Source organism: Scomber scombrus, chromosome 10 (assembly GCF_963691925.1).
Source record: "Scomber scombrus chromosome 10, fScoSco1.1, whole genome shotgun sequence".
Classification (NCBI taxonomy): domain Eukaryota; kingdom Metazoa; phylum Chordata; class Actinopteri; order Scombriformes; family Scombridae; genus Scomber; species Scomber scombrus.
Genome location: NC_084979.1, coordinates 25,462,075 through 25,578,657, shown reverse-complemented (window position 1 = coordinate 25,578,657; position 116,583 = coordinate 25,462,075). Strand labels below are relative to the sequence as shown.

Below are 116,583 nucleotides of genomic sequence, written 5' to 3'. Positions count from 1 at the left end.
TTATGCGGTGCTCAAAGACGCTTTACAATTTCCCTATTTCCCTATAATATCACACTATTTGAATAAATTCTTTTAAAAAATGGATTCAAATGTTCCTACAGATAGTGTTACAAATCAAGTTTCGTAATTGTTTTATTTAAGTTCATAATTATTTTATAAGTAGTACTGAAGCTGCAATGTGGTTAATAGTAAGCTCCAAGTGATTCTGATTTATTTTCATGAATAAGATTAGATGTATCTTTATTGATCGCCCTTGAGAGAAATTCAAATTGACACAGCAGTATAGTGGAAAAAAGTAGCAGCCTATGGGTGAAAGTGATCAAATAAATAAAATAAAATACTATATACAGTCAACAATCTCTGTGTAAATACATCTGCAATATATAAATGTGCAATATGCAGAAGTTCCTGAGATTATATAAATGTGTGCAATGTTCCTGGGATTTACATAGTAAGGACAGCATCAGTCTTTTTTAGTGGGAGTGGGAGGTACTGGGAGCTGTGGTGTTGTACAGTCTGATGCTTGATGGTATGAAGAAGCCCCCCAAGCGCTTTCAAAAACATCCCCCTTCCCCCTCTGATCTTTTCACCAATCGCACCATGGTAACAATATTTGAAGATTCCTCAGAACCAAAAAAGGGTTGTTTTTAATGCACTGCTGGCCTTCGTTTATTTTTGTTGACTGAAAACTCAACAAATACAGTCCTATTCATGGACCCCTCATTCCTTCCTCCCAAAAATATGGAAGAAAAACTGATTATTATTGTAGTAGGATTGCTCACATTTTGCTCTATGACAGCCTAGTGTACTTGTTCACCTACTACAATAGTTTTGTTTGTCAAATAAATTGCTATCTTATGATTTGAAAACTAAATATTTGTAAGCTGAAAAAGTATAAACGTTTTCGTTGTTATTCATGAATCGGAATTTCTACATAATAAATGAGTGAATTACTTTCATCTTTTAGCATCTCGGCATGCCTGTAGCACCTGCGTTCAATATCTGTAAATGTTAAGTGATGGAAATAAAGTACACCACCTTTTAACAATTGCAAGTAATACTTTATTTATAAGGCTCTTTTCAAAACCAGGATGACAGAATACTTCATAGTTTCAAATTTGAGTACAAACAACCACATAAGGCACATTATATTTCTGCAAATGAAAAAATAGTAGAGCTAATAGGCTAATTATACTTTGACCATCTAATCAGACTACATTCATTTTATCATTAGTAGGCTTCCCTTTTTTAATGATCCCTTTACAGGTCTACTATTCTCAGATTGTCACACTAGTTTTTAGTTTGTCAATGATTTTAACACTACAAATGGTTTAGAAATAACTTCACGGTTTCGAGTCAAATATATATTTCTGATCTGCTGCTATGTCTGTGGACCACATATTTTCAACAAACTGCCAGAAAACTTGAAGCCTGCTCCAAACCAAGACAAGACAATGTGACTGAGGTTCTTTTTGATCTACTGTGGCCTGGGTTGCATTTAACCCTCCTGTTGTCCTCCCGGGTCAACTCCTAAATGAGCTATAACTTCATTTAAATGAAGCCTATTGACCATAATTTCCAAAAATATGTGTAAAACCCATGGTAATAAGTTGGATTAAAGTTGGCTTAAAAAGGTCCAACATGGTATTGGGTGATAATTTATACCTTATGCTTTATAAACAGTCAAACCAGACAGAATTTTGACCCGGGATGACAAAAGTTGCCGGTCAATGGGAAGACAACAAGAGGGTTAATTTGGACAAAAGTATCTGCTAAAAGGATAAAGTAAGTGTAAATCTATTGTACATTGTATGTGCAACACAGATAGTTCACCATGCATGCCTATATGAACACTGGTGTTTGGTGAATTCAAACTAGTATTCTGACATATATCTGTGTTCTGTGTATAGTTTACTGTTATATCTTTAGTAGTAATAGCTATTTTGTACCAAGCTCTACAAATAAAATCAGCAAGACAAAGGTTTCCCTTCCTGAAACACAGCTCAGAAATGAAGGATGTTTTACTAAATAATATAGGCCGTAAATGATCATATAATGAGCAATAAAACTTTAAATGGATTTCAGTCTGACCTAAATCACAAAGCAAACACAGTCGTTTCTATTCAGAGAGAGCAGTAAACCTGCCTGTTTCTATGTTTTAACAATTCATCTGATTGTGATGAAAAGAAACACTCTGACAAGCGTTATGAGGGTAAGATCCGCCTGTTAAGAAACATGTAGATAATGATCAACCAAATAGAAAGCCTTTGTTAAATCAATAAAAAACTAAAATGCACCTGTAAATGGACCTTTGTCTAAACATCATTGGTACATTAGTAGCGGAAAAATTAAAACGAAAGCCAGACTGAGATCGGGATAAAATATTGACATTATTAATATACTTTGATCACTGATTAAAAATTAACTTCTCAAATGTTTTAGGTGGAGTGCAAATAAAATGAATCATTTTATGATTATTAAGATCTACTGAATCTCCTCTTTTATGAAGTGAAGAGACTTCAGCACATTTCAAATAAATGGTAGATTACAAGTAGGCAGGGACACATACATCCTGATATGCTATACTGCGGACATTTGATTTCATTTGATTTGATTTGAAAATCCTTAATGTCCCCGAAAGGCAGTTTGGTTTGTAACAGAAGTTAAAACATGCATATCTCACATGACAACAACACAATAAATCTTATACACAGTCATCACAGTTTCACAGGTGTATCGTTCCCAACAAGCTCGCCTACAGCTTATTTAAAAACCTAATGGCAGATGGAACAAATGATTTAAGATACCTGTTTGATTTGGCCCTACGGGGGAACGTGTACCTTCTCTTAGACAGGAGAAGCTGAAACTCTGCATGAAGAGGATGGAGAGGGTTCGCCAGAATGGCCTTTGCCCTCTGAATAGCTCTAGCTTGATACAGATATTCAAGATCATTCAGGCTAATGCCAGTCGTTTTTTATATTTTCCCAGTTATTTTTGAATTCCTCTTAGAAACATTTATATACACTCGACTGTAAGACTAGAGTAAAATCTTTATTTTGCCTTTTCAAAAAGAGGTTCAAAAAAGGCTGACTATCATCATGGGCGTCAGTCAGGATGTGTGGAAAAGGAAGGCCATGAAACTTGACTTCACTGTTAACAAGAGATGGATTTCAATAACCAGGATTGTATTGGTGCAGCAGTGAAAGAAAGAAAGAAGGGACGAAAGAGAGAAAGAAATAAAGAAAGAATCTTTATTGTCATTATACAAAATGCACAATGAAACTCAGAGGGACTTGCTCGGTGTAAGAAAAATAGAACATTTAAAATGGCACATATCCAAAACACATACAAGACATCTCTAAAAAATTAAGAGCACCAGCAGTTTAAAATAAAGTGTCAGCGCAGCTAAAATAATATAAATAAATAATAGCAGCAGCAGTGGTCTATTCAGCAGCAGAAGTGCATGTAATACATGTTTAACGCAGTCTGTTATGGTGGAAGTGGGACAATGGAGGCCACAGCTGTGGGAATGAAAGGGGGAAAAAGACGGACAGGTCTCAAAGTCAGAAACAAGATTATATTAACAAATAAAATTATTCCCATGTCTTAAATATGGTAAATTAAGCTTTCAGTTAAACAATATGTACATAGGATAAAATGTAAATGAAAGAATATGTAAACTAAAGAAGATAAAAAAAACCCATACTAGGTCTGCTGCCCTGTGAATTATATAACAACTCTATCTATCTATCTATCTATCTATCTATCTATCTATCTATCTATCTATCTATCTATCTATCTATCTATCTATCTATCTATCTATCTATCTATCTATGTATCTATCTATCTATCTATCTATCTATCTATCTATCTATCTATCTATCTATCTATCTATCTATCTATCTATCTATCTATCTATCTATCTATCTATCTATCTATCTATCTATCTATCTGAAGGTGAAAGAGAATGAGTGAGAATGAGTGCTGTCTTGAGTGTACCAGGTGAACTCAATCAGGACAATGAGGCCTAACAGAGGGTTAGTGAGAAGGAAAAAAGAGGGGGGGGGGGGTTTCTTTTATTTTCCTATCCTCATCTTTTCAATTTTTTTAAATCTTTTTTATCGATGTATCTTTTATCTTTTTACCTTGGTTTTTTGACCCATTTTAACTAGTACTTAACTCTTAGATTGTCATATAGTTTTATCCATTTTATTGTTTTGTTTTATGTTTAGTTTTTCTGTGCTTATTATGTATTGTTGTATATGTGCAGCTGCACCTGGCACTTTTAGCCCAAGACAAATTTCCTTCGGGACAATAAAGTTCATCTAATCTAAAAAGGAAGTGGAATAAATAAAAGAAAAAGTAGTGAATCTTTACTACAATCATTGTTAAACTCCCCAACAGGGGCGATTCTAGAATCAGACCATTGGGGGGCTCGGCTCCTAATGAGAATTTGACATACAATACCCTGCAAGTGTTCAAACCCCCTGCTAAACTACTAATTTCAGTGGATAACGTGAATTACAACAATACATACAGTAGTAGAGTGGTCTACTATAATGTATAATAATAAGGGTTCAGAATAAACAATCAGATTTCTACAGAGACTCTAAGATAATTAATTAACCCTGAGGGAAGGACGATATTAATGACAGAACTATCAAAAGTACATTAAAGCTGTTAAAATAAAACCATTTGAACCTGTAGCATAAGTGTTTGTCCCGTCTCTAACAGACAGGCTCACAAAATAATTTAAGTTGTATAAAATCATTTTTAGAAAAACCCCCCAACAATAATAATTTAATAATTTACAAATTTAAAAAGGGTCTAAAATCTCTTGCCTCCAACGTTTTGAAGTAAGGGTGTTATGCACGTCTTCAGCCTGTAGGCGGCGTGCGCGTTGCCGAACTCGCGAGAGCGCGCACAAACCTCCCCCCAAGATAGAGAACGCGTGACGTCACCGCCCGACAACAACAAGAAGCTGAAAAACAAGGAAGTGGATGATTGTAAACCGTAATAAGGCCGTGACAAGATACGCAGAGCTCAGTTTAATCCGAAATTCCTCAGCCTCCGGATCAGCAAAGAACAATGAACAACAAAGGTATATTTCTCCACACGTTATTATAGTCCGGCTATGTTCGCTACATGGCGCTGACGTTTTAAAAAAAAACGAAAAAGAGAAAAGACACGAAGAGCCTCCGTTATGGCTCAATCTGAAGCGGGCTTCACGTTTAGCTACGTACACGACAATAAACTGACGTTTTCTGCATAGCCGTGTAGCATTCACGTTGAGCCTTTTTTTAATTTTGGCATCTTTTTTCATGGTCAAACACGGTAGATGTTAATATTAATGAACGCCTAAATTTATCCCGTAACTGTATATTCACCGTTTGTGGTCAGGTCACTAATTTTTCAGCTGGATAAAGAGCATTAAATGCAGCCGAGGTTTTAAAGGCGAAGCTAACATGATTGCACTGTTTTGGTTCCTCTTGTGTTGTAAAGACCCCCAAAAAATCTGTGTCAGTCAATGTTCACAATGTCAGGCTTCATAGTCCATTATTAGTTGCTGGTTTACGCAGTTATTTGCACGTCTATTTATATAACGTTCATCTTTTTTTTCTATTGTGTGCAGATTTTTTTTTTTTTGCACCCATTCACTTTAGATGTAGGCCGGTGTTACATCGTATTTGGTGACCCATCAGATTCAGTGACCTGCGGTGTTTGAGGATCATTCTCATAAGTAGAAGAAGCTTATCATAACCACAATGTAAACATTCTTAATTACAACTAAAAAAAAAAATTAAAAAATTTAATTAAAAAAAAAATCCTAATAATTAAGTAAAAATATAGAAGTATTTTACCAGCTATATTGACTTAAAGTAGTAAAGTACAAGTACCAATCAGACTGTGACTGGATATTGAGAGTACACACTAATAGATTACAAAACAGTTTTTACGCTAAAGCCATTAATGCACTAAACTGCATTAAATAATGGCTTTTTTCTTTAGAAGTAATTTTTTTATTTTTGTTTCTGCACTTTAAGGACCGCATATCAATTTGGTTGTGCTTTGTACAATGACAATAAAGACTTTCTATTCTATTCTAAAATCATGCTTATGCAATGACTAATTGCACATGCAAAAACGTCAATGGTCAGCCTTTTTCTATCAACACTAAAGGCCACAGAATCTGATGGGTCACCAAATACAGTGTAACGCCCAGCAACTAATGATTAATGTCAACATTTATTAATCTACCAGTAATTTTAACCATTTTAACCTCGACCATTTGATCTAGATACATTTCAGCATGTTTTTCCAAAGCTCATGGTGAAATTAGTCGCATTTAAGAAACTAGAACCAGATCATTTTTGCCAATTTTTTTTTGTCTAAACCTTTCTTTTAACGATTAATCAGTCATCAGAAGGGTTGCAGGTTAATTTTGTGTCAATCGACTAATTAATTAATTGACCAATCGTTTAAGCTCTATATAGATATTTAATAATTTTATCATTTCATTTTGTTTCAGTTTTAGAGCCTGGTTCTGAATACACCACTTTGTATTTTTTTATAGTTGGTTTTGACCAACTTCAATTTGTAGTTGTGTTTTTAGTGTTAACATTAAAGGATTTATGGGCACCTTGAAAGAATTTATCTAAGAGTCCCTTTTCTGATTTTTGTTCTGGGTTTTTTTTGTGGTCAAAGTATATTTCACTGTAGAGTTGCAACGATTAGTTAATTAATCTTTAACTATTTTGACAAATGATTAGTCGATTCAGTCATTTTTCAAGCAAAAAAAAGCCAAATATTCATTGGTTCAAGCCTGTTAAATGTGACTATTTCAGTTTTTCTTTGTCATATATCACAGTACATTGAATGTCTGTAGGTTTCGCATTTGCTAGCCTGGTAAAACAGGCAAATTAAAGACGTCACTATTTTGCAACACTTTGTTGACAAAACAATTCATTGATTAACCAAAAAAATATTCAGCTTTTTAATTGACGGTAACAATATCGTTAGTTGCAGCCGTTTCATCAGCACGTTTCAGATTTCATCTATAGACACTATAATGTGAGAAATTCTCCTTCAAAGATTTTTTGAATACTGATGACACTGTGTTGATCTTATGTATTCTGCCATTAAACATGACATCTTTGTTGTGTCCTTTTTAGCATATTAATTCCCTGAAAAACATGTTTGACCACAAAAATTCTTGTTTTTCTGCTGAAATGTTTCACAATATTGTGTCACAAAAATACCAACATTCACTCAACCTGGGATTTCAGTGTCGGTCGTTGTACTACTTGAGGACGCTTATGTGCTTTTAAAGTTAAATGTTGTTTTGCAGGATCATATCCACAGCAGGCTGTGTACCCTCAGCAGAGCTCTGCACCTGTATACCCTCCTGCTATGCAAATGTCTCCTCAGGCACCTCCTTACACAGACACACCACCTGCATATTCTGAGGTAATTATAACATTTATAAGTCAAATAATAACTCGGGTAACACCAAATAATATCATTGTAAGAGTTTAAGTGGTTTCATACCTGTGTTGTTGTTTTTTTCTCTCTGACTCTGCAGATATACCAGCCCAGATATGTGCTTCCACCTCAGGTGCCTGGTCAGGTGCCTCAGATGTCCTCTCACTACCCTGGTGCTCAGATGTTTATGCCCATGCAGGCACCAATGTCTGTTGGGCATGTGGGCCAAAATGTCCCCATGGCCTACTATCCGATGGGAGCTGTGTACCCCCATGGCTCAACAGTGATGGTGGACAGCGGCTATGATGCTGGTGCTCGCTTCACAGCAGGCAGCAGTGTTTCCATCCCAGTGAGTATCCACCCACTGAAATTATCCAAAGGAGGCAGATTGATCGTAATTAGGATATTGTTGAGATGTCATCTTATCTTATGTCTGGAGGATAGAATATGCAGAATTTGTTCCAAATGCCAAAGTTGATCAGCTCTTTATCTCTGTTTGTGCTTATTTCCAGCCCCCACCTCCTGGACATCCCCCAAACGCAGCTCAGTTGGCTGCCATGCAGGGTGCCAACGTTGTAATGGCACAGCGCAAGAACAACTTCTTCCTGGGTGGATCCAGTGGAGGTTATACCATCTGGTAACAGCAACTCCTCCTTCATGCCTAAACCGTGTCCCCGTCCCAAATGATGCCCCAGTTCTTTCCCCATCCCATATGCCTCCCTCTTCAGGCTGCTTGGCCATGCCACAATACTGATATCACCTAACGGAATGTAATATTTTAGAGCCCTCGTGAAAGGTACAGTACTCCACTTCTGACGTAGAGATCAAACGATGAATGCCACTGCCTGGAGAGGACAAATGCAAATTTTTAATGTTGAATTCATTCCATAAACCTTCATTGGGTCTACCCTTTTTGGTCATTCCAGATTGGACCTCTTTCAGGCATCTGTATTTGTTCAAGAGACCTGGTCTCCTTTTTGATTCAATGGATTACAAATTTACATTGAGATGTTCTTGTATACCTGTAAAGCTACGTAAATGAAATGTTGACATATCAGACCCGCATTATATAGTTTAGCAGCTTTATGGTGAAAGTGAAACGCAGTTAAAAAAGTGGCAGTTAAAGCGCAAAAAAGAAGTCTCCACTTGTCTTTTTTGAAAACTTTTAGTGTAGTTAAATTACTAGATGTGTAATAGTTCCATGTAAATACCAGTATGATGATCATGAGAAATTACATCTCAGCTATACAAAAAAAACAACTCAGCATCTTGGATGCTTTTTAGCTAGAATTGTCTTGTCTTTTGCACAATATCCAAAATACCATGGCAAATCTGTTGCATAGTGGACTGTCTACAGACAGATTATTACATTAAAATCACTTGTAAATGAAACAAATTAAATCAAAGCAAATAGTTCATGAAAAGATTCCATGCAATATCCAAAGTGGTTTACTGTACCTTGTTGGGCAACTTGTAGATGAACATAGTCAAGTGCCAAAGAGCACTGGGGATAGCCCTAATTTAAAGCAAATTAACTTCAGTAAACTTAAAGGAAAGAAATTAAGTAAATCCAAATAGTAAGTTGAGTGGGAAGGGGTGGTTGGTGTAACATTTTAGCTTTTTTTGTCTCCTGTTTTATTTCACAGTCGGATACCCAGAGTTTATACACTAAATGTTTTAATGTACATATTTCAAAAACTCCTCGCCATTGTTTCTCTTTTCACGCATTATAATTTGGTGTCATCATTCAAGTAAAGTATTTATTCACTGTAGAAAACTAGGATAGCATTAGTTTCTAGTCAACATTTTCAAAGGTTTAGTGGACTTAAATAAAGAAATACCATTGTTTCTTTTATTTTTCTCCTTCATTACTTTTCCACATTTAAGTGATTTACATAAGTAGTTAGGCTAATACATTTGTTATTTGTTAGTATAACCAATGAGCTGGTTGTACCAAAGATTTGGTCTACAATGCACTTGTGTTTGGTTGTGACTTGAAATTTTAAACTTCACAATTTAAAAGCAAACATATCATCGAATAAACAGTCCCAAGGTTGTTAGTCAGACCTTCAGTCTGACGTGACTGCAATTGTTAGTGAATGTCACTTTAAGTGAGTTAAATGCATCTTTTAAGTTGTTGCATACTTTTGCACCTTTGCTATGTACAAATTTGATTAAATACTTTTTATCTGAGATGCACTGCTAAGTAAATCTGAGAAGTTGCAGACAAGGGGCTACTCTCTTTTTTTATTCTGGTTTCATGTCTTTTTAAAGAAAGCTGTGAGATTTTTGAACATTTTTAGATTTTAAAGATGCTACTTACACATCAAATGTAGTCCATTCTTAAAAGTAACATCAAGACGTGTTGTGTTGTTCAGAAAGCCTGAACGCGTATGCAGACTTTTGGCAATGAGGCTATATCACTGTCAGTATAATTGTTCATTTCCAAGACATTTGTGTGCTGCTAATGAAACTCCTTTTTAGAATCTTTTACGTTATCTTATACACTTAAACAGAGTATCTGAAAGTAGGTAAGTCAGTATGGATACCATCATCTGATCTTTGTAGATATTCTTCATTTTGGTGTCTGGTAGCGTCAACGTGTCACTGGGTATCCGACATACCATATCAAGTTTTAACAGCTGTGGCCCCCAAGAAAAGACATGCTGTTGCTGTCAACCAACATTTAGTTATTTCAGTGTTATTGAGGTCAGAAAGACCAGCTGTCTGGAAACCTGCTTCTTTCATTGGATGAAACTCCTCTCGGCAGCGCGTGCGAAGAGCTACTAGACCCGACTGCATTTACCTTGCTGTCATTTCTTGCAACGTTCCTGGAGAAGAGGCCACGGCTATTAAAACTTTTAAAAATTTGATTGAAACAAAATGTGTTTTTTCTTTTCTTTTTTTCTTTCCATCTCTGCTCTTATTGTGTTTGTAAAGCAGCATAATGGTGGCTTTGTCCCAGCAATATGAAGTACTGTAAACTACAGCTGACCAGTAGATGCTATGCCAACCACAGCCAGCAAAAGGATTACTCTTTGTTCAAGGATTATGGACATTTATAGTTCAGGGATTCTCTTTACAATATTTTGTAAAATAGATGTATGTACTAAAGTGATGTGATGGACTTTGGTACACATTCTATCTTTTAAGATTACTAAAGGAAACGAGCGTCACCACAGTTTGCTGAGACATGTCAAAGATGGAATGCTTTGAAAAGAAAAAAAAGAACTTAGGTGCACTTAACTTTTTTATACTAAACTTAAAATTTAAAATGTAAGTTTAGAATAAAGGTTATTTTGGAAATTTGAAAAGCTGCGAGTTTTTGTTTAATTGCATTCATATGTACGATGTATTAAAACTGGGGCAGATATGTTATGATTTTTTTTACACTCGCCGGTCACTTTTATTAGGAACGCCTTCACAATCCAATACAACAGCTTTGCTATAAATTAGACATTAATGAAGCTCATACATTTTCAGTTTTTATTAGGTACACCATTCAATATCACACACTCCAGTACACCACCACCTACTACGACCTCAATAATAAACATAAAGTAGAGTTATCACTTCTCTGAAACTGTATAAGCTTCCTAAATGTAGAATTATGTATTAAATGTTGTGTGATAGATTGCGCAGGCGTTCCTTATAAAGTGTCCGGCGAGAGTAGCTTACATGTTTTTCCTTGGCCGGGTCACATGACAGGTATTTCAATGTTCGAGGTGAGTAAGATAAACGAATGAGTCTACTTACTTCACCTTCATATTAATATCCTTAAAGATTTGTTGTAATTTTAGTATGTGTACTGTATGAACAAACCAACAATCATACCTAACATTTTGCCACTTTGATATAAAAAAGGTATTGAGTCAAAAAAAAATATGGATGTTTTTTTTCCCCCCCTCCGCATCTAGCTTACACTGAGTTGCCGGTTCATCATTGTGTCCACCTACACACATCTGTTGCGGCTTAATCCAGCAGCCCACAATGAAGCACACCTTTTTATAAGGGCTATTATATTCAGCTTTATTATATTCAGTGTTTGTCTTGTGTCTGAGAGGATTGAATTCACATCTGTGGTAATCATTTGAGGGTGTGGTGTGTTGTATTGGGATTACTAATACTGAGAGATGTGTTTATATTTTGTCCACATGAGTTTATATCAGCTTATAGTGTCAAAAAAAAAACCTCAACATAAGCTTCATAATTGTGAGTTTTAGTATGGGATTATATTGTGTGTCACTGTGTATCTAACAAGCTGGCAACTCAGTGTAACGTGCAGCATGTTCTTTCAAGCATTTTAATTTTTTACGCATTGTGTCTATTTAAAGTCCAATCATGTGCAGCAATGCGAATAACACAATGTGTAATGACAGTGGTCCAAAAACAAGTTTTATTGCCTTCCTTATTTTTCATCTCAAAACAGGGAAGTCGTCAATAACCACATCTGGAACTGTACAAAACAAAAGCCAGGTACGACATTATCAAATACAAACAATGTTTTAGCTGTCTGGGACTTCAAAAAGAGGATATTTCCTGGCTTAGCTTATAAAAGAATAGCATAGAAAAACTATCATTTTAAAAATCAATAAAATAAAATAAAAAGTAACGGCCCCAGCAGCACCTGAACATTTCTTATAGAAGGTGTTGGAGGGGAGGAAAAGGCATTCAGATATACAGTATGTCTGAATAAAACAACACAGTGCAGATAATTGAAGAGATAAACAAACATGGCTGATAAATAGTGTTGTAGGCAAAGCTAATCCTACATTAATGCAACTGATCGTCTAATTTGGACATTTAAAAAAAAAAAAGGTCCCACCACCTGTTTCAAGCCGCTGCTCTGTGCACATCTGTTGTCTGTCACCTGCTCCACGTCCATCAATATTACACTCTTCCATTAATAATCTCTTCTTTGGTTTTTACTTCTTTTTTTTTTTTACACTTCTGTTTTTAACTATAAAATCTGTTACCCTGACCAGTGTGCAGCAAGTGGATAGTGGGAAAAAAACCCAACACTTTTCACTCTTCCACGGACCGTTTTGTTCCTTAAATCTTCACATCCACCAGGTTCATATGAAATATTCCTTCTTTTCGCTCGCAGCCTGGTTACTGTACTCTTCATCGGGGTCTTCACCTGGAGCCAGTTCCCCTGTTGTCCTGTAGTCTCCCTTGTTATGGCAGAGATACCGATAAAGCAGGGCGCCCAAAATGAGCACCGTCAGCAGGATGAGAACGATAACAACTGGGAGGGAGAAAAAAATAATAGTAATAATGCATCATTTAAGAAAGGAGGCATCGCTGCACAATGTAAAAAGAAATACCTGTGAATTAAAGTGTGATCTTTTACCTGCAATAACTGCAGAGTCTGTATTTGTGGGGACTGCTGCTGTTGTTAACACTGAAAAATACAAATTTAAACAAGGTTATATATGTGAGAGGAAGAGGGATGTCTTGGGTGAGTCCAGGCAGAGACACCAATACAGTAATAGAAAACATAAAGAAAGTGTAGTGTGAATACTTGTTGGCTACGTCTCAGCTTTACAAAAAACGACTCAGTACATTCAAAAACAGATCTTTAAAAAAAAAAAAGATCAGATCTAAAAAACACACATTGTACTTACCCTCTGTCGTTTTCATGGTTGCGGCGAGTGTTGTCAAAGGCGTCGTATCTGCAGCCGAAAGATAAAAAAGCATGTTAAAAATGTCACAGGGGCTCTATCTTCCACTTGTGTAACTGCATAGCTGCTGGCCTGGCTGCAGAGGGCAATATTAAGTGTTGTGACACAGTAAATCTGATTATTAAGGGCTGGGACTGAAACAAACCTGTCAACCTTATTAATGTCTGATTACCCTGTGATGCAATGATTTAATCAGAGAACACATTGTACGCAAGCTAGGTATACTCCATTGTAAGTAAAAGTCATGCATGAAAAATCCTACTAAAGTAGAAGTACATAAGTATTAGCATTAAAATGTAGTTAGGTTATATACGACATCATTAGATTATTAATAGTAAAGCATCAGTGTTAAAGCAGCATGTTACTGTAGTACTATAGCTGCTGGAGGTGGAGCTAGTTTACACTACTTTATATACAGTTAGCTAGTTTAGTCCAGTGGTTCTCAAAATAGGGGTGGGGCCCCTCCAAAGGGTCAGCAGATAAATGTGAGGGTCATGAGATGATTAATGGGAGAGGAAAGAAGAAAAAACTAAGTTGTGAGTTCTGATACACAAATCGGTTTTTAGTTTTTCTCTAATCTTTTGATCATTTGAACATTTATTGAAATGAAACCATGTGAGAAGTTTAGAGGGAAAATGACTATTTGGTGGAGCTGTTAACAACTCAGACATCTGAAATGTGACTCGACTACACACTGCTTTTTGTAAGATGCCAAACGACAAAAAAAGGTTGCATCTTCAACAATGTGTTGTATTTTAAAAGCTTGTTATATTATCCATTTTGTCAAATCTTCATCTGAGAAGTAACTAAAGCTGTGAAATGAATGTAAGCATACTAGAAAGTAGGACTGGGCTACATGGACAAAATTATATTGTAGGGTTGACTATTGGTGCTTTCACCAAATATTTACATGAGATTTTTGATAAATAATCATCAGTAATGTGGATATAATGACTAAGTGGGTAATGGCAAGTAATAGAACAACTAAAACAGCCCGATAAGTTAAAGAAAATTACATCATTTTACTGCAATGCAGCCTTAAAAAAAAACAGGAAAAGACCACACTATCCAATATCTATGACAATATTTAGTCTCATGTCATGAGATCAACAGCCCAGCCCTAGTGGAAAAGTACTATATATTTCCCTCTACAATGTAGTGGAGTGGAAGTATAAAGAGGCATTAAATGGAAATAGTAAAGTACAAATACATAAAAGTTGAATAAATGAACTTTCCACCACCAGATAGAAGACATTTGCAAGGACGCAAATACAAACTTGAAGAAGAAAAGTGAACTTACCATTCATGATTAATTATGTAGCTGGATAATTCAGTGTGTAGCTGTAAGAAACACGCATCATAGTAAAACATACAAACAAATAATGACAAAAGATTAAACAATAAACAGCTCTAAACACTTCCTAACCGGGATTTCTAACCATACTAGGAAGTGGCTCTCCATGTGGGCTTTATTGCTACAAATTGAAAATGACAGTTTCCTCCATTGTTCACAACATCTTCACTGATCAGCTGTCTTTGTCTGCCTTAACTAAACTCCTCATGACCCCCTTTTTTTAAAAGAAGTATTCACCCTTATTTAACACAAACGTAACCAGAGATAAACACACATGTGAGCTACATTTGCAGGCGATTTTTTTAGAAAAAGAAAAAGAAAGCAGAGTGAACAATCAGACATCACAGCTGTGGAGGAGTGAGCTTACCTGGGCGCAGCAGAGCACGTCACAAAAAAAACCCAGCAAATAAAACGACCTCACAAACTTTTTTTTTTTTTTTTAAACAGATGGAGAAAAACAAACCCACCCTGCTCTCTTAAAAGTTTGAGATTTAAAACGCCAGGTGATGAGTTTGTTTAAAAAAATGACGTCTGAAAGTGTGAAATGCACTACAGGAGTTACTTTTTCCTTTCTCAGAGTCATGCGGAGGTCTCTCTCTCTCTTTCTATTTCCGCCCCTCCCTTTCCTCTCTGTCTCCGCCTCAAAGATCGTCTACGAAGCGAGACGAGTCACTCCAAAACAAAAATGTGGAACCGAAAAAAACATAATGAGTAGATACTTCTCACTATCTTTACTGGAAAATCTTAGTTTTATTTTTAAACGATCCTCTCCAAGCATGTTAAAATATACATAAAATTCTACTTTGCTTTGAATTACAGTTTATATCTAGTGTTTTTTCCACCAATAAAAGTGCAGTTACCTCATTATAATCTTGAATCCGTATGTATTAGACTGTGTTCCCCGCCCTGCATGCTTTGGATGTTTTCCTGATCCAACACCCCTGATCTCAAATGCTTGGTCATCAGACTTCTGCAGAACTTGACGATGAGCTCATGTATCAGAGGTGCTGGAAGAAGGAAATATGTAAAATATGCAGGGTGGGGATCCCCCAGGACCAGGATTGGAAAGGGGTCATCCCTATGTTTCCACATTTCTAAAAAATGTTCCTCCCGACAAAATTAAGCCCTCTGCTCCCTCAGCCTTATGTTCCCTCAAGGATTTTCCACCAATTTCCCTCATGCACAAAACATGTTTCATCTATGAAAATAAGTATTAAGGATAAATGTTATTGTCCCTTGCAGGGAATTTGTTGTAGACAGCAGTACTACAGGGGCTGCAAACACAGACACATAAAACACCAACAAAGAACGTGAACAGAAAAATACAACAACAAAGGAAAGTGTACTCAGTCACTCCGGATCTACACAGTATTGCACTCGACTCGGCTGAAGGGCAGTTTTATCATCAAGGAGAGTTCAACAGAAAAGTGCTAAAGTGCCAAATATAATAAAAACTATATGTCGGACAAATAAATAATAAAAACAGTGCATATAAATTAACAATAAGTAATAAATGCTTGAAAGACAGGTGAAATTCTTTACGGTATTATTAAACTGTGGGAACATAGACACGCTCCCATTGAAAAACACCATATAAAGACATAAAAATACTCTGTTTGGAAATATAAAGTGTGTCTGATACGATGCTTTAAATTCTCCCTCACTGAAAATTCCCCAATCTGTGAATATGCAAATTACTAGTAGCTATTTCAGAAGTGAAACTGCTGGACAAACGATGTCTCCTCCTTCACTGGAACGATCATTCTCAGTGTTTGGGCGCTGGAGGCTTCAAGTTTCCATACCACACTTGTGTAGGTTGAATAATGGTCTACACTTGGCATTCAAACTAGCTGTGATGCATCGTGCTCGTTGGGACACCTTCAAATCTGATTTTTCAGTGACCTCTGAGAAACTTTCCACTTTCAGTCAACAGACATAAAAACAGCCTTCAAATGTCAAACACACCACATACATCATTCTGCACAGAGAAGGTCAAACAACAGAGTGAAGTGAAAATAAACGATGCACATTTTTGACTGATATTGACACTTTCTACTTGATTATTCAGTTGTATGTTTGTCGGAGGAAGATGACTTTAAAAGATGTTGGCTTGATTTGACACATTTTGATTACTGAAGCTTCACATTAGCTTCAAATAAACTTTAAGAACTTTTTTTTTTTGAGCAGGAAGAAATATTACAGCAAAAACAAAACATGTCAATGTTCATTTGGACACCTAATTATTATTTTAACCCTCACATACTGTTCATATTCTGACTCATAATTAGTCTACAACAATTCATTTGTTTTCATTCATTGATAAATATTTGTTTTGAAAGACTTTCACAATCACTATGTCATGGTCCAGGAGAACATTTGATAGAATATGATGAAAACAACATGTTTGAATGCTGATTTTGGAATATCTTTTAATAAACACAGGTTTAACTTGTATATTTGCATATATAAAGATGTGTATCAGCTGCACAAAAACATTTTTTGCATACTGTGAGTCACGTTAGGAAAAGTCTGGCTAAAAGAAACGTGTGTAGGTTGATTTTACAACTGTCAAGTGTAAAAATGGGTCAAATTTAACCCTGATCATTATGTAAGGGTTACGACAGATTTGAAAATTTGTGAACTTATCATGACATGAAAAAAGACATCTACTTCCTCACTGGAAAAAATTCCAGAATCTATGAATATGCAAAAAACATTGGCTTTATGACTTACAGGGACACTGTAAATGTGATGTATATCATTGTAAATGTAGTGATTGTCCTACTATGACGTGTCTGCTGTTTGTCTGCGTCTGTGTGCTACTTGTTACACAGCAGCAAGAAAAACATGAATAAATGGAGCACAAGTGACATAAGAAGTGACTGATATGTTGTTAAATCTCTACCAGCTGATAATTGAACACAACCAGGTCAACTTTAATCCAATCTTTTCACAGCATTTATTGACTTTTCATAGCATCTGCTGCACTGGTGAGTGAGTGTGTGTGAATGATGAGGTCCTCGGCACCTTGCATGCCAGCCTCTGCCATCAGCGTATGAAGTATGTGAGTGGGTGAACGTGGCTGGTAGTGTAAAATCACTTTTAATGGTTGTAAAGGCTAGAAAGGCACTAGATAAATGCAGTTCATTTACAATTTAAGTGTTGGTGGAGACCTTTTTCCATCTGGATTCAGCCACAACAAGCCCTGCAAAGTACTGTCTGTGTTTAGTCTGTATTGTTTACATTGCTGTTTGATTCGGGTCAGAAAAAAAACAGCATATGCCTTTGTGGTGCCAAATTAAAACAAACATCTTTCAAACTCCACGCCCAGGCCGAGATGATAACTCTAACAACACCATATGGGTTATTCTCTCAGAGTTTACAAAAGCTCCACTGGAAAGGCAAAGGTGTTTTCACAGGCTGATGACAAGTAAACTGATCCTTGTGTGTAGACAAGGTGGAGCATATGTGTGATGAGGAAGTCTGCAGAAGCTTGTCTGGTAGGGTGTAAAAACACAGTAAGAAAATGTCATGGATATAATGTATATTGACTTTGTCGAGCCATATAAGCTCCTTTCATTCTGTTTTTGTGGACAAATAATATCTGCCGGTCCTCTCACTCTCTTTTACACAAGTATATTGGCTCTGAACCAACTGTGTGACAGATAATACAGAGCTGGTGTCACAGCCGAACAAACATCCGGATGTCTTGACAGTTAGAATAAAGGATTTGAAAGAGTTCACTTATTCAAATTTCTGCCAAACCACAAAGCTAAAATGAGCTTGAAAGCTGTCATCCATAATTAGTTTGGATGTTCTTAGTCAGCATTTACACCTCTGTCACACACTCAGTAAGATATTTCACAAGGAAGCAGGTATTTCACTGTCACCTGTGCAGTCTGACGAAGCAACATAATGAACATTTGTGTTGCTACAATTCAAGAAGTGAGAAACATTTTGGGTCAGTTGACCATCACTAAATTGCAGGAAGTTCACACCTCTTGTGTTTTTCTTACAATGAATGAAGCACAACTAAAAACACACATTATGTTTTATGATACTGATCCAGTAGAGACTAACCTCTCTCAGCCACACTATTCCCAAAACTTTAGCTCTTAGTCATGGTCAAAGTTATGTTGCTGAGATTTTTAGAGCAGTGAAATCTAGACTGAGTGAGGCCTCATTTCTCATTTTAAATCTCAGTTGGCAGAGCAGCAACCACAGCTGTTGACACAAGTACTTTTTACTGAATGCATTTTTATTATTTAATGGGAACATATTTCACAATAATTGCTATATATTGTAGCCTTATATATATATATATGTGTGTATATAATCAAGTAATTAAAATAGACAGTAGAGAAAATAGAAAAAGCTTAAGTACAAACATGATTAAAAAAAAGATCTTTACAGTGTGCAGCTGCTTCACAGGTTCCAATTTTGTGAGTAAAAGTGATCATCATTAATTTATGTGAAGCTGAAATGGCACCAGAAGGTTCATCAATAGCATGCTCTTATGTCTCAGCTGGATACAATTTGAAAACAGGCTGATCGCTGCACTTCTGGTCTCAACATTGAAAGTTTTACAGTCCAAAATGCATTCAATCCATACCAGTACAGTCAATTAAAACATGATTTAGAGTCATATACATATGCCACCAGACAAGCGTGCTCCCTTAAACACATTGGTATATAAAGCAATGAAAACATGGAATCCTTTAAGTGTTACTGACTAAACACGGAAATCAATGTTTAAAAAAGCAAATAAGCAAATTCCTATAGGAACATGATTGTAGGATGTTATGCATATGCTGATTTGTAGTTTTTGTTTTAGCAGTGTAAGTTTCATTCATACATATTAATGTTATTCTGTCATATATGTCTTATATTTGTGTTGTCTGTAAATTTTTAATGTATGATTTTAAATGTAGACCCCAGGAAGACGAGCTGTGCTTTAAGGCACATATAATGGGGATCCTCACAAATAAAGAAATAAACAAACTGATTTAAAACAACAGCGTGAGAGTGATTTGTAGCTCAGTTCCTTTTGAAACTGAGACCACAACACAGTACAATTGCATACAGAGACCACGCTGTAGTTAGTAAGTGTTCAAACAGTGTAAACCTATTAGTGCATTTATGTTGAATAATATCAAGCACATAAAATAACTACACTAATTATAAAATGTACCTGCTCAGTGAAGAATATAAAGGCCACCCTGCCATAATGTATTTATACTTTTTTAAAAGATAGTTAAAATGAATCTGTAAATGAAGTTTAGTCTATAATTAATACTGTATGTACAAATAATTCTAATAAAACATACATTAAAAAGAAACAGCAACAAGTCAATGCATAGTCTAGTAGTGAAGCTCTGACACCACAGTTGGAGACTTGAGTGCAGACAGATTTTTTTTTCTCTCTCTCTTTTGCAGCTGTTGTCTTCAATCTCTCCTGCGCCATCCTGTTCAAAACAACATGGGAGCAGGTGCAGATTTAAGAAAAAAAATCAATCAAGAATCAAAGCAACAAGATGAATTATATATTATGTGAAAGATAAGAAGTTTTAAAAATGCACAAACCTTTTTTTTAAAACTGTAAGAAGTTTAAACCACTGTGCTTTTTGAGTCTGCAGCAGCTTCCTAGATAGGCCACAAAAAAGAGGACAAATTATTAAAAAAAAAAAAAAAAAAATACAGGAAAATCATGACATAAAATCATGCATCACCACATTTCAGCTGTGTGCCAAACAAACCTTTTGAGGAACGGCCACCTCCTGAGCGTCAGAGTTACACCCAGAAACTTCTCCATGATCCAGTCCATTTGGTTTGGGAGTGTCCTCACTTTCTTCAATGTGCAGCGGGCCGTTGTCGACTGCAGGCTGCTTGAGATCCAAACTCCCTGAATCAGAGGAGTTTTTCAGTTCAGGCCTGCTCCCACTCTCTGCAGCTTTCTCAGCACTTCTCTCATTATCAGACTCTGCAGGAGGCTCAGACTCTTCATTTTTCAGGCCCTTCTCCTCATCCACATGACTGGTGCCTTCCTCTGGCTTCAGCTCGCTTCCAGCCGTCTCACTGTGGCTCAACTCTGCATCCGCATCCCTGGTCGAGGATCTTGGGGAGGATACACGGGTGCTGCCATCTCTGGATAGCGTGCCAAAACGAGGTTTGTCCGGGGAGCGGAAACTAAATCTCTGGACGCTTAAAGGACTGAAGCTCCTGTGAAACTCTGAGAAGCCCGCTTTCAATAACTTAGGGGACAGAGTTCGTCTCTTCAGGGAGCCATACCTGAAAAATTCAGCAAGTGTAATATCAGACAAAAAGCAGTGGGATGATTTGGATGTTTAGCTTCATTTCCTGAACAGAGACATGAACTCATAAAAGGGATAGTTAAACCCAGAATAGAAGCAAATTCACTGGAACACAGTTTGTCAGAGCTGCAGGGTGTACAACTACTAAGGCATTGCCAGTGGGAAGAATATAACAAATGATATAGTAAATATTGGAGCTTTGAAGCTGCAATGCAACTATTCAGCTGCAAAACATTTGGAATATTGACATCAAATGCCTTTTTAAGAGTTGGGGAAAAAATAAACCGTGTTATAATCAATACTTTGGGAGAAGACTGAGAAGAGACTGTAGGAGTTAAAATACAGTGTTTTGTGATCTGTGAAATTTAGTGGAGCTTTAACCGTCTTGAGTAAATGACATAATTTTGCGGCAACGTATGTCTTTAAATTGCCAACCATTAAGATAAAATGACTTCCAAATCCAAAGCTAAAGAGAGGAAACTAACCGTTGCAGTTCCTTCAGAGAAAACACTTTGTCTGGATGCTGGGCCTGCAGCTCAGTCATCACATTTTGCAGATTGTCGTTGAGCTAAAACAGGAGGAAAAAAACAAAAACAAAAACCCACTTTTAAAATTGAATAATGTGTGCCAACTGAATGAAGCTGCTCAGCCAACACAGAGCAAAACATACCGTGCTCATTTCCTTATAGAAGATGTCTCTTAAATTTGACACGGATGAGAAGACTGACACATAACATCCGATGCGGCTAAAAAAAAGGCAAAAGGTGAGAAATGTGTATATTCACACTTATGATGCGGTAACAGAAAATATCCTATCAGACCTGTCATGAAGCACAGGGAGCTCATCTTTTAGCTCATTGTTGATGCCTTCATAAACACCTTTGGCAGCATTCAATTCTTCCTCTGCCTGCAAGGGTGAAAGAAATTCATTGTCATGAGTATTTTTTGAACAAATGACAGTTTAAATCCACAGTGAAGCAAGTCGTATTTAATGACCTTGTTTATCTTGACGTCATCCTTCTTCTTAGCAGTCTGCAGTGCCTCCAGGTGGTGACGGGCAGAGTCATAATCGACCAGCTTTCTTCCCCTCTTGGCAACTTTCTCCTGCAGATTGGATAAGACAGAAAATCCGGATGCATTATCTGTGTGAGAGTGTGTGTGTGTGTATGTATGAGTGTGTGAACAATATGCACGCCTTTGTTGGTTTTTGCATGTTTGCTCTCAGGCCTTTTGTCTGTCTGCATGCTGTTTGCTTGCACACTTAACTGTCTCTCGCCTTACCCTGACATCTGGGAATTGGCTCACATAAGACTCCATGGTTCGTACGGCCTGGTCTAATAGCTTCACCTCGTAGTCATTCCACAGGAGGTCCTCCCCCTTATTAAAAGGCACAGCATAAATATTGCATTAATTATGTACGAAGAGAAGGAGAAGAAAGGGTTTTTTTTTGGTCCCCTGGCAATGTATGAATCTTCTCTGCTTTTATACTTGTTAAACAAAAATGAGCAGTGGTAAAGCTGCAGCTGCTCTGCATTTTAAACTGGATGATCACATCAGATTTTACCTCTACAATGGGTCCCAAGTCTTCCTCTCCGGCCCAGTCGGATTCATAAACATCAAACAAAGACTGGGAGAGGCGTCTGGAAGCTTCACGCATGTCTGTAAAAAGCAGAAATGTTTATATGTGACCTACAAAAACCACACTACAGTCTATAGTTGTGCAGCATCTACAAGCTGAAAGGATGTCTCACCTCTCACTGCATTAATGTAGTTCCTCAGGTCCTTGTGTATTCGGTTCCCATCACTCTGCAAACAGACAGGAGGTTTGCATGATGAGTCACTTATTATATAAATCATCACAGTGTTTCCACACATTAAATTTGTTGAAGCAGCATTAGAAGGGTGTTTACTTTGAACTGAAAGTCATTTTTTAAAAAGTGTTTACTGTAAATCTTTATCAGTTCTTCAAATCTTTAAATCTGATTTACTGTTCAAATAAACACACACACACACACACACACACACACACACACACACACACACACAAACACACACACAAGTGACACCGTACTTTATGTTGTTAATTAAGCCTGGGAAAGGTTACCTGCTGGTCACTAAAATTTTGGCACAAATGTTCAAATTCGTCATCTTTGGACTCCACACTCTTCCCCAGCCTTTGCAGCACCTACAGAATAAAAGGAGTACATATCTCAAAGTGACAGCAATAAAGAGATAATATCTTCTTCTCCTGTAATAAAAAAAAAAAAAAAAGGATTTGCAGAGTATTACCTTTTCTTTGCCTCTGCTCAGCCGTCTTTGGACTTTTTTAGCAAAGACGCCAGAGTTTCCTTTTTGAGATGAGCTTTCTGCCATTTTTCTGTGTCTTTGTGTTTATTCCTGAGATTAAGGTAAACAGAGACGAAAGAGCTTGTTATACACAATGGCCTGTTACACCATGATTGTCAAGTACAGCTCAGACAAACAATCCCATTTGTCCTGAATATTAAATAAAATGATCCACCCTCTACAACCTATCTGGCCTCCAGATAGTGACTTGTGCACATCAACATCAATAGATTGACCACTTTTTTGTTGCACATTAAGGCATACACATATACCACTATTATTGTACTTTTATATTATATGCTGCATAACACTTTTTCTATCTGTTCTTTATAGATATTTCATAGCATTGCACTATAATTTTACAGTAAAGTGTGTATATTACTTATATTGTACAAATATAATAAATAAAACAGTATAAATGTATTTTTATGTATATTGTATGACTCTATTTGGGTTTGTCATTAGATCAGAGGTTTTCAAAGTGGTGGTCGGGCCTCTGCAGGGGGCTGCAAACAGTTTCAGGGGTAAACATATTACATATTACATTAGCTATTGAATTAGTTATCAAAAGGAGATCATGTGGAATAAAGTAAATGTGTGTAATTTGGTTAAAAAGATAGTTTCCCCCACTTTACCACAGTGTCAAACAGCAGAATCAGGTTATCTTGGCTCAAGTGTTGATCGCTAAGGGATCAAGTAAACTCCTGGGAGGGGAGGGGAACCTTTTCCCAAGCATTGTCTATTAAGTGGATGCCCAAAATCTCATACCTTAAAAACTACCTTCATTAGAGTATTTAAATCTAATGATATATGATGAGTATGCCCACCTGATTGTAAAAAAAAATTGTGAACCTGTCCTCTAAACTGAAACTTAAAGCTGTTTCAGTGTGAGCACACATTCATTTTCCTCAGAACATTAAGTTATATGTAAAATTATATTTGTAAAGTAACTAGTAGCCTAACTAGAATAGCTCAGGTAATTGTAATGGAATAAAATCCCTTCCTTCTGAAATGCTTTATGATATGAAATGAAAGTAGCAGTGGAAAAAAGTGGGCCATAATTATGATTAAAGTCCAGTACTTTAACCCCATCTGTTACCCTTGGCATGTCATAAATTAAAATTAAAATGGTGATATAAATGATGTGGTTACTTTTAAAGAATATAAAGTAATAAAATGATGATAATAAATAAATGAAAATGAAACAGTAGGCCTAAACAAATAAATAAATTAACAAAAAAGTAAGACATCTAACTCAAATCCATTTTAAAGATATCTTGGAGCAGGCAATTTGTGCACATTTCTTATTAATAACACATTTAATAAAGAGAATAAAATGTATAAATTTAATGACAAAAAGTTCAAAAGGTGGAGGAGATTTATAGATTTTTGATTTATAGATTTGAATTTGTCCACCCTTGCTTTTCAATGACTCTCTTGACACACTAATTTACTACAATACCCAGCGTCCCTTGCAAGGTGAAGCCACTCCCATCTAGTAGTATGGCAGCGGTGGACTTTCACCAAACAGTTTATGATTGTGTGAGTGTCGGGGGAGTGGTCCTATGACAAACTTTCACATCCCGGAGGTACTCGTCGACCTGCAGGACGCGATCATGGGCAGCACTCTGGCCAAATGTGCAGCTACAGACCTGGGCATCCAGTGGGCCGGCTGGGCTGTGGCTGCAGCCTTCAAAACTGAGAAGTTCTACGATTTGGCAGGTAAAAACTGGGGGAAACTTGGCTGATAATAATTTAAAACCCTTTGTGAATTGCTATCAGCTGCCATGTGTTGATTAGTTTTGCAGGTTGGTTTGTTATTTAGCTCAAATAATTGGTGTAAACTCAAATCTACACACAAGGCGAATCATATTTAAGCTTTTTCAGTAATATTAACTAAAAGTGAGCTTTGTGGTTCATTGAAAACAATGAGTTTTTGCCCTGCTATTAAAGAGTGAAGGGTCATCATTACAAAACCTGTGTTATCTAAAACAGATTTGTTGTGAAACAGCCTGAAAGCTCCTCCTTCAGATTAACAAGCAGCAAACATCCAATCAGCTTAAAGCTTTAACTTCAATGGGTTTGTTTCAGCAGGGGCGTAGAGGGCAAAATGGGGTTATTGGGGGCCCCTGTCAAAAAGTGACCCCCAACCACCAACACCACAGTAGGGATTTCACTGATACGCTGGCAATCGTAACGCATCTTTGTCGGTATCTAGTCTCACTTTTTCAAGGTTAAAAAACTACTTCACCTCTAATTGAAACCACCTTGACAGTAGTAAAAAAAATAAATAGGTCATGTCATTAATAGCTACCGTAGTAGAAAGCGATTTAATACGAATTACTGTATGATCAAAATTCATTCTTAAATTTCACATTTTTGTTCACTTTTCCACCATTTTGCGTAACATTCAACAAGTTTTATTTAACATTTCTGCGACTTCTGAGCAGTAAAAAGCGGCAAAAGAGGAAGTTATAGTTTTAAGATAAATTAGGTGCCTCTAGACCTGAATTCAGTAAATTATTAAATCATTTGTTGCATGCAAAACAGCGTAGCTTACCTGTCAAAATCGATGACTTTACTTCTTGTATAATTTCACAAGTGAATCACACTGACGCTCCTCTGTCACTCGTCCTCTTGTGGTGCAACAGTCTACGGCGCTTCCGTCTGTATCTTACCCTTGAACTTTGGAACCAATTGTCTGCAGTAACCTGGGTAGAAGATTTATTGAACACGCCTTACTGTGACAAAGTAAAGCCACCCGCCATCCGCCCTGCCCGTGTCCTAACCACCCTGAGTCTGCAGGTTTTGTCACACTCTCTCTCTCTCTGTCTTGTGTGTGTGTTTTTTTGTTTTTTTTTAGGATCTGGCACTTTTATACTGCTCGCCCACCTGAGTCGGATCTGGGGAGGAGCCAAGCATGTCCGCCAGAATGTGCAGACAGGGCTGGTGACAGCATGGGGACTCAGGTAAACTGGCAGCATTTGACCCCTCAGTTTAACCCCCCACCACAGTCACCTAAAACTCCAGCAGAGGCATGCAGAGATTCCTCCTTTATCTACTAGTTGCATTAAAACCCACAGAGTTTTTTGTGTCAGTTCAGTCATGACGGGTCCTTGGCGAGGTCAGAGGAGCAACTAATGAATGTAAAACGTTAAAAGGCAAGTTAATGAATAATGCCTTGGTTAATGTGAGCGGGTGTTAACCGTGTTTTTTGTCCTGCAGGCTGGGGACATTCCTCTTCATGCGGATCTTGAAGGACGGTCATGATCGCAGGTTCAACAATGTCAGAGACAGCCCAGGGACTTTCTTTGTATATTGGACTATTCAAGGTACTTGGAAGTGATGTAAACGCCTTATTCACTCATTACCATAGTCCTTGACCAACTCTTTTAAAGGCTCCTGTGTAAATCACTGTCTGGTTATAGCTCTTTATATGCATTTATTCTAAGTAGGAGCTGTTGGAATTAAAAGTAAGTTTATTGCATTCAGTGTGTGCAGTATAAAGTCAAGGTTGGTTGAAGATGATTCATTTTTTTTCCTATTTCTTTCAGCTGTGTGGGTATTTATGACCCTCCTGCCCACCCTCATGCTTAACAGTGAGAAGCGAGATGTGCCTCTGGGAACGAGTGACTATGTTGGCTGGGCTATATGGGGCCTTGGCTTTGCCACTGAGGCTATTGCTGACCAGCAGAAATTGCTTTTCAAGCGTGACCCAGATAATGCAGTAAGTTAACCGACTTCATGATTTGCCTCGTCAAACTGCATCAGAGTGTAATAACTGTACTGCCCATTTTACTTGTGTGTGTCTCCAGGGAAAATTCATCCAGAGCGGACTGTGGGCTTACAGCAGACACCCGAACTATTTGGGAGAGATCATGCAGTGGTCAGGTCTGTGGCTCTCAGCCTCCTCGGTAATGCAGGGTCACCAGTACCTGAGCGTGGCGTCACCTCTCTTCGTTTGGTTCTTGCTACGTTACGTGAGCGGCATCCCCATCCTGGAGAAGCAGGCCATGAAGAAATGGGGATCTGATCCAGGCTTCCAGGACTACATCAAAAACACTCCTCTTCTCTGGCCATTCCCTAAATGTTGATGTTTAAACATATGTCATATTTAAACTTTCATGTACCAATAATTACCTCACACAAAGGCAGAATACACTCTCAAGTCTTTTGAATGTATTGTTTTCATTATTAAAAAGGTCTTCAGAAAAAATATCAGAAATGCTCCTTTTAGCCACAAATTTGTACTATAACTTCAAGTCATGGACATTCAGAGTGTTGTGTGAAAGAACCACACCAGAGTATAGTCGGACCAAAATGACATTTGCACGTACATTTACATGATGTTTAATGGGCTGCAGCTAATTAGCTGTCTAGCCTTCGAACTGACATTAGTGGTGCTCCTTTCACCAGTGAATGTTTGTCTAGAGGCTCATTCAACAAGCTACAGTGCAGGACAAGACATATGTTCATGTTTTTAAGTAAGATAAGGAGACTTTAGCAGGGAAGATAATGTGGGTCATTCAGAGTCTGTGTCTCCTTGTGTATCAGGATGCGATCAGGCTCAGCATATAACGGTCTAGTCTGCTTAAGATAAGAAGCAACGTTATTGCTTTGTGCAAGATTTGATTTGCTGAATGTGAAGTTTTCCTTCTACATACATGAATAACTATTTTTGTTGAATTAATGCAGAAATATGGGCATCAAAATGAAACCAAAGATTATAATGTCTTCCCTTTTTTCCTGTTAAATGAGGACATACAGAGCAGATGTTTGATGTAGCAGAAAAAACATGAAATCTAATTTTAGTTGGACTTTTGAGTGCTATGAACTCAGCTATTTTAAAATGAATGGTGTCACTCAAAGTACTCTTTTAAATAAATGTTTCATTACTGGTTTTCACAAATTATCATTATGTCTAAGACAAATAAGTACATTTTACTGGAGTGACAGGATTGAACCTTAAAAGCTACCTTTAAGTCCCTAAATCTTACAGATGGGGATTTTCTCTTTAGGAAAGACGTCTGTTAAGATTCTCAATCATGTGAGCTGCTGAGTCGTGTCAAAGGCTTTTAAAGTGGTGGTTTTAAAGGCAGAGTGAAGGAGGCCATCTGTGTCAAACTGTAACACCCATCTCTCCACATGATGACACACCATTTACAGTGCTATCTTGAGATCCTCACAGGCAGTTTAAAAACTAATTCGCACAATGACTCATTATTCTGGCAAATCTCACAGCAGCTGGGTTAACTAATGACCCACATGTGACCTCAACCACTCAAGGTGTGAACGAACATTTAAGATGTTAAATAGAGATAACATTTTAAAAGCTTTTTGGATGACAGGCGAAACATCTTCAAGAATCTATATCAAATATAATTGCCTTTGATTTAGCATTTCTAGATCGACCGATAGTAATACTAATCTTTTAACCACTGGCAATATTAAGCCACGTGTTTCTCATCCCCTTTCAACCTTCAACTCGGGATTCAGAGAGTTAGGAAACAACACAACGTTTAACAAAAAGAAACCAGACACTTTCTGTAAATGCTAGAAATGTATTTTATAAGTTACATGAACTTTAGAGAGTGTGTGTTTGTGTACAAAATTTGTGCCAAGAGTTAATGTAATAATGCCACGGGTAACTGGACTGGCTAATTTTTACAAAGTAATTGCCTTTTTGCACGGAACTGCTCATGAGTAACCTCCCACAGTACAAACATTACACAGTGCAATAAACACAGAAGGAGCAAAATTATCTGAAAGAGCCGGGATTACAGCCCTGACATAAACCACTGGACAATGTTCCTGATGGTCACTGGCAGTGCACGTTATACTGTAAAAAAACACAAGGGACAGTGAAGAATATTCGTCCCCCCTTTCACAAACTGTACCACCTACGAGTCACGCTTGTAGATGATAATTTAGAGATCTACGTGATGTGAAAGGTCTTAAAACGACTGTTTGTAGTTAAAGAATAAAAAGGATTATAAACATTTACAACACAATTCTCTGGTAGGAGGGGGAAATAAAGACAAAATCAAATAGAAAATACAAATCAAATACAAAACATCAAAACTAAAAACATAATTTTTACAAGCACTTATACATTCACAATTACAGCCTAAAATGAAATGCCAAAAAATCTGCTCTTCAACTTCTGAGTGACACATGAGTTGAAAAACAAGAGAAATGATTACATTTAGAAGCACCACAACACAAAAGAACTGTGCATGTACAGTAATATTTTCACCTATGCGCAAAATCCTCTAAAAAGATTAAATACATTCTCGATTGTCAAGAGTTGAAATGAGAACGTCGTGTTAAACATTAAGCAAAAATATCAGCTCTAAAGACACACACAGTAGTGCGCCATGGATAAGAAAACGTATTATTTGGTTCAAAATAATGATCTTTTAACATAGAAAATTATCAAAATACAATCTTACCAATGCGAAATATTAAAACGATTATAAGTACATGGAGGAAGACTAAGATGGAGGCGTTTGTAGTTATGGTCAAAGCAGTACCATGGTGTGTATTTTTGCGGAAAAATAACGCTTTGCTCGTCCGTTATTGTGGTTTTAATAAAAAAAAGAAAAAAAAGAAGGATGAAGTGTAGCTGCTTTGGATTATTTTAGGAGTGGAGATGCAAAGAATTTCCCTTGGCGAGACATGCCGACTGATGCGGACGATTTGCTCTTGCTCCCAAATCTGCAAAAAGACATTTAATGGAATTAGGAGTCAGTCAATAAAAAGGGAGTCATGAAGGATAATGAGATCCTGTACAGTCGATTAACCGCAACCAAGATGTGTGAAGGAGTCAGCTATTCTGTACATTTTACAAATGTTACAGCTTTTCAGTAAATATCAGAGCCAAATAATGATTATGATTATATATAAAAACAGTTAGAGCAGTGCAGGAGAGGACTGTGCTTGTGTTTGTTTTTACCTGGGTGTCAGGGAGGACTTCATGCGCTGAGACAGGGAGCTGGAGGAGGGGGTTTTAGTGAGCTGGTGCTCGGGAGTAGTCAGAGGTCCCAGCATGCTCACTGCAACAGATCATAAACAGTCATAATTACGACCTCAAGTGTGCACAGACTGGTACGAGCACTGCAGAACAACACACACACACAAAATCTAAAGTTTACTGAGCACGTACTTCTCTCGGGGGTGGCGTAGCAGTTTGCGTTCTCGATGATCAGATGATCCAAGTTCGGATGCTCGGTCTCTGCCATCACAAACTGGCCCCAGTAATCCCCAGGCAGAGCCAACAGACGCTCCACAACCTGAACATAAAGGGATTAGTAAAGAAATGCACACAAAAAATGAAAAAAGGATCGGGGACATTTCAGTGTGTTGCCTCATCCTCTTCCCACAGTAGCAAACTGCTTATGAAGACGCCATGGGCAAGACAGAGGGGGGATTACTAAAACATCATACAAATCATCATCATTTTCTTAAGTGTAATATACAGTTATGAGCTTTTTAGTGATGTCCACCTTTAGTGACAGTTCAGTATTATACAGTACAGTTTAAATAAATCGTTTTTTGGCTTGATACTGCGACCACAGACCATTAATCTACATTGTAAATCACTTTAAAATAGAGTAAAGAGGTTGTGATTTGTAGTGCGAGATAAGAAAAGCAGAAACTGAACTACATTCCGCAACACGCCATGGCGCACTCATGGCAAGCTAAACATGGTCGCTGTTATTAGTCGTTGGAGCCGTTTCTAAACAAACTCACATTCCCAAACTCTAAGAAACTCTGTCACCCAGTGCAGCAGTGTGACTCACTGACATGTTTTTAACCCCTTACATATTGTTCAAGGTCTAATTTGACCCATTTTTTTTACATTTGAGAGAAGAAAAAAACATTAAAAACTTCAGGACTTATCTTCATGTGACCCAGAATATACAAAAAATGGAAATATTTTACAACTTTCTAAAATTGTTGTGCAGCTGATACACAAAATTACACACTATCCCCTCTAATTAAGAGGGGATACTGAAAAAAGCCTTAATATGAGGAGCATGTAATAGTTTTCGGACAACAACAGAGGTTGACGGCACTGAGGGAAATGACATATCTGGCTTTTAAGTAGTATCACAGGACATTAAGAGCTATAAATACAGCCTCGAGGTTATTTGCCTCTGCCATCCAATCAAGTTTGAGCTTAAATCCAGACTCATATTTGTAGTGACGACTTTGGAGGAATTAATTTTTTTTTTTTTAAAGGGTCAATTGGAGCACCCTGGTGGTCGATTGGTCAGAGCGCACGCCACCTAACCGCAGCGTCCCTTTCTCTCTCCCTATTTCCTGTCGGCTTCTCTGCCAAGTTACTATCTAAATAAAAGGCAAAAAAGCCAAAAAATATATCTTTAAAAAAAAAAGGGTCAATTTACATCTTATTTACATTCTGTGATTATCTCTTTTCCCTGTTAGTTGTGGATCCTGCCTATTCCTTCTTACACATGAGGGATTCACATGAAAGGATGCATATAATCTGTTGTTACTGTTGGTAATTTTTTATCTCATTGACATCAGCCTCAGTGTGTTCATTAATTAGTCAGCTCACATTTAAAAGCATGTCAGCAGGTCCCACACACTGTAGCTTATACTGTGAAGGAATCACCAAATCAACCATGTTTGAAACCTTAACGAATTATGACTTTAAAGTTTTGTGAAGAGGTGAATTATATGTCTGAGAATTAAAGAAACATGTTATACAAGTATACACGATCAATCATTCAGGTGTACCTTAGGTTGTCGTTTGGTGTCCTGCAGGATCGTCATGGGGTCAGGGTTGGGAACTGTGTGACCCACGATAGTCGGACCAAAGACCCGAGCCAGGTTACTGATGTCCATCCTAGTGTCCAGACTCTCCGCAACTCTGAAAGATTTCATTAGATTCAGATTAGATTTTTCAGTCTCTTTGATATATATGTAAAAAAAGATATCCATCATTATGGAAATAAAATCAGTTTCTCCAAGAAAACAAGTTGAAAACAAATTGTCTTTTCTAAAATCAGGAAATTAGACACAGTTGAGATGCTGGGTGCACATTCCTGCTTCCATTCCTCCTTAATACAATTAAATCAAGATGTTACAACAAAATTCAGAAAAGATCGAGAGAGTTAATCAGCATATCCCAACGCTGTTTGGATGATTAGCATATTTCTGTTACAAATTCAGTGAATACTTGTTAATGAGCCGTGTCGTGACATGCATAGCTCTATTAGTTTTATTAGTATTATACTCAGAAAGAGTCGCCGCTAACCTCTGAAGATGGAGCATCAAGAAAGCCAGCGTGTCTCTGTTTGGCTGCGGCAGGTCAGCGATGGTTTGGTACATCAGAGCGATGCTGTTGTCGTCATCTGAAACCTCTGAGAGAGAACAAAGGAAACAAATTTGTCAGCTGGGACAAAACTTTGAGGTTGTGTGGATTTCTTAACAACTGGAAAAGAAAAATGCATCAGACTCCGACAACAAATACTTAAGAACAGGAGAACAAACTGAAAGATCAATCTCTCTCTTTTTGTTCCAGGTTACTTCCCATCTGAGGTTTCCAACACTGCTCTGAAGAAAATTGCGAAAACAAAGTAGAGGCACTTTTGAAATCTGCATTTGATGGGTCTGTTGGGGAAGCTTCTGCCATTACACAGGTTGGAGTTATTTAAAAGGGAACCTATTATAATGTTACTTATTTTCAGCCATATATGTGTAGTTATTATGTCAGATGTTTATATTGAACGTAACCAAAGTTTCAAATAAGGAGGCTATAATGCGTGTAAATGTAAGTAAAATATGTGCAAAAAGGTTTCCTATGTTTTTTTGCATTTTTGAGAAAAGCTGACGCCTTGTGAAGGATTTCTTTATATGGTCATCTGCTCTAGGAACAGTGCGCCCAGATGTGCTGCAGTGTGTTGGTCAGCTGCTCTCGTTCGCTAACATTATGGCATTTTTCCGTTGTTTTGGGCGGGGCTAGTTGTGCCAAGCCGTGCCAGGAGACCTGTGGTTGAGCTGGCACGCTGTCAGTGTTTTTCATTATGCAGCACGGCAAAGTTAAATAAGTAGTCTACCTGTTGAAGTCATGCTGGGCGTCCGCAGCTCTTCATCCGACATCGTCATCAATGAGGCTCTCTCTGCTTGCACTATTCCTCCCTGCATTATTTCTAACTGATCTGCTGAACAAAGAGCTCAAAATATCTCCACATACTGTAGTGTCGACTGGTTTCTCCTGAACAACACCTACACTGACAAATCTCTGCTAATTCTGCAACGATGACTTTTTCATTTACTATGAATTCTTCACAATAAAAGTCTCACCCGTTACTTAGTCATTTAAAAGCTTCTAATATGAAGCGGCAAAAGCACTAAATGTTGGGTTTTCATCAGCAGTAACTTAACATGACTGATATGTGCTGCCACTCAGAAAGCTTTCAGACACTGGCCAATCAGAACAGAGTAGGTTCGATGGGAAGAGGGCGTTAAAAGAGAAAGGAGCTAAAACAGCCTGTTAAGAAACAGAGGCTGAACTAAGTATGAGATAAATAAGGATTTTTTTTTTACTATAATTAATGCAAAGTTACTCTAGTGGAGTCCCAGAATGAAAATATAAAGCTATAAATGTATTCTATTTAGTCACACACACATACCGGCTGCGTCCATGAAGGCACGGTTGAGGCGGAAGGTGAGAAGAGGCTCCTTGAGGTTCCTCAGGAAGTCCTTGAGGAGGCCGGTGATGGCGTGGATATCGTCCACCTTGCTGAGCACAGGAATGGTTTTGCTACGGAGAAACTTCTCCTTCAGCTCCTTCACTGTGCGATCGGAACCGGACAAGCGGTACAGTCCAGCCTAAAAAGGGAAAATGCAATTATTCACTATACATTGTTGGATTTCTTTTTTTTTCATTGCGCTTTGAGACGTCACTGTGCTCGGTCACTGGTCACTAAGAAGTAGCTCGCTTAGCTCTGGCTTCATACTCCAGAAGAAAGCAGATAAGTATAATTTGCAGGATGTCAAACTATTCATTTAGGTTCTATCTTTCGGCCTCTATGCCAGCTACTTTCAAATAATGGCAAAAATATCCCCCCAAAAATATTTTTATAATAAATAAAAAAATCACAAGTCTTTGTCAGGTTTGGGCCATGAAGCTAGGATATTTTCTCAGAAGAAACGGCGTAAGTGGAAAGTGAGAATGCGAAACAGCAACAAAACAACGACAGAGAGGAGACAGCGACACAGCAAGCAGCCATAGTTAACTCATTTTAAATAGATTTGGAGCCCTTCCATGGCTTAATTATAATTTAATCCCCCCAGGAACAAATTGTTAAATCTTAGTTACAGCTCTGTCTCAGCTTAAGGGGAAGAAATTAAAGATAACAACTGTGATGTAAAGGACAGTTAAGTGTCACATTAGGACAGGAACTCACTTCATGCAGCCCCCTTTGATCAATCTCACTGATACAGTGGACCACGAGAGGAGGGATCATGGGGGACGTGTCGGGGACGTAGTCCGTAAGCACGCCCTGGAAACAAATAAGAAATGGAGTGAACTGTCAGCACTGTGGTAAAGAAAGAAAACTAAACACATGTATCTGCACATCAAGAGAAAAATCAGGTGTGAAAAATCTAATAAAATGTTACACACCTCCCCGATTTTCACGGGTGTGCCACCCATGTTGGGAATGCATGGCAGAGGGCAACGCTCACGACACTCTGGGTGCGAGACCACTTTGCAGTCACGGCACTTCAGAGAAATCTTGCCAAACTTGATCCTCTTTCCGCAGGGTACGCAGGATTCAGGCTTAATGACCTGTAAAAGACAAGATAGTGGGTCAGCATTCACATTTATGTTTAACTAAAACAAAAAACTGAACTTGGTTTTTGGACATAACTCGAGTAGTAAATACACTGCACACATAATGATGAGAGGCAGTTTCATATCTTTCAATAAGGCATTAAAATAAGTCCATAAAAGTACACCGGTTAAAAAAGTTAAGAAATTAAACTGTGATACAGAAACCAGGTGATGGACAAACAAACAACAGAAGACCCTGTTCTCTCTTATCGATTCCACTTTCTTTTCCTGTCTTCCTTTTTTCCTTTCCTCCTCACTAATTGGCTCTTGTGTTTTCACCCCCTAACTGTCCTGATAAAGTTCACCTGGTCCACTCAACCCTTATTTAAGGACTACACTCCCTCTCACTCGTTTTCTTTCACCTTTAGATGGGGCAGCAGAAAAAAGGGTTAGGGTCTTAATCTTTACTTTACTTCTTGCCCATGTGGGTTGTTTTTTTGTTATTGCTCCACTAGTGCCGTACCTCTGATGTGCTGAAAATAAACCTTTAGGAGGACTGAAGTTTCATGGCCTTTCTTCCTATGCGTTTTGACTGTTGCCCCTGACGATAATCATCTTTTTCTGAGCCTCCTACTTTACACAACTATTGGCATAATGGAAAAATAAGGCTATAAAATAACCAGAATACCAGAAACCAGAACCTGGATCCAAAATAAAATGATATTTCCTTCTTTAATTCACTCAGTTCTCACAGGAGTGACATTCTTACAGTTTTAGAGACAAACTCGTGATGACGGACTCCTCCATGGTTCTGTGGAGTCCTCGGCTCAGCTTGTCTCTCTCCCACAGGGTTGCCAGGCTGCTTGAAGATATCCTCAGACCTGACAGATTCAGAGTCCCACTCCATGGTAGCTGAACAGGAGAGATAAAAAAAAATAAGAAAGAAAAAAGACGACACCTGTGTGTTATATACCAGGAGTATTCTGCAGTTATGAGGAAAATATACAGTTGAATCACTGTTGCAGCACAAGTACATTCAGACACAAGAAACTCATAAAAATAGTCAGAACTTTCTTTGTGATGAATATGCAGATGAGCACAATTTCCTTTTAATTAAGTTGTGATTAGATGTTTATCTACATCACAACAGGGTCCTGATGGTATCTGGGTAATTGAGTAACGGCAGACTGATTTTTGTGACTGATAATTTGTCAAGAGTCGATATTTTTCAGTTCCTCCAGCGCGACTTAAACGTTTATCATAATGCCATCATTTCATAACGGCCACATGCACTTGATTACATTTCATCTGATATTAACAGATTAATCTGGGACAGAGTGATAACGTTTCCTCACTGATTTTGAGCACTATATAATTATCTCCAACAGGCTGAGAGAAAATTAGTCTTTTAGTGCTCAATAGATTTTTCAGTCTCACCCGTCTTTCTCCTGCTACGAGTCCAATAGGGAACAGTCTCAATGGTAGAAACGGCCTCAATAGGTCCTCCATTCACAGGCACAGTCACTGTGGTCTTTGTCATAAGAGTCTCATTTCCCTGTCAGAAAGAAACCATATATAACCATGTCAGACCCCAACAATAAGTCTTAAAACTGGTTCCATCAGCTTTTAGTTACCTATATCACAACATATTTCAGATTTCATGACAAAGTGATGAAGATATTCAGTCCGGAGTAAAGATTTCTCACCCTATCTGAAGTTCTGCCTGTTGATCGAACCCTTTTGGAGGCCATCGGAGGACCATCGATATGGTTTCTGGAGGAGCGCTGAAATCCAGACAGAAAGACATTGACATCTAAACCTACACTGAAAATGAAGTTTTACATTCAAAATTAAATGTGTGATAGAGGAAAAAGTGCACGAGTACTCAACATACCCTTTTTTCTCGTTTCTTGAGTCGCACCGTCCTCACAGTGGAGGAGTCCCAATCCTGTTACAGATCAAGCACACCAGAGTTTCATTTGAAAAAATTTAAAAAAATAAATCACAGTGAAAAGGAAACTCTTTTAAATTCCTGTTTGTTGAGTACAAGTTTGAATTCAAACAAACTGAAAATCGAGGTACTTACAAGAGAGTCATCAGTTTTATCATAGCTGATATCGGACAGGATGGAGGCGGACTCATCGATTGTCATCAGTCTGTATGGAGCAGAAGAAAATGTGTGTTAGAGCGTCAGCAGTGTTTCCCTCATGTAGAATTTATTTGATTAATTAAGTTTTTTTTTGTTTTTTTTAATCTACATGGAAATGCAGTTGAAAGATTTAGAATGATTAAATGGATGCAGATGGAATTACTCCCGCTTGTGAAAACAATCTTGAATTGCATCTCAGGCCTAAGTGTCAGATGTTCCCACGTGCAAATGAACCCCCCCCACCCCCACAGGGTCAACCACCAGGACTACTGCAGTCTGTATTGTACCATGTGGCTCAACCAACAGCTACTGTATGAGATGCAGCACTGATAAGGCTGGTTATAATATAGAAACATGTCTACACTACATGACTGCATGAGACTTTCTTACCTTCGGCTGGTATTCATGTTGGTTGATGCCTGACAGTTTGTGTTCAGGAAGGCCAGAGCTGAGCGCTGCTCTGCACTCAGCTGGATGCTGTTTGATGATCCCTCAGTGGTCAGAAGGTCCCTTATCAACTGAATTTGACGGTCCTGCATTATAAAAACGGAAAAGCACAAATAAGAAACTACCTGAACCAGATGATGAACTAACAAGAGGAGAATATATAAAGATATGTAAGCAAACAAGGGTTGATATTTGCATCCGACATACCAACTTCTCACAATCAGCCTCAGCCTTTTGTCTGCGCCGGATCTCCACGTCGACTTGATTGCGAGCATGTTTCAGTTTGACCTCCAACGATCCCCTCTCCGTTTCGGCTTTGGTGAGAACCTCTTTGCAAGACTCAAGTTCATGCTCTGTCGTCAGCCATTTGCGACGGCAGTCATCAAAGTTTTGTGCCATCTGAATGAAGTCTGAGAAAGATAAAAAAGGACATAGTTATGTGGCTGGTATTTGTATAGGGACTTAATACAACTGTTTCAAATGATGGACAGTAAAGATAACATAAAGAACCATAAACTACTCACTGGGTTCAATGTTCTCGTTAAGAACGTCAGCTTGCATCCTCAGCTTATCATATAAGCCCAGGAGGTTTAGCACAGCCGTCTCCATGATGTTCTGTAGGTTCAGACCCTGAAAGGAAATAACAATAATAATATTAATAATGATGATGATGATAATAACTTACAAGTTTGTTGTGTTGTTGCTTCTGAGTGCATCTAAATTGAGACATCTGGCAAATGTTAACAGGAAGCCATGTATAAATTTACAGAACCAGCCAAAAGATTTGAGTGAATGGGAGGATGTGTCCAAACTTTTGACTAGTATTGTAACTGCAATGAAAACAATACCTTAAAATATTCCTAAAAACATCCCCAACTGTACCCACAGGTTGAAATTAATTATATATTTTTTTAATTTCCCCAGTTTTATTATTTTTAATATCAGCACTTTTTAAATATTCTGTACTATTTTGAGCCATTGCTTCACAATTTCGTCTGGATGTGCAATGTATAGTGTATAATCTGAATGACAAATAACATCTATTATCTCTTATCACTATCATTATTATTATATAAATTTAATAAAAAAAATTTTAAGAAGCAAATATACAATTTCCTTGATTGCAGCTTCTCAAATGTGGATATTTTCTGCTTCCTTTTAGTCTTCTGTGATGATAAACTTAATATTTTTAGGTTGTGGACTGACAATCCGGACAATGGAAGTTATTTGATGCTGTATAATTGGCTTTGGGAAACAGTGATAGTCATATTTTTACCATTTTTCTGGACTAATCCACTTAGTTATTGGATGAATCAAGAAAATAGTCGATATTGAACATAATTGTTAGTTGCAGCTCTATTACTGATAAATATTCCCAACTTTCATCTGATAAAACAGATTATTTAGTTTGTATTTTACAGCTTCTCCGGGGAAAAACAGTACACACACTCAAAGTCAATAATCCATATGCTTGAAAAATAACAAGGCGGTAAGCGCTTCGTTGGATCTGACGTTGACGGCTACTATTAACTTCAGTATTTCTATATCACACCTGAGAAAATAACCAACAACACTTACCTCTGTTCTGGAGAAATGTTGGATAGTTAAAACCCCTCTCGGTAAAGTTTAGCAAACTGCCTATTTCCTGTTCTTTCTGTCTTTTTTCAGTGACCACTGTGTTGCACCTTTGTCCGCATCCTGAGCGCGTTGCATTTCAAATTTCGCCGCTAGCCAATCAGCAGCCGCGTAATCGGGCTCCTGCGTCACCACGCTGCTGCGTCAAAGCAGACATAGCGTTTTTCAAAATAAAAGCACTGTAGCGTACTGTACTCACAAACAGCTTTAAAAAGGCAACAACAAAGCGATTGATAAATATTAGTTAAAGCATACAAGGTTACCAATTAGCTATCGATCTGTCACAATCAAAAGGGGGAAAAAAAATAAATGGTAATCAAGAAGAAGAAAAAAGCTTGACTTCCGGTCACAACTTTCAAAATAAAATCAAAGTGGGGTCCAGCTCTATTTGAGGGGGTTTCAGGGGGTATCCAGCAAAAAAAGAAAAAGAGGAATCATTTATTTTATCATTCCATAATGACAGAATTTATTTATTTATTTATTTATGTAATCCTTTATTTAAACAGGTAGTCTCATTGAGATGGGAATCTATTTTTCAAGAGACGCCTGTGTACAAGAAATTTACACATAGGACCTATAACAATACACAGTTTGCACAACAGAAAGTACAACCTTGTAAAAAAGTTTTAATGAAATAAGACCATCCAGTTTTAAAATCTCCTGGAACTTATTCAATTTGTGTGCAGCAAAATATTTGAAACCTTGTTTACCAAGTGCTGTGTGTACAAGAGGTACAGATAAAGTTAAAACATCCTGAGACCTGACATCATAGGTGTTATGTTTGAATTAATGAGCAAAGGTAACTGGGCAGTTTTTCCAATAAGGTTTTTTAGATAAACAGCATATGCGGCTCCCTTCTGTCTGTCAAGGCAAACCAACACACCTTTTCGTAGAGTAGGCAGTAGTGAGTACGAAATGTATCACCTGTACTAAAGCAAAGTGCACTATTATATACAAAATCAACAGGCTTTAAGGTGGAGGGAGGGGCATGCATGTATACAATATCACCATAATCAAGCAAAGGCAAGATTGTACATTGCACTATTGTTTTGCGACTAACACAAGAGAAATAAGATTTGTTTATCTACAGAAATCCTAATTTTACTTTTAGTTTGCTTAATAGTTTTTTCTACATGGACCTTGAAAGAGAGTTTAGGATCCAGCCAAAGCCCCAAGTATTTATAACCATATGTATGACTGTGTTGGTCATGAGTTGCATACTCTCTCTGTAATAAAACATGTAAATGCAAAAATCTTATCAAATAGGGGACCCTGGAACAAGCTCTTATCAAATTGGGGTCAATGGTCTAATTTGTGTCAGTTTAGGGTTCTTTGACATGAAAAAAGTTAGAACCACTGCTCTATGTTGCCAGCAAAGGGATTTTTTTTTTCTTAGGTCATGTAAGTGGAAAAATAACGACCACAGGAAGTCTGTCTGAGAGCTGCTCTATGTGGCAAAACTGGCGATCACTGAGGAAAAAGTGACCTGCATCATGTGGCTCTTTGTCAAAAACTATATAACATAACTTTTTTTAAATTACAGTCATGTGTTGTTTGTCACAGTACCTGACTTTCAGTGGTGGAGGACGTACTCAGATACTTAAGTAAAAGTATCAATACCACAATGGAAAAATACTCGATTACATAAAGTAAAATCCCTGCATTCAAAATCTTACTTAAGTAAAAGTAAGCTGCATAAGTATTGTCAGCAAAAAGTAAAATATGAAAGTGCTCATTTTGCAAAATGGTCAAACTCTTAATTTGTCCATTTTGCAAAATTAGTATGTTTTATAAAACCTTTTATATCCACAAATGAACCTCATTGTGTCCATCTGTGCATTTAAAACACGACAAATGTTCTAAAATGTCTTTAAAGGTCTTTGAGTAATTAGTAATTAAAGCACTGCAGCATTTCTCCAATTAATTGTATTCTATCAATGTTATACTCTATATTATTGTATTATATTACACACACTACAAGCGTTGATCTTTTTAATTAGCAAGTATAGAATTGAGCTATAGTTGCAAGATTTAAAAAAAAAAAAAGAAGAAGCTTATCAATAAAATTGGCTGCTAATGGTTCCCTAAATATTATATTGTCTTATAATTACTCAGCTGACTGTTAGGAATTGTGAAGCATGCTGAAGTCTATATATACAGCCGTCACACTGTCATGATTTATTTCTGAGCCAATCAATAGCCTATAAACAGATTGGAAAAGGGCGAGTTAATGAAGGGGAGAGAGAGAGAGAGAGAGGAGAGAGAGAGAGAGAGAGAGAGAGAGAGAGAGAGAGAGAGAGAGAGAGAGAGAGAGAGAGAGAGAGAGAGAGAGAGAGAGAGAGAGAGAGAGAGAGAGAGAGAGAGAGAGAGAGAGAGAGAGAGAGAGAGAGCACTAACCCAGCGAGGACAAACTTGAAAGAAGCGGGGCATGCAGAAAAAGCTCCGCAAGACAACAGTGCAGCTGCTCGGCGGGTTTTGAGGCTCTAGAGGCGGCAGACCTTGTTGCGGATTACAATGATTGCCACAACTCAACAAAACATGACCACGGACCTGGTATGTGTTTGTGTTTTTTTTGTTTTGTTTTGTCATTATTATTGTTTTATCCTCACTTCCTCAGATTCAGCGCAGATAAGTGTGTGTGAGAGGTGAAGGGGAGATCCTCTGGTGTGCAGTGGGGAATTCCTCATGCATGGTCACACTGCATGCAATAACCATCGATTAGTATATTTGGCTGTCTTGCACACTCAGACTTTTCCTCATCAATATCCATCTCCTGGACAAGCTTGACTCTGTGCACTGCGGTGCAGGCTGCTGTAGTAACTCGACGTCGGGTCCTGCTCACTCTGTTGTCTCTCTCTGTCCCATGCAGACTTTAATAGCATCATATCTGCATCATTGACACGCTCATTTTCTCTGATAATCACACATAAGAATTTGTCCCAGGAGACTGTCTCCTCCAGCTTGGTCCTGCACAAAAGGGCTCAAAACTACATCCTGCACTGTATGATTGATTATCTCTCTCTGCTGTGTAGGTGTGTTGTCAATGAACAAAGACTGTAGACCAACATCTTCTGTTTTCTGATCACACACACACTCACACACTCCTTACTGAGTACAACACACATTGCATTTAGTCAAATCTCTTTAATATTCTGTAGATTATAATTTAATACAGCTTTCCTGTTCAATTGTAACATACATGTCAGCTCCAGTGTCACTGAGACTTTCTCTGGTTTATTTATGAGGCAGCTCACATTTGTTTGTATGTCAGAACCAACTTGTGAGCGCACAGTGAATTTCACACATCAGAGATTCATTGTTTATCAGTATGTGGATTTTACACAATTCATTAGCTTTTAATGGCTTAAAGTGTATAGATTTCTTTAAGATAATATTGTTACTAGTGTTATGTCATTACACTTAGATTTCTGTGCATGACTAACACCTACACATAACAAATATGCATCATCTCCTTCTTTGTATAAAACTTCTTTATGATGCATCAGTCAATGTCCAGAAATTGCTCTGTGGTGCTTGTGTTTTTGCACAGTGCAGTGCAACGATTTAAAAGCTCGCCAAGTCGACTAATTAACAGATCTAATCAAACTGTCAGCCTTCTTGGGAAAGAGTTTCAATCATGAGATCATTAGTACACAGTTGCCCTGGTGGAGAAAGTGTTGTGTGAGAGAGCAGATAGAGTTGTAAAGATTATTAGTTAAATTAAGTCTAATTGGTATGTGATATGACGCTGAGCAAAGTGATGTTTGACATGAAATGACACACTAACCATCGGGTTAGATCGTGATGAAATCTTGGTGAAACTTCTCTGAAGCAGCTGTGTGATAATCCTGCAGCACTGTTATCTCCCTGAGAGGGGCCACACAAGGCTGTGAGGCATACAGACAATCCATTACCTACAAATGTCGCAACATCTCATGCCACAGTCTCCAATCGATATGCTTTACACAGTGAAGCAATTAATGAGGCAAACTACATTGTGTGTCTCTGCTGAGTGGATGCAACGGTTTATGGGATGCATCTGGGTGCTACTTGTGTTGTATATTTATGAGTTGTAATATTAGACACATCATGATCCAGTGGACAAAGTGCATTGCAGAGTCCACATAAATGTCTTGTGATATAACACATTACTAAAAAAGCAATGACACAATTTCATGCTAGAAAACTTTTGGTTCTGGTTCAGTAAATCTAAGGAGGTAAATTGATTTGAGAATTGTGATTGATTACTTTTTTCAAAGGCAATCATGTTTTAATTTTAATCCCTGACATTAATGATGTGACAGTATCACACATGTAGTGCATACCTCGAGGTTATCATTTGCTGATAAATTAGTTCAGTAGAGTCTCAGCTCTCTTTTTCATATTTTACTCTAACTATACATCATGTCACACACTGCTCTCCCGTGTGTGTTTTACTGTCACTGCTTGTTTCCTAAGGCTGGAACGCAGCCACTGTGTAGAGTGGCTGGATGTGCCGAGGAAAAGCTCCCCCTTTACAAGACCCTTTTGTCCTGTAATTTTCTTATGCGTGATGGTGAGCATGAAAAGAAGAAGATAGGGTATAGCCTTGCAGCAGTAGAGGCTAAAGCGGCAGGTCTTTTATTTCACTAAGGCTTGTGCTGCATTGTCTAGCAATAGCCTCGAGGCCCAAAAAAAAAAAAAAAAAGATCTGCCCAGTTAGTCCCATATGGTGTCTATACCACCTACTGCTTTTTTTGAAAGATAAGAAATACCAGAAAGGGAGAAATGGTGTCGCAGTGAGTAGCAGCACAGTATATTTCATATGTGATGAAATATAGCCTAGATATGAATCAATACCTAGCTGTAGTGTCTCATTACTTCAGCAGGTTGGTTACCATTTATTCCAGACACGCTTAAGTTACAGCCTGCTCTAATGATGACCTTCATTCCAAATGAGGCAGTGAGAGATATTGACAAGGTAATACACACATGGGTAACTTGCTAATCTACAGCTTTCCCTTGTGAGCAATTACAATGAATCATTTAAATCAGATGCATATAGAGTATATTGAGGGCTATATGTGTCTGCCAATAGACCTCCCCACACACCTCCTTTTTTATTGTGGTGGTTATATCTTTGATGCCTCTGCCGATGTCGTGAATGCAATAAATACCATTGCCTGATGTTAAAGTGGGGTCTAGAGGTATGTAAATACACAACCGGTATCCACAAACATTGGTTCCCTCATTCCCCCTGCATGTGATTTATTGTTGGATTCTCTGCGCCTCAAAGACACAGAAGATGGAGTTAAGGAGGTCTCCTGAGCCTAATTTATGAATTCTTAGCATCGCCTGGATTCTGCAACCTAGTTGTGGTGCATGCCTCGCAGATTGAGTAAACGTGTTTGGTGTGCTATGCTCTCTCATTCTGCAATTTCAATCAATACAATTGGAATTGCTGGACGAAGTGGCTGGGGAGAGGGAAGTCTGGATTTCCCTGCTTAGGTTGCTGCCCCCGCGACCCGACCCCGGATAAGCGGAAAGAAGATGGATGGACAATTGGAATTGTTTGATTTTGTGTACTCTCAGGGAAAAAAAGAAGCCAGTTAGCTAGAATATGTGCACAGTTTAATAAACAGCACCAGCCTGCTAAGTGTGATTTTTAAGTTGAAATAGTAGAAAGGTCAGAATAGGTCTTGGTATTCCACATGGATGTGTCACACTTTGCGATACAGATGTGCTCAGCAGAGGACGCCTACCTAAAAGTTTCCTTTACGGCTGTATCACCTTTATTAATTGTTTCCCTCTGGGCCTTGTATAACTGTACACCGTATCGATTCTCTCATTTGGTTGACTGAAAATCCCTGAGCTCTGTTGGTGTAAAGTAACATCTCTCTCTTCTGTAATGCAGTTTTTGCATGCTTGGCCAAAATACCATCTCAAGGGGATTCCTTCAGGAGAGTTATCCATAAACATAAAGACCTTTTGATTTGCATTCTGGCACTCTTTGGTGTTTGACTGACACCTCATCTGGGCGTCCGCTCCAACTCCCGAGGGATCATGCCGGCTGAATAAAATAGATGGCTCACTGAGAAAGGTCTACGTGTAATTCATTTTTGATCAGCAGAAATCCTGCTCGGAGAAATATTTGCTTGTCCATCAGTGTGCTGAGTGAGATAAGTCCAGTCCATCACCCGGCTCACCTCATCATCTGTTCCCCTGTGCCAGCAGTTTGGACTACATTACATTCCCCCGTGCATTGTGACCAGCATCCAGTTATCACTAGCAGCTTTGCCCGGATTCTGCACAGCGCATCAGCACCTCATTTACAAGTGTGACAAAACTCCTTTCACCCAAATGTGTGATTCTCCTTGTCTGTCTTAACAACGGTGCAACCTTAATTGGAAGTGTGCTCTAAAGTCTGGGCTCAAGGGAATGATAGGAGCTGTGCATTACATTAGGAGGATGTTCCAGCTCTCACGTTGCACAGAGTAATTAGAGGGAGGACTTGGAAATGAAAACACAATGTGGTGGAATCAGTCACGTAGAGGAATTTAATTGAAAGTGTCATTTTCTGCTATGAGATCTTGGAATTGCTGTGTAATTATTTATAATATGTTCAAATGACATGTAACCATGACACACAACCTACCGCTATTCGTGCAAATTTTATACAGCATTGCTTTGTTAAGGAGGTTCAATTCAAAATTCAGTCATACAGAAAGTGCTGAAGTTGCAGTATGATTCAGTATTGACTTCATACTCCCAAAGCTCCCATAGACTATCGTAGGTTTCATTTCTGATAGAAGGATAATGGTGGTTCAGAGAGAGATTGTGTGCTGAGGGGGTTAGAGAATAAGATAAAACAAGCCGGTGCTAGAAAGGCCAGTAGATACAGCGCCTTGGACATCAATCACCCTGCTCTGTCCTGCACTGAGGGTTCAAACATTACTTAAAGGTTGTCCCTGCAGGTGCAACTGGTAGTGGTTTTTAATTTGAACATGTTATGATGCTGAAGCCAAGGAGATCTATTAAAGATGAGACCTTGGCAGGGGTCCTGTGCTGGCTGCTGGTCAGGATAAAGCAGACTTCATATGTCCTCAATTCATCTAAAAAGTAAATAAAGTAAAGTCCTTAGAATGAGACTTCTGAAATGAATTTTGTGATTTTAAAAAAAAGTATCAAGGATTTTACTCTACAATGAATAGATGACATATGGACCCATAAAGGAAATAGAGAAATACCACTGATTCTGGTTCAACTGCAATGACCTCTTATCTTGGACAATTCAGCATATTTCACTTTTCAGAAATTGGTTTTTAAGACACTTTGACTCGAGTTATGTAGGTACATTGTCAGTTTTTTTTAGCACTTTAATACACCAAATGTACCAGGTGGTCAAGGGAGATAAAGAAATGTATGTTTATGTGTGCGGAGAAGAAGAAGTGCAGGTGGGGGTATTAAGGGGAGTGCGGCCAATAACACAGATTCAGGGACAGCTGGTATCACCCAGGGAGCACAGAGGAGCAGCAATCTGTTGACCACTGAACCGCATAGATGCCCTCCTTCCGCTGCCCGCCTACCAAAGGCCTGGAGGGAGGTGAATGGGACAGGCGAGGCTGTGAGGGCCAAAGCTAAAGGGGTGACCAGCCATGAGGAAGGCTGAGTTTTATGGCTGCTCTGTGATTGAACTCTCACACTCCAGCAGGCACGCGGCTCCAGCTGTGCCAGGTTCTCATTATGAGGGAGTGGAGCGCAGTCGGGGAACAGCACGCAATTGTGTTTAATTGTGACTAATACTGATGCTGCCTCAACCCATGAGTTCCCCCTGATCGCATCCAGAGGGTACACAAGGACTTGAATCTAAACTTGAAGTTTTGCTGTTTTTCTCCTTATTTTTATCGCCTTCTTAACGACTTCATCCAAAGCTGTTGAATTAATCTTAATGCACTAAATCACCTCTTTGCAGACGAACTAGCTTTCTTTTTCTTTTAAAGCACTCTATATTTTCAGACACAACACATTTCACAAACATTTTTCCCACCCTCCCTCCATATTATAGCAGTACCACATGTCCCATCAGTCATGTAACAGGTGAAATGAGGCGATGGAAAGGAGAAATTATGGTGCGGTCAAAATCGCTGCCGCAATTATAGTCTAATTTCTCATATGCGACAATTTAATGCAGTTCTCATATGGAAAATTTGGGTAATTCAGCGATATCTCTGTGAAGCTGAAGACTGGTCTCAATTCCCCTGAGGCTCACTGTACTGATGTGCCTGTCGGGGAGAAATTTCTGTGAGACTGTGGAAATGAAGCAGCACTAATGTCCTCCCCCTCCTCAGCTGTGCTCGCATTCATCACTGTGTGTTTGTGTGTGTGTCTGTGTGTGTGTGTGTGTATGTGTGTGCTTTCCATGGCAGGACCTGGGGAGCTCCGACGGTCCTCCGCGGAACTGGAAGGGCATAGGAATTGCCATGGTGGTGATCCTGGGTGTCATGTCTTTGGTCATTCTCTCCGTCATCCTCCTCACGCCTGGTAAGAATGTGGAAAAAGACATGGTGAAAAGGTTGTGAAGAGATGAGTGGAAGACTAAAGTACAGTTAAGGGATATGGCTATTAAATTTGTTCCACATTTTTGTTATGGTCAGCAAATATCATGTGCAGAGCCAAAACAACAACAGACTGATCTACTTACAAGTATTGTGTGTGTATTCAAAGCCTGATACACTGCATTACTCCATGCCCTAGACCTCCATTGTTGTCCAAAAATCGAATAAAAACACAATGAGCCACACCACTGCACTGGGTGACAGGTTCTTTCAAGAGTTTTGGGCATGTGCTTGTTTAGAAAAGTTTCAAGAGGCTAATAACACAGCGGCGATGTTTTCAATTGCCGGGGAGTAGCTCCATGTACGGCAGATGCCACTGTGCATTTTGATTAGGTAATAAAGTACTTTTAGGAATTTACAATGTAGTACAAAGTCAAGAAGAGGTTGTGATACATAGCACAACAAGCCAGCGAAGCTTTGTAAAAACAGGACCACCTTTCTGCACATACTCAGTGGCCTTGCGCAGCTCTTCTCTCTGGAGGCTGAAAATCTGACCTGACGTCTATGGAGCCATTTTTTAAACAAATATACATGCCCTTCCCAACTCTTCGGGGCGAAAACATGTCACCCGGTGCAATGGTGCGGCTCATTGATGTGTTTTTAATTGTTGATTTGGCTCTGCACATTAGAGGAAAAATAAAGAAAATCACCAGCCGTATCCATTAAGCTAATGTGGAGATTAGAGGAAAGCATAATGCATAAAGGTATCAACAGTCACATTGCAAAGAAAATGCAAGATCTGAATCCAAGACTGAAGCAGAATTGAAAGCCTCTCAGTCTGCAACACTCTCAGAATGTACTTTTCTGTAAACAAGAGAGACTTTCTGATGCTAACTAACTAACTCTGTCTGTTTACCTTTGAAGATGAATCTCACCTGTTACTCCGCTCCCATCTCACCATGGAGGATTTGGAGAGTGAAGATTTCAAAGTTCATGACCACTGCGCGACATGGTTGAATGGTAAGACTCCTGACTGACAAAGTGCTCACGACAGTTTAAAACCACTTTAATGATGTAGCCTGAAACTGAGCCAACAGTTTGCAAACAGAGCCACCGTCGCTGCCTCTGTGGATTTATGTCGTCACTCTAATAACACAGGACCCTCTTCCCTGACCTGTCTTAACCCTGTCAGAACACGAAGTGGCTCTCCGCACCCGAGAGGGACACGTCCTGTCATTCAGCCTCAACAACAACCTCACCACTACCCTGCTGGACAACAGCTCCCTGGTGAGTTGTAGCCACACAGCATATGAGGACAAAGGACAGGTTTCAGCATTGATTGGCTTATGCCCACAGACAGCTGAACAAATTGACCGGCCAATAGACTAATGCTCCCAGATTGAGAGACAGTCAGTGGCTGTATAACCCCACTGGTTCACATCCCACAGTTGAGACAAAAAAACATTTGGCTGAGTGACATTATCGGCTCATTTCACCCCCAATCCGGTTGCTCTGTGAGTCCCCAACATGTGCATTCAAAGAGAATTTTCCAAGCAAGGGCATCATTTCGAACACCGCCTCTGCACGACACTGACAGACTTATATGGGTCATTGCCATGAAGCTTAAAGCAGGGTTGTGTTGTCAGGTTGAGAAGAAGTCTCTCCGCGCTGTTGTGATATGGTGTGTCATCTCTGGTGCTCTTGTTAGTTCCAGAAAAAGATATTTTCTTGTGTGAACACCAACCGTGAGATTTCTCTACATAAATGAATTGCTGAGGCAATTTTAGCTAAATATAGTGTCAACATACGAGATTAGAATTCACAGTGCACAAACAAAACACAGTAGCACTTTTAAAAACGAGGGTTTGGATGTGCTTTACAGGCATAAAAAAAAGATGATATGAATAAATAGTTCAATCATAGACAAACAAATAATATTAAAGAAAAAGAACAAACCAGGGCAAGGAAGCATTAATAATTTAGATGGATTTTGAATTCAACCAGTGTAGTGAAACCATCAGGGGTTAATATGGGGACATTGGGGAGTTTTAGTTAGTAATACTGCAGCAGAGTTTTGAACTAATTGTAATCATGCTGCAGCCTCTTGGATTAAACAAGAATACAAATATTAAAGACGTGAGGAGACAAAATAATGGAGGAGGCATTCAAGCTGGTGGAAGACAAGAAGGGGTTTAGTTTGAAGCGTTGTCAGATGGGAATTTTATAAGTGTTGCATCAGAGTCTTAATATTATTGTATTTTGAGGAAAATTAACAAAAACACATACTCATTGCCACATTACAAATCTAGTCACACTGTTTAAGAAAAATAAAGAATTGCTGATGTTATTATATGATGTGTAGTCTTGCAGAAATCAGATAAAAATGTATCAACATTAAAAATTAAAGCAACGCTGTTAAATAAACTGAAGGCTATAGTATTAAATTATAACATCACAAGTCTTTTCAGCATCTATATGGGAATTAAATAAATAGCATGATAACCAAATCAGCTCAGGTTCCACATAGCCTACAGTCGTGCAATCTTCAAACAGGCTGCTCTATGTGTCTGTAACTCCATCGGTCTGATTCAGTGCTCAGTTTACTTTACTTTTCTCACATGTATGCATCTGTAAGCTATCTCTTGTGCAAACACTCCTCAAATGAATGCCAGCCATGCTCGTGAATCACATTCATCATAAAGACAAGTGGGATTATCTGGAAAGACATCATGTGAGAAAAGCTAATGAACACAAACATGGGATCCATATTTTACTATCCTGTCTGTGTGGGGATATGAATTAAAATGAGATAGTTTAGACTGATTATAACTACTAATACACAAAATGATAAAATTATTGTACATTATAGGACTTTTAGCATTATTGATCTTGCATCATAGAAAGGGCAAAAGTATCGTACAAATACAGTAATTATTGTACATCTGACAGCGCTGTTAGTTTGTGTCTTAGTTGAAAGTAACAGGCCAGAATAACTGACTGAAAAAGGACCTCTAGGTTTCTAGAAACCAACTTAGTAGCATGAATCTAATAACATTTCCGATTATACTTTAAACACAGCACCTACCTTAAATGCTTGTCTTTTTTTCCCCCCTGCAGTGTGACTATGACAAAATAGGTTAAAAAGCCTTTGTACAGCCTCAGTAATAATCTGAATAGAACTCAGTTTTCAATTTTCATTCATGTCAATTACAGGGATCACTAAATTAATATCCAAAAAAACATGATTAGAGTCTCAACTTCACATCCTGTCATTCAATGCTTGTACACAGTTGGATATTATTTTAAAAAAGGCAGTTAGCTAAATGATGAAATTGTTGCCAGAAAAGATTTACTGTGAAAAATTAGGGTGATCATTCCTCATCGCCGTGTTCACAATGGTCATTAATTAAGGTTTCAGCAACTCTTGTCTGAATAAAGCTGTTGGGAACATGACAAAACAAAACATCACTTCACACAAATTGATGAAGCCAGCGATGCTCCGTTTTCTATGTCTAAAAAAGGGTCTAATATGGGTACTCATCTCCTCACTTGGTCAGATTCGAAAGTTCCCCAGGTTTCACACACAAAGCTGGACATCATCAGTATAGTGGTGATAACAGACCCAGTTAAATTGATGGATAACGTCCCCTAAAGGGAGCCTGTTAGTGGAGAATAACAAGAACCCAAGATTGACCCTTGGGGAACTCCACAGCTCAGATCAGCACAATCTGACAAGTAATCAGAAAAGGATATAAATACGTTATGATTCGATTAATAGGACCATTCAAGTATTGATATCATAACACATTTCCCCCACAATAGAGCAAATGATTGATTAACTAATTTTGCTCTTTTTGTCCTACAGGACCTGACTTCTACTAAATTCCAAGTGTCAGCAGACAAGAGGTTTGTCCTCTTGTCGTATAACATCAGACCGGTAAGTTTTCTCTGAATGCCTAGTTGACTCAGATTTATTCCAGAAAACACCTTCAAGACTTTTACCTTCAGGGAACATTCAGGTCCATAAATTATCCTCTAATATCAAAGACAAGCTGTTATCCGTGACAAACCGCTGCATGTCTGGCAGGCCACTAGTGACTGTGGAACAACAGTGACATGCATCTTAATCAGAGCCCCACAAGAAACAACAGAGAGAAGGAGTGTGAACATGAAGGAGGAGGTTGAAGAGAAGGGGGGGGGCGGGGTGTTTGTGCATGTGTGTGTGTGTCTATGTGTGTGTCTATGTGTGTGTCTGTGTGTGTGCCTGTGTGCTGATTTTGCTACTGCAGCAGTCCTTGGCTCTGTAAAGCAGCAAGCCAAATGACTGGTATAACATATGGGGACTTGAATATTTAAACTGGTTGAAGGAGGAAGGTGCAGGGGGGGTTGAGGAAAGCTTATAGTGACTGATCAGTGTGAAGTGGATGGTGGAAATAGGGGGAAGGGGAGATCAAGGAGACGAGAAGAGGTAAAGTTGGAGTGGCGGTAATGAAATCGCCCTGCTAGTTCGACGGGGAATTTTAATGAGAAGCTGACGAGAATCGTAACTGCAGGTGGTTTCAGATGAGCGTCAGCATTAGACACAACACATAGATCCTTTCACTTTACTTTAGCACCATGTAGCCCCATTCCAACCCCCCCACCAACCGTCACACTCTGCAAATACCCGCACCGTTAATAAATAGTTGACTCTTTCCTCAAAGGGCAGGCAAGTTGTGTAATGTGCAAGTAATCGTCGAGGGAAGAAAACTGAATTAGGAAGGAAATGAAAGCCCTCAGCACATTTTCCTTGCATTTTTATTAAAAATCTGAAAACAGATTTTTACTGTTGTTTGGCTCTCTCATGCTCTCATTCGCTCAGTAGCCTATCTTCTCCCTCTCAGGGTTTTTTCTTTAAAGATCTGCTTCTGCTTTAATCACTGCGTGTCATATATTTCTGTGTGTGTGGGGGGAATGAGCCTGTTGCTGTGTTACAACATTCGTCACACAGACAGTGGATCCACTCTAACTGAATTATTGAGTGTTTTACATACATTCCATCAGTTTTCAGATATCTGAGTACAGAAAGGGCTCACACCTTTGCCCAATTTATGGGCAGCTTTGGTTTATTTATGCCATTTCATTAGCATACTTCCTTTGATATCTGCGGGCATTGTCTATTCTCATCAGTATGCTCAGCGTGTACGCACACTACACGAAATCAGTGACAGTCAGCATGCCACCTTGAATCATGTGAATACTTAGAAATGTATAAGTGTGTGAGCTTGGTTGTCATTTTGTGTGTGTGTGGGGGCTATTTCTCCACCCCCCGACCCCACCCCCTGATTCTACCTCCCTCCTTCTCTCTCCTGCTTCATCTTCCTCGCTCTCACTCACTTTATTCTGTCTATCTCTTGGGGGATTTGTGCTGACTGAAGCAGTTTGCACCAGGCACCAGCTTTGCCGTTCGGAAGAGGCGCTGCTGAGAGTGGCAGAGAACCAGAGAGAAAAACAGAGTGAGCAGCAGGGAAAGCCACTTGCAATGGAGGAAGGGGAGGGAGAAAAATGGGATATGTACCATTTGCCCAAATACACTGCCCAGTTGAAATCAATCAGAACAGCTATCAAAGAATGACAGAGATGCTAAAGAAAAGTGCTGCAGTGGAGAGAAATGGATGAACAGGCTGTGAGTAAAGTTAAAAGGCTTCTCAGGATTTTGTATTAGCTCTGGAGGCTTTAGGGAGGTTTTTGTGCCTGGTGGGTGAAAATAAATGGATTTTGATAGAGGGTATACATAGAAGTGACTTAGGGATTTGGCCACATAGGAACAACAGAAAGCAGATTCCCTACAAGAAAATGTCTTTTCTCAAAGCCTGTGTAAATTAAGCAGTTTTGTGTGTGCGTGTGCGTGTGGGTGTGCGTGTGCGTGTGCGTGTGCGTGTGCGTGTGCGTGTGCGTGTGTGTGTGTGTGTGTGTGTGTGCAAGAGGATAAAAGGAGAAAGAGGAGACCTACATATTTTTTAAAAGAGTCATGGCCGGAAAGTTTAGAGGAGATGGAGGCTTGTGGGATTGATGAGCCCAGGCAAACCGACCGGTGCCTGTCAAGACAGCGCAGTTTAGGGACAAATAAAATGCCAAGAGAGTCGTGTCTCCACTCTGCAGCAAATGCTGATGGGTGCTCTTATCAAAGGCAGCGCATTGTGGGGCTGCTAAGAAATGCTTGTGAGGCAGGAACAATGTTGAGAGGGAAGGATACTGCCGTCTCTGTATCGTCTGTCTTGCTGCTGCACACTAGACAATATCTGTGCTCAGGCGAACGGTGTTGTAATCACTGTATGTTTCCTTTGTTACTCAAGAGTTAAGAGATTTATCTGACACGTACGTAGTTGTAGATGCTCAACAGCAGTGAAATGAAACTGCAACAACTCCGACAACTGTGCAAATAGCAAACATTAAGCTTATATAGCAGCATGCATATTAAAAGCATAAATATAACACTACATACAGTAACTGAATGCAATAACAATATAAAGCTATATGCAGGGAAAATGAATGGAATATCACATAATATATATGTACATAATGAAAATAAGGTACAAATTAATATAAGTAAAAAAAATGGCTTAAAATGGCAAGTTATAAACAATCGGAACTATGTAGGAAATAGTACAGGATGTGTGTTGTGTAGGTTATAAGTGTTGATGGTCTGTGTGGCCATGATGGAGAGGAGAGGCTTCCCAAAGGGCAGCCACTGAAACAGTTTGTGATTGGGGTGGTGAGTGTCCTTAATGATCCAGTTTGCTCCGGACATGCACTGCCTAGTGTAGATGTCCCGGAGGCAAGGAAGTGCTGTCCCGCTGATGCGTTGGGCACATCGGATCACTCCGTGAAGGATATTCCTATCCTGAGAGCTGCGATTGCTGTACTAGGCGGAGATGCTTCCAAAGAGTATAAAGCCTACTGTGGCGGTGTACGAGGATTTCTGCAGGGCTGTGGAGATCTTGAATTTCCTCAGCTGTCTAAAGTGATAAAAGCACTGCCTTGACTTTTTCACCAGGTGGTGATGTGTGTAGACAATATCAGCTCAACTCCAAGATATTTGTAGCTGCTCCCTTTCTCCACTTTCTAGATCCTGAGTGGTGTATAGTGGATCCTTTAGTTCTCCCTCCTGAAGTGTACCACTATCTCCTTGGTCTTGGAGACATTCAGGTCCAAATTATAGTCCATAGACTATGATGATAGGACCTCCACCTCAGCACCCAGGACACAACCTTCACCACCTGGGGTCTGATAATCAGGAAGATTCTGACCCCACAGTGAGGAGCTTGGTGACCAGTCTGATGGGAAATAAAGTATTGAACACAGAGCTGTAATCAATGATCAGCAGGCGCAATTCCCATTGTCAGGTTATCCCACGCTATCTTCTGAGTGTTTCATCCGTGTGTTGTGGCCACCCCAACCCCCCATTTTGGCAGTATGGATTGGGGAGCGGGCGAGATAGTAAATGGGGATGACAAGCAGAGCGATGTGGAGGATTTATGACATGCTACTGGCGGCCACATTAGAATTCACTCTGCCTCTCTCTGACTGTTTATCACACAGACACACAATAACGTACAGTCTCTGCCGCCGGCTTCATGATGTTAAATCACAAGCAGAATCGTTGCGTTCCTTAACAAATCATAAACAGCTGATCGAACATGGTGCTTATGGCAATGCTGCCCCCTTTGGTCCCGAAGAGTGATCGTCTCTTTGAAAGTCAGGATCTGTCAACTCTGGCTGTCAGCCAGTGCCTCTACCCTCTTTGCATCCTCTCCTCCCTTCCTGTCTTTGTTTCTTTCTCTCCATCACCCTCTGACACTTTTCCCTTCAGTGTTAGGTCAATTCATTCCTTCCCCTTCCTGTTCTTGCTCTTATATTCTGTTGTAACGTAGCTGTTTCCATGTACACCGCATTCCCCTCATGCTCAGACTTTACACTGCAATCAGATTTCAATTTCATTTAGATAGCCTTAGAATTTATTTCCCGTTCTTTATCCCTGCAGCTTTACCCCTGCGTCACTCCACCAATGCATTTTCCAACAACAGACAAACAACACAGAGAGAAATCCAATTTCACTGCTAAGTGTGCTGTATAGAGGATGTGACATTTAATTTCTTTAGGGACTGGTTTTCTCCGAGGCTCAGGCTTTCAGAGGCCACTGGGCAAATAGCCTGCTTCCAACTCTTTGCTTGTAAAAGAAAAGAATGGTCTAAATCAATATATTACGCAGAATTCATCAGGTAATGCTTTGATCAATTGTGGTTATCACACACACACACACATTCATTGATTCGGGTCTTTAGTCGTCTTCAGCGTGTTAATTTAATTATTCATTGAGCTGCTGATGCTTGTGTCAGGGTTGAGGCAGACTTGCCAACCACAATAGATCTCAATGGGAAGGGTATTAGCTGTAATGATACTATTTAATAGGAATGTCTGTCTTAGTTTTTATACGTTCCTTTCCAATCTCGTATCTCGTTGTTTCTTCTACTGAGGGTTAAGAAGAGTCCCAGTGATCCTTTTTTTTATTATTCAGATGAGATCTCAGTAATGATGTAATATGTATGAAATTGCTGCCAGTGCTTTGATATAAATCGAGTCTATTAAGTTCAGAAGCAATCAAAGCAACGTCAAAACACTTGATGGACTGAAAATGACCATGATACTTACAGTAAGAGGCTGCTTTTTAAAGTCAAAGAAAAACACTAAATTATGACATATAAAACCACTATCAACAAAATTATTTGAAGTTTGTTGAACCCTTTTCTTTCTAATTTTGTATCTTTATCCTGTGTTGCTACCCTTTTATAACAGTAATAAGCCACTTGATGCAGTGCTTTGCAGTGATTGTAGAAAAAAACCTAGAAAATGCAAACACAGCTTCCCGTCGCTTATTGCTCACGTGTAAGATTGGCCTCAGCGGCGTCCTTCATAACCTTTGTTTCACTTTCATTTGACCTTATTTATACATGTGTGCGTATGAGCATGTGTGAGCACTAAAATGTGTGTGTTGTCATCTTAAGTGTAGCTGCACCTGTATGCATGATATCCTCTACCTCTTTCAGGTGTTCTCTCAGTCCTTCACAGCCTCCTATGCTATCTACAATGTGGCTAATGGGTAGGTGGAATCATGAATGCTAATGCATGGGCTGCACTGGGCATGAGCGTTACCAATGCAAGCAGACCTGAGGATTGAAAAAAAAAAAACGTATTTCAAGTGTGTCTCATCCAATCAGAGCCTCGTGTTTCTGTCAGACATGCATTCATTCGTCAGTGATCGTTCCAGGCTCCATTTCCCAGCGTGAGGTTTGTACTGTACTTCAGATTTCACTGCCTGAGATTCATATACAGCATTAAATCAGTGATGAAACTCTGTGATAGCTATGTGGATAATCCCCTGGAACTTCTGAGGAATGGTTCCCATAAAGGATTTCAAGAGCGACCTAGAAAATTGATCATTGCCTGAGTATGCCTTGGAGGAAAAATGTCTGCCTGTCCTGAGGAAGTGAAAAAGTGTGGCTAAAAATATGGGCAAAGAAATGTTGCACTCTTGCATGAATCAACCCCGTTTTCTGTTTGGTCTTCTCCCTTCTCTGCATCTTGCTCTCTTGTCCTCACAGTGCAATCTCTCTCTCTCTCTCTCTCTCTCTCTCTCTCTCTCTATCTCTCTCTCTCTCTCTCTCTCAACCAAAGCTCAAGGCCAAGGCATGGATGGACCTCAGAGGGCTTTAAATAGTACACTTGTCCCTAATGGAGGGCTTATGTCTGAGCTGTGTGTGTGTTCCAGGGATCTGTTGGAGCTTAACCCACCGGACGTGGAGAAGGCAGTGCTACAATATGCCTCTTGGGGGCCTCAGGGGAACCAGCTGGTAAGCCAGGCGCGTCCTTGTTCACCTGATCAAACTGTTTGTCAACTGCATTAAATAACATGTTCAATTGATAAGTAAATTTTCTCAACCCTTGCAGTCTGAAAAACAGCAGTCTGTCTATGAATGAAACCTCCTTTTGATATGATTTTCATAATGATAACATCAATGGTGCTGTGTCTTTGTCATTATGAGATAAAAGTCCAGCTGTGAGGTTATTGCAGAGACTGCATCACAATAATGGGTTTGTTTTACACTGATAATAAAATTCATCTATCTTCCATCTCTCGTACTTGGCGTCTGTTGCTATGTTGGTTATCATCTGCAGCATATTAGCTGGCAAGTAAAGATTGTATTGGCTCTCACCCACGTGTGTTGGCTAATGATTCATTTGCTCTTGGATGGCGTCCGACGCTGGATTCATGCAGCCATCGATGAGGCCTGCAACCGAACTGTCTTTGATAATGGATTGGCGCTGTGTGTATGTGTGTGTGTGTGTGTGTGTGTGTGTGTGTGTGTGTGTGCTACCTCTGCCAGGTTTATGTGTTTGACGGAGATATCTATTACAAGCCGAGCGTGACCAGCAAACCCCTGCGTCTCACAACCACTGACCAGGAGCAGAATGTGATGAACGGGCTCAGTGACTGGACTTATGAGGGTAGGATTTAGTCCATCTTCACAAAAAGTGTTGTGAAAATCTGCCAGCAATAATCATAAAAACACAAATTGTGTACTTTTAATTTAAAAACTTTTTCTGTCTTTTAAAACAGAGGAGGTGCTCTTGACATATGTTGCACACTGGTGGTCGATGGACGGGGCACGGCTGGCGTACCTCACCATCAACAACTCTGCCACACCAGTGATGGAAATACCACACTTCTTAGGTGGTCTCTACCCCTCCAACGTGTTCTTCCCCTACCCCAAGGTGAAAACTAACTCAAATAAAACTAACATTGTGTCCCAAATCCATACTCCATACTCAATGCGACCCAATTGACCCAGAACATACTGCGACGGTGCAGAATATGAAGAGTAGCCTATTTGAGGGGGTTAAAAACCCGATCATAACCAGGATACTACTGCGCATGTAAACACACTCACTGATTCCAAGCAGGTTTTCAGTTTTAAGTGTGTTGACACTGACAATATTAAATAGACTCAAAGCAGACAGAATGCATACTAAATATGGTCGATTTGTGGGTGTTGCTCTTGATGCATAATATTTGGACAAAATTAAGATAAATTGTGGGTGGAGGTGAAACAGCTCCAAAAATCAAATAATAATAAGTATTTTTATTTCTATTTCTGATTTTTAAATGGCAGTGACATTTGAAAGTCACAATTTGATTGACAACCAACATCCCACATTAAGTTTTATGTCATTTAATGTCAATATAAATGATAAAGTATGTTGACATTTGTGCATATTAACTGTTAATATCGTATATGATGATAAGTACTATTAGTCATAGTGGTACATGCTGTATAGAATAAGTGTGTATTACGGATTTGGGGCACAGCTTAAAGGATCACATTTCTTAAAACATACAGTCAGGGGCTCAAATGAACATTAAAGCACATTTTTCTTGCTATAATCATTCCTCCTGTTCATGCTGACCATTAGAAGATCTCTTCCTAATGAGCTGCAAATCTGTTTTTAAAAATGTATCTGAAGCTATTACGAAGCTTCAGCCATCCAAATTAGTCAAATTAAGGATATATTTCAAATTATTGTCTTTTTTTAAAACCAAATTCCTCCTTTTTGCTGCAATCCTTATACTTCAGTTTAACATGCTTCACTGACCAAGCAAACACCACGAGGGAACTTAGCAATGAAAAAATGTGCACTTGATTTATTTAACTCACACTGTTGAAACATCAAACTAGCTTCAGATACACTTTTAATGATCTTTCTTCAATGGTATGGTGACTCTAGAGGAAAAGTCAGAGGATCACCAAAATCATTAGGATTCATCGTTTGGGAACCATGAATGTCTGAACCAAACTTTATGCCAGTTAATCTAATAGTTGTTGAGATATTTCAGTCAGGATCAAAGCGGTGGAAGAACCAACCGACACACATTTAGATCTCACGGCTTTTTCTGCTTGCGTGTCTGAAGATTTACAAAACTAACACATAACACTATTCATGAGTTTATTTATTTAGTTCATCATGAGTATATTGATTTTTTTGTGTCCTCACAGGCCGGCTCAAGCATCCCATCAGTCAGTCTGTTTGTGGTGAATCTGTATGGTCCAGCTCACACTCTGGAGATGTTGCCTCCTGACTCCCTCAGGGTCAGGTAGTACACATCTTTGTGAATGTAAAAACAGAATAAACCTTTAAAACTTTAGATGATACCTGTCAAAAATGATCGCTCATATCCAGGTTTCTCTCCTCCTCAATTCTTCTTCTTCTTCTTCTTTTTTTCTCTCTCTCCATTCTTTTGCACCACTCTCTCCCAATTCTTGTGTGTGTGTGTGTGTATTTTCTGCATCACCTCTTCAGAGACAGCTACATCTCCATGGTGACTTGGATCAGCAGCACCCGCCTCGCGGTTCGTTGGCTGAATCGCGCCCAGAACCAATCGGTGCTCTGCGTGTGCGAGGCCACCACAGGGGCATGCTCAGAGGTGAGCGGTCATCCGTCGTTCCACATTAGTAATCTGAAGCACCTTGGCTGCACTGGACGGCGTTAATAGAATTTTTTCTTCTTTTACACAGTGTTGAGGGCTAGGATTGATTTCCTTAAGCTCTCAAATCTCTACTGGCTGGATTAATATTTAAGGTCATTTGCTGCATGAGAAGAATTTTCAGTGATGTACTGCAGTATTTTGTTTCTTGCTCCCTTTCTCTAAATCCACACAGATTTCAGTTTACTCGTTGCCAATTACTTATTAATGGTGTGTTAAATACTTGATAAACATACTTTTTATTTATGCAGTGCTGTTAAAAATCAGCTTTAGAGTGAGTTTCAAAATGCTGTGATGAATAAATGGCTCTGTTTTGTGTGATTTTAAATGCACAGAAACACAAAATGGCCATGGATATAATGCAGAACCAGCGGCAGGTACACATTGCTTACGTTATTTATCATTATACATCACTTCCACTGTATGTCAGCAGTGTGCTTTATGTCTCTTGACTTGATTCTTTCCTTCGGCTCAACAGGACGTGCCGTTGTTTTCAGCAGACGGCTCTATGTTTTATACGATCCTGCCAGCAAAACAGGGGGCTCGTGGAGAGTTTCACCACATCGCTGGTCTTTCAGCCCAGGTCAGTTTGGGGGTAGTTAACTTTTAATCCCTCATGTCACCATTGAATAATATCTGACAAAATTGGTCGTTAACATTTCAACGGGAGGTCACATTAAACAGAGTGTGATTGCAGATCTCTGCAGCACAGAGCCTTTTCTCTCCTCCTCCTCCTCCTTCCTCCTCCTCCTCCTCCTTCACTATCGAAGCAATTTGTTTGAATTTATTTTCTCCCTATTTATGCAAACAATTACTGAAACTTTTATCTTGGGAGTCATTTCTCTCATTAATACTTCCATGTTCGTTTGCCCTTTACTCTTTTGAGGCAATCCAGTTCATTTCAATTTAATAATTCATCCCCACAAGGAAAATTAAGAAGAAGAATAATGTTGTTGTTCTTTTAATATAAACATTAACTATGAGGGAGGAAATTACATTTGTTCCTTTTTTTTCTTTCTCACTGAATAATTAAGTAGTTTGAGTCTCTCTCTCTCTCTCGTCATCTATGTCTTCGTTTGGTTTATTAACCTTTTCTTAATTTTCTTCCCATCCTCTGACATGCACTCACTGTATCACTGCACCTATTTTTATTCTGTATATCTCCCTGCTCCCACATTCATCTCTGTTTCTCTCTGTAACACAGCCTGCCATCCCTTCTGTTCCCCCTCGCTTCTTGACATCGGGGATCTGGGACGTCACCTTGCTCTGCGCCCTAGACGAGAAGGCTGGAAAGATGTGCGTGAGAGCCGCAGCAGTGTGTGTGGAGCGGGGTTGAATCATCCTTTATCGCCTCGCGCCTTTATCGGCTCACAGCTCCTTACTATGAATGTGCAAGTGATAAGAAGCGAGAGCAGAATAGTGGCCATCATTAAAATGATCATTTCCTGCTCTAAGCTTCGAGCGAATTCTAGATGTGTCAGCTGCCGGGGAGAAAATTCCTTCATTTGTTCGGATTCAGGGAACTGTACACTTAATTTAAAAACCAATACAGTACAGTAGAGTTGATCTTGGTGAACCTGGTAAAAGAAATGTGCTTTAATCTCTCTTTGCTTGTGGCAATGCACTGGCATTTGAAGGAAACAAAGGATTACTTACACTTGACCAGAGCACATTATTGCTTAAATCAGTCTTTATCCCGCTGGGGGCAGAAAAGCCTCATGATCAAATTGACCTCGGTGTCACAGAAAAAACAGTCAATCGAAGATCTATCCAGACAGTTATCTTCAGTGCCAGACATCACTCTTCTTCCAAACACGTCATTATCTTCAACGTTACTATCTTTACATTAACAAAGAAGTAGTCAGAGGAATGTATATCGATGTACATTTCTTTTATTTTTTAATTTAACCTTTAAACCAGATATGAAGCCCATTGAGATCAAGGAACTCTTTCACAAGGGAGACGTGGCCAAAAAGGCAGCAGCACACGTCATAATATTAATCACAAGATTAAAAAAACAACAATGTACAACAAGAACAAAGCAGCAAACACTGTTCAAATGATTTAATCCAACATCACAAACGGTGCTCTAGAAATTAAATGGGATACCCTGATTTATCAACACACCGAAATATGTAAATATGTGCAAATTGATTCTTGTCATGAATAATTGATAACCAGAATAATTATGATGAAGCAAAGATGCCCAAAGGTGATCTGCGGTTTTCGAATAGTGTGAAATAACTCGCTGTGTCTGTGGTTCATTTTTCTCATCAACAGATATTTTCTGAGCACAGAAGAGTCCAGACAAAGTAGACACCTTTACAGGTAAGTGTACTTTTTCCCGTGGAAAAAAAACACATACTGATTCTATACAATGTTATAAACAGATCCAATACTAGCATTATTGTTACTTATACTTAGACTTCTGTTTTCTTATTTATTGAGTTTTCAATTTTAAGACTCAAACTGAGTATTTTGGGAATGCCATTTATTTTCAAAGTCGTTTTTGTCTTAAACCAGATTTAAAAAATGACCTAAATGTGGCGCTACAGAAAAAATGAAGGCAAGTTATTACATTTCACTCTGAAGGGGACATTAATCAGAAACAGAATCAGCCTTATCGGCCAAATATGAGTACCCACAAAGAAAGGTTCTCTACTTTCTAATAATTCTCAATGTACTCAGAAACAATGTCCTGGAGGATACACAAACTGAGGATATACAGCTAAACAAAAAGAAGAAAAAATAATATATAGAGACAATGAATAAGAATAAAATAGTATATACAGTATATGCATATATGATTAGAAGATGTGATCAATCGGCCCATTAGTCATGCAGAGATTAAGTGTCATCACACGACTGATTGAAGTGTTTCTGTCTGTATACGTATGTACCTGTATCAAAATGATCTGATTCATCCAATAATTGTTGAGACATTTCTCTCAAAACCACAAGTGTGACCCTCGTGTTGGTGCTAGAGGAAAAGTCTGGGGATCACCAAATTTATTGAGATACATTATCTCGTAGATGTTGAGATAAGTGAAAAATTGAATTTCTGGTGGCATCAAATGGTGAAGTCATTCGGCATCACCCTCTTGGCTACTTGAATGTCTTTCAAGGAAAATTTCATGGCAATTCATTAAAGAGCCGCTGAGATATTTCAGCCTGAACCAAAACACACAGATATTTCCATCAATGCTGCTAGCATAACTAAAAAGACCCCACACTCATTCGTTGATGTGTGAACTCTTTATTCTTGTGTGCCATAAATGCTCCAGGCCAACAGCTGAATTTACACATTTATAATTCAGACGACAAGGCGAATTCTCCGTGCTGCTGAGGCCTGAGTCACTGAGACTTATGGTCCGACCTTTCTGTGAGAAACACACTTGCCTGTTCCCTCATCAGCTCTCCGGGTTTCATATGTTCTTTGGCTTCAGGAGATAGATTGGTATTATGGAGGAGGGAAGTTGGCTTGTAAAAATTGCCTGTGTGATAAATCCAGTATGAAATTTGTAAGCAGCTTTGTGTAGAGGGACATGTAGAGACTGGGCACCGCCTAACAGAGCAATCAGTGTAATGGCTTTTATGTCTAAGCCCATTTGTTTCTAAGAAGTCAGCTGGCCCGACTAGTTTGTCTCTTGACACTGACACTTTTACTTAATATCTTAGCAATCAATCGGCCTTCTCCTGGAGCAAATCAAACCGCTTTAGACTGTCCAATTCCTCTTTTGTGTGTCAATAACCCTCTTCTCTTATTTCTAAGTGTGGACCTGGATGGAGTGTTTCAGCGCCAGTGCATCTCCTGTAAACTCATAGATGGATGTGGCTTTTTTAAAGCTGAATTCAGCCCCAACCAAACACACTTTACCCTCTACTGCCTTGGTAAATAAGACATTTGAATGTAATGTGAAAGCTTCAAGCAGCTCTGACAGTTGTTGTTTTTTTTTTACAATGTTGTCTTTTGAAAAACTCCCCAGGCCCGGGAATCCCTAAAGTGACACTTCACAGTACAAAGGACCCCTCCAGTGAGTGTTACATCTGCTTGTCTGACTAATGATGCAATCACACACACAGAGAGCTACACAAAAACACACACAGGCTGTTAACAGTTTCCCATGACAGCCTGAGGAGGGCGCTATATACAAGCATACCACAATGTAGAGTCATTAATGTCCTGTTTGTGAACACTGCCCTCTGTCTGTGACTCTCAGTTAGAACCATTTCCCCAAACACTATCAGGATTTGATGGGTTGTTGTGTCTATCTTGATGTTCAGGATTAAAAAATGACATACTGGTGTTTAATCTCTTGTAGGGTATGTTGTCTTGGAGGATAACAGCGCTCTGTCTAAAGCCCTGGAGAATAAGAGGCTCCCTGAGACGCTGTTCAGGACACTTCCAGCTGACAACTATGGTACATCAAGTAAATTATTGACTATATTTTTTTTTTCATTTTTGCTCCCACCTTCCTAATCAATCAGTCTGCTTTCTAAACAAGAGGGTTGTGGTTAGATATTCTGGATAGTGGTTACACAATTACAGCCACAAAGCAATCACATATTCCTTTTAATGCTTCTCTCAAACAATTAAGCGGTCAGACAACTTCAGCAGTGACAATTGAGCACTTGCTGCTAGTATTTCAGTCTGGATAGGACAAATATAGTCCCCTCCAGGCTAATCACCACATGGGCGAAATTAACAAAGCAGTAATTTATTCTGTTTGGTGATTAGCTTATTAGTATGAGTCATGCCCTGAAGGACCAGCACCAAGTGTTCCTTCAGAGTGCAGTTGTGTATGCTTGTTTGTGTTTTGTTCAGAGTAAGTTTGTCTTCTCAGAGGTTAAGACGAAGCCCGAAATGCTTCCAGTTATTCTGGTGTGAACAGAAATTTGACCTTGTTCAACCCGTTTGCCCTTCTCAGATCTGCACCTGAAATTATCTCTACCTCAGGGTTATGAGGCCAACCTGCACCCTCTACTCATCATTGTGTAAGTGTCACTGAACAGGTCCGCTAGGGGCTATTTGATGTCAACTGCTTTGCAACCTATGATCCCCAGCCTTTACTTTACCATTACAAGCAGAACACCTGTCACCATAATAGCTGATCCTGTTCGTCTTGTTGCTCAGAGATGGCCTCCCCGGCAGTCAGTCAGTGACGGAGGAATTTGCCCTGGACTGGCCTCAGGTCCTCTCCAGCTCACACAATGTGGCCTTGGCCTGGGTGGACGGCAGGAGTGGGGTCGGACGTGGACAGAAGACCATCACGGTGGATCCACGCAAACTTGGCTCACTTAAAGTCAAAGATCATCTGGATGTTGTGGAGTCAGTACACTTATAATCAACAACATGAGGCCATATGACAGACATATGTTAGAGTATAAGCTAACAGGCTTTCATGATGTTCCTATAGGTTGTTGATGCAGCTGCCTTATATTGATGATCGTCGGATGGCCCTCTATGGCAAGGTAACATTACTTTCTAAATTTGGCATTTCCCTGCTCCAAATAACTCTTTCTACAAGGCTGTAGCATGCTTTGTGTGTTGTAGCACTTTTCTGTTTCTATCTGCAGGCATTTGGTGGTTACTTGACTCTCAAGATGTTAGCTGCAACAGATAAGCTCTTCCAGTGCACAGCAGCTGTGGCACCGATAACCGACTTTCGGCTTTATAGTGAGTTGAGATCATGTCATTGACTATTTGTACAATGAGGTCATTGAAATTGTGATTAAACTCAGACACACAGTTCATCCATTAAAGTGAAAGTTATTCCACTGTTTTCAGGCGCTGCATTCTCAGAGAGATATTTAGGCCTTCCAGCAAAGGAGGAGCACGTTTACTCGGTGAGGCCCTGAAGCCAATGCTTAAAGGTTTTGACAAGTTAACAATGATCATGGTTGTGGATTTACCAAAATGTACTACCTAAAACTAATGCACTCTACAACAGCCCTGCAATGAATTCTAGCTTCACGATGGGTATAACGTTCTCATTTTTGTTGTCTAATATTTTGTCCACCCCAGTATAAACTTAATAATGTAAACACCTCTCAGTATATGACACAGTACAATTGAACTGCACCACAACAGCCTCCAAAAGGACCATAAAGTTCACTGAAACAGTTTCAGTAAAAACTGAACATTAAACCTTTATGAAGGTGGGATTTATTGCAGACTGCTTTACTTTTAGCCAGGTAGTGGTAGCTTATAAACTACTCATATTGTGATGGTTTATCTTTTCAGACTGCCTCTTTACTGGAGGAGGTTAACAAACTGAAAGATGAGAACTTTCTTATATTACATGGAACTGCAGATGGTAAGCGTTTTATTATTTTTTATATATTATTCAGTGTTTATTTAGTGTTACATTTTTACTACTCGTGTTTATATGTTTGTTTATCTATGTGCCAAAGCGAGGGTACACTTCCAGCACAGCGCTGAGCTCCTGAGCCGACTGGTGAAGGTGGAAGCCAACTACTCGCTACAGCTGTATCCCGATGAGGGCCACGTCCTGAGAGAGCCGCGCAGCATCCAGCACTTCCAGCGGACAGTGGTTAACTACCTCCAAAGCTGCTTCAAGCACAGCGTCCTCTTAGATCCCATAGAGGTCGAAGTGGAGGAAGATGACTGAGCCTAGAGATTCCCTTCCCTTCTTCTGGAGGGGCTCTCTTTGGACTGTATGCCATCATATGCATTACCTTGAGTCAGATTACCAGGCACAAGAGCACAGGAGTGGGGACCAAACACATCAGATCACCTCCTACAACTTCTGGAAAATTTGATGTACTGTATACCTTGTTGCACACAATTATTTCTGCTGTTACACTGTATGTTTTGAGGCCCTATTTGTTTACAAAATTCACATGAGATGATGTGTTTTAGTAGGCTACTGATTCTGCCAAAAGTTTACAAAGATTAGACATGCATGTCGTAATGGCTGCATGATGTGGAGTAGTTTACATTGCATTTTCTGTGTTTTGCAGGTCTAAATCTCGCCCATCAGGGTTATAAGTGCAAAATCTGCCAACAGCTGGGAACACACTAAAAGACAGAGTACTAGTCAAACATTTTGACACACCTTCCCATTCAGAATGAGAAAGTGTGTCCAAACGTTTGACTCCTACTGTAAATAATCTTTGTTGATGCTATGAGACTTGGCATCAGTTGTCCATACAGGTTTCTGAATAAACCAGCTCAAACTACAGGATCACATTCAGATTTGTGCAGACTCCTGTCAAACAAATTAAGCAATTATGACAACTCTGATGTAAAAGCTTTTAACCTAAACTTTAAAATAAAGCTGTCTATCACAACCAGCCCAGTGCATACTTTCCACGATCTTCAAGATGTGATTTTAGATTATTATAGGTCTTTTCTACAGTGTGTTCCCAGCTAAGATAAAGTTAGATGAAGCTAGTTAGATTCTAAATGTGCCAAATACATTTTGTGGACTTTATCCACATGTTTTATTAGCATTACTCGCATTACTGTGAATGAATATGCAACTGAGATTATTTAGATCACAAGCTCAGATTCAAGAATGACTGCAACAACAAACAAGCATAGATTTCTATTGATGTACGTAGTTCTGTCTATCCACTGTATATGTAAGAACAGTACGTTTCTGTTTTGATACATCTCTGCATTTCTATCATTTATTGTACTGTATATTGCAGAATTAAATTATTTCATTGGACAAGCTGTTGAGCAATTATGTTACAGTCCACAAAGGCAGCGTGCCAGACCATAAAACTATCAACCAAACCACACTGGTGAACTGCATGCAGTTGTTTTCAATGCATTTGACTCTAACAGGCTACTCCTTTTTTTCAAAAATCCTTGACAATAAAGGTTGAAAATCTTGTTTTACAGCAAAAATGTACTTTGTTTCTTTACTGTCATGGCTGTTTTTTAACTGAGCCATTTGGGAGGATAAAAAAGGAAATTGAAATGTGCTGACCGACTTTGACCTCTGAAGGGTACAACTGTGGCATTCACATCAGATATTATCTGCGGTTATTGCTCTGAATGGCTACAAAGATCAGGGGCCATTTATATTATGTTCTGATATCCATTTATATTATCTACCAATACTGATAATCTATGTCAGAGATTAGGCTATAATTAAATTCAGAAAATCAGGTCACTCTGTCTCCATTGCAATGTCCTGCAATGATCTTGTTAACACATTTTTAATATTGGGGATACTTTTACATTTTAGGTACACTAGAGCCACATATGCAAGTTGTCCTCCAACTGCACCTGTGAAGACAGGCTCTAAGTCTGTTGTACAACAACAGTCAGGTGCCGAAATTAACAGAAATATGTTCTTGCTGAAATATGTTCTTGCTGTCATCATCCTTCTGTTCATACTGACCATTGGAAGATCCCTTCATAACACTTATAATATAAGTGATGGGGGCCAAAATCCATAGTCCTCCTTCTGTGTAAAAATATATTTGAAAGTTAGATAGATAGATAGATAGATAGATAGATAGATAGATAGATAGATAGATAGATAGATAGATAGATAGATAGATAGATAGATAGATAGATAGATAGATAGATAGATAGATAGATAGATAGATAGATATATAGATAGATAGATGTAAACTTTATTGATCCCCTTGGGGAAATTTAGAAAAGAGTTTATCAGAAGCTAATATTAAGCTGCCCAAATGAGTCAAATCAAGTAGATATCTTTCAACATTACAGTCCTTTTATTGCCAAAGTCCCTCTTTTTGTTACTGTACTTCCACCACAGCTCAACAGGGAAACAATGTCCGAAAAAACACAAAGAGAGAATTTGATGCTACTTGATATGACTTACACAGACTGCCGAGGACTCATATAAACTTCAGATAGCACAAAATAACTATGTGGACACTGTGGATTTTGACCCCCATCACTTAGATTGAAAGCACATTTAAAGTGGAATGATTGGAGGAATGATTACAGTAAGGAAAACCTCTCTAAGACTTTCAACCAAATTCTGACAAATAAACATCAGTGTAGAGGAGAAACCTTGATGGATTGTCGGACAGGTATCGTTGGACCAGGTGCTTTATCAACAGCACTTGATATCATATTAGTTTGACTGTAACTGTATGGAACTGTAGTATGAGACTTTATATGAAAAGCTTTATTGAAAAAAGGTATTCAACAGAAATCATCACAAACAGCATGTGTCATTAAGACAGTAACAGACACACTTCAGCATCATAATGAAATAAAGATAGTATAACTGACATGACTTTGCTTTCAACTGATTGATACATTCAACATGGTAGCAGGACAAGGGGTAAAAGGTAAGATAAGCAATAAAAGGTAGCCTAAGCAATAAAATCAGACTTGAAGCATACGAAGTGTATGTGCACATCTCTTATTGTTTATACGTTGGATAGACACAAAATATAATTACTGAGTTATAATTACACTATCACTCAGTTCAACCGTGCAATAATTATTTATATATATTTATTTTTCCACTTTAAAATCTGTGCAATAACAATATATAACTCAGGTATATTATCATTATATAGCACCACAGATATTATTGATATATATTGTCTTTTTATTGCTTGTGTACTTATGTATTGTTCTTCATTCTTTCCATTGATCCTTTTTCTGTTTTTCTTGCTATCCACTTGCTGCAGCAATGATGTAAATTTCCCCACTGTGGGACTACTAAAGGAATATCTTATCTTATCTAATGCTTTCTAAATTCAATTATGAACAGTTCAAAAGATGGGCGAGCTCTTGACAACCTGTATTTATATATGGGAAATATCAAAGTTACATGAATAAATTGACAGTCCATTAAACTTTCTGTTCTGTGTGGTTTTTTTATGAGGCTTGATCTTGAACAGGCTCTGGTCCTCAGTTGTCGTCATAGACAACAAGGAGGGGGGGGGGGGGGGGGCTCTCTCCAATCAGAATTCAGCCGATGGCACTCTAGCCAATAAAATCAGTCTACGCTATTGCAACGGCCCGACCCGTCGTCCAATCAGCAGCGCCGCTACTTGTGGGCCCGAATCCCTGTTCAACCTTCTGCTTTCCGGAGGGGCACCTTCAACCAGCTCCGCGGTGCACCGGCAGCGGCTTCCTCTTAGTTGTACAGAAGAAGTGGAAATAAAACTTTCACACACACAGACACTATGTCCTTTCTGTCAGTCAGCAGGCTAGCGCCGAAACTCCTCAATTCCAAGGTAAGAGGGGCGAGAAGCGGCCCCCAGATATCACTTCTTTTTTTTTTTTTTTTTTAAATTGGCGTTAATGCTACTACTGGAAGCTAACTGCTAATGCTAAGTTGGTTAGCTTAGCTCTATCAGCCACATTGTGAAACACCAAAAACGTGGGCTGCTATTAACTAAAACAGCGTAATTAGTTTTAATACTACTATATATTGCTTGTTGTGCTTTGCTTATATATATATAATATGTTAAACCTTTTTAAATAACTTGTGTCATGTTAGCTTGGGCTGCTCTACATGCTGGCCTGGTATTGTCACAGCCTGGACATGTTGAGTAGTGACCGTGTTAACTTCATCTTATCCTGTCTCTTTTGCAGTCAGAATCACTATTATGTACTCATTTTAAACCCACTTCCGGACACTATAGTTGCTTTTAAATTTGGCATCAACTTTTTGTTTCCTCACCACCACCTCGTTGACCTTCACGTTAAGATTTCAGCCCAATTCTAATCTATCGTCTGATCACTGGATCACGTCCTCCTTAAAATGTGTCTCATCTTCATCAATAGTTACACAGTGGAAACAGGTGTTTATTGTGTGGGTTCACACATCTAATATCAACGCTTAAACGTCCTAGGCTCTAAATTGACAGATGGGATTATTTTTTTAGAGTATGAGTTGGAAATTGGGAATGGTTTAAATAACACAAGTGCGTTTCTAATAATACACACCTCCAAGGCTGAGTCTGCCAATCATTTATAAAGAAAAGCTTTGTCTTTGCATGCTGGTTTTAACCTTTCAAGGACTGTAACCTACTGTCTTACTCCACTGACCTCTCAACCCTAGACTACTTGCACTTTATTACTCTCATATCATCATTTTATCAGCCACCATAGAAGAATTTATTATACCTTACTAGATATTCCCCCTCTAGCATGTAATGAGCAGCTTCTGTCCCTGAACTCTGAGGGAATTTGTGTCCCGTTATCAAGCCTTGTAATTATGTGTATGTACGGATAACCTTTGTCATGCTCACCCTTTTCTCTCTTATCAGTTGTAATCTTTGCTCTGGGGATGTATTAGTGTGCATTTTTGTGTGTGTGTGTTTATTACATAACATACTTTGCCCATAACATTTGTGTGTGTGTGTGTGTGTCTCTGAAAATCATGTGATTCACACATTGAGAACAAGGATAAGTATTCATGTGATGGTCTCATAGAAATAATAAAATAGAAATAAAAGGCTTAAGATCATTTCAGTTTTTTAAAGGAGAAAGGAGACTTTATTTTATCTCTAGATACAATGTCAAAACTTGGTTTAGGGTTATTTCTTTTAAAAGCGAAGAAATTAAATATGTGTAAATATGGATTCAACAAATGCATAATTTTTCCTGAACTATTTTTTTAATTTAATTTTTTATTAAAATAAATGCAGTTTGCTCTTTGCTTTTTAAATGATCTTTTAATAGTTTAGGTTTCTTTTGTTTTATCTCTAGATTGCTTTCATTGTCAAAACTATAATCATTTATTTTGAAAGGGAAGGAAATAAATGTGGATTCAACACATGTTTAATTTTTTCGGAACTATAACTATTTTACTCTAACTAATTAATTTTTTGAATAAATGCCCTTTTACTTGTTTTTTATTAGTTAAGGTGTCACTAACCAACAAATAAACATTCACCGGTTTATTGTTGACAATGTTTAATCCACCAGTCAAGTTCTGTGTTTAGTTTTGGTAACCGTAAGATAACATTTAGTTGTTTCTTTTACACACAGCCCCTGGATCCACTCCTTTATCCTCCTGTTTTTAGGTGTAGCTGCTTTAACCTTTTCTCTCAGACAGACAGGCAGGTGAATGCAGGGAGTGACCAAGTGAAACTACCGCTCTATATTTAAGACGCTGAGCTGTTACATAATCTTCCTCTCAGCTGTGTGGTGACGTAAGATCCCACTTTTTTTTTTGTTTGGATGATCCCTGTGTCAGTCCCACCAATTGTGGTTACAGAGGAGGAGGACGAGAGCCTAGTGGGATCAGAGCCAGCTGCCCCCTGCCCCCTTTCTCTCTCCCCACCAACTCCCCAGACTCCTCCCTCATCCATTGAAATTTTAAATAAGCTGACAGAGAGGGGTCCTGTTTCGGTGGTGGTTAGCAGCAGTAGCAGCAGCATGCTCGACTTCTTACTGCTGTCACTGAGCTTCCAACAAGATTACAAGCCTCCCAACACTTTCAAAACCTGGGATGGCCTTAAATGTATGAGTTTTAATCTCTTACATCTACGAGTCTCGTCCTAGTTGTAGCAAGAAATCCAAGGCAGAATATCCCATATTTCATCAACTAGCACAAAATTCAGATTAAGTTGCGACTTTTAAGGGTGGCACACTCCAAATTTGAACCTGGGATGCCTTGAATGTTGAGCCCATAGTATACTTTAAAAGAGTAAAAGGGGCAAAAATACTCTGGATTGGAAAATATTGTTTGACACTAGCAGCAGAATTAACCACATAAGCACATAAATCAAGCACATACTGGCATATTGTGATCTGATGGTGTGATCATGATGTGGCTTTTTCTTCTTTCTTTTTTTTTTTTAAACTGGCACCAAAAAATATTGCCCCAGAAGTGGATATTGCCCCAGAGTTGGAGCAATAGGTCTGCAACATCTTTAACATTATTGGCAGCCAGTTTTTAAGCTCTGTTTTTGAAGAGATTTATTTTTTTTGGCAGGGTAAATATTCATGTGTCAGGTGAGGCATAGCCAGGAATAGTCGTCACCAGATGTTAGTTGCTGCAGCTCATCATACTAATAATAATAATATTAATTTTTTTTTTTATAGAGAACTTTTAACAAAACCCAAAGACGCTTTACAGAATCAAAGACGAATTACAATATGAAAACAAAGTCAGTAAAAGCAATGTAGAGAAGAAGAAACAAAAATAGAAAAACAAAACAAATAAAACAGACAGACCAACCACCTCCATTTCTGTTCATCTCTATAAATTTACCATAAAGTTGGAGTAAAAATTGACCACAAGATGGGCCAGTACTGCAACTGGACATTTAATATGCTTTAGGAAAGACGCTCAGAAGAATTGAGGCTACATACAGATGAGAAATGAAGTGCTTGTCGATAATAAGAGAGGAAGGATGAATAATTTAGATCTTTGTTTAATTGCTAGAATTTAAAAAATCATTGTCAAGAGCTGTAAAATGTTGTAGATGTAAAGGAGTTTATGATGATCCAGTTACTTAAGGATGATGGTGATTTTTAAACCTATTGATTTCCTCAGTTTGTAGATGTTTGAACTGCAGTTTTCTATGTTTGAGAAGGTGAGAAGGACATTTGATTTTGGGACTAAAAGGAAGTCACAACATGTCCAAAATATCCACTGTGTTCAAACATGACGTAACATCTGAGTTGCTGTAAGGTTTTCTCAATTCATGTGTAAGAAGTTTTAGTTATCTAGAAAAGCAGCCGTGCCCAGTAAATTATCTTTTATTTCTGTTTTTAGGGATTTTTATTGTGACACTAAAACTCTAAATCTCTCTTTTTTCCACAGAATGCCGCTAACTTCCTCGTGGCTGCCAGAAATGCTAGCGCATCAACAACAGTAAGTTCACTAAAAGGTCGTCTTACTTTATTTATTTCTGCGGTTAAAAAGTGGTAATCTGAGCCTTGCATTTGTCTCTTTTCCCTCTGTATTTTCAACATGCTCACCTTTGTGGAGCCACAGATCAATTTCTTGCCCCTGAAATGTTTACATAAACTGTTTAATTAACCCTTGTTCACATCAGAGGAAGTTTTATTTTAAGACTTATTGATTAAATGTTTGTGTATGTGTGTGTTTTTTACAGAATTTGAAGGATGTCCTGGCAGACCTTATCCCTAAAGAACAGTCCAGGATCAAGAACTTTAAACAGCAGTATGGCAAAACCAACATAGGTCAGATCACTGTCGACATGGTGAGTAACTCCTCAGCCCCAAAACCACTAATAAATATTGGTTTATTTGCACATTTTTTAAAATAAAAGTCAGAGAAAAATAGCAAAATAAAAATAAAACGTGCTGGTGAGGTAGAAACTCACTCTGGGCTTATCTTAAAACTTCACCTTATAAGAGATAATACACAATAACAATGCAAAGTGAAATAACCAAAATAAACATAAATATGATTTACCTAAATAATATTACAACAGTTCTTATAATGCAAAATAAGAATTATAAGTTAAATACTAAACCAAACTAAAAATAAGTTTGCTAGTTTCCTGTGTGACACGTTTAGTAGAGGAAGTAGCATGGCAGGCCTCAACCGTGATGAAGATTAGACGTGGCATGCTTGTCTACCTAATCCGTCTAGACCTGCTCAGCCTTATTTACTGTGTCAGGTATCACTGCCCGGTCGTCTTCCAGAGGTCACAACATGAAGCCATGCTGCTCTCTAACAACAGCGACATTTTAGCTGAGTCACTCAAACCTTTCTCTGCTGGTCTCAAACTCAACAGCAACAACAGCAGCAGCAGCATCATCCTCTTCTGTATTTACTGCCTTCACCTCTGACCTCTGGTCGGTTTTCAGCAGGGATTTTAGTCCATTTTCTCTATGTCACTTCCACATAACAAACATTATTTGCGTTGGCATTAATAAACAACGTGTGTTTCAATTAGAGCTGCAACAATGAGGTTACTTTGTTGACTAGGACAACTTTGATTATTGATTTAGTTGTTTTGAGTCATTTTTTAAAGAAACAATTCCTAAATTGTCTGTTTCTAAATCCTTCAATCTGAATGTTTTCTGGCTTCTATGATGATAAACTTAATCATTTTAGTTTTGGACAAAATCTGACATTTGAGGTTATACTTTGGACTTTGAGAAACAATAATCAACATTTTTCACCATTTTATAGACTAATTGATTAACTGAGACAATAATAAAAGGATGAACAGATAAAGAACAATAAGTGTTTATTGCATATATAATTTCAGTATGTTAATTACATGAAGTTACATTTTTTATAAAATTACTGTTAACATGACAGGAAGAAGATGACTACTCTCACTGTAAAGGAGACCACAACTGTGAAGTTTCAAGAATATTATATAAGAAACAATAATCAACATTTTTCACCATTTTATAGACTAAACAGCTGATTGAGAAAAGAATAGATAGATTAATAGGTAATGAAAAATAAGTGTTAATTGCAGCCTTTATTTCAGTATGTTTAATACACAAAGTTTACGTTTTCTAAAAACGTCTAAAAAAGACCAAAACTAACCCAAACTGTGAAGTTTCAAGAATGTTATATAATAGTAAAACAGTCAGTTGATACTTTCTTAAATGGTCAAGCGTTACATAACTATAGTTACTTCAAATGTACAACTGTGTATATAAAAAACATCTATATATGCTCATGTTTTGTATGTTCTGATCCGCAGGTCTATGGAGGCATGAGGGGCATGAAGGGTCTGGTGTATGAGACCTCTGTGTTGGATGCTGACGAGGTCAGTGTACTGATAGTCAAAAATAGCACAAAGCATCACGATGGTAGACACTCTTGCAGTGTTTTTTTTTATGTTAAACACCCTCTGCACCTTGGAGATTAGGCTGCCTTTTAAGCACTTATCTTGATTGCTCCCTCACTGAGCCTGAGAGCCTTCAGCTGCAGAGTGGCACAGCTGTCGTATATCTTGTTAGCAGGAATAGGATCACCCAAATTCACACTCTCTATTGTGCATCTTAAGAAAACTGAACTAAAAAAAAAAAAATCACATACTTATTCAGTTTTGCGTCTTTGTCCTCTTCCTTCAATGATACACAGGGCATCCGTTTCCGGGGTTACAGTATTCCTGAGTGTCAGCAGTTGCTGCCCAAAGCTCCCGGAGGCGAGGAGCCGCTGCCCGAGGGCCTCTTCTGGCTGCTGGTCACAGGACAGGTGCCCACTGAGGAGCAGGTGAGTGGGAGGGGGGCACTGCAGCTGCAAACACCATTATTCTCCACTCATCCTAATAACGAGGGAGGGCAGTCCAAATTCTGGCAGAAAATATTCATGTGTCATCCCTGTGTTTCAGCATTTTTAAATATAGATATTGCTGCAATGAAAATGTCCGATAAAGGTCACATTTATACACATTTATAAACATGGGAAGGTGGATCACGAGATGTTTGGCAGCTGATATTTTGCATATAACTTATCAATCATCTATGACTCCAGAAAACTGCCTCATGTAAACTAGATTGTTTTATTACTGAGAAACAAGACGCAGTCTGTACCTTTTTATTGCAGCCAACTATCTAACCTTTACTGAATAAGGGCAGGATAACCTTGACAACCTTACTGATAAGCCTTCCTGTTTTAGCTGACAATACAACTTTTCACTCAGAGAATAGCTTTCACCCATTTGATAATATAATTATTTAAATGAATCTGCTATTTTCCATGTTTTTCTTCATACACATTCATCTGATGTGCTGAGCCAAACCAACAATGAACTCATTCTACTTAAAAGTATTGTGTGTGTATCCAGAGCCTGATTCATCATATTCCTCTCTGCCGTAGACCTCAGTAGTTCTCCAAAAAATATTAAAAACATGTCAGTGAGTCACACCGTTGCACTGGGTTCCTTCGTCCCTGGAAATGTGATAACTGTCACTTGTTTAGAAATGGCTCCAAATACAATATATATATATATATATAATACATAAGACTTTAGATACACACAATTCTAGTAAGTAGATTAATTCATTGTTGGACTGCCTCTAAACATGAGATTTGTAAAAAATAAATATAAAAAATTGCCAGCCAAATCCTTTTTAAAGAAGTTAGCTAAGAAGGATGAAGTCATGTTCATCATTTTCATCCATAGCTGAAAATGTAATAAGCTTTATATAGAAAGGTCAGAAAAAGAAGTATTGAGGTCACCCACTTACACTGTGTGCTCCTGTTTCTCAGGTGAACTGGGTGTCCAAAGAATGGGCGAAGAGAGCAGCGCTTCCCTCTCACGTCGTCACCATGTTGGACAATTTCCCCACAAACCTCCATCCAATGTCCCAGTTCAGTGCTGCCATCACAGCTCTGAACAGCGAGAGCAGCTTCGCACGCGCCTACTCTGAGGGTGTCCACAAGACCAAGTACTGGGAGGTGAGTTTACACACACACACACACACACACACACGAAACCGAAACCTATCTTATCTGAAAGCACACTAGTGACGGGGCACTAATGTAAATGTGAAATATCTTGACAACCAGTGGACGGATTGTCATATAATTTTGTATAGTGTGTAAATCATATAACAGCATCACAAATATGACAGTAACCTGATTCATCTTCTCATTCCTAAACCTTGACAATGATTTAAATACATAATAAAAACTTAATCAAACTTTTTGGTTCTCTTAGTTTGTTTATGAAGACTCCATGGACTTGATTGCCAAGCTGCCCTGCATCGCTGCCAAGATCTACCGCAACCTGTATCGTGAAGGCAGCAGCATCGGAGCCATCGACTCCAACCTGGACTGGTCCCACAACTTCACCAACATGCTGGGCTACAGTGAAGCCCAGTTCACTGAACTTATGAGGCTCTACCTCACTATCCACAGGTGCAACTTGAAACACATCTCATTAGATTATAAACCATCTTAAATGATTTATAGTCCCACTTTGATCAAAGTCAATCAATTTTAATGTTGAGTTTATAACAAACTCAAAAAAGTGAGTTATAAGAGTTGGAAACAACTTAAAACAGATAGGTCTCTCATGATGTTTCTGTGCCCAAGAACTAAGATGATATAGATTTTATTCAGGAATTTGCAGGCAGAAATTAATCTACGGGATAAAATGTTAAAATTAAAAATTCTTGCATGGCCTTAAGAGAGTCAAACAGGAGAATGATAAATTAATATAATATCCACAATAAGGATAAAGAGAAGGGACAACATTTTGTCTAGTTACTCTAGAAACTGTCATTATTTAATTAGGTAAATGTTTAACCAAATGCTAAAATAATGAGATATTGTGGTGACTCAGGATCGCTCCTTTGGTTAAAACTTGTCATCTTGATAATGAGCCAATACCTAACCTGTAAAAGTCCTTGAGATTTAGACTACCTGATATATAATTTGAGATTTTCAGTACATATTAACTCGAGGCACCTCAGCTGATTGCCTATTGGTTGTGATGGTTTAGCCGAGTTACATGTAGCTATGTAAGTAGGTTTTCAGGAGTATCCTCACTAATGCAGACATTTACATGGTGTAGCTTCTGCTTTTTCTACTCCGAGCTACATTGACAACAGTTGCATCCTGTGTTTCCTGCTACCCTCATGAGTTCAAAGACCACCAAGCAGAGCAGGTGCAATCAAAGTTGATACTATAGGAGTCAAGGCGTCATTTTTCTGCATATGCTCATTTCAGATATTTGTGTTGATGTGGGCAGAAAGTCAGTATTACAACAGATATAATGATAATCTCATGGTGCTTTTTTTAATCGCTTGATTTGTAATTTTCTATTCTTCTTTTTTTAATTTTACAGTGACCATGAAGGAGGCAACGTCAGTGCCCATACCAGCCACTTGGTGGGCAGTGCCCTGTCTGACCCCTACCTGTCCTTCAGCGCTGCCATGAATGGTCTGGCTGGTCCTCTGCACGGCCTGGCCAATCAGGTTCGTACTAAACAGCTCATCTTTTTCACATATGGAAGAAACAACGCTGCTATCAAATTTTAGGATAAAAGAAAAGGGTATTTTTACAGCTCTCAGATGTAGAGAAAAAAAAGGGTCAAATTTGACCCTGAACAGTATGTAACGGTTAAGAACACCTGTATGAAAATGTCTGCTGTGATTAATTCCTATTTTCACACATAAAATAACAGCTCAGAAAAGTTTTCTTTTTCTCCTCACCCTGGTGTCAGCACTGCAGGAGAACTCGCTTCATGATTCATCATCTTTTTTATTACTAGTTAATTAGATACAATATCATGACTTTGCTGCCCAGTTTACACACCTGACAGCCTTCAAGCCTATACAGTTGAAACAAGGTGTCAGTTTTGGCTCTTATTTTATTCCTAAATTGGTCATGTACTGATGAGTTTTTACAGCAACATGACATGAGGTTTCTTTTAAATATGACGCCAACATTTAAAATTGCCAGAACACCCGCAGTATGGATGAAAGTGTGAAACAGGCTTTTCTACTTTCTGCTACACTCCCCTGCAGAGGTATTTGTACTGAGCTTAGATTCAGGATGATTCATGATTATTGTGCAGAATGACTGTATACACTGATAACTCATCCATGTGTGTTTTTCTACTGCGTATCACAGGAGGTGCTGGTGTGGCTGACTGCCCTGCAGAAGGAGATGGGAGGAGAGGTGTCTGATGAGATGATGAGGGATTACATCTGGAACACACTCAAGTCTGGAAGGGTAAAGAGAAATTCTAGTTATCAGTAAAAACGTCACTGACATCCAGCAAACTTACAATCTTACACCTGGTAGGGATGACGGCGGCTTTATCTGACACACTGTCGCTGTTTTTGAAGAACTTGTTTCAATAATGAGTTCCAGGTATTTTGAACCAGAGGAACTAAACGTCAAACTTGAAGTCCCTGTTGTGCAATCCTGTTAGATTCCACCACGTCGATCATGCAAATTAGACACATGAGGAATTAAAAAAATTACAGCAATGCTTGAAACGTAGCATTCACACATGAGGAAAAATAGATTAGTCCTGTTGTTCTTTGTATCTACTCATTCATGAGTTGTATGTAATGAATGAATGAAAAGGAGAAATGCAGAGGAAAATAAAACAGAAACTAGCAGTCTGTGACTCAACAGTAAATCCGTCATCTGCCACCACACCCTCTTTTCATTCAATCTCTAATTCACTTGACCGCTGCAGCTCTTTGTCTTTCTCACTGTGTTCTTAGCTCGCTTACAGTCTTCTTCTTGCTCTGACAACTTAAATTTTAATGTCAACAAATGCAGAGAAATGTTCTCCACTCATCATAAATGGTCCTAAATCAATACTAGAGTACTTTCTTGTTTTATGAATGAAGCGGTACATAAGTTGAAGCAGCTGTGCTTTTTGTGCTCCACCCCTATAATTTCTGTACTTTTGGAAAGTACTACCGCCCCACACCACTCAGCAGGGACTCTTTTAGGGGTTAAAACAATCTGCCTGGAACTTAATTTAGAACCTGGTCTCTCCGGTGGAAAAGGCAGGTCGATGAACTGAGTTTTTCAACAGGTTTTTAGTCCTTATGGGAAGGTTCATGCACTCGAAATGTGCCTTTAGTCCTCAATTTAGGAAATATATGTTAAAACCAAAGGTGACTGGGATTTTGCCACAAGGACTTCTGGGATTGCACTCCAAAAATAGTTTTTTAAAATTATGACTTGTCTATGAATTAGCTTTTGTCTTTTATTTCATTTCATCAACTCTTAACTGTTAGAAAAATGCTATTAAAAGTAATATAAGTGGCAGCATCTGGCACAGTTGAAACATTATGGACAATCTCTCCTCTCTCTGTAGGTGGTGCCCGGCTATGGACACGCTGTCCTGAGGAAGACTGACCCACGTTACGCCTGCCAGCGTGAGTTTGCCATGAAGCATCTGCCCAACGACCCCATGTTCAAGTTGGTCGCCCAGCTTTACAAGATCGTGCCCAACGTGCTCCTGGAGCAGGGTAAGGCCAAGAACCCCTGGCCCAATGTGGACGCCCACAGCGGAGTGCTGCTGCAGGTAAGACTCGAGGTGGCTTTTAATCTTACATCTGTATCGTCTCATGGCAAATATGGATCCTGATGTGTGTCTGTTCACTGTCTGCAGTACTACGGCATGACTGAGATGAATTACTACACTGTGCTGTTTGGCGTGTCCCGAGCCCTCGGTGTGCTGGCTCAGCTGGTGTGGAGTAGAGCCCTGGGCTTCCCCTTGGAGCGCCCCAAGTCCATGAGCACAGATGGACTGATGGGACTGGTGGGAGTAAAGTCAGGCTGAAGAACAACCTGAGAGGAGTTGGGGGTTAGTGTAAAGGGTGGGAGGAGGTGGAGATATCAAAAGGCAGACATAAGTTGACCCCCTGTCATTCCCGACCCCAGGGATTCAATGGGATTCAAAGAGACAGTACGCTTTTAATGTCATTTCACAAAAGAAGGGCCTTTCAAATCGTCACACCATTAGTGTTTGAGTGTGTTTAGTTATCCAAGTTTTCCCAGCACGTCTCCATATTTCAGAGAACGTGAGGTGAAAACTTAAAGACACGCATACATGTAACCCATCATAGGCTCAAATTATGTACCATTACAAGTCTGCTAGAATCGCTAAGATTTTCCCCCTGAGACATTTGAGCAGTGCCTGCAAAGTTTGTCATTGGGCACGAATAGGCAATGGCATTCAAAGGGAATTGTGGGAGTGAATTAACACTTCCTTTGTATTCGTTTTCAAGATCTTAAAGTTTAAATACCTGACTGAACCTGCGCTGCTTTCGGTTCATGCTGTGATCCTTTTTTTTTTTTTTTTTTTTTTTAGTTTTTAGATGACATCCCCAAATCAAAAGACCTTTTTTTTGGTCCCCCCTCCCACAAATTAGGACTCAATTTAGGTTATTCTATGCAATTATCCCAGTTGATATCCCACCCAGTCTATCCACACGTTTCACTCCCATTAATGAACACTCCAGTTTAGATCAAATAAAAAGGTCCTCACCAGTGAAATTAGCAAACTCTTCAAGATAAAAAAGAAAACGCATGAAAATAAGTTAAAAGTTACTGCCCCTTTAAATCTTTGGTCTCCCCCTCTTTTCTCCAACTTATAGTTGTTTTTTTTCTTTTTAACGATGACATGTCTTACCTCTATGATCAAAATAACTGTCTTGTCTATATAGAGATTACTTTCTCCTTTACATTTTTTGTTTTTTTCCTTAACATGCTTTACTATTTTTAACGGGCTCTCAGCTCAAAGGGGTCTTCTGAATGGTAGAGAATCAAGAATAATGTACAGTAACAATCACTTTGAGCAAATGGTGTTGTAATCGGCAGTCTGTAGTAAAAATCCTTAAGAGCAAGCTTGAATAATAAAAATTTAAAAAAAATAAAAAAGTGGGAGAAGGGGGGGCTTTGTATTTGTTCAAGTCCTGTCTTATTTGAGTGTATGTTATGTGATGTTATCCCCACAGGAGAGCGCTTTAAACATCAACTACTCCAAAAATGAGCACTTGCTTGATTGGATTTCCTAATTTGTAGCATTAGAAAAATAAAAACAAACCCCAGATTGAATGTGTCCCCTTTTTACAGAGATTTTTTGTTTTTTGTTGAATATGTATAAAAAGTATAATCTTTGGGTTCTCATTTTGTGGTTTTATTTATACTTTGTGTACATAGGTATATATATGTATAGGTTGAATGTATAAGCTCTGTGCGACCATTTGCTTGTAATAATAACCACAATGATTACCATAGTTTACCAAACAGCGTAGTGGTGTCCAGTCTCACTGTAGCGTTCAGTCTCACTGGTCACTGTGAAACATTTTTTTTTGAGTACGAACAAAAAGAAAAATTGCAGCTATCTTGTATATATACACACAATTTCTTGCCTAGCTCTGTCTGTTTTTTTTTTCTTCAGGTGTTTCACTTGAATGTTTCAAGCTTGCTCTTAAGTTGTTCACCAACTTTACCTGCTGCCTCTGGGTTTGTCAGCACTCCATTTTTGTGTAGTTTAAGTTGCATCTTGGGTCTTTTTTCTCTCCCCCTTCCCCCAAAAACATACAAACAATACTCTTGCTGTGTTTTAGTCAGTAGTTCACTCAGATGTTCAAATTTCTCTCTCCCTCTCTCTCTGCTCTGCTACCATCTTCCTTCTGGCTTCACCAGGCATGTTTTTTGTGTTTTTACTGTAGTGTTCGTTCCACGTGGCGGGTTGTCGTTCAAGAAGTGTGGTTATTTTGATCGTAGAGGAACATAGTAAAAAGGTTGTACACGGTAATGAGAACTGGGAGGACTCATCAGAGAAACACTTGGGGGATGGGGCTGGATGGGTCAAACGGGCAAGAAAATCTCAAAAAGCAATTATTGGAAAACCTAACAAAAAATGAAAAATAATAAAGGTTTTTATTAACACTTGTCTTGTCTCTTTCTTTTGTGATTGGGAGAAGTGTGTGTGTAAAATATCAGAAAAATGACAGGTTGCCTAGGGAGCCATCATTAACCCTTTCACACATAGTGGTCACTACAGTGGACAGCTATTTAAAAGCTGTTTTCCTATATATATATTCATGCACTTCATCCACCACAGTGGACACTAGTGCATCATCCCATACACTACCACTTCATCTGCAGTAACTTTTTTTGGTTGTATATCAGTTAATTTATATTATTATAATGTAATTTGCAGTCTTTTGTAATAACATCATTTTTAGTTCCACTATGAGTATATATTTTGTAGAGGTCACGCACAGTGCCTTCAGAAGTCAGGAGCAAGGTTCAACGTTATTTAATTGCATTTATGAGTAATAGAATATGTTAAACATGTGAACACATTAGTTTAACAGCATTAGAAATTAATGTTTTTTTTTTTTTTATAGTTTTCACATAATATATCAGTTTTTTTTGTAAAATTAAATTTTTTTCTTTTAAAGATTTATTTTGGGTTTTTTGGCCTTTATTTAGAGAGTAACTGGCAGAGAGGCCGACAGGAAACGGAGAGAGAGAGAAGGGAATGACCTGCAGCATAGGTCCTTGGCCGGATTCGACCCAGGGACGCTGTGATTACATGGCATGCGCTCTAACCACTCGACCACCAGGGTGTGTCCGACTGTCATGTCTGAAACATGCGGATAACATTACAAACTGAAAACATGCTCGCCTTGTTAACGAGCAGATTTATACTCTGCAAACTAAAGAGTTATAGTTTAGTTTGTTTTGCTAAAGTTAACATTTACACAAATATAATGATGTATACTATACAGTGTAGGGAGAGGCAGACAGCCTGAATGGGCTTATTTAAAATATCCACCTAAAACACATTACAGAAAATAGTTCAAACATACTTCATCAGAAAGTAAAATTTTGAAGATACATTTAGTTTTTGAATGCAATACTTATACTTATATGTTCACATTTCAAGACCACTAGTGTAAATTTAAATATATCTTCAAGCATCTCTTCCTTTATCACAAGACTGAAGTGTGAAGAGGGGCATGATTTTTTTTTTTAACGTGACAAACGCAATGGACGTGTTCAAGGAAAGGATAGTCCACATGCCCACCTCTCCTGTGTGCTGTTATTAATAACTGGCCCACATACCAGCACCCCACTCTGGTTTCTCGCTGGTCAGCTGCCTCCTGCCGAGAGAGCCGAGCCTCGTCCAGCCTTCACAGTCACAGTTACCTATAGTCACTCTAAAGCAATTTGGGAAAAGGACTCAGAAACAACACACACACAAATAAAATAACACCTGTTCTTTTTTTTAATTTAAATAAAAGCTCTGAAATGCACTGACAGTATTTACAATGATACATCTTTAGCCTGCAACGTAAAACAATATCTTCTATTGTAGCAACTCCTCAGCCCTGTTATATATAGTATAAACACCAGGCTGTCAGTATAAGACAAGATGATCCATCCTACACCTGCAATGAATGTGGAAATGCAGGAAAAGTTGCTTATATATATATATATATATATTTTTTTTTTCTTCTGTGTGATTCTGATTTGCACTGAATTAGCACCAACAATGATACAGAGTGAAACATGAAGTTGAATCTGTAAGTGGCAATAATGGAGAGGGGGGAAAAAAACACAACTCAGAAGTGGAGATTCTTACATGATGCAACATTATCGACAACATTTACACCATATCTGACCACTGAACAGCATCCCAGAAACGGTGTTAAATAGACTTTTTATTTTAATCGCTTAAAAATATAACACTCTCCTAATAAATTACACTATAAGCTGTTTTTTTTATTTTTAATTACTATGTAATAGTAATTCACAGACCCACGTTGATTTAATACACATTCTTCATGCATTGATGGTTAAGTATCCCTTCATTGCCAATCACCTCACACTTAACGGACCAAATTAAACCAACACTGAAGCCACAAAATCCAACTTTAAAAAAAAAAAAAGTGCTCGACCACAGTTCAGTTTTATTTGGAGTATGAGACTTGGGAGCATGTGGACACAATACTGTAAATACACTGTGAGCGACTTCTTTTATTGACCTTTTTGGCAAATTATGAGCCCTTAAGCATGGAATAAAAAGAAAAAAGGGCTGCTTAGATATTTAATATAAATCCCAACAAAAAATGATGTACACATGCCCTAATAATGTAACACAGAAACAGCATGTAGTAACTATTTGCGTCTGTGTTAAGTTACATCCATGCATAATGAATATAAATAAAAGCTAAAACTTTCCAAAAAGAAAAAAGTAATAAGCATGAAACCCATAGACAATGATAAATGATTGATAATGTTTTATTCTACAGCCCAAGAGTAATATTTAACTACTGAATAATGTACATGACAGAAGATTAATGTGTGCTGTTCTTCAGATGGATGAATGGACCACGATATACAACATGTGATACAGTGCTGCTGCTGCTGCTGCTGGTTATCACTCCAGTAATGACTAATATTTAACAACTGGTTTAGAGGTGAGAGAAGTCTTTAAATGAAGGATTTGTCTTGGTAAATCCAGCCGTTCCAGCTTCTCAAATGTGAATATTTGATGGTTTCTTTTAAGTCTTCTGTGATGGTTAACTGAACATGTTTGAGTTTTTTACATTTGAAGATATCACTTTGGCCTTTTTTTAATGTTTTCTGTCATTTTACAGACAAAACTACTCATTTAAAAAGAAAAAAGTAGATTAACTGATGATGAAACTAATCTGTAGCTGCAGCCCTTAACTGTTTGTTTTTTAAACTTTCCATCTAGTACAACACTGCATTATTTAAAGCAGTGTTAAATGTGATCATCTGAATTACAGAAATGCAATTTTAACGTCTTATCTTTAGCGTTTAGTGTTTGTACAATCAAACTAAATATTTATCATATGTAAAGTTAGTTATTCTATCAAACTTTTTTCTTGTTATCCCATTTAGAGAATTGGCTCTAAACTGTGCTTGTATTCATTTAAGTGACTTTGGTTTAGCAGTTAGATTCCCTCGGGTTTGTTAACCTTCTGCTGGGCTGTAAAATAAAACATTATTAAAAAATTGGCAGGCCAAGTCTCAATGTCCAAAAACACAATCTTCACTGCACAACAAAAGAGCCAAAGTTAAAGCTAAATGTCCCAAAACCTCAAAGTCGACTGAGGTCACAGTTGGCTAATGAAAAAAAAGAAAAAAGAAAGATAAAGAAAAGAAAAGAAAGAAAAAAAAAAAAAACTTTTTTCCCCTTTGCAAAAAAGTTGCACTTCAATGAAATTGTCACAACATACAGTAACAACACTCTCTCAATGTCCCAAACATGGCACATTTAATTTGAACCCCGACAACAACATTTAATTTACATAAACCGCAGCTGAATAAATAAAAAAGGACCTAAAGTTTTGCTCTGAGCTCACTGCCTACATGTCAAACAATATATTAAAACCTAAATTGAAAATAAAAGTAAAGGCAAAAGAGAATAACGCTTGCCTGATACAGTATAATCAGATGATCCAAGTGTCGAAGTGAGACTGACTTGATAACGTGTCATCGAGCTATAAAGACTTTATCCAGAGCAAAAGTCTGGATCAAAGAGCCTCTGCCTGTGCCTCTCGTACAAAAAAAAAGTGTGTTTTTTTCAGTGTTCTTGTGCTGTTTGTTTAAAATAATAGTGGATTCTATCATTGATAACATGATATTGCAATTATTTACTGTTTTTTATTATTATTATTATTATTATTTTTACATAAATACAGCTCATAATTGCCATGGAGCGAGAGCAATGGCGGGGCTCCTTCAGGTAAACGTGGATCCATTCAGTGTAGGTAGAAAGAAAGACTTAACATAAAAGACGAAGGAGGAGGAGACGAACGAGAATTTGTCGAGGCTGGAATAAAAATTAAAAAAAGATCGATATTCCAACATTGCGCTTTACAAGAGTTTTGAATGTCAACGTCTTCAGGAGCCGCTATGATGTCTGTGCAGCGGCGAAGACTCGAAGGGGGTTTGGCGACTAAGCAGCATCATGCAAGTTTGTGTGAGTGGGGAGAGAGAGAGCGAGAGGGGGAATAAAAGGTTGGCATGGCGGTATGGGTTTTAAGGCCGAATGTTGAGGACATTACAGCGGCTGGGATCACGTCTGATGTACCTCGTGGAACATCAGCTCTCGGGGGATACGAGTCTCTGGGCCGTACAGCTTACCGGCTCGACGCTCGAACGCGACAACGTTCTGCTTTACGACCTCGTCGAAGAACATGGTGGCTAACTGGGAGTGCAGCAAAGAGCGGAACTCGAAGGATATCTGGTGAAAACACAAAAACACAATTTATTTTTAGCGTATGTGTCATAAAATATGGAAACAGTAGACTTTTTATAAAACACACAAGAAGAAAGTGGCTACTGGCTACTTACAGAAAAGTCTACTGTGCAGGTGCGAGGATAACCAGGAATGCCAGGACTGAAGCGCCATATCGTCTCCAGGTGATTGAACAGCTTTCCATCAGTGCACACTGCCTAAAAATCACCCAAAAACAGAAACTCTGTGATTAGACATGGGAATTTTGGAGAGAAACTTCAACTAAAACAGGCAATATTAAAACACAATTCCCATCCACACAGACTCACTGAAGCTGCCGGCACTTACTTTGACTAGATGGGGTCGGACGCAGGTGATCATAGACGTGTATTTCTCCACCACCGGAGGGAATCCCACTTCGAGACGAGCCTTGCAGTGGCCAGCTCTTTTCATGATGGTCTCGGACTTCTTACACCAGGGCACAAAAAGCTTGTAATCATCGACATTGGCCACAACATCGTACATCTCCTGCATAGAATACCTAAAAAATAAAAACCAGCAAGTATTAGAAGTTTAAGGTATGAAATTAAATTAAAAGAAAAAAACAACAACACAGAGATACAGTTAATTAGTAGCGTAAACTGGAAATGTACCCAAGTATCCTACGCTCGGAGTACTCCTTCCTTTTGTTGGTGAGGCTGATGAAGTTTCTGCTTTGGGAAACAGCCGCCATTGTGTCCAAATCTTGGAGGCAAAGCAGCCTGGGAGTTCTCGTCATCAAAATGCCACATGATGACAAGTGCCTAAAAAAGTTAAGAGGAAATATCCCATGAGCCTCATTCTGGAAAGAGAAAAACCCCACCCAACCTGCCACAGGGAGGGCAAAAAAACACAACAAAACAAGCCCACTACATTCCAGTTTCCGGCCACCAAATGTCACTAAGTACACATGTATTATGCTGGGACCGTGACATGTTGTGAGTGTGCTGGTAATTTCTGAGAAGGGCCTTTAGATCTGAATAGGGGAAAAAAAGCTATTTAGAGTCACACCCTCACTCACTCTAGTTGCACCACTTAGACAATGTGGTTTCTGGTAGGTGACCTGTAGATACTGAGCTAATGAGTCATGACACATATGACTAGAAAAATGCATCAGTGTACTAACTCTGTCAGCTGATGCAAGGTTAAACAAGCACTATTGTATAAGCCCTTACAATTAGCTGATTGTTTTTAATTTGATCGTGTCAGTATTATAGTTGTTTTAGCTAATAATGAAACTATCTTTTTATTTCGGCAAACCAATAAAACACCTTGTGATAGTATCTCCAATCTTGGCTAATGTTAGTAAGATAGTACTGGATCTTGATAATGGCTTTAATAACATACATTTATTAGTCCCACAATGGGGAAATTTGAATTATTACAGCAGCAACCTGATAGTAAAATAGAAAGGCAGCAATAAGAAAAAGAATAAGAACAATAATAGTAAAAAATATACAATAAAATAATCCTAACATTATTTACAGTATTACAACATATTATACTACAACCACTACTTAACCCTTATATACTGTTCAGGGTCAACTTTGGACCCATTTTTACTTTTGAGAGCTGTAAAAAAAAAAAAAAAAAAAAAAAAAAAAAAAAGACCCAATACACATTTCTTTCAGCCTGACTATTCCTAATGTGACTCACAGTACAGTGGCACCTGTAAATCTCATTATAGGTAACATATAATGACAATATAGCTTTCTATTCTATTCCACAGTGCTCAAAACTGCAAATAAAATGCATGTTGTTGTTGGGTTTTTTTGTGTGCAGTTGATACACATTTTTATAAACGTACATGTACAAATTTGACTTGTGTTTATTTATTTTTTTAAATTCAAAAATTATGATTCAAATGTGTTCAAATGTTCTCCTGGACCATAAAATAGTGATTTTGAATGATTTACCAACCATTTATTCATGACTGGTGTGGGATTTATGAATGTGAATTGGTGTAGAGACTAATTATGAGTCAGAATATGAACAGTATGTAAGGGTTAAGTCTTTCCTTCTTAGTGGTAATGAAGGGTAAGCTGTGAAATTACAGTAGCCACGAGGGTGTAAAAGTCACTTACCCTCCTGCCCTGTCACACTGTTTACACATGAAAACATGAGTATGACTACCCTGATAAGGTTAATCGGTGACCTTTTCCTCTTTTACACCGTTTGATCCACAGGAAACGACAGAGTATGTCAGTCACTATGCATTAAAAGGACTAGCTGTCTGTCATTTAAAATAATACTGGGGTGTAATTTAAACTGGGGACAGGGGGGAAATGTCCCCCCACACACTTTTTGAAATCCTGTTTGTGTCCCCTTCGTTTATTATTATTTTTTAACTGCATGGTGTCATCTCCACGGATGATCACTGTTTTTTCATCTAATCCTGCATGGTCTAAGTTCCTAAATATGAAAATAGACAAAAGATAAAAGGGCAATAACCTTTTGTTTATCATTGTTTCCTCAGTTTTAAAAGCTGCCTGCTCAGAGAATGGACCGTGCACAAGTTGACTGATAGATATGAGTAGGTACTTTTTGTTTTTCCTTCTTCTTTATGGATGGACTTTTGATGGTATTGTTGTTTTGGACTTAGACCTAATTCCAAAGCTGCTTCAAGCACAGTGGCCAGTGAAATCTGCCTTTATTGCATTTTCACAAATAGAATATTATGTACACAATTCTGAAACTGTGTTTTAAAGACACTTTGAGCCTCTCTAGGATAATCCAGTCCATTTCCTGGATTTTGTCTCACTATAGTCCCTACATGTATGTAGTAGTAGTTATTTGACCCCTTGTTTTGTGCGTCCCCCCGACTTATCAACAACAGTTACACCCTTGTAATAACAGACTCAGTGTCTCCTTGTCTCACCTGATGTTTTGTCTCATGCATGCTCTCGGCACCGCTGTCCGAGCCGACCGAGAGGAGCCCACAGCGGCAATCTGCAGATAGTCACTGAATGTCCGCACACCCATGGGTAACCTGCGGGCACCGGCGGTGGCTGCCATCAAACCAGGGCAGATCCTTTGGTCTGTCTCTGTGAAGCTGAGTCCCGGTGTTTCCACAACAACCCGCTCTTTCCTTCTGCCCCGTACCACTTAGAATGGTAACTAGGACTGGTTACTAGGAATGGTACGGTTGTTCTGAGTAACCAGCAGCTTCCGACTGGTTGTCAACGTTAATAGCCTTAGTTACGACAGCTCACTGCTAGCTAACGATAGCTAGCTGAGGTTAGCAGGGTTTCATAACGATTCCGATCAAACGCGACGAGCAGCCGCGTTCCTCTGTTTTACCCAGTGATAATCACATCACTCCAACTCTCAAGCCCCCAAATGTACTGCAAAGTTTTATATTATTTGTGCTAGTTTCTGTTTTGGATGTTTTTTTGTTAAATACCGCCCAGCTGCGGACGACCTTCTGCTGCTAAATAAACGCCGGTGGGACAAACTGTTCTTTCTTCGGGTCTGCGGGTTAAGGCTGTGAGGTGAAATGCTGCCCCCTGCTGTACTGGAGGGTAAATAAACCTAACATTATTATTATATTGTTTTATTTTATATTATTTTATTCTGAACAGTGGTGAAAGAAGTACTCAGATCCTCTACTCACTTTACTTTACTTTACTTTATTTAAAATGTAATAACTAGGTAATATAACTATTTCAATTACTTAATCAAAGTAATATAACTTATTACATTTGATTACTTTTCTAATTTTTTTAACCAATGTTTTCAGCTGTTGGTGTAAGTGTACCCATCAAGCACCAAAATCTAAGTTCAGGTGTTTTTCAAGTAAATGCAGGTTTGGGATTGTTACTTTGGAAATGTAATAGGTTACAGATCAGATTAGATTAGATTGTACTTTATTAATCCCACAACGGGAAATTCACTTGTTACAACATCAAACAGAATCAAACATATGTGAAAGTGACCAGAATATAAGCCCATTTAAGCCCAAAGTTCCAAATAAGTCATAATTTATTTACAAAATATAAAAAATATTGATTTAAAAAATTAGAGTTAAAGTAGAAATACAGCAATGAGCACAATGAGGAATGATTGTGGCAAGAAAAACATGATATAATGTTCACTTGGGCACCTGAGTATTGTTTTAAGACAGACTTGGATAAAGTGTGAACCCATCCTATAATATTTTGTATGCACCACAACCCCCCAAAAAGTTTCATCATAGAGAAAATTGGTGCCATCATAACAACGTATGTATATTTCTCTCCATCTTTAGCAGCGTAAACTACGTTGACTATTGGTGCCACACTGAGAGGAAGAAAATTCGGAAATATGAGGAAAAAATCTTGATATTTTGAGGGAAAATGTTGCACTGTTATGGGAATGAAGTCATAATATTATGAAAATAAAGTCATATCAATCAATCAATCAATCAATCAATCAATCAATCAATCAAACTGTATTTATATAGCACCTTTCATACAGGCTAGTGTAGTTCAAAGTGCTGTACGGTTTATTGATAAGCTGAAGTGACAGAACAAGTGACAACAACATAAGGAAAAGGATAAAAAAGATGAGAGAACCAAAGAACAAATGAAAAAGAACTGAGACCAATGCACAGACAGAAAAAATGGATGATTAAAATGTTTAGAAAAATGTAAATAAATAAGAAAAAAATAATACAATAACAATAAGTAAAAATCAAAAATAAGAGAGAAATAAACTAAGTAAAAAACTAGGTTACGCAAGAGAAATGATTAAAATGTTTAGAATATTTAAATAAATAATAAAAAATAAATAAATAGCTAAAAAAAAATGTATATAAAATAAATAAATAAAATAAAAAATAGACAGATAAAAAATAAAATGAAAATAAATAAATAGATAAAAATAAGTAAATAAATGAAAATAAATAAATAGCTTAAAAATGGTTTTAAAAATTGAAAAAAGAAAGTAAATAAAAATAATTAAAAAAAATATAAAAAATAAATAAATAGATACAAATAAATAAAAACATACAATAAATATATAGGTAAAATAAACTTAAAATAAATAAATAGTTAAAAAATAAATAAATAAAAACAAATAAAAACAATAAATAAATAGGTACAAAAATAAATAAGAAATAAATGAATAAATAAATAAGAGAAAAAGGTTTTCCAAAAGTTAGAGTAAAAAACTAGGTTAAAATAAATAAAAAATACTTAAGAAAAATAAAATAAAATTAATATTTAACAGAAAAGGAGCACCCTGCTATGCGGCTTCCTGCCACACGGTGTCGCCCTTTCCCCCTCAGCGGGGAGAACAGCGCCGCCGCCACGCCTGTAGGCGGAGCGGCAGCGTCGTAGCCAGACTCGTCAGACCAGACATCGGATACAGACAACAACAGTGACAGATCAAGACCGCATTTCTGACAGTTTGCAGCCAGCTATGGGTGCAGTCTGAGGAGAGAAAAAAAGTGGACACAGTAGCGCACCGCAATATACCTCGAAGTTTCATCCTCATGAAGGAGCTCCGTCCTGGCTGAGTTTGGGAGATGGGAGTACTCAACATTGTAGACCAGGTACGCTGGAAGGAAAGCGCTCCGTGTTTGTGGCGCAGTCTAATTGCTGGGAACATTCCTGCTCTTGTGCGCAGCGTACTACGTCTTCACCGCCGAACTGCTTGTTTTCGGGTTTAACCCGATTATCCGTGCATGTTATTTTTTAATTACATATCATGCATCATAATGATAGACCTCCCGTACAGCTAGTGATCCTCGGTGTTCATTATTACGGTGCAGGCCCAGTTCTGGGTCACGGCCAGCTAATGTTAGCCACCGCCGCTGAGCTAGCTGACGTAAGACAACGGCCTGTGCTGCAGGCCTCAGCCAGGGCTCCGTGTATTTACTGGAGGGAAAACAAGCACTGCACTCGGTTTATTTACAGTAAACTCAGATATAACAATTAGCATGCTGATTTATTGTTTTAACCATTTCACCGTGTAGCTAATCGTCGTAATGAGGGATAATGATGCGCTCAGGAGTCAGACGTAGCGATGATGGTCGCTGCAGGATCAGCTTTAACGTGATTTAATGCAGCGTTTACTGAGCAGGTATTTTCTGTGTTGCAGCCTCCTCTGGTCCAGGCCATCTTCAATCGTAATGCTGAAGAAGTTCAACTATTATTGCACAATAAGGAGGATGTCAATGCACTGGTACGTATGTATGCATGATGTACGTTTAGATTTAAATGCAAAATGGGGGCCAGATCATGGAGGATTTGGGGCCCCAGGTACTTATCAGTTAAACATGGAAATTTAAAGCACTGTTATGTTTTAATCCCCACAGGACCAAGAGCGCCGTACGCCACTTCATGCTGCTGCCTGTGTGGGTGATGTCCATATAATGGACCTCCTCATTGAATCAGGTGAGTGAGCTGCATGCATGCCTGACCCCTGGCTTAGAATTTAACCTCTACTTTGTTAAAGAAATGTGGTGCTTACTTAAATCTTTGTCACTACACCAGCGGATATCCCCCTGCATGACCAGTTCAGAAGCATTGCCCTTTCACCTGCAAGATTCATTTTCAATAATGGTTGATTTAATTTATTTTTTGTCTTCCAGGTGCCAGTGTAAATGCTAAAGACCATGTATGGTTGACCCCGTTGCACAGGGCAGCTGCCTCTAGGAATGAAGTGAGCAATAAACTCTTCCTCTTCTGTCATTTCTTAGTCTAATTATCTCTCTGTCTGATGACTCTCTAATTCTATTATGTATTCCTCCACAATGATTATAGATCTCATTTAGATTCATGCACCATAATATTGTGCTGACTGCAATGAGAAATGCAGCAAACCACAGATATGATATATGCTTTAAGCTCTTGCTATTGCTTCCCTCTCCCCAGAGGGCAGTGGGTCTGCTGCTGAGGCGCGGAGCAGAGGCAAATGCACGAGACAAGTTCTGGCAGACACCACTACATGTGGCTGCCGCCAACCGTGCCACACGCTGTGCAGAGGCCCTGCTAACCCAGCTGAGCAACCTGAACATGGCAGATCGCACCGGCAGAACTGCGCTGCACCACGCAGCTCAGAGTGGGTTCCAGGAGGTGAGACATGGCACAATCGCTCATCTATTCTTTTTATTGCTTCCTTTTTTCTTTTTTAGATTCCTGAAATGATGAGTTTTATTTCATGTGTCTTATAGATGGTGAAGCTGCTGCTGAACAAAGGGGCCAACCTGAGTGCCATCGATAAGAGGGAGAGACAGCCTATCCATTGTGCTGCTTACTTGGGTAAGCGAGTTTCATTCTCTTGCCAGTGCTGCACAACACAAATTCCCATTGTCAGATAGCAGTAAAAGCTCCTATTGTTCACAGCGGGTTTTACTTAAACAAAAAGCAATAACATGGAGAAGTCCTTGTGTCACAGTCAGTGGGCGAAAGACACCACAATAACCAAATAGAACCAAGGGTTGTGTTTCATTTATTTAAACCTCTCTGCTTGTGGATGTTATTGGATTGAATATGTCGAAATAAATACAATTCGTTCTAGAGATAACACTGACACGTTTATTTTGTTTTGTGTTGCGTCCTGTAGGGTATGTGGAGGTTGTGAAGTTGCTGGTGTCTCGCAGTGCAGACAAGTGCTGCAAGGATAAGCAGGGCTACACACCTCTCCACGCTGCTTCTGCAAGTGGTCACCTCGAAATTGTAAAGTACCTACTGAGGACGGGGACTGAGGTGAGTTCATTAACAGAAGATTTTTTAACTAACCATATCAGCGCCCCCCCCCCCCCCTTGTCTGTTTTCATTAAATGTCATAGGGACTAACAATTAGTCTTTGATTATGGGCAGCAGCTGACCTCTGATCTCTGAGAATCCTTCCTTTCAGGCTCCGGGCACAGTCTGATTCTTACGTCATGTTTGTCTTTTGCCCTGTCAGATTGATGAGCCCAATGGCTTTGGAAACACTGCGCTCCATGTGGCTTGCTACATGGGACAGGAGGCTGTTGCTACCGAGCTGGTGAACCACGGAGCTAACGTTAACCAGCCCAACAAGTGCGGCTACACCCCTCTGCACCTGGCCGCCGTCTCTACCAACGGTGCCCTCTGTCTGGAGTTGCTGGTCAACAATGGGGCAGATGTCAACCAGCAGGTATTTAATGAGCTGGAGCATTTTTATTATAGTTTTACTTCCTTTCTCTGTTCCTGTTATTAATAATCAAGAAATCTGGTGATAGTTAAAGGTAGAGTACATTATTCTGGAGAAAGATTGTTGATATTTGAACTAAACATATTGTGGTTGTAGCAGTATTTTTATGATCTCTGAACTACACTTAAAATGAATTATTCTGATGGTATATTTTGTTTTTCTTTTACCTTTATCTAGAGCAAAGAAGGGAAGAGCCCCCTGCACATGGCAGCCATTCACGGACGCTTCACACGCTCTCAGATCCTCATCCAAAACGGTAACCATGACTGTGCTGTCTCACTGATCACTAACAATTTGATGGTGCAGGATTTTCTCTTCTCGTAAAGGCTCTTTGATTCACTCCCTCTTCTTCACTTTCCATCAGGTGGGGAAATTGATTGTGTGGATAAGTATGGCAATACTCCTCTCCACGTTGCTGCTAAGTACGGCCATGAACTTCTGATCAGCACTCTGATGACCAACGGAGCAGACACAGCCAGGTATCAAAAAGCCTTCAATTGGTTTTAGTTAATGCTGTGAGGCTGTTTGGTTTAAGTGGGGATACATTTGTGATATCGACCTCTAATGCCCTCATTTTGGTTTTCCAGACGTGGGATCCACGGAATGTTCCCCTTGCACTTAGCTGTGCTGTACGGGTTTTCAGACTGTTGTCGCAAGTTACTCTCCTCAGGTTTGTCTCTGATTAACTCTGTCCTCCATATCTGTATTTACACTTGGGCAAAGCTGTTACCCTCACCTCCTCTTTTTTCATTACCCTACAGGTCAGCTGTATAGTATAGTTTCATCCATGAGTAAGGAGCATGTACTATCTGCTGGGTTTGACATAAACACCCCTGACAACTTTGGGAGGACCTGTCTACACGCTGCTGCCTCTGGAGGGTAGGATACAGAATCTGCTTTGCATTTGCTTAAAATATTCTGCTGTCACATGGCATCTGTTGCTCCAACTTAATTTCCTCTCCCTGGTCATCTTTTTTTCACAGAAATGTTGAATGTCTGAACTTGCTCTTAAGTAGCGGTACCGACTTGAATAAGAGGGACATAATGGGAAGGTGAGTGTCACCTTTGTTTTGTTTTTTACTGATGCTGTAACAACATGTCTGTGCAGCTGAATTAAAGGTTAACTGTATTCTCTCCTTCCTCGCCTTAGGACTCCGTTGCACTATGCGGCTGCTAATGGGAGGTACCAGTGCACTGTGACCCTGGTGAGCGCTGGCGCTGAGGTCAACGAGCCTGACCAGACAGGCTGTACTCCCCTGCACTACTCTGCCGCCTCCCAAGCCTTCAGCAGGTTGGGAAAAAATCTCTCTTTATGTGTTCTCTCCCAGAAACGGGAGAAGGAACACAAGCCACCAAATGTTCGAAGTTAAAGACTGTTCCAACTCTGGCAGAAAGTCAACCATTGTTACACAACACTGATTGACTTGTAAAACTGTCAGATTGGTCAGTGGATTTTGAAATTTGGGTTTCTTTACCCTCCTGCTGTGTATTTCTCAATTCTCTAGCCTGTTTAGTTCACAAAATGTAAAAAAAAAAAAAGAGTTTCATGAATGCATAAATGCTCTAAATATTTGTCTCCATAACGAAATCACACCCAGTAATTTCTCTCCTTTTTTTAGAGTTGATCGTCATTTTTCTGGGAACCATCAGAATGATGAGGATGAGGCCAAGGAGTCATACTTGTGAGTTTTTCCATGGCTGTAATGTGATTAAGGCTTATGATTCAATGAACTGAAACAATGTTTGCTTGCGGAAAAACAAATTAATTGCCATTTTCCTCCTTCTTATTTTCTCTGCATCCATGTGTTGTCTTCTAACAACAGCTGCTTGGAGCATCTTTTGGACAATGGTGCTGATCCATCGATGGTCAACTCAAAGGGTTACAGTGCTGTTCACTATGCAGCTTACCATGGCAACAAACAAAACCTGGAGCTGGTACGTTACTCTCTTAAATCACTAACATCATGTGTCACAAATGTCACACTTCACACATCTTGTAAAGGATTTGTTAATTGATATTAATATGTGTAGTTTTGTTTTAAGAACACCAAATCTAAACGCTAAATCCATCATTGTGGTTCGTGTTTTGCAGCTCCTGGAGATGTCCTTTAATGCACTAGGAGACATAGAGAGCAGTATACCAGTCAGTCCTCTGCATCTTGCTGTAAATGTTTCACATTTTTAACAACTATCTGCTTTGTCAGCGTTTCTAATCAGCCTCTTAATCTTGACCCAATGCAAAGTTGTGACTCTCTTCCTCTGCTCCCTCAGGCTGATAAGGGTCACTGGCAGGCTCTGCGTGTGCTGACAGAAACTGCAGCTTATGTGGATATGCAGGACGCTGCAGGCCGTTCTGTGCTCTACTTGGCCGCCCAGAAAGGCTACGCCCGCTGTGTGGAGGTGCTGTTGGCTCAGGGGGCCTCCTGTCTCCTCAACGACAACCGTCTCATGTGGACTCCAATTCATGTTGCAGGTATGCTGCTCACCCCCGCTGGAAGATTTCATAGCATACCACCCAGATAGAGTAAATAACATGATATAGATAAATGCATATTTTAAAAGGAATCCTTGTTTCATAACAGCTGCCAATGGTCACTCTGACTGCCTGCGCATGATGATTGACTACGGGGAGGAGGGGGATCTCACCAACGTCGCAGACAAATTTGGCCAGTGAGTGGTTCTCTTTGTGTCACTACGACAAGTTGTTTATTCTGCAGGGAAATGGCTTCTCTTTGTATATTCAGCTGTTTTGATCAATGAGCCCACAGTGGAGGGGATAGAACACTTCTTTATTGTTACTTCTGTGCCCCTCAGGACCCCTCTAATGTTAGCTGTTCTGGGAGGTCACACTGACTGTGTTCACTACCTGTTGGAGAAGGGTGCCTTGCCAGATTCAAAGGACAAGAGGAGCAGCACATCTTTGCACAGAGGGGTAGGTCCAACACACCACTGCACTGTACTGTGGCTCCAGCTTTAATACAAGGGTTATTAGCAGCAGGACAAAATCCATTCTAGACTAATTGATGGGTAAAGTGCAATTGTTAGATTATTCAGTGGAAGTCACACAAGCACTTAGGGCTGGGCAGTATATTGATATTATATCTATCATAATATGATAGATTTTGGATATGACAAGCCAATAAAATGGTGCTTTAATTATATGCACGTGATGCAATATTTTAACCTTTGTTCTCACTCATAGGTACCCGTTTTAAAATCCTCCTCCATTGTAAAGCTGTGTCATTAAAGGAGTAAAAAATTAAGAGGCGAATGAAATGAGGATTAAAACTCACCTTTTTTTCTTATTTTTTGTAATTAAAAAAATTAATTTTAGGCACAAAAATGATATCTGCACGTCATCGGTGTCAGGAGATTAAGTCTTTAAAATTAAATATCAGTTATATCAGAATGAACATTTCTGTCAATATGACATGCCAATAAGATGGTGCTTTAATTATACGCTTGTGATGCAAACCACTGACTAAATGCTCAATGAACTGTCAGACTGCTTGTCCGGTAAACACGCTTCCTGCTGCATGTTATCACCAAGTCTGCCATTTAAAAAGCAGTGAAATGGAGGCACCAAGAGGATTTTTACTCCTGTGTTATTTATATGCGTCACCAAGCAGTGCCTTTCTGATTAGCTGGCTAGCTTTGTGCTGCTGGACTCATGCTTGAGGATGTGGCTGCAAGGCGAAGAGGAAAAAGGGTTTAATGCATGTAGTTAAACTGCAAGATTAATCTATAAGGCTTATATTTCTCTGTGCTTTTCCTGCATAATGTCCTGAGAAAGATTCTGTGCTAAATCTATTCTCAGTGTTATTGTTGTAGTGATGGGTTAGAGCTTTAGTTCTCCATGATAGAAACAGGCAGCAGCAGCACTGACTGGTGCAGCGTGGAGGAGCTGCAGCACTGACTGTCTCTGGATCTTATCCAGCTTTAATGTAGAGGTGGAAGAAGTATTCAGATCATCGACTGAAGTAAAAGTACCGATACTGCAATGTGAAAGTAGTCCATTACAAGTAAAAGTCCTGCATTCAAGCAAAAGAGCTTAAAAGTATTATCAGCTTGATGTAGTTAAAGTGTGAAAGTAACAGTTGTGGTTTGGTCACTTTGACTAATACAGCTGTATGCAAAAGTTCTGGCACTTGACAAATAACGTTGTAAACACATGCAGGGCCTGAATTTCAGTGTAGGATTGTGAGCATTGCGCATAGTTTAATCGATTCCTGCAAATCTAACACTTATAATTCCTGCTCACAATTACAGTGATGTATTTTAATGTTCAGCCAGTGTGTGCACCGGTGCTGAATGCTGGCTGAAACTTACATCTACATCATCGTGCACAGGAAAAAAACAGCAGGACCCAAAAAACTCAAACAGTGTCAGTGATGACAACATTTACAATGTTAATCCTCAGGATGCTCAGACAGGTAACAATAATGTTACTAAAGTGAAGCAGAAGTGTGTTGTATGAAAAACCCCAATTTACTTACTTTAACTATAACTATAAATACATAGTTTTAAAAGTCGTTCTAATTCATGTGGATGGCTGGGGAGCAATACCACAACTATAACCCTGACAAGGAACATAAAACGCCACATTTTTCAGCAAACATTAATGGAGTTACTTTTTATGTCATAGATTTAACAAAAAGGGATCAGCACATGATTGGGCAGCCTACGTAGTCAGTACTTATCAACACCTTCTGTATCACAGCTTGCAAACGCTTTATGCAGACGGATAAAAGTCTTTCAATTCTTGTATTCTGGCTTTTCAGATTTTCAGTTATGTTAAAATCAGGTGATGGTGAGGGTCATTCCTTAACTCTCAGCATGTGTCTCTTGAGATAGAGCATGATGGATGTTGAAGTATGTTTAGGACAATCATCCTGAGGTAGAAGCTGTCCTCTTTTCAGCTTCAGCTTTTTTACAGATCCTCTGATGTTTGCATCCAGAATTTTCTGGTATTTAGTTAAATCCATTCGTCCCTCTATCCTTGCAACGCTTCTTGTGCCACTGGCTGCAACACAACCGAAAAGCAGGATAGATCCACCCCCATGTTTAACAGTTTGAAGGTGTTCTTTTCATGAAATGCTGCTCCTTTTTTAACCAAACATACCTTTGCTGATTGAGGCCAAAGAGTTTTATTTGAACTTAATTGGTCCACAGCACTTGTTTCCAAAACACATAACGCTTCTGAAGATGTTTGTATATGTATAAAGCTTTTACCAGTGATACACGATGTTCAGGCATGTACCGTTTACGTGACTTGCCCACCGCCCCCACTCTTGTTTTTCTTCTTTTTTTTCCTTCTTTTTTTTTTGACAGGATCTCATCGGCCTGGCAGCTCGCCAGGCTTATATAATTATAGGGGAAACACTGTATGTAGCCCACACAACCCCAGCTTATTTTCACTAGTGGGATTGAAGAGTTTTTGGTAGAATTTTAGATTTCTAGAAACGTCAGGTGCCTTTATATATTAGGGGAGAGTATGATTGTAATGCCTCAAAGCAAATGTATATATATTTTATGCACACATAAATCATTTTCTTACGACCACCACAGCAGTAACACTCAGGAGACTCAACAGCCAGACATTTCTCCATTCTCTATTTAGGAGCAGCTGAGACTGTCATAGCTGGTACACCTAAAAAGTCTGTGTACCTTAAGAGATCCTAGCCAGGTTAGGCTAAACCACTGTCACTTACAAAAAATATGCAAAGAAATGTGTGCGTAAATCAGCAAACGGTCCAAAGAAGTTGGAAAATATCAGTTATCAATAAAAATCTAATATTAATATCCCTAATAGTGCCATCTGCTCCGGAGTCTTAATGTTCAAATCAACAAAGATCGGGGCCCTTTTCCATAAAGCAGGATTACCAAATAAGCCAGGCTTATTTCGTTAGTCTGGCTCATTTTCCAGTGGATCCGGATTAGCTGGAAACAAAATAAGACTGGTTTATTTGGTAATCTTGCTTTATGGAACAGGGCCCAGGTGTAATTGGTGGCCAGTTTTATCGTGATCTTAGATTTGAAGAAATCTCAATTAAGATTCAGCATCTATTAAATAACATTCTTTCTTCTTTTTTTAACTTTTTATTTATAGACATTATTGAAGCTTTAAGTACAGAAACTAAAAAGAGCAAAACCGAAAACAAATACAGAACGCAGGAAAAAAAAAAAAAAAAAAAGAGGTCCAGGGGTGATTCATTCTTGATCTAGGAATAGACTCAGTCCTTTTCCAGGAAAGTATTGCAGATCTAATTAATACTGGTTTGATCCAGGAGCAAAATATGTAACTATCTATAGTAAAGAATTTGTGATCGTATTTTTTCAAAAACACAAAGTTTTAGTTGTTTAAATTAGTGTAAATTGAAATGGTCTCATCGCTCCTTGCTGGTGTTTTTTTTAGGCGGTGTTGGGCCATGACGACTGTGTGACAGCCCTGCTGGAGCACAAAGCTTCTGCACTGTGTCGGGACATCCAGGGTAGGACACCGCTGCACTACGCAGCATCCAGAGGCCACACGGAGATCCTGGCCAGTCTGGTGCAGGCCGCCATGGCAACAGACCCACAAGATAAACTGCTGGACAACAAACAATACACCCCATTACACTGGGCTGCTTACAAAGGTTTGCTCAGTTTGATTGACTGGAAATTGCCTGATCCCCGAGCATAAATGTTGTAATTAATCACTGTAACATCTGTTGTTTATAATGCTGAGTGTGTTTGTTCTCAGGGCATGAAGACTGTTTGGAGGTTTTACTTGAATTTAAAACATTTATCCATGAAGAGGGAAACCCTTTCACCCCCCTGCACTGTGCTCTGTGAGTATTAACTTCTCGTCTTGTGTGTCACAACTACTTACCTTTTACTCAAAGAAAAAAAAAACTTTTAAAAAACCTTCTGTAGGTTTAGATAAAGCCATCATTTCATTAACAAGCTCTGCTGTTTTTGCTTGTAGGATGAATGGCCACAGCGGTGGTGCAGAGAGGCTGCTTGAATCTGCTGGGGTCCACATGATTAACACCAGAGATGCCAAAGGAAGGTGAGACTGCAGAACACTTTTAATGTCAGATTTGTTACCTGCATCTGTTCGTCCTCCTGTTTTCTGTTTTGTCAGCTGTTCTCATTGTAAAGGTCCCACAGACCTTTTCTTTTATAGCCGTAACACCGATCAAACAATAATTGGTTGGACTGTCTCGGTCTGTGCCTGTAGGACCCCACTGCATGCTGCTGCATTTGCTGAGGATGTTGCAGGACTTCAGCTGGTGCTTCGCCACGGGACAGAGATCAATGCAGTGGACATAACCGGACGCTCTGCTCTGATGGTAGCTGCTGATAAGGGACACAGTGGCACAGTGGGTAAGTCTGCTCAGGGTGATCGATCAATGTTGAATCAAATACATTGATTGAGTGTTCTCTCTGGTTTTGTTATATCATTTCAATGTGTTATTTCTCAGAGATTCTTCAGAGCAACTTGTTTTTCTTCAGAATACAGAGCTGCATGTCTCACACTAGTCTTGAATAGGTCTGTTTTGCATCCCATCTGACTGTAATGGCCAAATAGGAACATGTTTAGTCTCAGGAAATAAATGTATTTTTGTGTTTTGTGTTGTTCAGCCATCCTTCTTCACCGGGCCAAGGCTGACCTGACACTGCTGGATGAGAACAGGAACACTGCCCTGCACCTGGCCTGCAGCAAGGTACACATCATAATCATTCACAGTATCATAAAGCACATCTGCACCTAAGCAAATATGGTTTCTCTGTAATAATTTATTATATGTTAAACTAAAAAAAACAATTGTATTTCTTTACTGACTTTGTTTTTCATCCCGCAGGCTCATGAGATGTGTGCCCTGCTGATTCTGGGAGAGATTCACAGTCCCACTCTTATAAATGCCACCAACAGTGCTCTGCAAATGTGAGAATCTAGTACATTTCTAAGCAAAAAACAAATAAGAGGACAAAGAGCATATTGTTTTATCTGGGGTTGTTTTTTAGAGAATCGTGAGGCTACATTTTTTTTACAAAAGCCTTTGAGGCCAACAGTCTTGAAATACTGCAAAGCAAGTTCTAGTATCTTTTTGGGCGGTTAATGTTAGTAATAATGTATGTTTTAAATCTGTTTTAATCATGCACTCTTTGACTTTATTGGAGTCAAATGTTTATTCACACACAAAAAACACTTGGCCTTTTTTGCTTTTTCACAGAAGACTTTTTGACATGTCACAGTATGAAAAGCACAGGTTACATTAAAAATAAATGATGGCTGAACCTGAACAAAGCCATCGTTAATGCTTTTTTTACTATGACCAATCAAAATCTCTGTGCCGTGATAAAGGCCTATTGATTTGTATCTGGCCACTACTTATCAGCTGGATATTAGGTTATTCTCCACATGGTCTAATGTTATAGTAGCACATTAGTTGTAAAAATACTTTGCCAGCTGTGTCTCAGACTCTCCCCTTGTTCCCTCCTCCAGGCCGCTCCATCTTGCAGCACGTAATGGCCTGGCTACGGTGGTGCAGGCACTGCTGAGTAGAGGAGCCACTGTGCTGGCTGTGGATGAGGAAGGTGAGTTAACTCTGAGCTCTGTTCATACGCATTATCTGCTAACCATTCCCCACAACACTTCATAATGTAGTTTTAGATGTTGAATATATTTTCCTACCTTCTACACATCCATTTGCTGTGAAATTGAACTTGTTAAGACCTGAAACTCGTGGGGATAAATGATCAATTACAAATAAAAGCCATGTGAGCTTTCAAGTTAATATTGTGTGGGAGTAAATTTGAAAGCACAGATTAAATGTTAAGTCATGTGTGTTCTTGTGCTTGTTACAACTCTTTGAAGACGACTACCAAACAACAGTTGTATCAAAGAAACAACCATATTTTTATTGCTATCTAATCTTTGAGTTAGTGTGGTGGCTGACTCACCTCTCAGATTTTGGAGTTTTATTTGTGGTAAATGGGTTAAACAAGTGAAAACGAATGATAATTTAAAAGTTGTAATTTTCACGTGGCTTTGAAGCTTTATCTTTGTGCTAATGTGAATTCTCCCGTCCACCAGGCCACACTCCAGCTCTGGCCTGTGCTCCCAACAAAGACGTGGCTGACTGCCTGGCTCTGATCCTCTCTACCATGAAGCCTTTCCCCCAGCGGGACCCTTCCTCCTGCTCCTGCTCCTCTCCCACCGTCTCCCCCTCCCCGGGTCTCAACTTGCTGAAGCACTGCGGCATCACCGCCGCCTGCGCCCCCTTGCCCAGCAACGGCCTCCACAACGGCTACGTCAAAGACCGTCACGGTGCACCGGTTGGCCTGGACGGGTGTCTGTCTGAGTGAGGTCTTTTGTGGGCCCCCCCCCCCCGCTCAGTCAGCTGCTATCACCATCATCACCACCAGGGGGCGACTCCCTTTAACATGGCCCAGAGGACCAGGAGAGCACCCGCCCACATGTCTGTTCTCTGTGTATGTATGTGTTTGTGCGTCTGTGTGTGCGTGAGTGTTTGGTCTTCTCTTGAGGTGCAGTCAAACCTAATATGCAATTAGATCCCATTCCTCCATCTCCTAGTAGTGCTTAATACATTGAGGCTGACTGCTCTACAAGGTCACTCAGATGAAGTGTGGCATCCGAAAACAAACACTAGCAATCTGGCCATCTCTAAAAATCATTTAACCCTTTAAAACCATGTCGAACATAATTATATAACCGACGTCTAAGAGCATGGAAATCTCTGTATCCTCGACTTGTCTTTTTCTCTTCATATCATTCAATATAAATGTCATATCATGTTTAATCAGTTGTGGTGACCTTGTAGAGGAACAGCCTTCCCAAAAGAATGATCAAAGAGTTTCTTTGTTTGTTGAGATTTTTTTTTTCTCTTTTTTTTTTTTTCTTTTTGTTTTTTAAATGTCCGTTAGCCTAGATTTTTATGAAGGAACCACACAAGGGAAAGAAAAAAAAAATCTAAATTTTTTTGCTTAAGAGTGCAATGCTTGTGTACTACAGTACAATCCGAAAATTTGGAAAAGGGTCACAAAGATGTTAATTCCATAGTGTACTTTAAATGTATGGCCTAGAATTGTTTGGCATTTTAAGATAATTTGGATTATGCTGCTGAATACATTAGCGTGTCTCCTTCCAAAGGAGGGCCATGCGCCGGTCAGCGTTGTAACATCAATTTGTTCTTAATGCTGACTTAATTGTTTTAAAGATGCTAAATAAGTGTTTGTTAAGCTAGAATGTTTCTAAGCATATAAGTTATGACCAAAGTTGATCAACACTACTATGGCTATAAATTATTTATTTGAGATGAACTGTACTGTATAGAGAAAGACAATAGATCTTGATATACCTCGTCAACTCGTTTAGCAGCTGCTTCATCTTCACCCAGGGTCCGTAGGCCTAATGTTCTCTTTTTGTAGGACTAGAGAACTACTGTAGGATAGTGACTGACTGAGGCCTTGTTTATTTCTAGATGAAGGCTTTACTAGTAATATCTGCCAACAACACCTCATCAAAGCATCATATATCTGAGCACATAAATGAACAAGCCATTTCAATTTATTTCCCATCTCTTTAATAGTGGTTTTTCTTTAGCTTTCTTTCTTTCTTTTTTTGGAGAAGATTTCAGAATTAGAGTGGCCTAATTATCAAAAAAAAAATGGAGCAATCCAGTTTTTTTGGTTTTTTTAGGCACGTTTATGTTATTTTTTGTGTTTCTGAATTCTGAAGTTGAACTGGCCATCAGCATCGCGGTTTTAACAAGCTCTCACTAAAGGAGTATTATTCGTAGCTGGTGAAGTAGTCTTAAAACATCTAATAGCTATATATACATACAAATATATATATTTCAACTTCTCGGTGGTCATCAATTTGAACAGCTAAAGAGTATTGTCTGCTATTTTTATTGGGCAGTTTTCAAGCAATATTTTCTTTTTTTTGCCTTTTTTTTTGTTTAACGTTATTGAATAGACAATCACTGTCACAAGGGCTTTTGTTTCCCTGGAATGTGTTTAATTTGTTTTTTGTTTTATTTTTATTTTTTTCCCTTCTTTTTAATATTTCATGAAAAAAAATAATTACCTAAAGACTAAACGAATGGCTCTGTGTGTGCCGGGCATTTTACTGTCAGTGTCAACACAAATGCACTGGATTGCCTTTATGGCATCTCATGAAATGCCTTTTGACCCATGCCTTCCGTAACACATCATTTCAGTTGGATAGCGTAATGGCAGAGTATGAGGAGCCCTGAGACTGATTTATGTTTCCACCTATTTGAAAGCAACAGCATTGAACCACAGTTGCACCATTAGTATCTAGTGGGGAGATAAAAAAGAAACAAAAAAAAAAGCATTGCCCAGCATATAATACCTGTTTATATGTTTTGGCACTATCAATGACCAGGGACTTGATTTCCCTTACAGAAGTATAAATAGGGCTAAGAGGAAAGGGAGAGGGATCTTTGCTTAGGCCAATACCTGTTGTTTAGATTTCAGGAATAGCAGAAATCCAAATATGTGCTTTTTTGGTGTTCATTTTGTTGTCTCCTCATCCCATTTCTGGTACTAAGCATACTAAAGATGATTGTATCGGACCACTACAGCTGTTTGTGACTTTTCGATGTTATATCTATGCTATTTTGTCGTGTTTTTGTTTTTTGTTTTTTTTTGACCATCCGCCGATGGTTAAATTACACTGAGTCAGATTGTTTTCATTGGCGTGATAAACTTCATATCCACTGGTAATGAAGTGGCACAATTGCACACATTAGTTGACTGGATGAGAGATGAGGACCTAGACTAGGCTTTGTCGTTAATTGCCACGCCCATGCCCCACCTCCCCTTTTTACAAAAAAAAAAGTCTTTCGCATTGTTGTATTTTACTTGATATACTAAAACTGACATGAATGCCGTTACAGAGCACCGATTTGATGTCGTTAGATTCGGAGTTTGCATTTCAATTGACCTCCATAACTTGACTGAATTGAAATGGAGCTAATTGGTGACCCCAGCCTTTGTTCTCTTGATCCATTTTTGATTTTCTTTTCAGGAGAACAGTTATTAATATTAGGGATAGGTACATTTTAATTATTTTTTTGTAATCTCAGGATCTGTGCTGGAGCAGCAGGCAGAATTTAATAATCCAATCAGATCTCAGCAGGATAAATATGTCTACCTTTTTTTTTTTTGTTGTTGTTGTTTTTTTGTTTTTTGTTGTTTTTTTTGGGGATGGGATGTTCCATAATTTAATTCCTTTTTTAAAACCTGAATCCCACAGCACTTAATTAGATAGTCAAGCACGCACTTTAGTACATTCAGGTTCTAACTGTGCAAAATAGAGCAGATGTAATGTATGTACTTATGTTTACATGCATGTGTGTTGCTGCTGAATACAGGAAGGTCGGGTTGCAAGAGACGAAGCAAAGGCTGCAACAAAAATTGTACTCAATGCATTAATTTAAAACAACAACAACAAAAACAAGTGTCTCTAAGCACTTTGGGACAGTGTCCACTGACTTTTCTTTTTTTTTTTTTGGGTCTTATCTATTTCTGGGCAAGACGGCCCAACAAAAGTGACAAGGTTACACTACCCAGCCTACTGTGTTTAACAATACAGACTCTGGCCTAAGTCACTTAAAGTCAGTCCAGTGATCCAACAGACACCTCAGGCAGGCTCCTAAAAATACTCTTCATACTCATTCTGCCATCTGTAGGTGCTGTCAGACCAGTCTGTTCAGGCAGGGATTTTTCTCTCTCTCTTGTGATGTCCTTATCTTACCAGTAAATGGAGCCATATCCCCTCTTTTTTCAACTACACAAGTTGTAACTGAATCCTTTTGTTGTATCACAGTATTCTTATACATGCTTTTTATGTGTGAGCGAGTGTATGTATGTGTGTGTGTGTGTGTGTGTGTGTGTATACCAGTGATATAACTGAGCGATTGTGCATGGAGCTACATCACAATTTTTGACATAGTGACGATGAAACAAGTGGAGCATATACCATATACATATAGAGATATATATATATATATATATCTCTAGTCAGAAACCGAAAGCAATGAAAGGTCCAATTGTAGCAATAGCGAGTGTGTGTAATCGTGTGCAGCACAAATATTGCACTGCCATCCATTTTAGGCCAATTCAGAAAATCATAGCATAATAAATGCCAATGGAAGATTTTAAAATGCGGGTTGGATGTTATAATCTTTGGTCACAATTAAGGCCTGTTTGCCAAAATGTGTGGCAAGGTGGGGGAAAAAACAAACCTCTTAGTAAAGCAGCAATGGATTTATGCATATGTTCAAGCAGTTTACAGTCTGACCATCAAATCTGAGCCATGAATTTTTCTGACTGAATTGAATGTAGGGTCAGTTTGGAGCAGGACAATTTGCTTTCTCCTGACTTAAAACTGTTGCTCTTCATTTGTCTTGCATAGATATGATTATACAGGTAGCATGTAATAACCTACTTCTCTACATATTCTACAGTATGTGTAGTAGTCTTCCTGCATTGAGAGGCTGGATAGGGTTTTTTTGGCATTAGTGTCGGGAGTATAGGCCTGCTGTTGTAAAATATCACTCTTCTTTCTCTATACATATATCTATATATATTTGTGTGGAGTGTAGCCTACAAGGTGAACGGAGGACAGGAGTTAAAGATGAATATTAACACACGTGTTCATCCATTTCATTGAGATTGCCTTACAGCACAGTAAAACAAGAGGGACAAAGGTCTACAGTAGATATGATCACACATACTCGTTAATAGCCTATATTTGACAAAAATGCACCTAAGCTACACCCATTTAGTGCCATAGAAACCTTTATTTGCCTTTAGACATAAATCATTTTACTTGGTCAGTAACTTATTCAGACGTAGGCAGGATTATTACAGTTTTGTGTTAGGAGCTGCATGTCTGCTCGCCAATTATATTAGTCAAAGGAAAAAACTATAAATATTTGCATGAAATATTATCACTCAAAATGCAAGTATTCTGTTAAAAAATTGGTGTTGGTAGAAGTCTATTTTATAATTGGACTTTTTTTTGAATAACATAGCTAGTCCCTTTGGTATTGGCAAAGCAATCCCTAGGTTGTGTGTTTGTTTAACAAGATGGTTTATAAAGTGTGTGTGCGTGCGTGTGTGTGTGTGTGTTACCAGGAATAAAATAATGAGTTTTTGATGTCCAAAAAAAAAAAAAAAAAGCATGGTATACAGTATAGAATTGATTTGCCTCAATGGATGTCTCGGTTCTTACTTGAAGTAACGCTGATAAATGGCAAATTTCAATTCAACTCTCTGATCCACTGTTGAACCTTTTGCCTTAAAAGCTGAAAAAAAAAAGGAAATGAAACCTGGCAGTACCTGTTGATAAAGTCGCATCACCTGTAGAGTTATGCTACTTGGTTAGATTGCTTATTTTAAAAATAACATAAAACAACTTTGGCTAATTTTGTTCTTACAGACATCTGAAGGTGTCGAGAAGCACACAAATCAATTGAGGTAGCACATAGCTCAAGGTTGCCATGGTGCAGAGATTGTTCTGAGAGGTTAGGATATCGCCATATTTGCCACTGTGAATGAATGAATTCAGAATTCACTCGTAAACAATCAACTTTGGCTTCTCTGCTATTCAGAGCCAAATGACACTGGGGAATTAAAGTGGTGTACCTCAAAAAAAAAAAAAAAAAAGATTCAGACGGAAAAGGAAATTCTTATGAAAAATGCTTGTACAGCTATGCTAACAAAGAGTTAAAATCTTGTGATCCATCTTGTCGTGGGGTAGTGTAATTCTGCTTAAACCAGCCTAAATCAGAAATGTATCTACGCTGAAGTGGTAGATTATTGTCGGCGGATATCTCATGTTTCCTACCTGACAAAGGGGCAGCCAACTGCACTTTGTACTTTTTATTGGACCTGCAGTTTTACCTCATCAATGATCTTTTGTGTGACGACGCTGACATTGATCCTCCTGTGATTTCTTCTTGTTTTCCTGATGCCAGTCGTGTAGATTACTCTTTATTGTTTGTTTGTGTGTGTGTGTGTGTGTGTGTGTGTGTGCGCGTGTGTGAGTGACTTTTCAATATGCATGTCGATCCTAAACATGCACAAGTCCCTTTTTTAAGTCCGGAAGAGCATAGTTACCTTGTTTGAACATGTTTTTCCATTACAACAAGCAACAGATGAGTCTGTTACCTGGTGCAAGTCATATAAGGTACGTACCGTGCACACATGACTGTATCTTATATGTACGTATAAGATACAGTCATGAAGGGTACGGTCTAATCCATGGTGGGAAATGAAGGTAGCTATTTAACTTTACCTCTGCAAGTCAAAACAATACAATTTTACTGTATGACTAATGCTAGTTTGACCGCCTTCCCTGCCTGAACACTTGGTTATTAATTCCCCCCACCAATAGGACCTGTGTAATATCGAGCACAGTGGTGGCATGGTGCCTTTTATTTGTTACTACCGAAAGGTACGGTCTTCCATTTGTATTTCCCAGAAGCCTTATAATGGGAAAAAAGAAATTACACTGAACGACTACAGTAGATAGGCTCATATTCCCTCTGAGATGATCATTTCAACCCTACGTGATCCAAGTATTTTCTTTCTTATTCTTTCTTTTATTTTTATTTTTGAAAAGCTTAAATAACTCCTCCTTCTGTATCTGGATTTCATGATGCATTTCCAGTGACTGAGTGCTCCCTTAGGGTGGCAGAATAAATTGCACATTACTGATGCGATTTAGGGCACATCAAACATTTGAAGGGAACGAGGATCAATGGTATGAAAGCACAAATCCAAAGAAGGCACCACAGGGCTCAGTTGGCTCTCCTAACACCACAGAGCGAAGGAGCCTATAGACCAAATTTAGGCGCAGACGTGAGGAGGAATAAACAAAACATCTGACTCCTCTAAGTGCAGAAAGCATGAGGTTTGATTGTCAGTAACACATTAACTGTAGAAAGTTGTAATTTCAGAGCTTCTTCTGATTGTTCTTCTAAACTGTATTTTTTTTTTTTTTTTTGGGTATTCATCGACGATTAGTAAAACTTCACAATCCGAACCGAGTTGTGAAACGATGCGGTACCTGCGTTCAAGATCAAGTGACTACATTTAGGCAAGCTGTTTGTTGTGACTGTGTTGCGAAAAAAAAAAAAATTTGATTGTGGAGATTTGTTTTGTGTTATTATTATTTTTAGGGTAGACTGACCACAAGTAGGGTTGCAGTAGTAGCTGTGTGCAGTGTTAATAACGGTGTGATCATACTTATAGAAGTGACGTAACATTTTGTTGTCTTATTACAACATTAAGGCATGAATCATCTTCTTCTCTCAAGCTGACCTCGTTTGAAATAGACAAAAGATAAAAGTGCAATAACCTTTTGTTTATCATTGCTTCCTCAGTTGAAAAAAAAAAAAGAATTATTTAATATGCTCTTTTTTTTTTTTCTTTTTTGTTGTGAACACCAAAAGTCACTCGTCTGTAGCAAATGAAGGATTTCAGTGGTCCTCTTGTTTGCGTTCAGAGAGGTGGTGTTTGATAGTGGAGTGTGTGATATTCCATTCTTTAAAAAAAACTGTGATCAATATCCGACTTTTTAAAAAGCTGCCTGCTCAGAGAATGGACCGTGCACAAGTTGACTGATAGATATGAGTAGGTGCTTTTTGTTTTTCCTTCTTCTTTATGGATGGACTTTTGATGGTATTGTAGTTTTGGACTTAGACCTAATTCCTTGAATTCTGGTTTATAGCCGGTAGACATGTTCATTTGCATGTGTAGATGTATATGCATCCTCTTCCTCCTTGAATGAAATGTTTTCTCAAAAATATTTAGACCTGCTGTCAGTGATGTATGCGGATAAAAGGAATTATGAAATGCCTTATATTTGTTTTCAATGTTAAGCATTAAGGGTTCTTATGTGTCCCTCCCTTTTCAGCGTGTAGCCTAAAGCTTGTACAGTTAAACTCATGAGATTTATATCTACTGTATAGCCTATGTGTTTTCAGAATTTGTTACTTGGAGGTCCTGTGATTGTGGTTTTAGAGAAACATTCCCCTTGAAAGTGCCGTTTGTTTTCACCAGCAGAGGATATGTCTGGGGGGGAAATAAATGTAATATTTACACGAAGGAAAAACAAATGAAATGTTCACAAACACTCTGCGGTGTTTGTCGTCGAACTGAATGACACAAAGTATTTGTGCAGGTGAAGTAAGGCAGCAATCTTCTGACGGAGCACCTTATCGACTTGCTCCTTCCGTGAGCCCACGATGGAAGTAGTCTCAAACTAAGCTTCATTACTCTAAAGCAGAGCCATATCAGAGAATTTGCCCATTAGGAGCCCCCTTTGAATGTGCTATTAGGAATAGCCTACTGTAGGAAAGGATGTATACTGCATGTTCTATGACATTTTATTAGTGATAGTCCCTTTCATGTTTTTATGTTTAGTCCGCTTCACTGTAGATGTTGCCACCTCATTGCAACTCACAAGCTATTAACAATCCTCTCACAACTGGACTTAAAGCAGGCATTGATCTGCTGCTGAGGCAGCCTTAATTCATTGCAAATTAAAGAAGAAGAGAAAAAAAATTATGATAGATAATGAGTTGCCTGTTTTACTTTGAGTGGCTTATCTGGGGAAATACAAAGGAGCCCTTATCATGAGTGGAAGGACTCTGAATCAGGGCATGTGATGAGTTACAATCAAATAGTTTCACAGCGCACCTTCACAAAAAATAAATAAAAACCTTTAAAAAAAAAAAAAATAACGTTGGCTCGTCCACCCAACATTCCAAAGTTGATTTCATTTTCCACAGTCCTGTCCCGCTGATTGAGGAAATCTTTTTTTTTTTTTTTTTTCGCTTTGCTAGTTGAATGAAGTGGACATGTGTGTCAATGACAGGGTTCCCTATTTTAGCCTAACGCTGATTACCTCATTTACAAATCTGCAAATATACTATTCTACTGTGTGTAAAGGAGTCAATGCCATCACCAGCAGCGTGGTCTCAAGACCTGTGATGACAACAGGACCAATGAAGTTACTCTGTTGAACTTAGCCAATTTGATATATGACCAGTCTGGAGACTTTTAAAGAAGGGGGGGGGGGGGGTAAAGACACGATTCAAAAAATTTTGTAAAGCCGAATGGTCCGCTAAGATTTCTTCAGTTAGTAAATCGCCACAGCTGCTATCCCAGTTAGTGTCATGAGCTAAAAGAAAACAGCAATGACACCTTTTTTTTTTTTTTTTTTTTTTTTTTTTAATTTGAGATTTTGTGTCTTAATGTGGCGAGGGGAAAAAAGTGGTCAAATCAAGCGTTACAGTTGTTAACAACGCCCGCTCCTCTGAGAAAAAAAAAGGAGAAAAAACGCTGGCTGGAGTAGCAACTGTGGGGGTACTAGCGTGGTTCAAAGAAGTCGAGCCGAAGTCTGGTGTATCTCACGATTTATTTAAAGCAAACGATCATGTTAGCATCACTTACTGTTTTTTCAGTAGCATTTCTCCTACCTCCTTGTTTTGCAGCCTTGAGTATTGTTTGTCTCTCCAACTGTTCTGACAAAGAAAAAAAACAACAGATTTATCATAAAGCAATGGTAGTTATACATTGAAAGAAAAGAAAAAAAAGGTGTGCTTGGTTGTGCTGTATGTGTATATGTCTATTTGACGTTGATGATGATAATAAAAAAAAAATATTTATGAGAAGCATTTATACGACAAAATACCACTGGAATGTGAAGCCAGACAATGTTATGATGCAGATTATGATGATAGTCTATCCCCTTTAACATTCAGTGGCGAATGGTCAGAGGAGTGTCATCTGTTTAGAAAATGAATAACCACACATTGGCTTTTTTTTTTTTTTTTTTATTTTTTTTTTTTTCGTTTTAAAAAATATACCATCTATCACTTTGGTTTCCTCGTGTGCATATACTTCCCTGTCTAGCCCTATAGTGTACAGTATTTCAACGTTTACAGCTTCATTCTGGGTCAGCCATTGATTACTCTGCAGTTTGGACTCTCGATACCACAGGTTGTCACAAAGAGAATAATACAAAAAAAAAAAGTAATAAAAAAAAAAAAAGATGTAAGGTGGATTTGTAATTCAGTACGAGGGCGAGTTTGAGCCCCTCGAGCCGTATGCCTTTTTGAATCCATCTGTCCACTCTGAACCAAAATCTGCTACATAGGCGTCTCGTTTTCCACACTGCCCCGACGTTTTTACTTTCAGTTTGACTACAAGGGGTACAGGACAAGGTGAAAGGTTTGAGGTTTTCTGACCAGGGCCCTCCCCCCACCACCATACTCTCCATCTCCCCCCAACCCATGCCCACTCTAGGACAGGACCAGCCCACCTCCCCACCACCACCCCTTCACCCATCCCCGCTGTCTCACCTAAACCTCAAGCCATTCATTTTTCTGTTTTGTTTCTTCGACAATGCAATCCTGAAAGCACTTTGCCTTGTTATTCCTTTGTGTGAACATGTGAATGATAATTTGTTACAAAAATGTTAAATATGTAAAAGATCATTCACTGTTTTGGAAAAACCTGCATCTGTCTTTCTGACGTTAAAAGAAAAAGAAAAAAAAACAATTTAGTGACATTAAACCTGAATCTATTTTATAAAATGTTTGCTGCAGCCAATTGGTCTTGTCATTCAGTATTGTGGCTTAGGGTTGTTTGTGTTCAATAAAGTGCTATTGCTAAATATTTACTGTGTCTGGAGTTTTTTTGTTTTTTACCAATTAATCAACATTTGTGGTCACAGAGGTGTTTTATAGTTACTTGAATATTTCCATTTGATGCTACTTTATACTTCCACTCCACTACATTTCAGAGTGAAATATTGTACTTTCTACTCCACTACATTTATTTCACAGCTTTAGTTACTTTTCAGATGAAGATTTGACACAATGGATATAATGCCAATATTTAAAGAGTACAATCTAGATCTGCTCTGTTTGGGAATTTTTCATATTTAAGCTAAAGCATGGTCCTTGAGTTCACAGTAAAAGCCGTAATTTAAATGTTTCATTCATTTTAACTGTGGACAGAACATGCTTAATACAAAAGTACAATAATGAATTCAGTCATTGAGAAAGTTGCAGAAAAAACAGACAAAAACAATCAACAAGTAGACAAAGAAAAAGCCAGCTCCACATTTACCCCACCCAGTATCTTATGTTTATTGTACACTCATACACTTTACATACTTTGCACATACTCATACACAGACATAATCTGTTCCTGATCCTATACCCTCTCTCAAGATGTTGTAATAAAAGCCATGAAAGTCTGGCATGTCTGGCTTATTTTGTTTGAATTATTATTTACCATGGCGATTATGTTTTCAAAAGCCGCAGTCTCTGTCATAAGTTTACGCCATACTG

At 38.8% G+C, this 116,583-nt stretch overlaps 8 protein-coding genes and 2 long non-coding RNA genes across 10 annotated transcripts; 5 read left to right on the top strand and 5 right to left on the bottom strand.

The window, feature by feature from the left end:
- The first annotated feature begins 4,965 nt into the window (after positions 1-4,965).
- Positions 4,966-10,353, top strand: dazap2 (DAZ associated protein 2). The gene is made up of 4 exons (XM_062426930.1): positions 4,966-5,101; positions 7,349-7,467; positions 7,583-7,831; positions 7,995-10,353. The coding sequence occupies exons 1-4, from the start codon at positions 5,089-5,091 to the stop codon at positions 8,121-8,123; spliced, it is 510 nt and encodes a 169-aa protein (XP_062282914.1). The 5' UTR covers positions 4,966-5,088; the 3' UTR covers positions 8,124-10,353.
- Positions 10,354-12,411: 2,058 nt separating this feature from the next.
- Positions 12,412-12,887, bottom strand: LOC133987537 (uncharacterized). Its single transcript, XR_009925573.1, has 2 exons — positions 12,836-12,887; positions 12,412-12,730 (listed from the first exon to the last, which is right to left on the bottom strand). It is a non-coding gene; the product is annotated as an uncharacterized LOC133987537 (long non-coding RNA).
- A 249-nt stretch (positions 12,888-13,136) lies between these two features.
- Positions 13,137-15,128, bottom strand: LOC133987535 (uncharacterized). The gene is made up of 3 exons (XR_009925572.1): positions 14,888-15,128; positions 14,467-14,507; positions 13,137-13,157 (listed from the first exon to the last, which is right to left on the bottom strand). It is a non-coding gene; the product is annotated as an uncharacterized LOC133987535 (long non-coding RNA).
- A 4,974-nt stretch (positions 15,129-20,102) lies between these two features.
- Positions 20,103-26,032, bottom strand: bin2a (bridging integrator 2a). Its single transcript, XM_062427319.1, has 12 exons — positions 25,738-26,032; positions 23,121-23,228; positions 22,936-23,016; positions 22,583-22,637; positions 22,396-22,490; positions 22,113-22,208; positions 21,828-21,935; positions 21,653-21,738; positions 21,502-21,577; positions 21,317-21,399; positions 20,277-20,808; positions 20,103-20,163 (listed from the first exon to the last, which is right to left on the bottom strand). Exons 2-12 carry the CDS (start codon positions 23,202-23,204, stop codon positions 20,128-20,130), a joined length of 1,332 nt encoding a protein of 443 aa, XP_062283303.1. The 5' UTR covers positions 23,205-23,228; positions 25,738-26,032; the 3' UTR covers positions 20,103-20,127.
- si:ch211-210c8.6 (uncharacterized) lies at positions 24,743-27,387 on the top strand. Its single transcript, XM_062427148.1, has 5 exons — positions 24,743-24,899; positions 26,041-26,146; positions 26,403-26,509; positions 26,732-26,904; positions 26,993-27,387. The coding sequence occupies exons 1-5, from the start codon at positions 24,743-24,745 to the stop codon at positions 27,269-27,271; spliced, it is 822 nt and encodes a 273-aa protein (XP_062283132.1). The 3' UTR covers positions 27,272-27,387.
- A 2,176-nt stretch (positions 27,388-29,563) lies between these two features.
- Positions 29,564-39,174, bottom strand: racgap1 (Rac GTPase activating protein 1). The gene is made up of 17 exons (XM_062427386.1): positions 39,161-39,174; positions 38,107-38,212; positions 37,790-37,992; positions 37,526-37,668; positions 37,073-37,142; positions 36,881-36,934; positions 36,693-36,770; positions 36,424-36,541; positions 35,756-35,898; positions 34,837-35,001; positions 34,619-34,714; positions 33,842-34,040; positions 32,464-32,569; positions 31,944-32,076; positions 30,343-30,469; positions 30,133-30,232; positions 29,564-29,894 (listed from the first exon to the last, which is right to left on the bottom strand). Exons 2-17 carry the CDS (start codon positions 38,189-38,191, stop codon positions 29,813-29,815), a joined length of 1,902 nt encoding a protein of 633 aa, XP_062283370.1. The 5' UTR covers positions 38,192-38,212; positions 39,161-39,174; the 3' UTR covers positions 29,564-29,812.
- A 2,557-nt stretch (positions 39,175-41,731) lies between these two features.
- Positions 41,732-66,963, top strand: LOC133987499 (inactive dipeptidyl peptidase 10). Its single transcript, XM_062426891.1, has 25 exons — positions 41,732-41,770; positions 47,623-47,737; positions 48,676-48,771; positions 48,944-49,038; positions 51,617-51,688; positions 56,838-56,890; positions 57,560-57,641; positions 58,176-58,296; positions 58,409-58,563; positions 59,844-59,941; positions 60,148-60,271; positions 60,667-60,708; positions 60,810-60,914; positions 61,536-61,627; positions 62,612-62,659; positions 64,104-64,222; positions 64,318-64,365; positions 64,654-64,752; positions 65,260-65,326; positions 65,466-65,660; positions 65,749-65,803; positions 65,909-66,008; positions 66,120-66,178; positions 66,576-66,648; positions 66,746-66,963. The coding sequence occupies exons 1-25, from the start codon at positions 41,732-41,734 to the stop codon at positions 66,961-66,963; spliced, it is 2,370 nt and encodes a 789-aa protein (XP_062282875.1).
- Positions 66,964-70,388: 3,425 nt separating this feature from the next.
- cs (citrate synthase) lies at positions 70,389-83,637 on the top strand. The gene is made up of 11 exons (XM_062426852.1): positions 70,389-70,540; positions 74,086-74,136; positions 74,381-74,488; positions 75,959-76,024; positions 76,342-76,473; positions 77,473-77,661; positions 77,924-78,123; positions 79,055-79,184; positions 79,843-79,944; positions 81,053-81,262; positions 81,350-83,637. The coding sequence occupies exons 1-11, from the start codon at positions 70,490-70,492 to the stop codon at positions 81,518-81,520; spliced, it is 1,410 nt and encodes a 469-aa protein (XP_062282836.1). The 5' UTR covers positions 70,389-70,489; the 3' UTR covers positions 81,521-83,637.
- Positions 83,638-84,976: 1,339 nt separating this feature from the next.
- On the bottom strand, positions 84,977-91,123 carry coq10a (coenzyme Q10A). The gene is made up of 5 exons (XM_062426966.1): positions 90,888-91,123; positions 88,624-88,773; positions 88,319-88,511; positions 88,087-88,188; positions 84,977-87,976 (listed from the first exon to the last, which is right to left on the bottom strand). Exons 1-5 carry the CDS (start codon positions 91,022-91,024, stop codon positions 87,809-87,811), a joined length of 750 nt encoding a protein of 249 aa, XP_062282950.1. The 5' UTR covers positions 91,025-91,123; the 3' UTR covers positions 84,977-87,808.
- Positions 91,124-93,355: 2,232 nt separating this feature from the next.
- On the top strand, positions 93,356-106,006 carry ankrd52a (ankyrin repeat domain 52a). Its single transcript, XM_062426685.1, has 28 exons — positions 93,356-93,542; positions 94,091-94,174; positions 94,308-94,386; positions 94,584-94,654; positions 94,867-95,067; positions 95,166-95,253; positions 95,558-95,700; positions 95,903-96,115; positions 96,350-96,428; positions 96,537-96,651; positions 96,760-96,842; positions 96,934-97,051; positions 97,156-97,224; positions 97,323-97,463; positions 97,792-97,854; positions 97,996-98,107; positions 98,265-98,336; positions 98,444-98,645; positions 98,755-98,842; positions 98,987-99,104; positions 102,588-102,807; positions 102,915-103,002; positions 103,140-103,223; positions 103,395-103,540; positions 103,799-103,881; positions 104,020-104,102; positions 104,664-104,755; positions 105,255-106,006. Exons 1-28 carry the CDS (start codon positions 93,516-93,518, stop codon positions 105,524-105,526), a joined length of 3,234 nt encoding a protein of 1,077 aa, XP_062282669.1. The 5' UTR covers positions 93,356-93,515; the 3' UTR covers positions 105,527-106,006.
- Positions 106,007-116,583: the final 10,577 nt, after the last annotated feature.

Excerpts from the sequence above, each read along its gene's own strand:
- dazap2 (XM_062426930.1), top strand. Across the intron at positions 7,468-7,582 it reads CACCACCTGCATATTCTGAG|ATATACCAGCCCAGATATGT; the intron begins GTAATTATAACA and ends CTGACTCTGCAG. Across the intron at positions 7,832-7,994 it reads GCAGCAGTGTTTCCATCCCA|CCCCCACCTCCTGGACATCC; the intron begins GTGAGTATCCAC and ends GCTTATTTCCAG.
- bin2a (XM_062427319.1), bottom strand. The coding sequence starts at position 23,204 with ATGGCAGAAAGCTCATCTCAAAAAGGAAACTCTGGCGTCTTTGCTAAA. Across the intron at positions 21,936-22,112 it reads GCCAATTCCCAGATGTCAGG|GAGAAAGTTGCCAAGAGGGG; the intron begins GTAAGGCGAGAG and ends TCCAATCTGCAG. Across the intron at positions 20,164-20,276 it reads AGGTGGCCGTTCCTCAAAAG|GAAGCTGCTGCAGACTCAAA; the intron begins GTTTGTTTGGCA and ends TGGCCTATCTAG.
- si:ch211-210c8.6 (XM_062427148.1), top strand. The coding sequence starts at position 24,743 with ATGACAAACTTTCACATCCCGGAGGTACTCGTCGACCTGCAGGACGCG. Across the intron at positions 24,900-26,040 it reads GAAGTTCTACGATTTGGCAG|GATCTGGCACTTTTATACTG; the intron begins GTAAAAACTGGG and ends GTTTTTTTTTAG. Across the intron at positions 26,905-26,992 it reads AGCGTGACCCAGATAATGCA|GGAAAATTCATCCAGAGCGG; the intron begins GTAAGTTAACCG and ends GTGTGTCTCCAG.
- racgap1 (XM_062427386.1), bottom strand. The coding sequence starts at position 38,191 with ATGGAGACGGCTGTGCTAAACCTCCTGGGCTTATATGATAAGCTGAGG. Across the intron at positions 36,935-37,072 it reads ATAAAACTGATGACTCTCTT|GATTGGGACTCCTCCACTGT; the intron begins GTAAGTACCTCG and ends GATCTGTAACAG. Across the intron at positions 35,002-35,755 it reads ACGAGTTTGTCTCTAAAACT|GTCATTAAGCCTGAATCCTG; the intron begins GTAAGAATGTCA and ends TGTCTTTTACAG.
- LOC133987499 (XM_062426891.1), top strand. The coding sequence starts at position 41,732 with ATGATTGCCACAACTCAACAAAACATGACCACGGACCTG. Across the intron at positions 60,709-60,809 it reads TAATGCAGAACCAGCGGCAG|GACGTGCCGTTGTTTTCAGC; the intron begins GTACACATTGCT and ends TCGGCTCAACAG. Across the intron at positions 65,661-65,748 it reads GATCATCTGGATGTTGTGGA|GTTGTTGATGCAGCTGCCTT; the intron begins GTCAGTACACTT and ends ATGTTCCTATAG.
- cs (XM_062426852.1), top strand. The coding sequence starts at position 70,490 with ATGTCCTTTCTGTCAGTCAGCAGGCTAGCGCCGAAACTCCTCAATTCC. Across the intron at positions 74,137-74,380 it reads ATGCTAGCGCATCAACAACA|AATTTGAAGGATGTCCTGGC; the intron begins GTAAGTTCACTA and ends TGTTTTTTACAG. Across the intron at positions 79,185-79,842 it reads TGCACGGCCTGGCCAATCAG|GAGGTGCTGGTGTGGCTGAC; the intron begins GTTCGTACTAAA and ends TGCGTATCACAG.
- coq10a (XM_062426966.1), bottom strand. The coding sequence starts at position 91,024 with ATGGCAGCCACCGCCGGTGCCCGCAGGTTACCCATGGGTGTGCGGACA. Across the intron at positions 88,774-90,887 it reads TGCATGAGACAAAACATCAG|GCACTTGTCATCATGTGGCA; the intron begins GTGAGACAAGGA and ends TAACTTTTTTAG. Across the intron at positions 87,977-88,086 it reads CCTGCACAGTAGACTTTTCT|ATATCCTTCGAGTTCCGCTC; the intron begins GTAAGTAGCCAG and ends TGTTTTCACCAG.
- ankrd52a (XM_062426685.1), top strand. The coding sequence starts at position 93,516 with ATGGGAGTACTCAACATTGTAGACCAG. Across the intron at positions 103,224-103,394 it reads ACCAGAGATGCCAAAGGAAG|GACCCCACTGCATGCTGCTG; the intron begins GTGAGACTGCAG and ends CTGTGCCTGTAG. Across the intron at positions 104,756-105,254 it reads GCTGGCTGTGGATGAGGAAG|GCCACACTCCAGCTCTGGCC; the intron begins GTGAGTTAACTC and ends CCCGTCCACCAG.